Source organism: Dromiciops gliroides, chromosome 1 (assembly GCF_019393635.1).
Source record: "Dromiciops gliroides isolate mDroGli1 chromosome 1, mDroGli1.pri, whole genome shotgun sequence".
Taxonomy (NCBI): Eukaryota; Metazoa; Chordata; class Mammalia; order Microbiotheria; family Microbiotheriidae; genus Dromiciops; species Dromiciops gliroides.
The window spans coordinates 218,366,982-218,511,160 of NC_057861.1; the positions used below are offsets into that span (position 1 = coordinate 218,366,982).

Genomic DNA, 144,179 nt, shown 5'->3' on the forward strand with positions numbered 1-144,179 from the left:
AACTGAATTATAACAGTTTTAAAAAAATAAGTCCCACTATTGTCATTTTGCCTCATGCAGCTAACATTGTTACATGAAAGGTATAGATCATGAATATTTTATAACTAGGAGGTGGCATGAAAGGAATGTCATAAACCAGTGGTACTTCATTTTAAAAGTATAGGGAAATTTTAGCTTAACACCAAGACTGGAGCAAACTTAGTCATGTGATACTTTGTGAACTCAGCCACATTTATGTTGAGATAGCAATAATACTAAGCAAATCAAGATTTTAACTCGCAATATCCCATTTAAGAAGATGTTTTCCTTAGCTCGTGGAGAAATGAGGTAAATAGTGGCAGTATAATGTATTTGGTGGCATAAAAATAATCCATTTAAGTTGTAAAATTATGCTTAGAAAAATCTTACATAGAAAATCAGAAAATGTCTTCAAACATTTTCTTATTGTGCATAATATGCTCATATTGGAGTATAGTATCTTTGGTCCAAATTCCTGTTTTCAGCAAATGGTCAATGTAAAATAAGATTATTCTGATTAAAGTCGCCTGAATTTCCTTTAATGTAATATCCTCTCAGTCTCATAAATGTACATTTTTTCAAAAGGCTATCAATTTAATATATGTAAATATCTCAATAATTATCTTTGGTATACATATTTGTGTTTAAGTTTCAGTCATAATGTTAAAATTTAAATCATTTTGGTATGTAAAATCAATCAATTTTTCTCATTCCCATAGGTACAGAAATGTAACAGCAGTCTTTGGTTACATAAAACAATACTGAAGCATGATTATATTTACTTTAAGTAAGTGTAACTCCCTTTTAGTTGAATGCAGTTATACCAACAAGTGTGCTTCCTGATTGTTATTTTATGTGTATATTCATAATTATCACATGCAAATAAAATTAATGGAAAACTGACATAGTTCAATCTTTAAGAATTCTAAAAAGGTATCCCATCTACATCAACATCCCATCTGCATTAACATGTAAGTCCCTGGGGCAGCTAGGTGGCACAGTGGATAGAGCATCGGCTCTGGAGTCAGGAGTACCTGAGTTCAAATCCGGCCTCAGACACTTAACACTTACTAGCTGTGTGACCCTGGGCAAGTCACTTAACCCCAATTGCCTCACTAAAAAAAACAAAAAAACATGTAAGTCCCTTTTTTAAAAAAATGATTAATACTTTTTATTCCCTTTTGGAAAAGTGGAGTGTTTTTTATGTAGGCCTGAATGAAGGTACTTAGCAAAACAGTAATGTTGACAAACAATATCTTACACCCTTAGCTAAATGTTGACATGAAGGGAGTAAACATCTACAGTATGTGAGACCACATGACGTCATCAATATGGGAAATGGCTTATGTCAATTCAATTGCTTTAAGAACACTGCATGGGTTTTCAGCTTCCTCATGTAGCATAGCTGCTTGTCAAATGGCTTCACATATATTTTTCTGGGATGTTCCTTAAACTTCTCTTCTTCAAAGAAATTCATCCAGAATAAAATAAGCTTCCTTAAAATTAAAGATGACATCAAGTTCACACACACTGCCAAAATCTTTGTCAAGTAGTTCAATGCAGCAATGAATTATTTCTGGGGTGATTAGTTCATTGTCCTGATCTTCAATAATGCAGCAGAAATACAGGCTAGCATATCTTTTGTAGACAATCTTCACATATTGCCATTCCAGAAAAATTGCCCATTTTGGCTAAAACTGTTTGAACAAGTTATCTTGTGTTTTTTTTTTCATTCCTTTGTCCAATAGCAAGAAATACCATTTCTAAAGTAAGAACTTTCCCTGATGACTAAAAAGCAACATGAACTGCATTGTGGCTGCCAACACATCGTCCTGAGGACATTTAAACATGAAAATGAAAAAATTATGAAAAAAATGGAAATTATTTGTAAAAATCATTATAATACCAGAGTTATAGATGTGATTAGAGAGGAGGTAGAAAGATGGGAATAAATGGGAATAAAGATAGAAAAAGCAACCATATTGCACCAAATATAAATATAAATAAAGAAGAGCCATAGTAGAGGCACCACAATGGTGTAGATATTGAGAAATCAATATTCAAGATACCCGAAGGAGGGGAAAGGCAACTAGGTTGCACAGAGCAGAGAATAAAGCACTAGGCCTGAAGTCAGGAAGACTCATGTTCCTGAGTTCAAATTCGGCCTCAGACACTCACTAGCTGTGTGACTCTGGGCAAGTTCCTTAACTGTTTGCCTAGTTCCACATCTGTAAAATAAGCTAAAGAAGGAAATGGTAAACCACTCCAGTATTTTTGCTAAGAGAATCACAAATGGAGTCATGAAGAGTCAGACTCGACTAATAACAAAAGAAGAAGGGGAAAATACTAAAGATGTAGGAAAAAAGATTAGATCATATTTAATAATGAAAAAAGTGATTGAGAGAATATTAATAACTAGTATCACATATCTGTTCTTATTTTTAAACTAAATTTCCTTTTTTGTATGAATTTAATAATCAATATAAAATATGTCAGTATAAATCAATCTTTTCAACACAAAAAGGAATTTTTTAAAAGTTTGTCTAAGAAACCATGAGTTTCTGTTTTGTAGTTTATTTTTTTAAAATAGTGTAGTAAGAAAACTCTTGTATTTCTTTATGACTCTCTGTGAATTTTTTTTTGTGCTTTGCAAAATATTTTATTGATGTTCCTTTTTATATCTACCACTGCTCCTTAATCTATTGATGCCAAACTTTACCCTCACCAAAAAGAAATCTTTCTTTGTAATATATTATGTATGATCCAGTAAAACATGTCATCATATTGGCCATAAATAAGAATGCTTTTCTTGGTCTGCATCTCAAGTTCATTCCTTCCTTTCTGTCAAGAGGTTGGAAGTATATTTCATCATCAGTCTTTTGAATTCATGATTGTTTGCTGCTTTACCAGACTTTGGGGATTTTTCAAAGTTTTTCACCCATTGGTGTTGTCATGTCATGTTGCCTTGGCCCTGCTTATTTAATTCTGTAGCAGTTCCTACAAGTCTTCCCATTTTTCTGAATGTTACAGTCACAATTTATTATGGTACAATACTTTTCCATTATAGTCATATACCATGATTTATTTAGCCATTCCCCAACTGATGGGCCTCTATTTGGTTTACAATTCTTTGCTAGTACAGAAATTGTGCTGCTATAAATATTCTTGCATATATTTGACCTTTTCTTCTACCCTTGAACTCTTTGGGATATATGTCTAACAGTAGTAGCTCTGGATTAAAGGAGACATATGGTTTAGTAACTTGTTGGGTAGTTCCCAATTATTTTCCAGTACCAATTTACAGATTCACCACCAATGCATTAATATGCTTATTTTCCCACAACCCCTCTAACAGTAATAATTTTACTCTTCTGTTCTCATCTTCTGATAGGTATATGATAGAACTTTAAAGTTATTTCAACTTAAATCTCTGTAATAATTAGTGGTTCAGAATTATTTCAAATGTTTAACATTAATATTTTGTTTTGTTCATCATTTAAGACTAGACTTCATATCCTTTGATCATTCATCTACTGTGGAATAGCCATTTTCATATATTTGTATCCATTCTTTATATACCTTTGATATGAGACTTTTGTCAAAGAAATTTGCCATGAATATTCTTCCTCAATTAACTGTTTCCTTTATAATTCTAGCCTCATTTATCTTGTATGTTTAAAAATCAATTGTATATAACCAAAACTTTAAATGTAATAACTTCTCGCCCTTTTTAGGTTAGAATTATCTATCTGTAGTTATGAAAGATATTCTCTTCCCTTCTCTAATTTATTTATAATTTGATCATATATGTTTACATTATATATCCATTTGGTGTTTGATGTGGCATATGGTGTAAGATGTTTGTTGAAACCTAATTTATACCAACCTGCTTTCTAATTTTGTCAAATAGATTCCTATGCCAAATGGTTGGTAACCTTGGGTTTATCCAACATAATACTAATATTTCATTACTTTGGAGTTTTGTTTGCCAACTCTCCCATCTGTGGTAGCTCTAATCTTCGATCTCTCCTTATCTACTTATTCTTTTTCTGACACTCATGTGTCCCCCATCATTACAAAACCCTTACTTGAGCCAATCATCCCCACTATCATCTTCTTGGATTGACTCCTTGAAAAAGCTTTCCATAATAAGTGTTTCTACTTACTTTCTTGACACTCTCTTCTTAACCCTCTGAAATCAAACTTTTAGCCTCATGATTCATTTGAAACTACCACCTCCAAAATTTCTTGGTTCCCATCCTTCTAGATCTCTCTATTGAAACTGACACTGTTGATTGTCTTCTAGTCCTAAATACACTCTCCTCTCTAGGTCTTCATGACATTGCTCTCTCCTTGTTCTCCTCCTACCTAACTTATTGTTCATCATTATCTCTCACTGAATCCTCATTCTTGTCATGCATGTATTATGGAAAGGGGACTGTATAATCAAAAGAGAAAAGTATAGAAAGAGGCCAGTAAAGATATGAGACATCCTGGCTTATCCCATGTAAAATGACTAATTCATTCAAAGACATAACTTTGAATGAAACATTACATCAACATAGCTCATCTCATATCAGCAACTGCCTTTTGATTGTCTTAAAACTGTCCAGCAAGGATGTCAAAGTCAACAAATCCAAAATAAAATTCACCTTTCTTCCCCCCATACCTTCCATTCTTCCAAATTTCCCAATTATTATCAAGGATACTACCTTCCTAGTTTCACAATCTATGTCATCCTTGACTCCTTACTTTCTCCCAGATTCTTACCCCAAATATTCATTGCTTTACCAAATCTTGTTGTTCCTACCTTTATAATATCTCTTGTATAGGTACCCTTCTATCTATGCACAAAAAGCTTCCACCCAAGTTCAAGTCTTTATCATCCTTTGCCTGGACTGTTATAATTGGTCTTATATAAATAGTCTCTCTGCCTCAAGTTTTGCCCTACTCCAACCCATCCTCGACTCAGTTACCAAATTGGTTTTCCTAAAATGTCTGCCTGCACATGTCATCCTCTTGCTCAAATTACAATAGCTCACTATTACAGGAAAAAATATCAAATTCTATATAGTATAGCTCTTCACCACATGGCCACTTCCTCCCTTTCTATTCTTACATTTTCCTCCATGCACTCTTCACCAGCAATGCTGACCAACTTGCTGACTCTGGTACATGTCACTCCATCTGCCAAATCTGTGCCTTTTCACCAGCTGTACTCCATTCTTTCTTTCCTCACCTCTACCTCTGAGTTTCCCAGGTGGCTTTCAAGAATCACCTTAAACCCTCCCTTCCTTAGGAGGTCTTTTCTTCTTCCCTCATCTGATAATGCCTCTACAACTGGAAGATAGTATGTCAGAAACTAGGCATAGACCAACCTATTACACCTTATACTAAAATAAGGTCAAAATGGGTACATGATTTAGACATAAAAGGTGATACCGTGGGTAAATTAGGTGAGGAACAAATACTTTACCTGTCAGTCCTTAGGAAAGTAGAACAGTTTATGACCAAACAAGAGATAGATAATATAATGAAATGCAAAATGGGTGATTTGATTACATTAAATTAAAAAGGTTTTGTACAAACAGAAGCAATGCATCCAAAATCAGAAGGGAGGCAGAAAGCTGGGAAACAATTTTTATAGCCCGTATTTCTGATAAAGGCCTCATTTCTAAAATATATCAGGAACTAAATCAAATTTAAAAGAATCTAAGTCATTCCCCAATTGAGAAATGGTCAAAGGATATAAACAGGCAGTTTTCTGATGAAAAAATCAAAGCTATCTATTGCCATTTGGAAAAATGCTCTAAATCACCATTGATTAGAGAAATGCAAATTAAAACAACTCTGAGGTACCACCTGACACCTATCAGATTGGCTAATATGACAAAAAAGGAAAATAATAAATGTTGGAGAAGCTGTGGAAAAATTGGAACACTATTGCATTGTTGGTGGAGCTGTGAACTGATCCAGCCACTCTGGAGAGCAATTTGGAACTATGCCCAAAGGGCTATAAAGCTGTACATACCCTTTGACCCAGCAATACCACTATTAAGTCTTTTCCCCAAAGAGATCATAAAAAAGGGAAAAGGAGCAATATGTACAAAAATATTTATAGCTGCTCTTTTTGTGGTGGCAAGGAATTGGAAATTGAGAGGTTGCCCATCAATTGGGGAATGGCTGAACAAGTTTGGTATATGAATGTAATGGAATACTATTGTGCTGTAAGAAATGATGTGCAAGCAGATTTCAGAGAAACCTGGAAGGACTTGCATGAACTGATGCTGAGTGATATGAGCAGAACCAGGAGAACATTGTACACAGTATCAACAACATTTTGTGTTGAACAACTGTGATAGATTTGACTCTTCTCAGCAATACAGTGGTCCAAGGTAGTTTCAAAGGATTCATGATGGAAAATGCTCTCCAGATCCAGAAAAAAAAAATGAACTGTGGAATCTAGTTGCATATTGAACCATACTATTTCTATTGTTTTTGTTGTAGTTTTTCTTTTTTGAAGCTTTTCCTTTTTGCTCTGATTCTTCTTTTGCAGCATGACTAATGCAGAAATATGTTTAATGTAATTGTACATATATAACCTATATCAGATTACTTGCTGTCCTGGGGAGGTGTGAGGGAGGGAAAGGAGGGAGAAAAATTTGAAACTAGAAATCTTATAAAAGCAAATGTTAAAAACTATCTCTACATGTAACTGGAAAATAATAGAATACTTCTATAGAAAATAAAATTGTTGCCATAGATCTAGGGGCAGTAGATAAGGCATATAGATAAATAAGCAACTGGGTTAGAGAAGGAACAAATAGGATATATTTCTTTGGCTGAAGGATATTCATTATGGAGCTTCCCAAGGGCTGATGTTACTAAATATTTGATTTATTATCTGAAATGAGACATACATCAAACTCTGGAAGATCATTTCCAATTTAATTCAATAAGTAATCATGAAATTCCTAAAAGCATTGTGCTAGATACTAAAGAAGATCAAAAGTTTAGGTGGCGTGATGATTAAAATCTAATGTGTGTGTCCTTACCTGCCCCCCCACCCCAGTGTGGGGGGGGGAAACTAGCTAGGAATTACTTATAAATTAGGAGCTTCAGCAACAGTTTAGGCTTTTAAGCATTTATTAAAGTATATTAGAAGTTAGTAAAGAGAGAGAGAGAGCACGTCTCTGAAAGAATGGAAAATCCCCATCTCCGATCTACGCCTGGTGAGAAAGAAAAACAGTTCCTCCACCTATCTGCTCAAGCTTCCAAAAGAGTCCCACTCAGTTCCCCCATAAGAACCCCATCTAACAGGAAGAGGGGTGGTTCCCACACACAGCTCCAAGCTAATTGCCTGGACACATTCAAGTCCATTGATTGACATGACTTTAAGGCAGTCTATGAATAGAAGCAACTTCCAGGACGCCAATCTGACCTTGGAAACCTCAGAAAGGTCACCTCATGCTTTCTTGGTTCTCACAGTAGAGCAGTGGATAAAGCAACGGCCCTGGATTCAGGAAGACCTGAATTCAAATCCGGCCTCAGACATTTGACACTTAGTAGCTGTGTGACCCTGGGCAAGTCACTTAACCCTCATTGCCCCTGCCCCAACAAGACAAATTAGTCAAAAAAAAAGTTTAAATAAGACTGCTCCTGCCTTCATGGAGTTTAGAGCCTAGCATGGTCATCCATACACACATACATATATGTGTGTATATGCATATGTGGCTGTATATGTGTGTATATATGTATATGTAGATAGATGGAGATAGATAGATAGATAGATAGATAGTTGTTTAGTCTTTCAGTAGTATCTGACTCTTCATGACCCCATTTGAGGCTTTCATAGCAAAAATACTGGAGTAGTCTGTTATTTCTTTCTCTAACTCATTTTACATATAAAGAAATTGAAGTAAACAGGATTAAGTGACTTGTCCAGGGTAACACAGCTGGTGTCTGAGCATAGATTCAAACTCAGATGTGTGGTAAAAAACGAAAGTTTTAGCTGAATCATTTGAGAGTTGAGCGCATGCTACTGAAGTGGCTTTTGAAGGACCTCCCTTTTGGGGTGGAGTCCGTGACGAATTTCTGGCACGCCACCTTAAAACTGAGGGTGGGATGGAAATTCGGTCTCTCTGGCTTTTCAGCTTAGCCGTGGCAGTGCACACATTTGGTATTTGGTTCTGGGTCTCGGCCGGGCAGGCAGTTTGGGATTTGGTGAGTTTTATAAAGGAATATAGACTAATCTTAGATCTAAGATTATTCATTTGTATTTCTATTTTCCTATTTCCCTAATTGGTATCACCTTTTGTTGTCTAATTAATTCTGAAACAATAAAAACTAATCCCTCACTGATTAAACCTCAGAGGCTTCTTTTTCTTAGTGGTCTGGGAGATATATAAGGGAAAAGTTAAAAGTGTGAGTTTAATGCTCCTATATCCAATTTTAAATCTCACAGATGTCAGGCACAGCATTCTATCCACTATGCCACTTAGCTGACATATAAATACATACATACTTTTAGATAGATAGACAGACATACATATATACACACATACATGCATATACATATGTGTGTATACACACACATTAAAATTTAGAGAAAACTCCATGAAAGTGAGTATACAGATAGACAGTAATCCTCTCCTGAGGCAATGAAGTAGATATTTAAGGTGGGAGTAGAGTAGAAGATAACTGAGAGGGTAAACATGTCTCCCTAGAGGTAGCTAGGTAGCACAGGGGATAGAGCACTGAGCCTGCAGTCAGAAAGATCTGAGTTCAAATTTGAATTCAGACACTTACTAGCTATGTGAACTTGGATAAGGCATAACCTCTGCTTCAGTTTCCTCAACTGTAAAATGCAATTAATAAAAGCACCAAACAACCAGGGTTGTTGGGGATCAAATGATATAACTGTAAAGTGCTTAGCACAGTGCCTGCACATAGTAGCCAGCACTTAATAAATGCTTCTTCACTTACCTTCGCCCTCACTCGAAAGACTGTAGGTCACTGCTATCCAAGAATCAAAAGGAGGAGAATGAACTGGGACTGATCTAAGGTGATGGGTTTTGTCTAAGTGTAGAAAGCCATTATTCAGGAATTCAGAACTGAAGTTGCTTATCAGAAACTTGAGTTTTCATTCTGGAGGCTTGTTCACTTGGTTCCTGACTCAGGCTGAAGCACAGTGCCCTACAGGTATACACAGAGAAGAAAGGTGACTGGTGGGATGAAAGGAAGCTTCTTAGAGGAGGCATCATTTGAGTAGGGTTTTACAGGCTTTAAATTCCTATAGGAATTCGACAAGCAGAGAGGGGGAAGGAAGAGCATCCCAACCTTCCAGTTTTTCATTGGAGATGAAAGGTATAGCAGATTTCAAAAACTAGAATACTGTCAATCTCAGAATAATGCAGCTAATCCCTCTTTTCAGATTTATGGACACTCTATGCTTAACTCTCGAACAATCTCAAAAGTAGCTCTTCATAGAATATAAACAGCTTAAACATCAAAAATAAGCTAAATGAATGAACAGATTCAAATGAGAAACAATAAAAACCAAGAAACCAGATAGAAACATCAAAAACTAAGAGTACTTCTTTTATCCATACCTATCCAGTCAATTGCATGCCTTTTGGATATGTGTTTTGAGGGTAGAATCATCAATTCATGGATGTTTCTTGCTGTGTCTTTTGATAACACCCATACGTAGCTAATTAAGCAGATATACTCCAAGAAGCAGACTCCCTCCCACTTCCCTACCCCCATATGCATGAGACTTGTGAAATGAGAAAAAAAAAGGGAGCTGCTTCTTTATTAGAAGAATCATACATAGGAGCATTGAAGACATTTATAAAATGATCCTGGTGCTTTGGTACAAGGGGCCAGTGAGACAAATAGGTGTCAATTAGACAAGACAGAGCTGCTAAGTCACATTTCTACTATTTTTGTGTTTTTTTTCCTTTTTTGAGGTGTTTCCCTTTTGTTCTGATTCTTCTTTCACAACATGACTAATGAAGAAATATGTTTAATGTGATTGTACATATATAACCTATATCAGATTGTTTCTGCCTTGGGTGTTAAGGCTAAAATTCTAGCTAAACTGTCTAAAATATCTAATGAGTGGTCGCCAATAAATTATAAGCTTTAGCAAGAGTTAGACTATTAAGCATTTATTAAGGAGAATAAGAATTTGGTAAAGAGAGAAGAAAAGGCCTATATTCCTATCTATTAAAGGGAGAGTGCATTTCTAGCTCCCTTCTCCACCAGCGTCCCCAGGAAAAGAGAGCGAGACAGAGCGCCCGGCTCCCCCTTCCTCCTCCCACTAGCAAATGTCACTTCCTGACGCTAAAGAAAAGCTGCATGGCCTTGCCCTCAAAGACCTTCCTTTCATGGCAGAGCTTTTCTACAGTAAGTCTCCAGCAGGTGGCATCATTCCAATCATTACATGGGGAAGGAGGGAAGGGAGGGAGGGAGAAAAAATTTGGAACTCAAAATCTTATAAAAACAAATGTTGAAAACTATCTTTATATGTAACTGAGAAAAAATACTATTAATATTTGTGGGAAATTAAATAAAAATAGATTTAGAGAGAGATGGAAAGTCACACATGGACTTGGAAAGAAGGCTATCCTGCACCTGCCCCAGGAGGGAAAGAGGAAGTGTTGGACAGAGGCAGAGACACTGAGTAGCATAGCTACCTGGGGAAAAAGTCTTTTCTATGTTTTTGCTGCCCTTTGTAGGAAGGAGCTGGTGGAAGATTGTAGTGGAGGGGAGTTCAGATGAAAAGTGTCAGCTCACACAGAGATAGCTTTAATATACTTTATTGCCACTCACAAGGGGAGAAGAATACCTGCTAGTAGGGCCAGTCTCAGTGAGTAATCTCCCGGGGGGGGGGGGGGAGGGGAGGAAGTGTAACCAGACTTCAGTTGAAAGTCCAGTGCCCTTCATGTATCAAAATAGCAACAATATACTCTTTCTATCCATATGTGTGTGTGTATGTGTGTATATAAACTATAGAGAGTTCATATCTCATTTCAGACAAAGAGCCAGTGTGATATGAATAGGTGACTGTTCTATTATCTACAGGACCAATAAAACCCATCCCCTAGTCCCAGTCCTCCGTCATCCAAAAAAACCTCTTCCATCTGAGGTACATAAAAGTAGGGAAAGAATAATTGAACTGGCACCAGATAGATTGTAGCTCACAGTGGATCATGTTCAGGATTGTGACTGTACCTATCACACAGAGAGAAGAATTTGGAAGGTACGTCAGAAATACTCATCAGGTGTTCCTGAAACTGAATGACAGATCCATCTGCTGAAGTTAGCTACTAATGCCAAACCACCTCAGTATCTTTGCTAAGAAAACCCAAGGGGCAGCTAGGTAGCGCAGTGGATAGAGTGCTGGCCCTGGAGTCAGGAATACCTGAGTTCAAATCTGGCCTCAGACATTTGACACCTACTAGCTGTGTGACCCTGGGCAAGTCACTTAACCCCAATTGCCTCACCAAAAAAAACCAACACCCAAATGGGATCAGAAATCACTGAAACAACTCAGCAACAACAATGGCCGCTGCATTGCTACTGCTTGAGTCAGGCACAGGAAAGAGTTCAGTTTTGTTGACTCTGCAAAAAATATATCTGGGCAGGTGGATAGGGGATTGGGGTAGGTAGAGGGACACAAACACAAGACAGTCCCTGCGAAAAGCATGAAAACCTTTACGGTGCTGCCAGGTTCTGGTTGATTTCACCATATAGATGATGGCCAGGGTTAAAGGTCAAGTAGAAAATTAAATGGGTCAATAGGAAGGATGCATCTCAATGCATCTGTATCCAGTATCCACTGTTACCTAGGGAAATAAAACAAGGAACAGTGTAGGCCAGAGTCTAAGGTTCTTCTCCCATTAGCCCACATCTCTTCTAGATGTAGTCACTTACTTTTCACTCAGTCTATAGGTAGACTATCTGTTGGGTATGACCAATAATACCCCGCCCCCCGACTGCCTCCAAGCTGTGTAGCCTAAAATCTTGACAGGGCCTCACTACCACCTGCTGGCTGCTACTAGATCACTTCTGTGACCATTGTTCAGACTAGTTGTTTAGTCTTTTTTTTTTTTTTTTGGTGAGGCAATTGGGGTTAAGTAACTTGCCCTGGGTCACACAGCTAGTAAGTGTTAAGTGTCTGAGGCCAGATTTGAACTCAGATACTCCTGACTCCAGGGCCCATGCTCTATCCACTGCATCATCTAGCTGCCCCTTAGTTGTTTCGTCTCAATTGATTTCCTGAGCTTTAAACTGGCTCTCCTACAGAACAAGTCTTGGGCAGGGTGAATGTAAAAGATGGTTAGTCTGTCACTGACTATTACAACTTAGCTGGCAGGGATCAATGCATCCAAGTTCCTTTTATCAACTTGACTAGTGGAACCTGTGGAGTGCATCATCTTCTTGCTCCATATGACTTCAGTAGAGAAAAAGATGACTCTGGGGTGTTACATGTTAAGCCTTTGGGTTACGTGCTACCAGTTGTAATCTAGTGGTGCCTTTCCCTCTACTCCCTGATACTGGGACAGCTAACATCTGAGATAGCAGAGACTCAACCTTGAGGGGAATATGGAGGTATTCAAAGGGTAGACTGGCTGAGCCAAGTGGTTTCTCTAGTCAGAAAGAAATTATCCATTGTCACTGGCATCTAAGACTTGTTTCAAGCATCCATTCTATTTTTCTACTAATGTCCACTGCCTAAGGGTGTGTGGAGGGCATGGAACACCCATCTTATGCCCTAATTTGGGGCCCATTGTTGAATATGGGCTACAGTAATGGAGTTCTCTTGTCACTAGAAATATGGTCAAGATAGCCAAGGCAAAGGGCAAATGCTCTTTTCAAGAGCTCTAATGGTTGCTTTTGCATGAGAGTGGGTAAGAGGTGTGACCACCCTGAACTCTGTAGGGATATTGACTTCTGTCAAGATATACCATAGACCAGTCCCAGTGTCATGGTAGAGAGCCCCTGTAATCTACTTGCCAAGATCTGGACAACTATACTTCCCAGGGCCACTCCCCTAGCCATCCCCTTTCTACACAACAATGACATTGGCAGGAAGTATAACTAGCCCTTGATTGCTCAGCTTCTTTGATGAGGTAGAGATTTCTCTGGTGGGTCCAATCCTGCATAAGGTATTCCTGTCCATCATGGATTTGGATATGGATCCATTGTGATACTAAGATGATTTGGAAGGTAGAGAGAGGCTTGATTAGTCATGTCATTCCATTTGGATTTCTCTGGTGTTCCCTTTGGTGGACAGATACATGAATAATGAATGTATAAGCCCATTTTTTTTCCCTTCTGGGTTTCATTCGTTGTTATTTCGCTGCTATCAAGGCTCACAGGGATTCTCCTATACTGACTTGGACTTGGTTTTCTAATTAGTTTACTGCCATTAATTGGATCAGACAACTAGGCTGTTGGCCATAGCTCCAGAGTTAGTGTAGATGAATACTTTTTTTGAGTGCTTGGTTTGAGGGTGAGGAGCATTGCTCATAGCTTTGCCTCCTGGGCTGACTGATCATTTCCTTGAATGATTAGTTCCTATGAACTTTACCTTCAGACAACTTGATCACTACTTCATTCTACTGGATTTATCATTTTTAATGTGATAGGCTGTATCAGCAAACTAGGCTTCTGCATCCTCTGGGAATTTGAACAGACAAGGGTCCCAAATTGGTGGGTTAGCTTTGGGTACATCTTCTCCAGTACCTTGGGTTAGCCACCAACTTGTGCAGTTTACTCATCAGGTTTCACTCAACTTTGAATGTACCATTCCGATTTTATAATTGATGTCTTCTGAGCTTAACCCACTTTGTGGGTCTTGGTCTCAGCCAGAATTCATTGCAGAATAGGGATCTCAGGCTTCAATGTAATAGGAAATATCCCTGGTCAATCTCTGTCTCAATTATGGCCTAGTAGCTAAGGAGATGCAAATGACCATTACCTATATAAATGTGCAGGTGTAGAATCTGAGAGACCTATGGGTCCTGGCTACATCTTTCTGCCAAGGGCTTATCTGCTGCCACTGGAGTGATATGTTAGTCAATAAACATTCTCCACCCTCCAGAGGGAAAGGGGACCCAGGGACAAGAAGGGATTGCTGAGGTTTGAGTTCCAGGGCTGTTGAGTTTGACAAATCAAGAGGTTCCTGGGATACGATGGAAAAGTCCAGAGGAGTGCAGCCATTTAGGAAATGAGCACCATGACATTGGTGAATGACAGGTATACAAGTTGAAGGGCCTGCTGGATGCCTGCTGGGTAGCTTTCAGTGTAGTTTATTGTAGTTCCATTCAAACCATGCAGCATGTTCCAGCCACAACTTAGAGGGGCTATATAACGACTCCTAAATGGGATAAGGTACTGCTATTAGCCATTAGCCCAGAGTCAGAGACAATGGTAGCCAGCAGCCAGGTTATTAAGTTATCCTTGGGGTAGAACAGTATTGGGGCGGTGTACTCCTTGCTAAGTAGTAAAAAGCCAGTTGGGCTTATTCCCTCTCCCTAAGGGGAATAGAGTAGTTACTGACCAGATTTACCACAGCTTTTCCATATACACTGTGTTCTAATAAGTCATTATGTCTGGAATAGAAAGGACAATCATGTCCAAAACTTGGATTGGCCCTCAGTAGGCTGTAGTTAGTTGCCAAGTACCTCTGAAGAGTAATTATACTCAATTGTTGAACTGAGAGATGGCCCCAAGTATGACCTAACTCTAATAGTTTTTGTATTAAGGCAGTGATCCCTTTCTCTGTGCCTAGAATTCTATATTGCTTGAGTTGGATCACCTTGACGGAAGAAGGCAATTGACATGATCATAAGTTGCTATATGCCCCATCGTTGATGGGAAGAGATAGGCAATGGTGGTGGACTGTGTCCAGCCAACATGTTAGTTTGCCCCTGCAAGGTAACTCAGGTGTATGCCTATAAATTCTTCAGCGATTACCAGTACAGTCCACTTGATGGGCTGGAAAACCCACTACAATGGTGAAAACCACTTGGATGCCCCTTAAGGTAGGGAACAAAGCTACCCAAAGGAATTCTCCTGTGAATATTCCATATGGACATTCTGGTGCTAGTCACTTAGAGGCTCCAGTACATATGAGACCCAAATAATTGCTCCACTTGGACATTCTTTAGTGACAGGCATATGGGTCTCTGATCTGGGACTATACCCCACCCCGATTCCTGTTTACCCATTCTGAAGGCATTGAGGTCTGGCATCTGGGGAGTCAGTCTTACACCTTGGTAGGAGGTGGAGGCAGCAGAGCTGGGGGCTGGAGTTTCAGTACACCAGAGAGCACAAACCCTTGTCATACTTTTCCTCTAACATGCTTGATGTTCTCCTATGATCTATTCTCCAAGTTATCTGCCTCCCCCACCCTGGGTCCTCCTCATGCCAATCTTCCACTTAACCCACATTTCCTGTCTAATCAGCTGGATTCCACAGGGGCTCCCTGTATCAAGATTTCCTCAGAAGCACAACTCCCTAGCCCCCTCTTCTAATCCTTGTATCTAATTTCTATACTACAGAAGATGCTCTGGGATCTTAAATATATCTTCCCTAGAGTACTCCCAGATTAGGCAGCTTTGATCATGACTTTTTTTTTTCCCAAGGCAATGAGTGTTTAAGCGACCTGCCCAGGATCACACGGCTAGTGTCAAGTGTCTGAGGCCCGATTTGAACTCAGGTTCTCCTAAATCCAGGGCTGGTGCTTTATCCACTGCGCCACCTAGCTGCCGTGATCATATGACCTTTTAAGAAAGCATTTCAGGGAAGTTCTGCTCACCAATCTGTTTTGTGCTTTTCCATTGTCAGTGGTCTCTTAAAAGAGCCTTGATAAACACATTGCCCCAGGGCTTGAATGCTCCACATAGTACCCTCCTGGCCGGATTCTACCCCCGGTATCCACAGATGATGTTTTGACTCCCTATGCCAATCCAGAAACTTGGAAAAAAAAATTTTATTGTTGCATTTCCCAATAAGTATTCAGTCTGGTGCCCTGCCATTATCCATGGAACAAAGAATATTAAAATAAAAGGCTAAAAAAAAAATAGAAGGAAATGTAAGGTCTCTTACAGCAAAAAGAACTGTTGTTTGTCCTTCTTTTAAGAAAATCAATGACATCATAGGGTGATGTCTTAATGTATGTGAATGGGCACAGAACTGTCAACCTCATTCTTCCAGTCATTGAAGTCCAGCGACAAGATAGATGGCAAGACCAGTGATGGTCTAGGATGCAGTGAGTGGCCTTGGTGTCTTTGATGTCTGAACAAACTCTAAGTGCTCTTCAGCACCTGCTTCAGCCGCCTTCATGACCATTGGTACAAATTGTTCTTGGCGACCATTCCGCTAGGGAGTTTTCACAGGCTTGGGGTAGACATCCCCGTAACTCACTGATGGGTTTGAGCAAGCCCATCAGTTACCTTCAACCTGGTTCAGCCCCACTACTGAGATGGTTTGCCGGGGTGTGGCCACTGCACATGCCATCGCTTCTTGGAACAAGTGAAAATTGAATGCCAGATAGAAATCAAAGGTGGATGAGCAGCCCTGAAAAGGGCTCAGCAAACCCTCATACTAGAGATGCTAGTCTTCCTTGAACACCCCAACATCCCCTTCCCCCCATAAAAACCTACCTGGAAAATGGGGAGATAATTTAAGATACACTGGATTAACTGAAAGCTATAGTCCCCTTCCCCCACCAAAAAAAAAAAAAAGGTTCTAAAACTATTTCAAGAAACTTTAAAAGAAAACTGACCAAATCTCTTAGAAGGCAGCAAAGTGAAAAGGAAGCCAACAGTCACCTTCTGTAAGGAATCCCAAAATGAATACTCCCAGAAACATTAAAAAAAAAAAATCCAGACCTTCCAGGTCAAAAGAACTAAATTACTGAAAGCTGCCATAAAGAATTTAAATACAAGGAGCCATGGTTAGTATCATGATTTAGCAGTCACAACTATATAATGGGGTAGAGAGCTCAGAATAGCTAATACCAGAAGGGAAAAGATGTAGGATGAAAAGCAATAACAAGGGGGCAGCTAGATGGCACAGTGGATAGAGGACTGGTCCTGGATTCGAGGTGCTGGGTTCAAATCCGGCCTCAGACACTTGACACTTACTAGCTGTGTGACCCTGGGCAAGTCACTTAACCCTCATTGTCCCATCCAAAAAAGTTTTTTAAAAAAGCAAAAACAACGTATCTGCCAAAACTGAGTATAACCTTACAGGATCAACAATTGGCCTTTAATAGAAGAGAGAATTTTAAGCATCCCTAATAAAAAGACCAGACCTACACTGGAACTCTGAGGTTCAAACACAGGAGTTAAGAGAAACACAATTATAAGGGACCAGAACAAGGATAAATTGTTTATGTGTCCCTACTGAATCTCATCAGCACCAGAAGTCAGGAGTCTAAACAGACAAAAGACCAGGGAACAGTCTCGATTGTCTTATAAGGGAAAAGGAGGGGAAGAGGAAGGTTAGGAAATATTATCTCATATAATCAACGCATGCAAGTAAAAGTCTATACAAATAAGGAAGAAGGAATAGAAGGAGCAGATCACACTGGAACCTCACTCTCATTTAAAATGATCAGAGGGAAGAATACATGTATAAACAGGGCTGGGTACAGAAATAGTTCACTCAGAAAAATAAAAGATAGGTGTAATAAAAGGGAAGGGAAATTAAGGGAGAGATGAGTTCAAAGCAAAACAAACTCTTAAAAATATACAAAAATACTTATAGCTTTTTGTAGTGGCAAAAAGTCAGAAACTGAGGGGGTACCCATCAATTGGGGAAGTTAACAAGTGTACAAATGTGATGGAATAGTAAACCACAAAGAGGATGATTTCAGAAAAACTTGGGAAGATGTGTACAATGTAAACACTGAAGAGACAAGTGAGTGGAACCACAATTTATACAATGACAATATTGTAAAGACGTTACAAAGACTTTTAAAGATTTCATAACTCTGATAAGCATAATGACCCAGCACAATTCCTGAGAATTCAAGATGAAATATGCTACACAACATCTAGACCTCAGTGTATCGTAAAACATTAATATTTTAGACATGATCAAAGAGGCAATTTATTTTACTTGACTACGATTCTAACAGTTTAGTTTTTCTCAACTGGGGGTTCGGCAGGTAGTGAAGGTGGATTTTGGCTGAATTTTTAAAATTCTGATTATCAGTATCTCAGGTTTCATTGTGATGGATAGTGCCCTTGTCAGTTTATCCCAATCAGCTGGCTAATGATATTTAGGGATTCAGATGATCCCCACCTGTTCTCCCACATCAATTGTTTCTGATAGATACCTCATGCTACTCTAATTTTCAGTTGACACTGTTCAAATTTTTTTTCTCATCAAATCATTGAGTTTCATTGCCCCCTTTTATTTTTAAGGGTGTCTAGTATTTGAGTCCTATTTTCCATGTTCTGTTCAAAGAGCTTCTCTAAGTTTTTCTTGAATTCTCATTTTATTTTTACCTCTTACTTGAATTTTTCCCTGTTGTGGCAATCTTCTCTTTTCTCCAAAGCTCAGTTTGTACTTAGGGAATTACTCTCTAGCTATCTTCATGCCAAAGCCACCAAGCATATAACCATTTCCCAACTCTCTTTGCTTTAGCTCTGGGAACAAATCAAATACACATGACCACTCCTGGAAAGGATGTGTAAATCAACTGCCTTATGACTCCACTCACCATCCCTGTGACTCCCACATCTGAAACACCCTTCCCCTGGTCACCACTCTGGTTTTCTTTATTTGTTTCAGATGTACTTAAGTTCTCATGTCACCATCTTTACCAGAATATCTTATGATACTTTAAGTAACCTTTGAAGGATTTGGTTATTAAATGTAACATTCTAAAAGATGTTAATAGCAAATTAGTTTTTTCTGCCACTCAGATCAAATTAAGTGGCCTAACAATCACCCACCAATGGGGCCTTGGGAAGGGGGAAGGAAGGGTGGGAGAAAAATTTGGAACAAAACATATCTTTACATATAATTAAGAAAAATTTTAAATTAAAAACAATTAAATAAAGGATAAATGAAACCTAAAGATATTTATGCAAACTAAAGAACCAAGTTTGACTATTTCATGTGCTCACAACAAAGTGACATTTTATTATTCAATCTTCATGGCCTGTATTTATTTATAGCTGTGGTACATTTACAAATATCAGAAGAAGAAAAAAAACCTTAAGTCTCAGTACCATTACCAGTAACTATAATAAACTAATTTGAGGCAGGGCATGAGAGAGAGAACTATGAAAACAAACAAGCATACCCCCCAAATACCAGAATTAGAATGAAGATATGAGAATAGTGCCAAGAAAATGAATCAGTCAGAATCCTGACACTTACTAAACCTATCCAACCATGAGAAATTTGCTCTCATTAGCCTCAGTTTCCTCAACTATAGAATGGTAATAATGCTTATTACCCCGCATGCTCCACAGGATTGTTGCAAGGAAATTATACTGTAAACACTGAATGAAGTACCATAGAAATTTGTTTTCACTATTATTGATGTTAGCTGACCTCAGAAACGAAAGTAATTCTGATAACTGGAGATTATAGCAGAGACGGCATTCCTCCTATGGACGACCAATGGAGATTTTGATTCCTCAAGTAACAACATTTATCAGATTTTTCTTGGTTATTATAATTAGTGTTTAATTCACCAAATAAAAACAAGGATAATTTGCTGAAAGTATCATTGTTAAAGAGCCTATAGGAAAATTCTTCCCATGTAGTAAGTTATGTATTTTTATCTCGCTATACATGTGATTATATGGCTAAAGAAAAGGTAAACAACCTATGGAAGGGGTCAGTGAGTACTTTCAATAGTACATCACTATCCTGTATTCTCTTTGAGAAAACCCCTTTCCTCTTTTATGTACTTTTTCCCCCTTGTCCTTTGCCTATGTTCTAGCTATGTTCTGGCATGTACAGCCTTGATGGTGATGCTTAGAACTGACTCCTAGACCAAAAGTGCCCTACTGATTTACACTACCACTTATCACCATACTTCAATAAGCATCAACCTAATATCTAACTACTGACTTTATGACCACACACTACTAGAGAAATCCCATGTATAATATATACCTTGGGTAAAACAAATTTTCAGTTTACTGTGCGAAGTGAGATTTTTTTTAATTGTGAGAAAAATTAATATTGCAACTCGGAGCCACATGAGACTTATTGATCAAATACAGTAGCTAGATACAATCTTTGCAAATAATGATGTATTAGAAGGCATGAAAAATGTTTCCACACAATCATGTGTTTGCTGTCAATAAGGGGACTCTATAACCTTTTATAAACAATAGCTTAGAATTTTGTAGTTCTAATGATCGAACATTTTAAATAGCAGCACAAATTTCTCCTTTAAAAAGAAGTGAGAAAAGCTGCAAACATTACTATAGAAAACAAATTCTCTATGCTATGCATCTAAAAAGTCTATTTGGGGAAGGACATTATGATAAGAAAACTCTACTACTTGTACTAAATATATGAAACTATACTAAGTGTAGTATACCAGTAGTAGCAGGCTACTACTTATATTAAATATTGTAGCAAATGTCTAAATAAGTTGCCTGGAATTTTAAGATGTCTTAAAATAGACATGTGAAAATTTCTATTTTACCAACATATTCAGAAAACCAACATTCAAAACCGTACAGAATGCAAAACCATTTAATGTTGAAAAAATAACAAGACTACACATAAGCACACACATGTGTGTGCACAAACACACAACTTGAATTTCTTGCCCCACATCCTACAGTCTCAAAATTTAATACTGTAAACATACATTACTGAACAAACTGGAGCATCGTGGTAATGGCTCAGCTGCCTTAATAACAAGTTGTACTGTAACAATTTTTGAAAGCTACCAGATCAGTGAGAAGTCAAATAGGTTTTCTCCCTTGATCATTTCTGAAAGCAAACTAATTGTTTTAAAGAGATGAATGTCCAAGCTTGGTTTCTTATAGACATACACAAAAGTTTATCTGCCACAATCAGGAGCTATTGGGCAGATATATGTTTGTCCTAGTTCTTGGCAAGGTCCTACATGTTTGCAATCAATTTTGTTTTTAAAGGAAGAGAAAAACAAATCAAAACAGAAACAAAAATAAGGAAAGAAAAAGATTAAAGCAAAGCTTCGAGTGCTGATTGTGAATCCTCCACATCTGTACAAGGTGGGATAAACCACTCTTCCTGAATAAACCAGTTTTATGTTCATGGCTGCTTTTCAAATGCAAAAACCAAGTAAATACCTAAAAAGAAAAAAGAAAAACATATTTAAGGATTGGTATCTTGCTCCATAATGAAAATAAAAAGAACAACTGTAGTACATAGTATAAGGTTTGGTAAAAATTCCTGTTCTCAGGATAGCCTATTTCAGTTCATACTTAAATGGATAAATGATCACCAATTGCAAAATTTGTGTACACACTATAATCTACAGTAACATTAGTTCAATAATTTAATTGCTCTAAAAGACACAAGATGTCTAAAACTGCACTGATAGGGACAACTAATTTCTGAAAGAAATTAAATATTTTGGTCCTAACTATTTTGGTCAAACACAGAGTTAATATGCTTCAGAGGCACTTCATCTTAGCTTAAAGCAGTACATAAAGAATTCTTTAAATGTACTCCCACTCTTTTGGTACTCCAAATCCACGAAACAAGATTTGTTTTCATGGACAGGAGACCACTTTTGCTTTTTCTTCATATTCTTTTTTTTTTTTTTTAGTGAGGCAATTGGGGTTAATTGACTTGCCCAGGGTCACACAGCTAGTAAGTGTTAAGTGTCTGAGGTCAGATTTGAACTCAGGTACTCCTGACTCCAGGGCCGGTGCTCTATCCACTGCGCCATCTAGCTGCCCCCTTTTTCTTCATATTCTTAAAGAACATGGTGCCTGGCACATATACAGTACTGTTTGTTGACTGATTAACTGGAGTATGTTATTAAAAGAGTGTTGGTTTAGGTGCAAGTTAAGGCTAAAGAATCAATAGTTTCACACTGAAGGAAGGAACTAAATATGAGTCTTAGGCTAGATCTATAAACTTGAAAATATAGTAAATCACACAAAATCAATCTTATAAACAACAGTTTATAGTTTCAGGGGCCCTGGTTTTATTACAAAGCCCTCACTGATGTCAGTGGAAGAAAAGGCTACATATAATTAGATCACAGACACAGTTCAATCTCCATCCATACATATGTGCCTTTACTTGGGATGGTTATGTGTTGAGGGAAAGTGAGGGTGGGAATGGGAAGGGGATGGACAATGAAAATGAATGAGGAGAGGTTCAGATGTATGGAGGCTGCCTGGTATTCAGGAAATTTAACAAATACATGCACAATAATAGAGTGTAATTTATCTCTACAAATTCTCATCAGTAAGTGAATTTATCAGATCTAAACACTAAAAGATGCTGTTATACGTTCACATTGATGCTACTTACTTGTAGCTTCCCATTCAGATTTACTTAAGGTCCCCTAAATTTAAATTCAAAAAGAGAGAAGAAAGAGTTATAAAGTTCAATATAAAACCATACAGCTTTCCACAAATTTGATGTCTAAACTTGTAAACTTTTTAAACATTATACAATACCTAAGATAAAAACTGCAGGTCTAGGTTTAACCACCAGTACAAACTGATACTACAAATTTTGAAGGGTAACTATGAGTATTGTCTATACAATCTCAAAAGTCTGAGTTTAATTTTAACATTTAATAGCTTAGAAATTTAGTAGTACATACACTTAATAATAAAAAATTTAAAGTACCTCTTCAATTACAACCAAACTTTTAACTAATATATAAAATGTATTAGTATAATTAGTGATAGTAATAGTAATCTATTTATGAAAAAATAATGAATTTATTTTAAACTACGTTCATAAATCCAATACTGGATACAAATCCTTAATCTAACACCCTCCTCTTTTTCTGAGAGAAAATAGAGAAAGGGTCACAAGGAATAGCTTAAAAAAAAAAAAGTCAAAGAACAGTGAAGTGTTCAAAGCCTCCTAAAGAAATGCCATGGACAGATCTGGATTAATTTTTATATTTCAACACAGTATTTGTTTTAACTAATGCCTAACAAATATTTTCTTTAAGGAAATACTTACCAAAGGTAATCTAACTTGACTATTTTTCATATATTTTGCAGCATGTTCATAATCGTCCAAATTTCCAGAGGCAAGCTTAGAATTCTCATTTGCTGGATATGGCTAAGAAAGTAAATTAAACTCTTGAGTTTCCTGATACCAATAAGACTATAATTCAGAATTTAGTTAGATCAATCCTTAAAATATATCATTAAGATAAAGTCAAGAAACATTACACAGTCTCTTAGGAGTAAAATGGTAACTTACTTTAAACATATAAAAGAAAAATTATGAGAGAAACTATGACAAAGAAGAAACAATCTTGACTTGCACTCAGAAAACCCAAGTTCTAACAACTATGAAATCACATTCAACTTGATCCTGCAAAAGACACTTACTTTTAGGAATCTCAGTTTCCTCAATTGTAAAAACAAAAACTGCTACTACTTGTACTATTTTACTTCATAGGATTGTTTGAGGTAAATGCTCACAAATAAATTTACAAAAATGTAAAGCACTACCAAAAGATAAGCAGTCAAAGAATGTGAACAGTTTTTTTAAAGAACCACATGAAAAACTGTTTCAAATCACTCAAAGAAATACAAACTAAAACAACACTGAGGTAAGATTTTATACTCATTAAAGGATAAGAAAAGCAGAATTAGTTAATACTGAGGGAGCAGAACACAATGATGACTGTCTCTAGTGTTAGTGAAGCTGTTCAAAACAAACACACACTTATTAAGTGCTTACTATGTACCTGGGACTATATTAAGTGCTAGGAATATGAAAATAAATAAGAAAAAGACAACCCCTGTTCTGAAGGATCTTACAATATAATAAGGGAAAAGAACACACAAAAGGAAGCTGAAAAGGATGAAGGGAGGAGGGGAAAGGTATCTGGTGTAGGGGCATAAATAATTGACTGGGCTTTTGAGCCTTAATAACAGCTTTTCAAGGGGTTGTTATTTTTTGTGTAGTTTTTTGTTTGTTTTTGTTTTGTTTTGGGGAGGTGTTGTCCTGCTCTCTGGCCAATCAGGGAAGAAAGATCCTAAGGGTATTTTTTTGTGTGAGGCAATTGGGGTTAAATGACTTGCCCAGGGTCACACAGCTAGTAAGTGTCAAGTGTCTGAGGCCGGATTTGAACTCAGGACCTCCTGAATCCAGGGCTGGTGCTTTATCCACTGCACCACCTAGCTGCCCAAGGGTATTTTTTTAAACTCACATTTCAATATGACCTAATCTGACTAGTTCTGCAAATGAAGTCATACCACTTGATCTAATGGGTATATACCCAGGAAGATCAACTATAGACATCATGTGTACATACATAACACATTATCACTCTAGAAGTCTGCAAATAAGAGACATTGAGATGACAAAGTTTTGAGCACAATCCATTTATTAGCAAAGCTTGCAATTGCCAATAAATGGGATCCCAGGCTCCTCAGTGACCAAGGACACACCTGACAATCAAGGCAGTTCCTTTGCAGTAAAACAACACAATCTATTATTAGCACTGGGGGCATTATTGAGTTACAACTGGCTACATTCAGGGAACTAGGATTTTGTACAAGTTGGGGATTTCTGCACAACTTGGAATATCTGACAATAGCTCTTCATGAGATACATTTGCCCTATACCTTAAGTAAGTTTTTTCCTAAAAGTAGATGGTAACTTACACAAGAGTGAAACAGGGAACTAAAGTTGCAAGCCTAAGGAGTTAAAGCTTGATTACACCACAATGAAATAAAGTAATATACAAAATTTTAACATCGCAACATAAACACACATAAAATGTAATACAATATTAATAGCAATACTTCTAGTAAAAGACTGGAAATACATTCTAAGCTCACAATGATGGCAGAATGGCTGAATAAATTGTGATTTATGAAATATAACTTATATGTAAAAAATAAATCTGAAGAGAAGACATAGGAAAACATTTTATGAACGATAAAAACAAAGAACAAAAACAATGACAAAAATCATATAAATGAAAGTAACACTAAATCAAAAAGGACTATATGTGAACTACTATGATTAAGAAATTAAGATTAAGTATTTGCATAAAGCATTACAGTAATAGTGATTTAAATATATTATCTCATATGATTCATGGTGATGATAGCATAAATATTAACTTTTTACAATTTTACTTTTTTCTGAGCCTCAGTCTGCCTCACCATAGGACTTTGGCAAAATCACATTGCTAGTTGGCAACTGGCACAGCCCAAACTAGAATCCAGTTAAATGCTCTTTTTCTATTACACAATGCTAAGAAAGGAAGGGGATGGCTAAATGGTACAGTGGAAAGAGCAATGGGCATGGAGTCAGGAAGACCCGAATTCAAATTTAGTCTTAGCCATTTTACTAGCTGTGTGATTCTAGACAAGTCACTTACCCTCCCCCCATTTGCCTCAATTCTTCATCTGTAAAATGGGGACACACCGGAGAAGGAAATAGCAAACCACTCCAGTAATCTTTGCCATGAAAACCCATGGACAAAAAAGTTTATGGGGTCCTGTAGAATTGGACCTGACTGAACTACTGAACAACAACTTGAAACTACAGATAAATGGTTTTTAACAAGACATAATGAATTAGCCCAGTAACATAACCATGGAAGTATAAGAATACATCATTCAACTAACAATGAAATAAATCTCCTACAGTAACACTGGTTTAACTGGAAAAGTTCTTAAAACAACTAAGCATATGAAAGAAAATGAGATTGAGGGATAAGGGAATCAGAAAGTAAGATCAAAGAAAAGCAATTCAAATCTTTAAGAGATAGAGTCATGAACACACTAACCAAAACTAAATGTAAATACTTACAATCTTTAGAAAGATATGATAGTCCCAAGAAAACAAAAAACAGAAACAGAAGAAGGGGCAGCTAAGTGGCGCAGTGGATAGAGCACCGACCCTGGAGTCAGAAGTGTTTGAGTTCAAATCCAGCCTCAGATGCTTGACACTTACTAGCTGTGTGACCCTAGGCAAGTCACTTAACCCCAACTGCCTCACAAAAAAACAAAAAACAGAATGATAGGCTCATTGATTTAGACCTGAAAGAAACCTTAAAAGCCAGTAAATTCAACCCCTTGATTTTAAAGTGGAGGAAACTGAAACCCAGAAACATTAAGGGCCCAACCTTTTCCTTTTATAAGCCATCTTAAAATTCTTAATATAAGATGTGGATGGCAATAAATTATAAATTAATTTGACTAAACTTTTTTTTTGGGGGGGGGATAGGAGGGTCCTTTCTGCCCCCAACCACCAAACTTCTGAGTGAGTAATGTCTTTCAAATAGTCACCCTGCTCAACACATCCTTGGAATTCTTTCTGTAATTACCCTCAGAGTCAGTTTACTATCCTCACCAAAACATTCATTTCACTATTCTAGACAAGGGTACTTCCTTAGTTCAATCTTTTTCTCTAATCTTTTCTGCATTCTTTCTGCTTAGATCTGCCTTTCCCTATAAAATAATTTTTAGATAGTCTGATTGGTATGGTACTATATAAATTAATTTAGATAGTATTGTCATTTTTACTATATTAGCCCTGCCTATCCATGAGCAATTGATATCTTTCCAATTATTTAGATCTGATTTGATTTGTGTGAAGAGTGTTTGGTAGTTGTGTTCATAGAGTTCCTGGGTTTGTCTTGGCAAGTAGACTCCCAAGTATTTTATATTACCTACCGTTACTTTAAATGGAATTTCTCTTTCTATCTCTTGCTGCTGGACTTTGTTGATCATGTATAGAAACGCTGATGATTTATGTGGATTTATTTTATATCCTGCTACTCTGCTAAAGTTGTTAATTATTTCAAGTAATTTTTGAGTTGATTCTCTAGGATTCTTTAAGTATACCATCATATCATCTGCAAAGAATGATAGTTTTATTTCTTCCTTGCCTATTCTAATTCCTTTAATTCCTTTTTCTTCTCTGATTGCTAAAGCTAACATTTCTAGTACAATATTAAATAATAGGGGTGATAATGGACATCCCTGTTTCACCCTTGATCTTATTGGGAAGGCCTCTAATTTATTTCCATTGCATATAATGCTTGCTGATGGTTTTAGGTAGATACTGTTTATTATTTTAAGGAAAGCTCCACCTATTCCTAAACTCTCTAGTGTTTTTATTAGGAATGGATAGGAACTTAGTATTTGACAAAAACTGCTGGGAAAACTGGAAGATAGTATGGCAGAAATTAGGCATAGACCAACATCTGACACCTTACACTAAAATAAGGTCAAAATGGATACATGATTTAGACATAAGCGGTGATACCATAGGTAAATTAGGAGAGAAAGGAATAGTCTACCTTTCAGATCTTTGGAAAGGAAAACAGTTTATGACCAAACAAGAGGTTGAGAGTATTATAAAATGCAAAATGGATGATTTTGATTACATTAAATTAAAAATTTTTGTACAAACAGAAGCAATGCATCCAAAATTAGAAGGGAGGCAGAAAGCTAGGAAACAATTTTTATGGCCAGTAAAAGGCCTCATTTCTAAAATATATAGGGAACTAAATCAAATGTATAAGAATCCAAGTCATTCCCCAATTGAGAAATGGTCAAAGGATAAGAACAGGCAGTTTTCTGATGAAGAAACCAAAGCTATCTATTCCCATATGAAAAAATGCTCTAAATCACTATTGATTAGAGAAATGCAAATTAAAACAACTCTGAGGTACCACCTGACAACTATCAGATTGGCTAATATGACAAAAAAGGAAAATAATAAATGTTGGAGAAGCTGTGGAAAAATTGGAACACCAATGCATTGTTGGTGGAGCTGTGAACTGATTCAACCATTCTGGAGAACAATTTGGAATTATGCCCAAAGGGCTATAAAGCTGTGCATACCCTTTGACCCAGCAATACCACTTTTGGGTCTTTTTCCCAAAGAGATCATGGAAAGGGGAGAGGGACCCACATGTACAAAAATATTTATAGCGCCTCTTTACGCGGTGGCAAGGAATTGGAAGTTCAGGGGATGCCCATCAACTGGGGAATGGCTGGACAAGTTGTGGTATATGAATGTAATGGAATACTATTGTGCTGTAAGAAATGATGAGCAGAACCAGAAGAACATTGTACACAGTATCATCAACATTGTGTGTTGATCTACTGTGATGGACTAGATTCTTCTCACCAGTGCAATGATACAGAAGAGTTCCAGGGAACTCATGATAGAAGAGGATCTCCAAATCCAGGGGGCGAAAAAAAAACAAACTATGGAGTATAGATGCTGAATGAACCATACTATTTCTTTTGTTTTTGGTGCTATTGTTTTTCTATTTTGAGGTTTTTTGTCATTGCTCTGATTTTTCTCTTATAACATGACTAATGCAGAAATATGTTTAATGTTATTATGTGTGTGTGTGTGTGTATATATATATATATATATATATATATATATATATATATATATATATATATATATATATATAACCTATATCAGATTACCTGCTGTCTAGGGGAGGGGGGAGGGAGGAAGAAAAATCTGAAATTGGAAAGCTTGAATAAACAAAAGTCGAGAACTATCTTTTGTGGAAATTTATTTTGATTTGGGGACCCTACCTTTAGGCTGAGATTAGAAAGCCTTAGGCCTTCAGGGTCTCTCCCCCTCCTCCTCAGCTTCAGGGGACAAGACGCCAGGTCAGACAGCTGGGGGGAAAAAAAAAGCCCCCAGCTCCTTCCAACCTGAGCAGAGCTATCTGAAGGATCCCGGATGGCCTGTGCTGAGGCATGAGGCTCGAGAGCACCCCCCCACACACACACCAGCTGCAGCTCTGGCTGGCGGATTAGCTTGGTCTGTGGGGGCGAAGGAAGCCCCGAGATTTGAGTGGAGAGAAGAAAAGGTGTATATATAGACCTGGGAGTGAGAGAGGAGAGAGGAGACGGACTAGAGGACGGGCTGAGGACAGACTAGATAGACAAGACTCAGGGGTTCCGATGGACAAGAAGAGATCAAGAGGCGGCTGAGGAGACGGCAAAGATTGGAGACTAGAGACCAGGCTACAAGGATGCAGGAGAAGATGAGAAGGACTAGGAGCAGGCAAAAGAGAGGCCGAAGGGCAAACTAACAGAGCAGACAGACAGAAGGTTACAGGCCTTAATAGAAACCAGGGAAAGTGTAACGTGCCCTGAGACTGGAGGCAGCTAAGGTCCTTATTGTATTCAAGAAGTTCAGCAGGTGGTTAAGAGATGCAGTGGAAAGAGACCGCAGGAAAGCAGTCAGGTTGTACATTTTATTTCCCTGTATTCTTAATTTTAAATAGTATCTCATAAATAAACCTCTGCTTTGATTATTTAGTTAAGAGGCTTCTTAATATTTTGCTTATTAATTTGGGAATGGAGCAGTATGGTGGAACTTTATAAACGGCCCACATTAAATTAATGAAGTCAGATAGCCAAATAGTCATAAATCTCAGTTTAGTCCTCCAGTCAGCTTCAGCCCCCAAATTAGGCTAGTCAATTAAAAAATATTTCACACTTTACATGTAACAAGAAAAAAATAAAATACTTTATTAAAAAAAAAAAAAGATCTGCCTTTCCCCCTCCTTGTTTTATTGGTACACTTGAGACAAGAGTAATTATGCCTAACTGAAGATTCTGAGAAGAGGGACTCTAGGGCCAGACTGAGATAAATACATGGCCTTCTTGCCATAAATAGGTCTAACTGAATAAGGGCAAGAAATGTGACTTGCAAGAGGTCAAATCATCATAAATGGAAGGATAGACACAAATGTATATACACATATGTATGCACACATGCATGCATGTTTATAGGCACAAAGCCTTAAAAATAATTTCTTGTTCCTAACAAGAAAATACTTTAAAAAGTAATAATCACTACCCCCATACTAACTAGTAAGACCTAAAAGTGAAAAGGGGAGCAATAGGAAACCAAAATGATAAATGACAAGAGGTAACATGATATTATGGAGGCAAAAGAATACCCTTATTTATACATTACATAATTATATATTACTTTTTTGTTTAAAGTCAGATGTTTAAAATAACAGCAAGGTTTATGTTCTTTTTAGAAAAATGGAAGATTGTCTTTTTTTCCTATTAGTTCACATTAAAAAAAAAAAACCTTGTTGGTTAGGTAACTCATTATCTCTGCAAAAGAATACAAGGAAAAGAAAATACATCCAATGATTAGCTGTTACTGTAGTACTGAGTTTGAATTCAAAATAGCTCTTAGAAATGCTTCATCTTCCTGTACAAGAGGCATTACTCCTTATTAAAAACAAAAAACCAAAAAACCTCAAATTGGTTATCATCAGAATTAAAGTAAGGCCCTAAAGGTCACATCAGGAAACTACTCATCATGGATATACCACCAAGAGGTGGTACTCACACCTCATCAGTAGCCCCAGGAGCTGCTGGCCCTGATTATAGGGCTGGAAGGTAGAGCAAACACCCCCCCCCCAAAAAAAAAACCCCTTCCACTTAAAGAGGGCTCACTCAGAAGCCACCTCTTCATCTCCTACCAGAGGCGACCAAAGGCACTCCTTAGAACTGACTCCATCATCATCCAAGCCACCATATCAGGTACCTTCTCATCTCTTCCCCCAACTTCCTTTTAGCTTCCTTTTGTGTGTTCTTTCCCCTTATTAGAAGTTCCTTGAGGGGCAGCTAGATGGCGCAGTGGATAGAGCACTGGCCCTGGAGTCAGGAGTACCTGAGTTCAAATCCGGCCTCAGACACTTAACACTTAACTAGCTGTGTGACCCTGGGCAAGTCACTTAACCCCAACTGCCTCACTAAAAAAAAAAAAAAAAAAAAGAAGTTCCTTGAGAGCAGGGACTGTTTGCCTTTTTCTTATTTGTATTCCCAGCACATAGCACAGTGCCTGCACATAGTAAGCACTTAATAAACATTTATCTCATTCTATTTCCCACTTATTAATAATGTTACCATCCCTCTATGGCAGAAAATAAAAGTACTGGATATTTTGTATCTATTTAACTATACAACATTAAATCATTAAGAAGGAAAAAAGGAAAAAAATTAGAAATCAATAGCTTTCATGTATATTCTATGAAAAGTATATAGGTTTACCACAACAAATCAAAAAATAAAAGTGCGCACAGAATTTCTCTTGGTTAGATATGGGAGAGAAAAAGATGTCTTATTTCTAATTAGTCCAAAGAAAAGAGTTAAAAAGGTGTTATTTCATTATTTGTCATTTAGCTAAAAAGGAAAAGAATAAAACAACATGCCCAGCAGTAGACAATGTTCAGCTCTTGGTGAATTGGAACAACCTATAAATGTGCCATAAAAATCTATTCTTTTCTCTGGTAGTATTCAGAGATTATTTATGACTATGATTAATGTTGACTTAATAAAAAACAACAAACTACATTTTTCCCCACTTTCTATTTAAGAAACGATGTAATTTTAACCTTGTTATGAAATTATTTAATAGAAAAGTGAAGGGGAAAAGAAGACAGGCTTGTCCAGAAAGAGTAAAGACTAACAACAATAAGAGAAGTGACTAAGAATCAATTGACAAATACTCCCTGAAAAGAACTTAGAAAGAGCAACTGAAAAATCATGCTACTTTATGCAGTGACATTAATCTAAAGATAAACAGTGGCTAAACAAATGCAGTTGGTTTTTACTGAAATTCAATGTTGCTATTAATAAAATAATTAATTAAAATATTAAAAAAAGAATCAGATGTTTGTTTTAAATTTGCTCTCCCATCTAATTTAAGTTATTGAAATACCCAAAGGATTTCAAATACAAGATGGTTCAAAAGATGCACTGAGAAAATAATATAATACAATTAATTAGCCAATGAATATTTATTAAGCATCTACTATCTGTCAGGCTATACCAAGAGCTGGAGATACAAAAAATAGTTGATGCTCTCAAGAAGCTCATAGTCTAATGAGAGATAATATAGAACAAACTACATCAGGAAAAAATTATCAACAGAAGGAAGACACTAGAATGTAGAAGATAAGGATTTAGTCAAGACTTGACGATAGGAAGCAGAAATGAGGAAGGAGAGCATTCCAGGACTGGGGAATAGGTATGAAAATGCCTAGAGTAGGGAAATGGAATATCTTGTTTGAGGACTAGAAAGGAGGTTAGTTTCACTACAATGCTGAGTACATATTGGGTGTAAAGTATTAAAAAGTACCGGGGGGCAGCTAGGTAGTACAGTGGATAGAGCACCGGCCCTGGATTCAGGAGGACCTGAGTTCAAATTTGGCCTCAGACACTTAACACTTACTAGTTGTGTGACCCTGGCCAAGACACTTAACCCCAATTGCCTCACCAAAAAAAGGAAAAGAAAAGAAAAAGTACTAAAAAGGTAGGAGGGGCCAGGTTATGAAGGGATTTGAATGCCAAATGATTTTACATTTGATCCTGGAGGTGATAAGGAGTCACTGGAGTTTAGGGAGAAAAAGACTAAGAGACCAGAAGGGAATTACAATATTTCAGGCACAAGGTGACAAGGGCCTGCACAAGGGTGATGGCTGTTATCAGAGGAGAGAAAGGGCTCTATGTGAGAGATGTTATGAAGGTAAAGGAGAAAGAGGAAGATTATTCAAGCAATATTATGAAGATAACATTGGCGAAACTTAGCAACAGACTGAATATTGGCAATTAGAGAAAAGGATCAAGGATGACCCTTAGGTTACAAGACTGAGTGACTGGAAAAATGATGGTACCTTCACAATAATAGGCAAATTAGAAAGAGGGAGAATTTTGGGGGGAAAGATAATGAATTGTTTTGGACAAGGTGAGTTTTTAAGATGCCTACAGGACATTTGGTTCAAAGTGTCCAATAAGCAGTTGAAGATGTGAGACTAAAAGTAAGAATACAAATTAGGGCTAGAATCATCAGCTAAGGAGATCTAAGAATCATCAGCCAAGAGATGAAAATTGAATCTGTGGGAGCTGATCAAGTCAAATATTAAAGAGGAAGAAAAAAAGAGGATATGGGACAGAGCCTTGACAAATACCTAGCAGGAATGACCTATCTGAAGTTACAGCAAAGGAGATTGAGGAAAAGTTGGATAGGTAGGAAAACAGAATAGTATTGAAAAACCTAGCAAGAAGGAGGTGATCAACAGTATCAAAAGCTGTAGAGAGGTCAAAAAAGATGAGGAATGAGAAATGGACATCAGATTTGTCAATTAAAAGAAACTTAGTAACTTTGGAGAGCCTAGTTTCATTTGAATAATGACTTTAGAAGCCAGGATGTAGGAGTGGTGTCAAATTCAAATAGGAACCACAGTAAGGATCCCTATAGGCTGCATACTAATTTAGTTTTAAAATGTAAAGTTATCTACATTTTAATTGTATTTTTATTTTGTTAAGTATTTCCCAATTGCATTTTAATCTGGGGTTCAGTCATTGTGGGAAGCTTTACATTTCACAAAGCTTCCCACCAGTGAAGAGAATTAAAGATTAAGACAAAAGTAAGTGGAGTCACCTATCATAGAGTCTTCTCAAAGAGTTTAGCCACCAAAAAGGAGAGACAAAAGACATAGCTTTGTGATGTTTAAAATCAAAATTGTGGTGCCTTAAATCAGAAGCTTCAGCTCCAGTCTAGTCTAGAGTCCCAGCCTGGTTGGGTTCTTCCTGAAGTCCTCCTCCACGAGCCTGCTTTAATCAGGAACTCCCTTAGCAGGCTGTTTGTGGAAGCTTTTTTATATATCTGGAACAGAGGCGGTCCTTACACTCTGCTTCAAGGTGATTGGTTGGTGTCATCCAAATCCATTGTCTTTGAAGGTGTTCTCAAGTTGAGTTCACAGTCTAGTTTCTGAGAACAATACCTTCTTAAAGGATAGCCAGGTGTGATTACAATCCAATTAACTTGAAGTAGGCTTAATTAGTAGTCAATCACTCTCACTTGATTCAATCAGTATAGATTAATCTCCAGGTGGATCTTTGAATATCTGCTAAATCCCATTATTTTGTCACATTCCCCCCTTTGTTTCTTCTAGGAACAGGTGTTCCTAGATGAAACAGTAAAAAAATAATTAAGTCTTTGTAAGTCTTTTCTCAGTTCTCTTGTCTTATTGAAGTGGTAAGATGTCATCAGGAGGAAGCTGGATTCTGGTCTGGAAAGCTGGATTCTTCTTCTTTAACTGAATTGCTGGATTTTTTACTAAACCTTAGCATAGCGTTGTCAATGATCAAATTTAGTACATTCCATTACATTCCCTCCTTTATATAATAGAGGGTTGAGGTAGTTATGCAATCTATAACACTTCTTACCACCATGTGTCTGGGTCAAAGCCAAATTTAGTAATGTACCCATGACACCTGAAAATGTTATGGAAAGGTTATCATACCACATCTCATGGTTTCGAGACATCCAGTAATTGTTCTAGGCCATAGGTGGATGGATTCTGACTATGCCATCAGACTCAGTGAAAGAAAAAGAAAACATTTAGAAGGGAGAGGAAGAAACTGGACTGTGTCCAGCAATTGTGGTCTATATAGTTGCCATCATAAGCAAACCATAGACTTACATGTACCTCTCTCTACAGGGCCTATATCAAACTCATTGTAAGACCAGTTAGTCTCTGAGATGATAAGTTTCCATAATTCATAAATCTCATATTAATTTCACCAAAGACAGTATGATGGTAAAAATGCATGTTATGCTGCATAACTGATGATGTACTTGTAATACATACAATAATTCCAAACCATACCCACAATATACATAGTCACAATGACATGTAAATGATATATGAATGTAAATGACTAATAATATTAGACATTATTACATAATCTTCTTTTAGCAAGTAAACATATTATCTTATACATGAATTCTCTATCTAGTATGACAGTAACAGATACTTAAAGTGATAAACAATTCATCAAAAAGAAATAAGACTCAATATTCAATATGTCCATTGATAAATCAAGCAATAGGTTTTAAACATAATACCATAAACAGACTCATTAAACTCATCTGGTTCTGTCCTTCTGTTCCTCGCTGATAGGATCTACGGTTATTCTGATACTGTCTCTTTGTATCTCCCTGAAAAGATTTATATCCATTTTCATTCTGCCTGTTATAAGGCCTATAATTACTCCAGTTGTTTCCTTTCTGATAAAAGTTTCCAAAATTATTTCGATTTCCCCCAAAGAATTCCTCAAGGCTCTCAGTCATTGTCCTCTTAAGGTCTTGTTTTCTTGTCCTACATTCCCTCAAGAAGTGTCCTTGTTTTTTGCAGTACTCACAAAGTTTAGGGGGTTGATAGCGATTTTCAATTTTCCTGTTTCGCTGCCTTCTTGTTTCCTGTACCGGAGCTAAAATGTCCTGTCTGTTCCTTTCTTCTCTCTCATTTCCTTCGTAAATATATGTTGCTATTTCTTTAAGTCTGTCAGGACTCAAAACTATTCCACCCAGGACATTGCTTTTTAAAATATTTCCGAATTTCTGGTAAGGACTGGTTTACAAAATGAGAGCAGATAATATGGGCGTCTCTACTGTCTAATGGGTCTAGTCTAGCATATTGCCTGGCATACTTACACAGCCTGTCATACAATCTATTAGGTCTCTCATCAGGTCCCTGAACTGTATCTATAAATTTTTGCCAGTTATCAGTCTTTCTAATACAGGATTCCATTGCCTTCAGCAATCTTTCCCTTGCATCTTTCAACATATCAAAATGCTTAGGGTTATTGGGGTCCCAGTAAGGGTCTTGAATAGGTCACCCAATATCAACCTTTCCCATGGCTTCCAGGCTGTTTGCTGCAGCTACTATATCTGCTCTTTCCCCTGGGGACAATATTGTTTCCATAAGGTCACACCTGGCTATCCCTTAAGAAGGTATTGTTCTCAAGTTGAGTTCACAGTCTAGTTTCTGAGAACAATACCTTCTTAAAGGATAGCCAGGTGTGATTACAATCCAATTAACTTGAAGTAGGCTTAATTAGCAGTCAATCACTCTCACTTGATTCAATCAGTATAGATTAATCTCCAGGTGGGTCTTTGAGTATCTGCTAAATCCCAGTATTTCATCACAGCTTGATGGGATGAATGGATCAAGGCAGTAGGAAAGCAGCCAACAAGACATAGAGAATGCACTGATGATAAATGAGCAAACTGTTGGAGAACATGAGATGGAATGGGCTTACTTGTGCATATGAGGGTTTTACCTTGGCAAGACATCTTCGTGTGAGACAGGGATGAAAGAGAGATAATGCCATATATGAGAAGGCAGGGGTGAAAGAGCCATAGCAGGTTTAGGAGGAAAAAAATGTCTGAAAGAGCCTGCTGTGATGAGGGAGATGGTGAGTTAATTGAAAAGGTTTAAAAAGATTGCTTTGCCACAATGAAGGCCCAGTTTAAATAATTATAGAACATAAATTTGTAGTGAATCCAGTTAGCAGTTTTATGATCGACCCTCATCCCCAACCTACCCTTTGTTTGGTAGAACATGAGCTCCCTAGGGACAAAGGCACGAAATTATGGGATTGATCCATACCAACAAATACTGGCAGGGCAAGATGGGTGATAGGATAAGCGGGCAAGACACATGGCAAAAGATAGTGCAGAATTGAAATGATCCACCAAGAAGTTAAGATGGGAAGAGCTGGAAGGTGCAGCTAACCAGAGATTACTGTAAAGAATGAATGTACAAATTGTTTGCAAAACACTTCAAAAATGAAAACTTAGTTGATATAACTTGAGAAAGAAACAGCAATTTCAAATTCTTTTCGAAACACTTACTTCTAATGCTTGCATTCGTTTTAGGAGCACTTTGTTTTCAACATTCTTGATCTTTTCTTCATAGAATTCCAAAAATGTCTTTTTGTAAACTAGTTTCATGTTATACTTCTTTGCCATTCTGTTAAAAAAAAAAAATTCTGATAGCATGGTAAAAACATACAGATTTTGAATAATTTGTACTTCTATGTCACAGTGACATCTTCTGGTTGCAAATAAAATAACCACTCTCTCTAGAAATGATAACACATTGATACAAAATGTGTTCATTCATTCCACAAATTGTTATCAATAAGTCCTAAAATGTACAAAGCACTCAACTAGGAGCTCTGGGAGATACACAATAAATATAAAGTATGTTTCATCAAGGAAACGTACCGTTTCTTGAGGAAACAAAGCAGGGAACTGTAATGATTGGAATGACGCCACCTGCTGGAGACTTACTGTAGAAGAGTTCCACCCATGAAGCGAAGGTCTTTGAGGGCAAGACCAGGAGTCTTTTCTTTGGAAAAGGAAGTGACGCGGGCTAGTGGGAGGAGGAAGGAAGAGACTGGCGCTCAGTCTCACTCTCTTTCCTCTGGGCTCTGGTGGAGAGCGGAGCTAGAAATGTGCTCTCCCTTTAATAGATAGAAATCTAGGCCTTTCTCTCTCTCTTTACCAAATTCTTATTCTCCTTAATAAATTCTTAAAAGTCTAACTCTTGCTAAAGCTTATAATTTATTGGCGACCACTCATTAGATATTTTAGACAGTTTAGCTAGAATTTTAGCCCTTAACAAGTACAAACCCTATCCTCAGGGATCTTACATTGGAGTACACAAATTTAAGTACACAAGGTACTCAAACTGGACTTTTCACTTCTCTTACGAATTTATAAAGTACTTTGTCTAACCTTGTTCTATGACAGGCCAAGAAATGGAAAGGGAAGCAGAACTGTTGAAGAAATCTGAGGGGTTGAAAGACTAATAAACAAGAATGCTTTTCAGAGAGGTAGTAAAATAATATAGCACTTATTAATTACCTCAAAAGGTTGAAAATAGGAATATCCCCCCTCCCCCCAAAATTAGCTAAATTAAAAAATTAAATCAATGGATTCCAAAATCTACAATGAACTATCATGTAAAAAGTCAATCTTGTCAATAAACAGAAATGAAAGTTGTGACTGAAAAGATCAGGTATTAACTAAAAAGTTGATTTCCTTTCCACTAATTTCCTCAAGTCAAAGGATTTTCGAGTGAGAAATAAAGGGATATTTAACTTTTGCTAAGTGTTTTAAATATGGCTTTCCACCCTGTGTTTTACATTTTCTTAAAACTTTTTTTTTTTTTTTGAGATTGGTTCTCCCTATTCTCACCCATTCTGGAAATGCCAACAGCCACTAAAAGGCTCATACCACTATTGATTTACATGACACGGGAGTTTGTTTTGACCTGCTCTGTTTCTGACCTGGGCCAGTTTGTTCCTTAGGGCAGCCTGGTGGCTCTCTGTTCCAAGGACTCACCATATTGATGCCAAACTGGCTTAGCTCACTTCAACTCAGAAGTCCCATGCTCCAACAATCCGCTGGCCTCAGCCTCCCTGGTAGCAGAGACTACGTGCTTGTGCCAACAGGCGAGCCACTTATGTTTTCTTACCATTACCATGGGGAGGCAGCTAAATAAAAAACTCCACTAATTTTCAAGGGCCCCCAAAATTCAAAACACGAAATTTTAAAGTGTGAGACTCATCCAATGTACATTGTGCATAACTTTCCTTATGCTAAGGAGAAAGATCTCAGCAGATACAAAATAACTACAAATAGTACACACTTTTTCCTTACAGAAATGTTACTGAAAATTCTGTAAATCATAATTATATAAGCCACTTACTATTAACCTACAAATAAAAAAGTCAAGAATAGTTTATGGAACTATTAAAGAATCTAATTAATTTTCATGTAAGAAAACCAAACAAACCAAAAAGGTATTGAAAGAATATTTCAGAAAATTGGAAGCTGTAAAACTTAGAAATATACTATAAAATTAGAACTCTAAAATTCATGTGATTTATACTAAATTCATTTTTGCATGACATCACAGGGGTCTCCAATGCTTAGCTTGGGTGTTACTGATAGATCTAAAACTTACCTGGTACACCTTCAATCCAAGTTAGTTGCCTTCACCATTCACCCCCTCTCCATGGTTTACCTGAATTCCATCAGAGAGAGGAAGATAGCCCAAATAAATGCCCTCTTCCTCCTAGTCTAGCACTTTACAGTTAGTACTCTACTATCCATATGACACTTCTAGGTTCTCCTTTACTACTATCATCACTCAGTAATTTGTCCTCCTTTGAAGTTCATTCAATCCATATTGATTCTGGTGGCTGTTGGCCTCTAGGACCCTCCTTCCTTCTTCAATAAGTACAGTCTCTCTCCTCTCCAACTCCTACCTTCACAATAGGGGACTTCAACATATATATTGATACTCCCTCAAATCCTTCAATTGCTCCAACTACTCATTTCCCATGACCTATTTTTCTTATCCACCCCATTTCAGCTACACAGTCATACCCCTGATCGTGCCAACACCATGTTAATGAACTTCGAAATTCCTTTATCTGATCATAATCTGTTATTTCACCTTTATTTCTACTTGCAAACCCAAAACATATTCTACATCTTAACTATGATTTACAATCTTTCTGCTTCTGCTCAGTTCTCTCCCAGTCACCATCTCTGCACTAGCTACACTTTTGTTTCTTCCCTACCTTGAGACCCCTTCATGAAAACCAGTTCAACTCTACATTGTTGTTTTTTCTCAAGTTCTTTGACTCCTTATCCTATCATCAATCTTGCCTTACCAAATCTTAGCTTTGTATTACTTCTATCATACTGTCTTTGCTCTTATATTCAGCTGAACAAAGCTGGAAAGAAATCAAGAAATCACAAAAACATTCTTTCTGACTGGGTCCACTACAAATGTATGCTACATAATAATTTCAACTAAGAACTCAATGAAGCAAGGCAATCCTTTTATACCTTCCTAATCAAAGTTACTTTCCCACTCATCATAGTACATTTTCTAAATCTTTTCATTCTTCAGATCTAGCATAGCTTCTATTTCCCTCTGAAAACCCTGATTTATATTTTACTAAAAAAAGTGTGAGGCCATTCACCAAGGAATTCTTCTCATCTCATATTCCCCCTGATAATGCTATTTTCTCCTTCAGCCCTGTCTCACATGAAGAGATGGTTCTTCTGCATGCAGATTCCATTCCATCCCATCTTCTCTAGCAGATCTATCACTTCTCTCTAGGTTTCAAGACAGTGCTCTCTCCTGGTTTCCCTACCTGTCTGGTAGAATTCATTCTCTGTCTCCTTTATTGGCTCTTCATTCAGGCTACACCCACTAACCATAGGTGTTTCCCAGGTCAATGTCCTGGGCCCTCTTTTCTTTATTTATTAATTTGCTTGTTGATCTCATCAGCTCCCAAGGTTTCAATTATCATTATGCAGATGATTCTCAGATCTATTTGTCCAGCCCTAACCTGTCTCCTGATCCCCAATCTTATACCCCAAACTGCCTATTAGAAATGGTGAATTAGATGCCCTGTAGACATCTTAAATTCAATATGTTCAAAACAAAATTCATTATATTTCCCCCCAAACCTCCCCTCTGCCTAACTTCCCTATTACTGTCAAGAACACTACATCCTGGGGCAGGCAGCTAGGTGGCACAGTGGATAAAGCACCGGCCCTGAATTCAGGAGGATCTGTGTTCAAATCTGGTCTCAGACACTTGACACTTACTAGCTGTGTGACCTTTGGCAAGTCACTTAACCCCCATTGCCCCTCCTCCCCCCAAAAGAATACTACATCCTCCCAGGTATCTCACACCCCAGGTATCATCCTTGACTCCTAACATTCTTTCATTCTCCCTCCTTCATCCAATCAGTGGCAAAGTCCTATCAATTTTACCTTCATAACATGTATGCCCCATCTCTCTTCTGATGCTGTCATTACTGTAGTGTAGGTCCTTATCACCTCACACCTGAACTACTGCAATAGCCTTACCCTGTCTCAAGTTTCTCCCCATTCCAAACCATCCTCTGCTTATCTGTCAAAATGATCTTCAATATATATATTTGACCATGTTATCACTCTACTCATTAGCTCCATTAGCTCCTTAATATCTTCAGGATCAAATAGAAAATCCTTTGTTTGGCTTTTAAGGCTCTTCACCCCTCCTCCCCCTTCCAGATATCCTATTATCTAGTAACACTGGCTTCCTTGGTATTCCTCACACAAAACACTGTACCTACTGACTTAAGGCATTTTTACTGGTAGTCCATCATGCCTAGGATCCTCTACCTCCTCATCTCCAGCCTCCTGGGTCTCAGGCCTCCATCAAGTCTGAGCTTAAGTCCTATCTTCTGCCTTTCCCAGTACTCCTTAGTTTTAATGCTTTCCTTCTGGGATTATCTTCAATTTGCCATGTGTGCGCGCGCGCGCGCGTGTGTGTGTGAGAATACACGTATCTTATTTGTATTCCAATTTCTCATTCATGTATGTATCTTGTTTGTACACAGTTGTTTTCATGCTGTCATCCCCATTAGACTGTAACTCTTTGGAAACAGAGACTGGGCTGTTTTTGGTTTGTTAGGGAAAGGGGAGAGAGAAGGCAGTGTTTGCCTTTCTCTGTATCAGTGGTACTCAATAAGTGCCTGGTAGCTTAACATCATATCAAGATTTCAGCCAAAGTCTGCATGATGAAATGCTGCTCTTCCAAATAATAAATAAAAAATTAGGATCTCTACTGTATTAAGATTAGCTTTCCTAGTCAAATCAAAATTTCATGAAAAATTTTATAACAGAAAGCAGTACTTCCCTATCTCTACTGTCTACTACATAAAATCTAAATTTCTTATTCTGACATTCAAGCCCCACTCACCTAATGAGGTTGTACTCCCTACCTTTCCAACCTTATTTCACACATTCCCTTCAAGTATGCTACAGCCCAATTCTATTAGTTACTAAACTATGTACTAGCACTATGTACCCAGCAGTTTTACCTTTATTCATGTCTTTGCCTGGAATGTCACCTCTCCTGCCCCCATCTACCCTCTAAATCCTTCAAGCCCATCTTAAAAATTACCTACTCTATGAAGCCTTCATTGATTTCCCATCAGAAATGATCCTTTCTATCCCCGGTCTCACTTTGTATACCTCTGTGTTGTCCTTATTATAATTTCTTCTGAATTAGTTACTAAATATTGTGCTGTATTATGTAATTTGTGTGACATTCTCCTTGCTAAAATTGGAAGCTTCATGGACCACATCTTCATTTTATTTGTATCTCCCCAAGCACCTAGCACAGTATTTTGTCACACTGTAGGCGACTGATAAACGGCTGCTGAATTAATTTTTTGGAAGCCAAAGAAAAGCAAAAGAACAAGGCATTACAAACCTGGTGGTATTAGGATTGTGTAAACAGTTGCTTTTCTATTTGTAAGGCTATATTCCCGCTTGGAGTCCCACTCCCCACCAACACTGGAGGAATTCAAATAGCATTGTGACCCATACTCGCCCGCCTACCCACTTAAGGCAGAGAACCAAAAAGGAAATAATGAAATTCTTACTCAATCAGCAAAGGAAAATAAACCAAAAATTCTGGAACATCCACAACACCTTCCAAGTTGAAATCATATTTACATCCAAATAAAGGATATTCTCCCTTTTTCTGAAACTTTACATTGTAGACTTCATTTCCAAATGATTCTGTTTCTGATGCCTCAAGGCGCTTTCTGTAAGTTACCAAAAAGGATAAAAATTAGAATGACAAATTTATTCTAATCTTTCATTTGAAAATATTCAATTTGACAAAAAACTAAAAATATGATTAGCTTTGTGAGTACTGGCTTTATGCTACTTTCAGGAGGCAATATATCTGAACACTAACTTTATTACCACTAAAAGTATTAGAGGAGAGGTAATACTCCAAGTCCAGATTGCTTCAATCTCTCCTGTATTTGATCTACAGGCAGAATGCCACTACAATCATAGGCAATTTGGATTTAGGCAGGTCATGAAAGTCTGTTTTCAGTTTAGTATTTGAAACTTGGAACATGGAAACAATGTTATAAATAAAGGATAAATTGAGTTGTGAAATGAGATCACAAAACTAAATAACCCATAACTATACCATAAGTGTAATATCATTTATGGCATACATAACCACTGTTTTATAACACTGTTCCTATAAAAGAAAACATTCTGAAGGGGCATCAAAAATGTATCTGCCCCAGAAGTGACCAGTGATGGAGGTAGGTAAGTTCCTGTCATATGAAAAGGCTGATGACTCCTAAGCCCCAGTAATTTGTCCAAAACTACATCAACATAAGAAAAGGTAGCATACTAGGTCAATGATTCCCAGTATTCTCAACCAAGAAACAACTCAAGACAATTTCATCTAAACCTCTATCCTTGGATCACATCTTGGCCTTTATAGCTACTGCTTTTGCCTTTGCCTAGAATATACTCTTTTCTCAATGTCTCCTAACTCTACTCACACTATTCTTTAAAATTAAGTACAAATTCCTATCTTCTCCATGAAGTATTTACAGACATCGACTACTATGGCACTTCTATACAATTCAATTTTAATGATAATTAAGCGATTCATTGTATCCCCTGTACTGTTACATATTGTTTATAAATCTGTAACTTGTCTTTGAGATAAGATTTTAAACTTCTTGAGGTCAATGACTGTGATGTATGTTTATTTTTACCCAATATAGGAGTCTTGCACCATATCCTGTACATTGTAGGCATCCAGTAATATCTGCAAAATGACTGGGTAAAGAATAGTGTTAAAAACAGTTCAAAAGAAAAATGAAGACTAGGAAAAAAAGCTACCGGCTTTGGCAAGATTATTTGGAAATCTGAAATTATATAAAATTCATCAGCAGAGAATAAAACTCAGACATACCTACTTTCAGTATTTATTAAACCACATCCTGACTAGGATGGTGTTTTAGGAAGAATAGACTTGAAATCGAGAAGACTGGATTCCTGTCTCTGCTACTTACTGTATGACAACTGACAAGTCATTTAACTTCTCTAGGCTTCAGTTTCCTTTCACCATGACAGAATTAATGATACAACTTGTCTATTAACTGACCTTAACATGGCACTTTAAAGTTTACAAAGCACCTTCTTTTAAAAAGGCACTAGCTTATTTGAGCCTCAAAACCACTGTGTGAGAAAGGTATTACAAAAGTAGCTAGTTACCTCACTTCCAGTTATCCAGGTTCGCAACACCCATCAGTCACCCTCCACTTCACACTCACCCCAAATATCCAATCAGTTGCCAAGACTTCTCAGATCTCTCTAAAATTTCTCACTTCCATTTTCATCTCTCCACTCATTGTACAACACCCTATCCAGGCTCTCATCACCTTTCACACAGGACTAGCCAGGTCTCCCCATTTTAAGCCTCTCCTTTTTTCATTTCATCCATCACACACCTGAAGTAGTTTTCTTAAAGTACACGTGTGAATATGTTCTCCATCTGCCCAAAAAATTTCAGTGACTCCCTATTTCCTCTAGGGTCAGACCCAATTTCCTATTCAGCACTGAAAGCCCTTCACAACCTGGTTCCAAAATGCCTTTCCTAGCTCTTATTACACATCTATCAGACTCTACAGCCATTCAAGAGTTCCTTGTACACAACACTCCATTTGCCACTTTTATACCTTGGCATACATTACTTGTACTTGGGAAGCAAGCACTCCTTGGTCCCGTTTCTCCTTGTTTCCTTCAAAGTTCAGCTCAAACATGTCCCCTTACCTGGAGTCTTTCCTGATATCTTCAGCTTATAATGCTTCCCCACAAAAAAATTACCTCGTATTTATTTCTTATATATTTATATGCGGACAAATAATCTCCTCCTATAGAAAAGCTTCCTGAGTGTAGGGGTTGCTTAATTCTTTTCTTTGTAATCCCTAGTAGGCAGCAGAGTGCCAAGAACCCTGTGTTTAATTAATATTTGCTGATGATTGTTCTCATTATAAATGAGGGAAACTATGTTCAGAAATTGCAGTTCAGTAGTGGGGGGAAAATGTCTCTAGAATCAGAAGACCTGGGTTCAAATCTACCTTTGACATTACCAGCATGACATGTGGAAATCAATCAACAAAGTTCCTGTTATATTCCAGGTTTGGGGGATACAAAATAAAAAGAATGAAATATCCCAAATCAAAATGATCTTATGTTCTAAAAGTTTCAACCTCCCTGGGCCTCTGCTTCTTTATCTATAAAATGAGACAGTGGAACTAGATGGCATGTGACTTCACTTTCAGGCCTAGATTTACAATCCCTATGTGTCCAGACACAGTTATCAAGTGCTAGAATTAAAGGTTAAAACCAAGTCTTTCTGACTCCAAGTCCAGTCAGTTGTCCATTATATTGTACTACCTTTCATGAACTAACAAATATGGGCTAATAGAAATAACATGTAGTTTATGGGAATCCACAAAGTATCTTACAATATGGAGAAATTCAACAGCTTTCAAACTGCTTAAAACAAACTCTGCCTTCATTGAATTTTTAGCATGAGAATTTAACTGCTACATTTTTTTAAAAAGTTTTTTTTTTAAATAAATGAGAGCAAAAAAAAATAAAAGAGTAGCAGAGAGATTGAAAACGGAAAGGAAAATACAAGATACTCAACTGAAATGAGGCTGAAGGCCACCTACAACAGAACTAAGCACAAAGCAGAGTTAAGCTCAGTTTTACTGGTTATGCTGTTTTTCACTCTAAGTCTATATAGTAGTGGCTGTTAAATCATACATCATCCTGACTGTGACTCTTCTGTACCCAAATTCTTTTTTTCTGGCTGCTTGCTTATTTGTTCTTTGAACTGGAAGCTCTGTATTTTGGCTATAAGGTTCCTAGGGGGTTTCTTTCAGGAGGTGATTGGTAGGTCCTTTCTATTTCCACTTTGCCCTTTGATCCTAAGAAGTCTAGGCCGTTTTAAAAAAACTGTTGTCATTGTTATTTTTTTAACATTGTCTTCTTTTTAAATTTTGAGTTCCAGATTCCCTTATTCCCTCCCTCATCCACTCAGAAGGTAAATAATATACTAATTATACATGTGAAATCATGCAAAACCCATGTCCACATTAGCCATATCATACCAAAAAAGCAAAAAATAAAAAATAATAAAGAGAAAATTATACTGCAATTTGCACTCAGAGTTCATCGGTTTTCACTGGAGGTGGATAGCAGTTTTTCATCATTAGTCTTTTGGAACTGTCTTGAATCACTGTTGATCAGAGTAACTAAGTCTTCCACAGTTGATCATCAATATAATATTGCTGTAACTATGCACAATGATCTCCCAGTTCTTCTCACTTCACTATGTATATAGATTGCATATAGATCTTGCCATGTTTATCGTGAAACCACCACCCTCGTGATTTTTTATGCTACAATAGCATTCCATCACAATCCATACCACAACTTGTTCAGCTATTTCCCAATTGATAAGCATCCCCTCAATTTCCAATTCTTTGCCACCACAAGAAGAACTACTGTATATGTAAGTCCTTTCCCTTTTTCTTTGATCTCTTTGGGATACAGACCTAATAGTGGTATTACTGGGCCAAAGGGTATGCACAGTTTTAGAACCCTGTGGGCATAGTTCCAAATTACGCTCCAGATCTGCTGGATCAGTTCACAACTCCATGAACAGTTAGTTCATTAATGTACTTAACTATTCTTTTTTTTAAAATTGTTGTAGGGGTTTAGTAGTAGTAGTAGTAGTAGTAGTAGTAGTAGTAGTAGTAGTAGTAGTAGTAGTAGTAGTAGTAGTAGTAGTAGTAGTAGTAGTTGTTTAAAAATAAATCTGGAATACAAGTCTTCCATCAGGCAAGGACTCCATCTCCAAGTAAAGTATTCCTCTTTATATTGTCTTTTTAGACCCAGTTCTATGCCAGTGGCATAGGAATTCCATGTGCTGCAGTGTAAAAAAGTACTGCCTCCCAAATCAGACAAGCTGGTTTGAAGTCTTTGAAGTCTTGCCCTTTATACTACCGCGTATGAGATGTTAGGCAATCTTCCCGGGCCTCAGTTTCCTAATTTGTAAAAGTAAGAGGTTGTACTAGGTGACCTCTAAATTCCCTTCAGCTCTGGATAAATGTTCCTATTCTGAATTTATTAAAATATATATATATTCTTTCAGGAGAAAACACTGTTATTGAAGACAGAGAAAGGAACGTTCTTTCTGTTAAAGTCCTTAGCACTATTCAAATAGTTCAACCTTCAATACTATCATGATTTTATCAGTGGAAAATGACATTAAAGAAGAAGTATTAATATCTGCTTTGCAGATGCTAACAACTGACTTGTTAGCTGAAACCTTTCAGATGTGTTGTCTACCCCAATAAAATGTGAACTCCTTGAGGAGAGATGTCTGACTTTTCTATTTTTTTTTTTAAATAAACATTTTAATTTAAGTTTTGAGTTTCAAATTCTATTCCTCCCACCCTCTCTGAGGTGTTAAGCAATCAGACATAGGTTATACAACACATAACTATTCTAAGCACATATTCTTAATAAAAGTCTGATAACTTATTTAACTAATGCCTTTAACTGAAGCAACAAATATATTCCACTTGTTAGACCTTAGTGACAGTATATTAGCAGAAAAATCATGCTGAAAAATAACATTTTTAAAAGTAGACATTCTGGACATTTCATAAACTATCATAATAAAAAAAAATACTTACATGAGCTCAAAGCTATTTGGTGTAGTGCCAATAAAATATCCTCCAGGGCAAAGTTTCCCACAAGCATTTCTGAGCATCATATCGGCCTGTTCGTAAGTCTCAAATGAATAATGATATACAAACTGACAACTGCAAATGTCAAAGCACATCTCTGGATCACGAAATTTTTCAGTCAAGAGTTCCTGAAACATTCAAACAGGTTAAGAATTCAAATTATAAAAGCCAGGATATACAACTCTCTCCAAGTTGAAAACAAAATTTGAGAGTCGAAAAGGGAAAAAATTTCAAAAGCTTTCAAGAAAATGTAATACAAATTAAATAAAACACTCCATCAGTCTGAAAACAAGAAAAATTATTATTTTAGAAGATAAATTGTTAATTGTTTCTTGGGTAAGGAAAATATTTCAATTCCAAATTCTATTACAGGGGAAAGAAGAGACTATTAGAATCATTCTGAAACTATATTACAAAATCGATGTTATACAAGCATGGTTTAACTGTTTTCACAATCAGTTTAAAACATTATTATCAGCTAAAATGCATTCTGTTTTGGACTAAATATAACTTCCAGGGCCACTGAATTTTTTATAAAGTAAAAAATAGCCTTAAGGTTTATGTTCCCAAGAACAAGAATGATTTCCTCTCCTCAAACTCCCCCATCCCAATTATTAGACTATAAACAGAATTATGAAGATTTGGTTCAATTGTGTAAAAAAGACCTTAGATAGTATTAGGATCAGTTCAGAAAAATGTGAAGAAGCTATTTGCTTTTTTTAAAACCTGCACAATAATATACTATTAGAAGAATTTATTTTAATATAACTAAGAACCCCCATATATTTCACATAAGTCTTAATAAAATTAAATTTAAAGTAATATAAAAATACTGCCTTTCATTTCAAGGCTCCTTTTAAACAATGTTCATTGATTATGAAAAATTGTAGAATATCTATCATTTTGGCTCAAAATAATGAACTTGTAAGTAGAATAATATTATAATAGCTGTGCCAGGCACTGTGCTAAGCACTTTACAACTATTTTGTTTACTCCTCACAACAATCCAGAGATGTAGGTGCTATTATTATCCGCATTTTACAGATGAAGAAACTGAGGGAAAGAGAGATTGCCCAGGGTCACATAGCTAGGAAGTGTCTGAAACTGGATTTGAACTTGGGTCTTTCCTGACTTCACAGTGTTCTACTCACTGTGCCACTTAGCTCCTTGATGATGATGATGATGACGACAATGATGATGATAATAGCTAGCATTTCTATAGTACCTATTAAGTGCCAGGCAGTATGATGGAGGAGATATAGTTACAGGACAGTTTATCTGAAAATGATCTGTGGTCTTAGTGAACTACAATCTCCACATGAGTCAACCATGATTTGGCAAGCCAATAAAGTTAATGTGATCTGAGGTTACATTAACAGAGGCAGAATGTCTACAATGAGGTAATTAATACACCAGCTGTATTCTGCCCAAGTCACAAAACATTTGGAGTAGTTCAATTCACAAATTAGAAAGGAAATTCAATAAGCTAGAAAGCTGATTTGGAAGGGGAACCAACAGCACCTTGCAAACAGGCATCTGAATAAACAACCAAGACTGGAATGGGTCTTAAAAGTACATGACACATCAGTATCAGATAAAAGAAGTGACGATGATCATGTTGAGAAAACTTCAAGAGATAATAAAAAGAAATCTTTCAAGTATCTGCAGGGTTATCATCTGGAAAAAAAGCAGAACTAGGTCTTGTTCTGGCTGACCCTAAACTGGGACAGAAATAAGAACAATGGGCAGAACTTGTGGGGATACATTTGGAGATTTAAGAAACAACTTCAACTAATGAAAACAATTCAAAGGTTGTATGAGCTGTCTTCCTCACTAGAAATCCTGAAGCAAATGTTAAATGAATCTTTGGCTCAGGATGTTCTGGAGGCATCCCTGCCCATAGATCCCATCCCTACCACTGGTCTTGCTCAGACTAAAGGACTCAGCAGTGATGTCCAAGAAAGGTTCTATGTGAGATGATAAAAATCATCAGTTTACAAAATACCCAATGAACAGTAATTATTCTGTCATTCTGCCAGTACTGATTTCTCCTTTCAAGGTTATTTTCACAAAAGTGAATTTCAAGTTTGAAATGGATATGATTGAGGCCAAAAAAAATCTTCAAAGAATGTAAGAAACTGAAGTGCAATTGACTTAAGACTAAAATAACTGACGAAACAAAAATAATAAAAATCAATTCTAGTGATGAAACAAGACATGAAACAGGAAAAGAGTACCTTTGAGCTGTCTGCAGTTACAAATTCTGCACTGAAAATGTACTCATGGTCACGACAGTGATTCTTCATGTCAGCATAGCGCTGCTGACACTGCTGGATGGAAACATCAGCAATATCTACACAGAAAAGTTTCCAATTAAAAGTTATTACAGACCAAAATACTGAGTGATAGCGAGATGCAGAGGCAGAGTGATGGCACAAGTCTCAAAGAGTAATCTTATTTGTGAATTCTTGGCATATGATATAGCAGAGATACATAACCAATTCTATTTCAAAATAAAAAAGGAAAAGTCCATTCCAATGCAAAGAAACCTATTAATTTGATTGTTTTTAAAAATGGGACAAAAAGTTTTTAAGAGGGAAAGCTTGCTATTTAAAGACTTAAAACAATCAACACAGACAAGGTTGAGTCTTGGTTCAATGACTATGATCTAATCAAAGTTACAGTAAATCGTAATTGCCTGAAGAGGAAAGCATTAGTACCAGTTTAAATTCCAATAGGAAGGATATTCTCTGCACATCATTCATTACCCCATTCTAAAGATTTTGATTTTATTCTGCTTAACATCACCATTCTTCACAAAACTACCAAAATGATCTTCCTAAAACATAAGATTATAGGTCTGACTTGTCAAAACAGCGAGTAGTTCCCTGATACTTCCAACATAAAAATACAAACCCCTGAGCCTGGTTATTTTTAATCCTCCACAGTGTGGCTCCAAATTCCCTTTCTATACTTCTTTAACTCCTGCCTCTGTCTGCCCTCCATGTTTAGAACACAGTACTTCTCTGTCTCTACCTCTCTGAATCTTTATCTTCCCTGTCCCTTGCAAGTTGCTAGTGCTCTCTCCCTGAAATGATCTTGCATTTTTTGAGTAGGTGTTCCCTTCTTAAAAGTGGGCAGTGACTATATTTCTCTTTGTATCACCAAAACCTAGTATGGTACCTTGCATGTAGATAGTAAATGGCTAAGTAGTTCAATTAAATAAAAAATCTTAGGGCCAAATTAATCTCTAACTACTCTATTATTTGCAGCATCTCCCTTGTGATCAATGGTATGTGTTTACAACACATTTGGCTATGCCTAAGAATTCAGTAGCAGTCACAGAAAAACATAACCAGTCCACAAAGGGAAAAAAGTCATTACTTTTTCAATATTTTACTTCAGAAATATCATTAATACCTTAGTGTATTAATTAAAAGTACATAAGAGCCTTACTATAACTTGGTCTCTGGGATTCGTGCCATAGTATTTTAATTATGAGGTTGCATCATTTCCAGTTATCTGACTTAGAAAAAATGGCTGTTTCTAAAACAATTTATTTTTTTCTTACCAGTACAAACTAGTTTGCTAATTTTGCCCTTTTTCCACTTGAGCAAATCTCCACCTTTCCCACATCCCAGGTCCAACACAGTGATATCACGTTTCTTTTTCTGTCGTACTTTTTCTAAAAATTCCCCTGAAAGAAAAAAGGTAAACCAAATAAATAACTTAACTTTGCCAAAGCACTGATTGTTGCCTATAGTAACCTTCACCTGACAAGACACATCAATCAGTATGCGTTTAATTTGCAACATAAAAATAAATCCAAAACTACAATAGTAAAATTGCCCCTAAATGGGGACAATTAAAAATCATGTGTTTAGCATGCTCTCACAGGAAAGCATTTTGAAGAATGGTCATAAAATTCTCTTTAATTATACACATCTCAAATCCTGATGTATGTGAAAAGATCATTATTTTTCCCAAAGTGAAGAACTGGTAATTCTTAAATTGTGTTTGTCTTTTGTTCCCAAAGCTATTTATTGTGAGAACTTCTACTTCAACTCAGTCTTCTGTATATCGAAACAGTCTTCTGTATATCACTGTTAAGTTTTAATCTTTAAAAATCTTCTTTTTCACAAGAAAAAGAAGTTTTTCCAATGATACTCTCATGGGATAACAGAATGATTAAAATAGGAGTCTCTTGAGAACAGAATGAAACCTAAAGAGAACTACAAGGATTAGTCAAAAGGTGACATGGCCTAATTAATACTCTATCAAGATCTTGAAGGAAAAAAAAAATTCACACATAAGAATCTCTCATAACCATCAAACCACGTTTTACAGCCCACAGAAATTATCACATTGTGGCTAAACATTTATAAACTTTCTTAAACAATTGCAGTGGTTAGTACTACTTTATTCTTTCTAAATTACTATGTTCAAATTAACTTCTCCTTTCTCATCACCTTCAGGATAAAACTTTCTGCTTTGTACAACATAAAAGCATCATGGTATAATGGAAACAGCTCTGGATTTGGAAGACAGAGTAGGTTAGACTGAGTCCCAGTTTCAAATTTCAGCCTCAAATCTGTGGGCCATTGGGCAAGTCATAAATTAGTTTTGTCTGCTTCTCAGTATAATGGTGATATATAACATCTGCACAGCCCACATCACAGAACCAATACATTGTAAAATTTATAGGCATGCTAGTACAGTAGAAAGAGCACTGTATGTGGAGCTGGAGGCAGTGAGTGCAAATCCTAGTTCTCCTTGTTATCTTTGGGACTTTGAGCAAGTCACTTAAACCTCTCTGGGCTTAACTTTGATCAACTGTAAAATGAACGGAGAGAATTAGATGAGCTGAGGGCCCCCCTTCCAGCTTTCAGTCTATGACCCTAAACCACAAAGTACTACATAAATAATATAATTACTTGTTTGCTACCTTTGCTCATCACTGAGCAATTACTTATTGGTTTCTGATAACTGTAGGATCACAGGACAAAAATCATGTTTGAAATTTATCTTTTCAAATTATAAAGATCAAGAAGTTTATGCCACAAAAATCAGAAATTCCAGATTAAAAAAGGAACCTTATATATGTTATTTTCTATACATTCCAAATAATACAAGAAATTAAAATTAAAATAACTCTGATGTTTCACTTTATACCATGCAAATTATCAAAGATGACAAAAAATGGTCTATTCATGCCAGACCAGGGATTCTTAACCCTTTTTGTGTCGCTGATATCTTTGGCAGTCTAGTGAAGCCTACTGCAGACCCCTCCTCAGAATGTTTTTAAATGAATGAAATAAAACATATACAAAGGAAACTAATTATATTGAAAGTGTTATCAAAATAATAATAATAAAAAAGTTTGTGGACCCCACATTAAAAACTCTTGACTAAGACAGGAAGACAGGAAGACAGACACACAGATATTCTATTGGTGGGATCTGTGAATTGATCAAACAGTTCTGGATTATCAATTCAGAATTATGAAAGAAAAGTAAATATACTGTCTATAACCTTTGACCCAGAAATCCTGCTACTAAGCTTATATACCCTAAGGAAGTTGAAGATAGAAACGTAAGTCCAAAATATATCAACATTTTCATAACAGCACTGTTGGTGGTAACAAAGGAGGAGACACTAAGCGGGTGCCTACTGATAGTTGTTGTTTGTCCTTAGTTCTCAAAGAGAGCTTTGACACTGAGGCGATGTCATGACTTTCAGTGAATTGTATTTAAGTGAGGGAGGACTGTGCAAAGTCACCAGCCTCATTCTCTCCTCTGGAGCCAGGGGCAAGATATAGCCTACTGATTGGGGGAATAACTGAAAAGACTATGAATGTAATGGAATATTATTATGCAGTAAGAAACAAGAAGAGGCAGTCCAGCATAGTAGTTGATGGGATTGTAGAGTCAAGAGCACCTAGGTGTTAAATCTAAACTCAGAAACATACTGTGTGACTTTGGGAAGTCGCTTAAATTTCTCAATGCCCCTATAAACCCTGTAGATACAAAGAAGGTGCCAATTTGTATTAGTAGATGGCATTTCCTTCCTGGAAGCTCGCTACACTAATAAAATCATAGGTCAGATCCAACAAAAACAAAAAATAAACATCAAAAAAGGCCAAGGAATTCAAAGAAATATGGAAAGATTTGTATAAACAGGGAACAAAATAAACAAAAACAAAATATTTATACATAACAATAATGTAAATTTAAGCTAAAAGAAGCAGAATTCTCAACAGCTAAAAACCCTAATAAGGGTCCAGGGAACAGATATTGGGGTTTAACATTCCCACTTACCACAGGGGATGGATTAATAGAATGAAATATTGTATACATTGTCAAATGTGGCCAACAATGGATGTTTTTGCTTAATTGCAAGGGTTCAAAGGGTGAGGAATGGTGGGAGGGAATGACTGGAAGGTTTTTTTTTTTTAAGGTTATTTTTTCTTTATAATTTTCTGTATACTATAAAACTTGGAATAATTCTGACTAAATGTCACCATAAATTTAATTTCAAATAGTTTTAACTTTACAAACATTACATATTAAAAACGAAGCTACAAATAGATCTTGATAAATTTACAAAGAATAAGTGTCTAGAAAAGAATGAGAAAAGTTGATAGAGGGAAGAGTACAAAGTACAGAAGTCATTAGGATTGAGAATATAAGGGCAGGTGCAGAGACAAAATCTGTCACTGAGGTTTACAGGAATAGCTGGAGGGATAAAAAAGCTGTCACTCTAGGAATAGCTTAAGTTCAGAATTCCAAGAATATTATATAGAAAATACCTTTCTACAAAGTTTACACTAGCTGTCTTCTTGATAACACAGGAAAAAAATGGGAGCATATAACAAAAAAAATGAGCAGAGAGATTGAGAAATGGTTAATTACACAAACACATACAAGTGACCATAATACAAAGAATTTAAGAGTAATATCACAGAATCATAAAGTTAGGAGAGACCTTAGGGGCTGGCTAGTCTGACCTGTAATAGGAGACTACAAGGAAGGGGGAAGAAATGATCTTTTTCTTGGTAGTAACTTTCTAAAAGCCTCCTATAAACACTTCGTCCTTTGAAGCACAGTACAAATAGCATTTTCCCTAAAAATTAAGTAGAAGCAGTTTCCAATCTATCATTTTATCTAAGTTGATCAGCATCCAAAATGCATTTTTTTTCATTTAAACTATGTAATGCCAATGAATGAGATTCTGCAAAGTTTTAATTGGCTATTTTCTGTTTCAACACCAGACACAAAATCCCCTACCCCCCCCAAATGCCAATGGACAGTACCCAATGGCCTGTTTACCTCATAGTGTACCTGAAGTATAGGGTACTGATAATAACCACCAAGGTGTGAGATTTAAAATTGGATATTAGATCATAAATCTCCCCTACTTAACCCTTCCCTTAACTCATCTCCCAGACTAGTAAATGGAAGAAGCTTCTGGTTTTCTAGATAGAGCCTTTATTGTATATAAGGTGTTGTTGATTAGAAGGATAGGAAAACAGAAATACAGTACAAATCGTCTTAAATCTAGGCTTAGTCTATATTCCTTATAAAAACTCACCAAACCGATTTAGGCCACCTTTGGAGTGAGTCAGACCGTCTGTGCCGCGCCGCCCGGAGTCCCGCCAAGCCGGCAAAAAAGGCTACTCCCCTTCTCTCCACCCCGGAAGTCAAAAAACCCGGCAGGCAGTCTGACATGCGCAGCAGGCGGACTGTTCATCTCCTCCCCAAAAGGGTGGTCCTTGAAAAACTGGCGTCTTTCAGTTATCCTAGCCGACTGTTAAAAACTTTCATATTTTACCACATTTCCCCCCTTTGCTTCCTCAAGAAATGGAATGTTTCCTTGATGGAACAGTAAAAAGAATATAATAACTTCTGCTGACTAATAATATGCGAACAACAATACAGAAAAGGAAGAGAGGAAAGTTTTGTCCAGAGGGACGATTTTTTTTCTTTCCTCATGAACCGACGCTTTGACATTAGTCTTGCAAAGGGAGAGCCTCTGCAGAGAGTACATGTTACAGATAGTATATAACAGAAAGGAGATAGTAAAAGCTAATAAAGCAAAACAGTTCATATAAAGTCTCTGAGTTCTCTTGTCTTCTTGAAGTGGTAAGATGTCATCAGGAGGAAACTGGATTCTGGTCTGGAAAACTGGATTCTGGACTCTGGTCTGGATTCTGGATTCTGGACTCTGGTCTGGAAAGCTGGATTTCTTCTTTAACTGTTTGAATTGCTGTATTTTTTTTTTTTTTACTAAACCTTAGCATAGCATTTTGCAATCAGTAACACTTTTTACCACCATGTGTCTGGATCAAAGTCAAATTTAGTATGTGTTCATGACACCTGAAAATGTTATGGAAAGGTTATCATACCATATCTCATGGTTCCGAGACAGCCAGTGATTGTGCTAGGCCACAGGTGAATTCAACTGAGTGAGATAAAAAGATAAGTAAGTTCAGTTAAATTAGGTTAAATTAGGAGGGAGAGAGGATGAATACTGGACTGTGCCTAGTAATTGTGCTCTACATAGTCACCATCATAAGCAAACCATGGACTTATGTATACCTGTCTCTCCTTTTGTTGCACATATATTCTCTCCAGGGCCTGCATCAGAGTTCACAGCAAGTTAGTCTCTGAAATGATAAGTTTCCATATTTCTGAAATCTCATTAATTTCACCAAAGACAATATGATGGTAAAAATGTGTGCTATGCTGCATAACTGAGAATATATTAGTGATATATACAATAATTCCAAACCATACCCAGAGTATAATGACATATAAATAATAAACGAATATAAATAGCTGATTATATTAGACATTGTTACATAATCTTCTTTTAGACATTATTACATAATCTTCTTTTAGCAATTAGACCACATCATCTTATACATGAATTCTCTAGTATAACAGTAGCAGATACTTAAAGTGGTGATTAATTCATCAAAAAGAAATAAGACTTCAATAAGCAAGATTCAATATTCAATAGCATATACTTAAAATGCCTTTGAAAAGTCACTTAGTTTACAAAATCGGGTTTTTAAAGAAAAGCAAAAGAAACAAAAGTAAAAAAAAAACAAAGCAAAACCAAAAACCAAAAATAAAAGGCAAAAGATTCGCTAAGCACCCTTTTGTGCTCTTAAAGAATTTAAAGGTGTGGTGAATTCCAGGTCTTTTCAGTGCCTTTCAAAAGTCAAAACAAAACAAAAAGCAAAAAGGATAAAAAAAAAAAAATAGGTATAGGGTAGGGAAAAGGGTGGGAGAAATTGAGGTGGGCCAGAAAACTAGGCCATGTGCTTCAGTGCTTTTGCCTGTGGAAGGAAATGCTTGTTAAATTTTAAGGTATTTAAGCTGCTAGAGTTTGGGGTATGCCACATTGTTTTAACTGGTTCCCCAATTCTCTGCATGCCAAAGTGGCAGGGGTTTCTGAATTGTCATTGATCTTTCTAATGCTGTCATAATGTTCTTTATGGTAGAAAATGTGGAGTTCTCTAGCATCAGTTTTGTCTGTGCCACTGATTTTCAATAAAGGCTGATTTAATTGATGAACCACAACATTCAGCTGATGCTGCTTAGCAAATGCTACAATTGAATCATTTCCTCCCCACTTTCCAAATTTCTTTAATTCATCAACATATTCTTCAAAAGGGGAGTCATTTACTATAAAAGACTCAAACTCTTGTCTATGGTTAATCATATAAGAAGCAGCTTCTTGTCTGTGTCTGAGATGATTTCTACAGTGACCTTCTAGCTGGTCTGCTAAAGCCCTAAAAAGGCAATTTCCGTCTCCTGATACTTTACGAAGACTGAGTCCCAAAGCATTTAACTGATCAGTGGGATTATTAAATGGGAACTGCCTTTTTCCTCTGAACTCTCTTTGCTCTTTAACAGTTGCTATCTTTAGGGTTTTTACCTCTTTAGCGTCTACCTCAGGTCTATCTGAAATCTCTTCACCTATGAATGGTGCAGGCTTTATATGAGAGCAATGAATCCATGAGTCTTTTTCACCAATTTTAATGGCAGTAGGAGTTGTCAATAATACCTGAAAAGGTCCTTCCCAGGCAGGTTGAGTTCCACTGGTTTTCTGAAAATTCTTTACATATATTTTATCTCCTGGGTTGAAGTTATGCAATGAAAAGTCTAATGGTCCTGCCTGGACCACAGCTCCTGCCTCATGGAGTTCACGTAGCCTGGTCTGTAATTCCTGTATATAGGAAGCAACAGAAGTATCACCTCCCACCAGTGATGTATAAACTGGGGAAAAAGTTTTAGCTTGGATAGGAGGGTGACCAAAAAGCATTTCATAAGGAGATATATGAAGTTCTCCTCTTGGTCTACTTCGTAGATAGAATAATGCCAATGGTAGAACATCAGGCCATTTCAAATGGGTTTCAGTACATAATTTGCCAATCATACTCTTAAGCTCTTTATTCATACGTTCGACTTGGCCTGAACTTTGTGGATGGTAGGGCGTGTGGAATTTTGGAGTCACTCCCAAGAAAGAATAGATTTGGGATAAAATCGAATCAGTGAAATGTGTGCCTTTGTCAGAATCGATGCGGGCTGGTGGGCCAAAACGAGGTACTATCTCTTTAAGAAGAATTTTGGCAACAAAGGCAGCTGTGGCTCGGGGGCTGGGAAAGGCCTCCACCCACCGAGTGAGCTGATCAACTATAACAAGGCAAAATTTATAATGTCCTGCTTTTGGCATAGTAATATAATCAATTTGTAAGTGCTCAAAAGGTGTATATGCTAGAGGACGCCCTCCATAAGCTTTGGCCTTAAAAGCATACTGATTATAAGACTGACATGTGGAGCAGCCCGAGCAGATTCGAGATGCTGTATTAGTCACACCTGGTGCTATCCAGGTTCTCTTAATAGAGTCTACAATGCCTTGTGTACCAAAATGGCCTTTTCTGTGAACAGAGAGGCATACCTGGTGGTAGAATTTCCGGGGAAGAAATGGCTTACCTTCCGGAGACACCCAGATGCCATTGATCTGTTTCGCCTTAAATTTCTTTTTCCACTTTTCTACTTCAGAATCGTCATAGGTTAGGTTGGAAGGAATATCCTCAGAAGGTGAAAGGTTAAATACATGTTCAGGAGCTTCTAATGCAGCTAGCTTGGCTGCAGAATCGGCTCGTGCATTTCCCTTTGAAACAGGATCACTATTCCCTGTGTGGGCAGGGCAATGTACAACGGCTAGGGAAGAAGGCAGTTTTAGGGCATCTAAGAGGTCCTTAATAAGGTCCCCATTGGCAATAGCCTTGCCCGAGGATGTTAGAAAGCCTCGTTGACGCCAAATCATACCAATAAAGTGGCATATGCCAAAGCCATATTTCGAGTCAGTAAAAATGGTGGCACTCTTATCTTTAGCTATATTACAGGCCTGTGTAAGAGCCACAAGTTCAGCAGCCTGTGCACTAAAATGGGAAGGCAGAGAAGCTGCCCAGAGGGTGTCATAATCAGAAACTACAGCAGCTCCAGTAAAACGGGTTCCCTCTCTCATAAATGAGGAACCATCTGTATAGAGGACAAGATCAGGATTTTCTAAAGGTGTATCAAAAAGATTGTCACGGGGTTTTTCAGCCATATCAACTAAAGAAGCACAGTCATGCAACGGTTCCCCCGAGAATGGTAAGTTAGGGAGTAGTGTTGCTGGATTAAGAACTGTGCAGCGTTTTAAAGTGATATTCTCATTACCTAACAGGGTTATTTCATACTTAGCCAGCCTTTGATCTGAAAAGGCTTGTGTCCTGTGACGTAGTAAGAGAGCCTCCACTTCGTGAGGGCATTGCACAGTTAGAGGGTTACCTAGGACCAAATCAGAGGCTTTTTCTACCAAAAGCGCTGTGGCCGCCACTGCTCTAAGGCAAGGTGGCGCTCCAGCCGCTACAGGGTCCAGCTGAATTGAATAGTAGGCTATAGGACGTTGGTTAGGCCCCAGTGACTGAGTCAGGACTCCAGAAGCCACCCCCCTTTGTTCATGCACAAAGAGAGTGAAAGGCTTACTATAATCTGGCAGTCCTAGGGCAGGTGCTGATAACAAGGCCCGTTTTAATTCTTTTATGGCTGAGAGATGCTGGGGATCCAACTGTAAACTGTCTGGAACAGAACTTTTTGTAAGAGCTATGAGGGGTTTAGTAATTTCACCAAAAGAGGGTATCCATTGTCTACAGTACCCAGCTGCTCCCAGAATGGCTCTCAACTGCCTCTTAGTAGTGGGGGCAGAGAGTTGTTGAATGGCCTGGACTCTCTTAGAAGAGACAGAGCGAGTTCCAGCAGCCAAAATAAATCCTAAATATTCTACCTGGGGCAAACACCATTGTACCTTTGTCTTGGAAACCTTGTGTCCTCTCTTGTGCAGCTCCAGCAGTAAGTGACGGCTATCTTCCTGACAAATTTCAGCATTAGGAGAGGCCAAAAGTAAGTCATCAACATATTGTACTAGTATGGAGCCCTTAAAGGTAATAGAGGCCAGATCCTGCTGTAAAATTTGGGAAAATAATGTGGGACTGTCTACAAATCCCTGTGGGAGTCTAGTCCAGGTCCACTGTCTATTTTTCCAGGTAAAAGCAAATAAATATTGGAAGTCCTCATGTACTGGTATGGAGAAAAAGGCAGAGCAAAGGTCTACCACTGTGAAACATGTAGATTCATAGGGAATCGATGAAATTATCGTAGCCGGGTTTGGAACTATGGAATGTCTAGGAATAACATAATTATTAATCGCTCTAAGATCTTGCACAAAACGATAAACAGGTTTACCATCTGGCCCAGGCTTGGGTTTTTTAACTGGCAAAATGGGAGTATTGCATGGAGAGTGATGACATGGAATAATAATACCCTGGCTTTTCAAAGCCTCAATTATAGGGGTGATCCCTTCTATTGCTTCCCTAGACAATGGATACTGTGGAATGGAGGGGGGTGGTCCCCCCTTAACTTTAAAGGTAACAGGCATGGCAGACTTAAGGAGCCCCACCTCATTAGGGGATGAGGCCCATAAAGACTCAGGAATGTCAGAGGGGATTTTGGATACCTCCCCTGCTGTTCCTTGAGCTTCTGTAAGTAAAATTGGTAATAAATGAACAGTATCCTCTGGCAATTGTAAGGAGACAGCCCCATCTGGAGCACAAGATATGGTTGCTCTAAGCTTGCAAAGGAGATCACGACCTAATAAATTTACAGGGGCATCAGGCATGAGTAAAAATGAATGTTCCACTGTTAAGGGCCCCATAGATACCATGCGAGGATTCAATTTTGCCACTCTCTGGCTCTTTCCTGAGACTCCCACTACATTCAAAAATCCTACAGGTCTACACCCAGCATCTGGTTTGCTTACTAATACTGATTTAGAGGCTCCTGTGTCTAGCAGACAATCATAATAAGTCTCCCCCACTTTTAAGGTGACATGTGGTTCATTACTCTGGGGAGGTGAATGGACTGGCACAAGTGCATTCAAAAAATCCGGATCTGGGAATATATGGCTTTCATTATCTATGTTCCATTCCTCCCCAAGACACCATCATTCCTGTGTCCTCTTCTGAGGGGGGTCTTGGTTACCATTATTCTGGTACTGCCTTTCTGTATTCCTCCAAAAAGATCTATTTCTATTTTGATTTCGCCTGTAATTAGAATTAGAATTTCTTCTCCAAGTCCTACATTCTCTCAATTCATGCCCCTCCTTACGACAGTAACAACACACCTTAGTGTCCTTGTTCCGGTGTCCACATGGCTGACTAGGAATCGCTGGTGCCAGAATGCTCTGTTTAGGGTGATCTGGATCTTCCTCACGTGAGTCAAAGACATAATTTGCAAGTTCCTTAATTCTATCTACTGAGAGATTTCTCCAGTCTGGACATTGTTTCAGAAAGTATCTGCGTATTTCTGGCAGTGAATTATAAACAAATGTGTTGAGAATGATACAGGAATCTCTTAAATCTACTGGATCCAATCTGGTGTACTGTCTAGCGGCCTCACAAAGTCTATCATAAAATCTGTTTGGTCTTTCATTAGCCTCCTGAGGTAGGCTTAAAAATTTCTGCCAGTTTTCCGGTTTTCTAGAGCAAGATTCCATTCCCTTCAGAAGTGTTTCTCTAGCATCTTTTAATCTTTGGAAATCCCTATCATCATTATAATTCCACTCTGGATCCTTTAGAGGCCATTCCACATCGGCCTTACCTTTCGCAACAAGGGCATTTCCTGCTGAGATAATATCTGTAATCTCAGTTGGGGACAGTAAAGTTTCCAAAAGGCAAGTAACATCAGCCCAACTGGGTTGATATGCATTAAATATAGTCCTTAACTGTGAAATTACAGTGTTTGGATTTTTCTCAAAACTAGGGATGATTGATTTCCATGCGCTCAAGTCACTTGGTCTAAAGGGGCTATATTTTCTGACTTGAATTGGCACTCCCTTCTTACTATGTTCTATAGCTTCCTGCAGAGGGAGTAGTTTCTGCTGATCTGATTCTGAACTTGGATCATCTCTAGTAGAAACAGCCATTTTGAGGTCTCTCTCCATATGTGAGAGTTTCCCCCACATCATAACAATGATAATAACAAAAACAATGATAATAACAAAAACAAAAAAAAAAACAACAAAAAAAAATAAAATCCTTAGTCGTATGAACTATGGATGTGGTATTAAAAGGTATTTCAATTGCAGGCATAAAATTTCTACTTATATTAAACGTATTTTCCCAAAGATTCTCACGTATACTATTATACAAAAAACCTTTTGCTGCCTGAATGAGGAAAAAACCAATAATGTTATGAAGGACCATTGAGTAAACTATTCCTCTAAGTCGGGATGTTATGCTGTCCCAATACATTCCGATGAGAAAAATCAAAGGGATGGTAGAATATTCGAGCATCTTGCCCTTTAAACTGGGCTGGCTTTTCTGTTTAAAGCAAGACTTTTAGAGGCTTAAAGTCTTTAAGGGAGATTAGACAAAGGGAAAGTCCGCGGGGGGGGGGGGGGGGGGGGGGGGGTATTTGGAAAATCCACCGAATTAGCCGGCTTATGGCCAAACTAGGGAGGGTGGGAGGGTCCTTAAGGTCCCTTCGGGGTCGCCAAACTGTGAGATTTAAAATTGGATATTAGATCATAAATCTCCCCTACTTAACCCTTCCCTTAACTCATCTCCCAGACTAGTAAATGGAAGAAGCTTCTGGTTTTCTAGATAGAGCCTTTATTGTATATAAGGTGTTGTTGATTAGAAGGATAGGAAAACAGAAATACAGTACAAATCGTCTTAAATCTAGGCTTAGTCTATATTCCTTATAAAAACTCACCAAACCGATTTAGGCCACCTTTGGAGTGAGTCAGACCGTCTGTGCCGCGCCGCCCGGAGTCCCGCCAAGCCGGCAAAAAAGGCTACTCCCCTTCTCTCCACCCCGGAAGTCAAAAAACCCGGCAGGCAGTCTGACATGCGCAGCAGGCGGACTGTTCATCTCCTCCCCAAAAGGGTGGTCCTTGAAAAACTGGCGTCTTTCAGTTATCCTAGCCGACTGTTAAAAACTTTCATATTTTACCACAAAGGGCAATCATTGTCTCTAAGGAAAATATTTATGGGACAAACACATCCCAATCCCACTACATCTCTGCTGATAGAAGAGGATGCTCAAGCACTTACAATGACTATGTTATTGCTCTAGGAATTTAAACCAACTGCTAGATGGAGTTTAAACAGATGCTTTCTCAGCTATAAACTTAAGCTATACTAGGTTACTAACATCATAGGAAACATCAGTCAATAAGTGTAAACAGAGACCAGGGACTTATTAATTGTCCCCATTCCCCTCCCCCCCAACATCTCAATATCAACTATATTTCTATTAATCCATGCTTAGAATTATAATCCTAAGAGAAGTAATTGGTGAATCTGGAAAGTTTAGCTTCAGGTTTGAGTACACAAAAACTCCTAATTTTTAACTATACCAAAAGTGTCTGATCAATGGCCAACTATGTTGGAGGAAGACAAATAAGACACATAAATTTATAATACAAATATGACAGTCATACCAATGAGGACACTCTTCATCCAATTATTAAAGTTTCGAAGGTAAAAAATACGACTCTGGCTTCGTTTCTCCAGGCCAACTTCCTGAAGCTCATTGTAGTGAGCAGCTACTGTTGAGCCATGTCCTTCTAAACGCTAAACACAGGAGAAAGCAGGAGAATATTAAAACAAATATAAAACCAAGAAAAATAATAATTAATCTACACAAGTGCACCCAAGTTTAAATTTAGCTAAAAGTTATGGAATTCATTTTTCATTGGTATGAATCCATAGACTTCCTTTTTTTATGTCACCCTGCTCCTGTTGCTTCACTCTCCAAACCTTATCAGCAGAGACCTTTATTAGAAGAAACTATTTGCCAAACTGTCACCTTGCACATGGTAATCTCCTCACCCCTCCAACCTATCACACACATCATCTTCACCTCTTTTTCTAAGAACTGTAATCAAACCATCACTACCATTAACAAACCTAGAAAGGCTATTATTACTAGACCACTCACTCTATTAATCCAAACCACATCTTTATGATTTCCCAGACCATGCTATCCTTCCCAGGCTACTACTTTTATATATGTATGTTCTATATACCCTTGGTAGCTAGGCAATGGTGTGGCTTGAACACAGGCACTAAAAGGCCAAAGTTCAAATCTCAACTCAGCCACTTACTACCTACATTACCGCAAAATTTTATTTCAAAAACAACTGCAATAGCACATTTAATACATAAACTAAAGTTCACCTGTGATACTACAGATACATTCAACCTCAATTTCAATAATCTGGGTTTACTTATATTATTAGGGTGCTCCTTGTGAATGACCTTATAAACACAGCTTTGTTACAGAGTAACGTCCAAATGGCAATCATGATTCATTGATTATTATTAGCTGTAAGAGATCTTTTTTAATATATAGACTGGATCTTCCAGTTCCTGTTTCCCTTGGCCTTCTGAAGGCTAAGTGACATTCCCACACATCTTCTTGATGAGAGCAGCTATGTGCCAGAGACTAAACAGCTCTCACTATGATGAATCCATTGGGGACGTTAGATTCAGGTCTTAGACAGTCAGGTAGATCATAATATTTAAACAGACTTTATTTACTTCTATCTTAGGAAATTAAAACAATTACTATAACTTAATCAGCAAATAAAGCTATTATAACATCCATTACTGATGTCAACAAAATTAGACTGTCCTGTGAGAACCTCAAAAACTATATGCTTTTGCTGTCTTAAGTCCTTTTAGAGCAATCAGTGTAAAAAAAAAATTGTCACCTTAAACTCAAATAACTAAAAATTTCCCAAGATTAGAACTGATTATTTCAATTAGCTTTGGCTGGCACCATATGGCAAGAAGGCACATGGAGAAAGAACCCAATAAATGTTACAGCTCTCTTAAAATCATCACAGAGGAGAAAACACGGCTAATATGAATCCTAAGTATTACTTTGAATTATTTAGTAGTTAAACATTAGAAAACAAGGAAATGAAAGTTGTGCTAAACCTCTAAATCTAAACATCTTAAATGTATAGCATCAGGGGTGGCTAGGTGGCGCAGTGGATAAAGCACCGGCCCTGGATTCAGTAGTTCCTGAGTTCAAATCCGGCCTCAGACACTTGACACTTACTAGCTGTGTGACCGTGGGCAAGTCGCTTAACCCCCATTGCCCTGAAAAACAAACAAACAAACAAAAATGTATGGCATCCTTACTTGGCATTTGACAGAAGCATCTTCCCCTTCCAATTTTCTCTTATTTGAAAGTGTGCCATCACCACAACTAGAAGTATCATCTTTGGGATCATCATCTGTTTCTAACTTTCTCTTGCGTGAAATGCCCTTTTCATCACCTCCTGCAGCTCTTTCCTCAGAAATACTTTCATGATCCAACTTTGATGGAGTGCCCTCTCCACAACTGGCAGTCTGAACTTCAGAATCATCCAGAAACTCTAGTTTTCCTTTCCTTGATGTGCCTTCCTGAACATTCTCTGTGTCCTTTCCATCAGAGGATTCATTTCTTGAAGCTGTTAAATTTTCATTAACTTTGACAGAGAGTTCTGTTTTGGAAACTATAGAGGCCTCTTCGTCTTCTAAGTTCTTTTCACAATCCTCTGCAGAGTTTTCCATTTTTCGCAATGATTTGAATTTAAAACTTTAGTTCAGAAATGAAAGCTGCAACAACAAATATTTTATGTTAAGTATGCATAATGAATAGAGAATTATTATTTCTAAACACTGACTGTGGAAGCAGAGCCAAGATGGTTGATTAGAGACAGTAACCCAGCCAAATTACCTCAACATTCCTCTTCACACAACTTTAAAATAACACCTTAAATCAAACTGTGGAGTGGCAGACCCAACAAAACTAAGGGTAAGACATTTTTCTGCTCTAAGAAAACTAAGGAGATTGGCAGAAATGGTCTGTGACACCAGAGTGGAGGCCTGTCCTGAGTGCAAGAGCAATATCTGCAGCTTCTTCAGGAGCTCTCAAATCAGAGACAGTAAGAGTTGGAGAACTAGTCAAAAAGTGATTACAGGGGCAGCTAGGTGGCGCAGTGGATAAAAACACGGGCCCTGGATTCAGGAGGACCTGAGTTCAAATCCAGTCTCAGATACTTGACACTTACTAGCTGTGTGACCCTGGGCAAGTCACTCAACCCTCACTGCCCCATAAGGGGGAAAAAGTGATTACAGGGGACCTCATACAGGCACTTGCACATACACAGTTCCAGGGTGGAGAAGAATGTCTGTGGTCAGTCAAAAAGGATTAGGGTTAATTGGTCACAGTTCCAGGGCCAAGAAGGGCAATAGTAATTGTGGCTGCAGGAAAGCAAGGACCCTTTCTGGATAAAGATCAGAGTACAAACCCGAAGAACACTGACCACACCTCCAGCTAGATACCACCTTGGAAGTACCAAAAACTTGAAGACACTCAGAACTAGCTCTGAAAACAGTAACACAAAATAGCCTGAAGCTTGAGACAATGCCTCCCCATCCCCAAGGTGAGCAGAACCCAATTTTAACATAAAGTTCAATGTCAAAAAATAGGCAAATGTAGGGGCAGCTAGGTGGCGCAATGGATAGAGCACCGGCCCTGGAGTCAGGAGGACCTGAGTTCAAATCCGACCTCAGGCACTTAACACTTATTAGCTGTGTGACCCTGGGCAAGTCACTTAACCCCAATTGCCTCACCCCCCCCCCCCAAAAAAGGGCAACTATAGAAACAACTATGAACAAAGCCTCAAAGAAAAATACTAATTGGACCCACGCCCAGTAAGAATTCTTCTAAAAGTTAAAGAGATAAGCCTGGTAAAGGAAAAATTGGTAAAAAGAATGAGTAATGCAAGAAAATTATGAAAAGAGAATTAACAGCTTAGTAAATAAAAGAGGCACAAAAACATTTAAGAACAACAACACTTTAATTGGCCCAATGTTAAAAGAAGTATTAAAAACAACACTGAAGAAAAGAACTCCTTAATAAGCAGAATAAGTTAAATGGAAGAAGGTACAAAAATTCATTGTCCTTAAAAATATTGAGGGGATAATCATCAACTGTGAAATAGCTGAACAAGTTGTGGCATATGACTGTGGAGTACTGTTGCCACATAAGAAATGGAAAGAATGGTTTCAGAAAAACATGGCAAGACCTGTATGAACTGATACAAAATAAGTGAGAACCAGGACATCACTGTGGATAGTAATAGCAATGTAGTAATGACGAACAACTTTGAAAGACTTGGCTACTCTGATCAATATATTGATTAAAAACAATTAAAAAAGACTAATGATGAAAAAATGTTATCCATCTCCCATGAGAGAACTGATGAACTTTTGAGTGCAAACTGAAGTATTATTTTCTCACTTTAATTTTTTTTTGGCAATAAGAAAATGTTTTGCATGAGTTCACATGTATAATTTACATCATTACTTGCCTTCCCAGTGCAAGTGGGAGGGGGTGAATTTGGAACACAAAATTGGAAAGAATGCTAAAAATAAATTTGTTAATGTTCAGTCAGTTCAGTTGTGTCCTACTCTTCCTGACTCCATTTAGCATTTTCTTGGCACAGATATGAGAGTGGGTTATACAATTAATAAATGCTGACTAAAATAATTTAATTACTAAAGTTTATCCATTAATCTTTGACTACTCAAAATCACTAAAAAATAATCACATAACAGAGAGGGAAAATACTCAAGAAATTTAGAAATAGATCATTAATGTAAATGACATATTTCTAAATTTCCTTTAAAAGACCTAATCAATACTAAGTATATACCCAAATCATTATGCAATAGCATTGTTATAAACAGAGCAGTTAGTATATAAATCTGATGAGTGATCCAAAGTATACAAGATTTTAGTTCAAATCAACTTCTGAAAGGTTCAATTTACCACCTCTATCTATAGCACCAAATTTAGTGGAAGTTTTATCTGTTAAAACTAGGTTTTAGAAAGGAAGTAGAATTCGAAAGTGGTTTTAAACTAAAGCAGAAAAGATGTTTGTATGAAATAATGTGAAAATACTTTGTAAACTGTAATACTGTATAAAGGTGACCTGTGAAATGGGAAATTACACAGCTTTAGAGCTGGATCAGATATTTGTTATATTAGAGATTATCAGTGGTTCCCAACTTTTGAGCCAGAATATAAGAATATAATATTCCTTATAAGGAATGCACCAAGTATTATCATGATTTTGATTTACTTTTAACAAAATATACAGTATGACTCAGTTTAATAAACAATTTCTGTAGACTAAATAACGTTTCACACATATGCAGTTCTTTTTAAAAATATACTGTGATCAGAAACTAAAATGCATGCTCACTTAAAAGCATTACTTAGTTGCTTATTACATAGTTGCTTTTCATGGATAATCCCGCCCCTCTTCTGTGACCTGATTCTGCCCTCTCCTAAACTAACAACTCTCCTCTGCTGCATAAATTAATGTCTATATCCCACCCACTAAGCATAGGAGTCTCCAATGGTTCCCTCCTAGGACCTCTTCTTTCTAGGTGTCCTCCTCATCTTATACTGTTTCTTTCCATCTTCTAAACCTGACAAGCTCCCTATCCATGGCATTTCATTCTTGGTCATCTCTCCAGGACTAGGTGCCCTCTTCTCTTATCTATTCCTCTGACTGAGCCTACCCCAGTTGACCCCAATATACACGACTAAGAATTGGAGTGTGCCTACTCCAACTACCTTAGTCACCTAGGTCTATCATCATAACCATGCTACCTTCACATCTTCAAACTCTGAAAAGGCAATTAGGTAGCACATCGGATTGAGCATTGGAAAACCTGAAGTCAGGAAAACCTGAGTTCAAATCCCACCTCAGACCCTTAACTAGCTGCAACCTTCAGCAAGTCACTTAATCTGTTGTTGGTCTGTTTCAAAATGGGGGAAAGAATAGCACCTACTTCTTAGGGTTTTTGTGAAGATCAAATATTTGTAAAGAACTTAGCACAGTGCCTAGCACATAGTAGGCATTTTAATAAATGCTTATTTCCTTCTGTCCTGAATGCCCTTCTCTGTTTGCTTATTTGCCTAACTTTCCCCCTACTTCTTCCAACTACTCTGTCCTTACTTCTAGTCCCTCCTTATTCTTCTAGTTCATCACCCTTACTTTGTTCTCACTTTCTCTCCTTCAGTGTTAATCTACAGTTAGAAAATTGAATTATACATTATTCTCTAGCCCTGTGTTCCTTGCTCCCTTAGCTTGTGGCCCACTCATGCCCTCTCAAACCCAAACCTAGGTTATCCTCACACCAACTTCTCCATTACTGCTCCTAATCAGATGCTGTTAAAACATGGCTAGAGAACACACATAAACACTAAATTCATCACAAACTTTTGTTTAAAAAATTCTCAACTGAACACATCAACATAGCAATCTTTCACCTAATATGGTTTTGTCTCTTTGGAGATCCCTCTATGTTACTCCCTCTATTAACTCACTCACTTTCCAACTCCTCCTTCCTTACTTCCTAAAAATACACCAGAGTCTCTCCTATTCTTAAAAATACCCTCACTTGACTGCCGTCAATCCACATTGTCTGACAGTCTTTTTTACAATCAAAACTCTTCTCAAGCTCCTGAGCTTGCCCCAGAAGTCTAGGTCTGATCTTGTCGGTATTTTATTAACAAGGCAAGATCTAGACTATCCTAAGGAAAATTCTTTCAACTTTCCTTGTCTTTCCACTATAAATATTAATCTTCATCTATTCAATCAAGTCTGATCTCATATCAAGATCATCCACTTAAAAAAAATCCTGACCTTCAAATGTTTAAATATCATTAATCCTAAAAATAAAATAAAAATCCTTCCTTAAATCCTGTAAACCCTTTAGTTATCATCATTCTCTCCTTGACATTGATAGGCTTTCTTTCTTGGTTCTCCCAGCTCAATTTGACTCCTTGCCCTCCTCCCAGTTTTTAGCATGTCTCTTCCTCCTCAATCTCCCATGTCATGGAGGTGGCCAGAAGGGTTAACAGAGGAATTAAGACCTGAGTTCTTTTATCAACAGGAGCCTAAGGAAACAGTAGCCAGGGACCATTAACCATTAATAGCCATTACTATTCCTGGATGACAGGAAACAGAAACTGTACATAGAAATCAGACTTTAAGACAGAGATTTCTTCGAAAGAGAGACCCTTGGGGTTTGATAAGTTTAAACATGTTTTAAGAACATGTGCTGAAGGACACCATATGACGTTTAAACCCCAAAAACACACCCCTAGGGAAAAAGGTACCTGGCCCTGGAGGACATCCTAAGACCCCAAGAATTCAAAAATAGGATATGAACCTCCCACAAGGAGGAGACTAAGATAATGAGGAAATAACTTTTATTTTTCACTATAAATATTACCATTTTCATCTCCCTGAGACACCCTTCTCCTTGGTGTTCTCCCTGTGGCCTCAGTCTTTTAATAAAACTTGGAAATGGAGTCACTGAGTCATGTATTTCTTTGAGCCGCCTCACAATCCATTCCTACATTACATGTACTATGCTTATTTGTATATACTCTTCCTCCCCATAGAAGTTCAGAAAGATGGAAGATTCCCCTATTTCCTTTCACATCCCTAGCACCTTGCAAACAGTAGACACCTAATGTTTGATGAATTGAACAACCTTGTATCCCAGGGGTTCTAGTCTTTGCTTTCTTTAGTAATTTTTAGTACTTTAAGTTTAATAATTTTAGCCTTTCCATTGCTTTTTTACATTTATGTGACTGACTCCTAAATCTCTCTCCATTGAGCTCTATCTCTGCATCTCTCAATCACCTGCTATAAGTCATCCTGGGTAGACACACATCATGAGCATCTCAATTTCAGGTCTAAAATTTAACTGCTAATCAATTTCCTTACCTTCCAAAGAGAACTCTGCATCCATCCACCTAATCAATCATCAACAAATCTGTCCTCTTCTCTCCCGTGCCTCTTCCCTCTTACCCATTATAAAAATTGTTATGGGGTTATTTAAACTGCCCAGCTGACAGGAATTTTCTCCCTGAGAAGCTAAACCAAAGGATACATACACACACCTAAAGATCAGTCTCCCCCACTCCTCTGGGAGATAATCCCATTAGGCATGGCAGAGATAACTCCAGAAGTCCTCACATTTAAGCTTCACTCAAGCTTTCCCCACTCCCAAAGGGAACTTTCCAGTCAGATAATCACCCCATTGGTTCCTCCACCATCGGTCCTCTATAAAAGTTTTGGTCTTTCTCCTGCTGGAGGAGATCGGTTATCTCAGAGAACCAGGTCTCCGTGCCACGCCATCTCCCTCTGAGAAAAGTTCAGACTTTTCTCTTGGTTTCCTTTCTCTAGCACCTAAATAAAATATTTTATCCTAATTGGATTTGTGTGCGAGAGGATGTAATTCTTTAAAGAGAAATACCTAAAGACCACCCACACCCCCAACCAATTTCCCCAAAACAATAATCTAGTTCATGTCCCTATTATTTTTCCCTACACCTCCTCAAGAGTTTAACTCATCTCACTCTTTCCCTCAAGGTATTATTAGGGGCCATCACTAGCTGTCTTGATCTTTGTCTTGCCATTGAACTTCTGATGACCAGGAGTGAGTCTGACAACTTTTGGCAGCTCTGCCCCACTCATACACAATTTATGAGCAAACCAAGACATCACCCTCAAGATGTCACTGGTCTTCTTTGAGAATGTAAGAACGAACAACAAGGATTCTGCATGAAATCACTAGAGAGAGGACTTCCAGAGCAAGTGTTGAGTTAAACCTTGTTAGACGGGACAGCTAGGTGGCACTGGCCCTGGATTCAGGAAGACCTGAGTTCAAATCCACCTCAGACACTTGACTCTTACTAGCTGTGTGACCCTGAACAAGTGACTAAACCCCAATTGCCTCACCAAAAATAATAATAATAATAATAATAAACCACACACACAAAACAACAAAAAAACCCAACTTTGTTATACACATGCCTCACTACATGGCTATTATTTGAGGGAGGGACTGAAGTAGGTTCCTGGAATTTTGTTTTAACTGTGTTTACCATGTTATCTGAGAGCAGTAGTAGCTATTCAACCTGACAATTTAAGCAGAAGTTGGGGAAAGCTACACTTTTTTTTTTCGGGGCAACAGGGTTAAGTAACTTGCCCAGGGTCACACAGCTATAGTGTCAAGTGTATGAGGCTGGACTTGAACTCAGGTCCTCCTGAATCCAGGGCGGGTGCTTTATCCACTGTGCTACCTGGCTGCCCGAAAACTACACTCTTTCATCTTCTTTTGTTTTTGTTGCTTGCCTCCCTCCCCCCAAAAAAAGTTAGAACAATTTATTTTTTGTCCAGCTGAGTTTTCCTTTTCTGATTTCTTGAAATAGAGTTCTGAAAAGACAACCCATTGTGTTTTAAGTGGAATTATTTGATTCCATTTTAAAACCCTAATCCCTCCAGCTTTTGTGAACAGCCAAAAGCCTCAGCCAATCATTGTTTAGGCTTAGAATTAGTGTAAAACACTTTTCAGTAGGGGGGAACTCAGAGGGTCTTCCCTGCCAGGACAGTTATCTTGGTGAAGAAATAGTCCCCTTTTGTCTCAACTCAAACCCAGTCCTTAGTTATTGAATGGGTGTGGTCTCAGACAAAAAGAGACCAAGGGAAAGAACTTAATTCAGCAAGGCAAAGATCTAGGCCAGTGGTCTTTACTTTTGTCTTGTTTACTAGTTTGGGGGACTGAGGAGGGAGACTGAGCCTTTTAGTTCTTCCCCACTCATATCAATTCATCACTCTCCAGATGTCACTGGCCCTTTTCTAGAAAAATAACAGAGGACAGGATAAGTTTCCCAAAGTTTATCTCTACTCAAGTCACTCCTTTTTATCAAAACCTTCAAAGGCTTCCCCACATTTACTCAAAATATCAGATTTCCTAGACAAAAGGATGACTTCCACATTCTGACCCCCCTCCCCAATCGAGTCTCTAGCCTTAATATGTCCAGCACAGACACCCAAATAGGAGGACTGAACATTACAAGAAACCAAGACCTCCTCCCTTGGTGTCTTTGATTCCACTGTTCTTTCTACTTGGAATTCCCCTACAACCTCTACACTTCAACTCATCATTATTCTAAACCTACGTTCAAAACAAAAACACTTGTGGAAAAAATCACCCTCCCAGAAACTCTTAAAGTACTTCTTCCCTCTAGTTGACCTCAAAGTAGTAAGCAGTATCTCCCTTAGTGGTTTGCACTTCTCCCAGAATAAGGTATCGGGATTTTTTTTTCACCCACTAGCACGTAACTTTCTCAGGACCAGGGTCTTACTTATCTTTTTATTGTTCACATGATTTTGCACCAAACAGGTCCCAAATACTAAATCCAATTCAGTCAATCTTTCTAATTTACATTTGAAAACTTTTAGCCAATAATTGGATGAAAACAAAAATTTTTTTAATGTTAAAAAGTTGAAAACGGAAGGTTTATTAGCTGTGAATTTCATTTCCAGGGCCTGTATTCTTTCATTTTCCCAGATAAAGAGACAAAAAATAAATGGCTCGAGAATGAATGACATTACCTGAAAAGGGGAGGGCAGAGCTCCTCTTGGGAGACATGAATTAACGCTACAATAAAGGGTCTTCCCACTGCTATAGTAGTGGAATTATCGATCAAGAACTTGCCCACAAAGCCCTGGTGAGTTAGGGGAGGATAGATCCAAGCCAAAGAAAACGTCCAGTGACTCGAGGAAGCAGAAGAGAACAAACCTTTCGATGGAACCATGACGTCACGTCTCTCGCACTACCTCTTTAAAAGCTTTAATCCCAGTAGTGAAAGCGCAGCCGAGCCCCGGGGCCAGGAGCCCGGGGCCCGAGGAGCAGGAAGCCTTTCAGGGCCCGCAGGCTCCGCGCCCGAGCCCGGCCGGGAAGGGACCCCTCCCGCCCGCCGCTGCCTCCTCCGCTAGCCTAACGGAGGGAAAATCAGTTCGGGAACGGGAGACGGCCCCCAGCCCGCTCTCTCCCAGCCCTCTGCACTGTACTAAGAGGAGGACACGGAAGCCGCCGGCTCCGTTCCCATCACACTTTCTCCCCTGGCTCTCGCTTCTTTTCCATTCCACCCGCGCTCCCGAAACCCAGGGCTAGAAACTTCTCCCCAGCCGCTCTCCCCGCCCCAGCCGCATCTCGCGCTGCATCGCGCGCGTGGCCCGGGGCCGAACGCGAGTCCCGCCCCTCGGAGCACGGACACGCACCTCTCCAGCCACCGTCTCCGATCGTTCCCGCGGTCCAGCTGCACCCACCCTGACGGCTCCGAGGTCCGGCGCTCGCCCGCCCTCTGGCCCACCTTTCCAGTAGCCGGCTCAACCGCCGCGCGCCCAGCCAACGTCACGTCCGACCCCCGACAAGTACCACCGACTTCCTTCCCCGCCGCATAACAAAATCAACGCGGGTCCGAGTAGGCAAGGAGCGCAAGGAATGCATGTTACAAATGCAGTGGCTAATGCATCTCAGGATAATCGATGCATGCTCTACCTCCGCGACGACAAGAGTCCCGTAGAAGGGCAGAGACAAAGCGTAGCGGGCACACGGGGTGAAGCTGAAAAAGGACCGGAGCTTCAGCTGTAACACTTACCTGAGTAAGCTTTTCCGCCATTGTTTGCGGAAGTAGTAAGCGCGCCTCGCTCCGGAAGCTACGCAACTTCCGGGAGGCGGGGAAACTAGCCTTTCCACATAACGCATGCGCTTCACGTTTCCTCTCCATTCGCGTTTGGAGGGAAGAGTTCAACAAGGATCTGTTCCTAAATGAACTACGTTTCCCAGGGTGCTGGGCGCGGGCCATTGCCTTGGAGGCTCGGAACTGAGCACCTGGCAGTAGCCAGCACGTTTTGGGTGGGCGCGGCTGGCTGAAGAGAGCAAATGACCGCCCAGGTCTGGGGAGGGTGAGGGGAGGCCTGACCACCCTGGCTTTTACGAGGGCTCTGGGGGGAGTTAGGCTCCTATCAGTGATTGTCCCTGAGACAGCAGCACCAGGAAACCTGCCCTGTCAGTGCTTGCGGCCAAGGACCCAACGTCCTCCGAGGTACCACGGCCCCTGGTCTTCCCGGGGCGGGAGAGGGGAGGGGTTGAGTGGGCGTCGCTGACCCGAAGCCGCAGAAAGTGGAGGTTTGATCCAGCTATGGAGAGGTTGGAGCCGGACCAAGTGCTCGTGGCCAACTGCCCTACGCGAGCCTGTGGGGGAAGGGCACGACCTGCCCTTCAGGGGTAGCTAACAGCCCCAGGGCCCTCCCTCCCCCGCGGTCCTCTCTCATACTTCCCTCTCCCTCCCCTCGGGGAGAGTCCTTTTCCTCCTTATGCCCTTTGCTCCTTCGCTCACCTCTCCCCTCCTTCGTCCCGGGTCATAACATTGAGAGGGCGGCCCTAGAAGTTCTCTGTCGTTATTTTGTTTTATTTTTCCCAGGGACGGGCAGTTCCCCGCCTCACCCCACCTTCTACCCCAAGAACACGGGCCGACCACCTATTTTCTAGAATTGTAACCACCCTGCGGCCTCCTTAAGGAGGAGACTCCCCGATCTTGGCAGGCCGCACGTGGTTCCTTTGAGAGACGGGAAGGGATGTATGTGATGGACCTCACGATTCCCTCTGGTCCGGCCTGGCTGCTGTTGGTTAAAGGGGAAATCACAACTTTGTTGATTCCTCGGATTCCCACGAGGGTTGAGAACCCACTTTATTCCAAATTTGACGCGCTCGGTATACAAATAGACTGTTTCAAACGACCTGCAGTATGATAAGCCAGATCGTTGGTTGATTGTTTATATCTAAATGTTGTTGAAAACTGCCTTCCAAAGCTAAAGGTTATGAAAATATAAACAGCTTCAGGATTCAATTTAAATTATTTTATCCCCAAGACCAATCTCATAGTCTTAAAGCAAGCTTTTTTTAAAAATGGATTTTACCTCGTCAGGAGAAAGTTTGTCAGAACTACATTACTAAGAAAATGTTAGCATCCTGTGACTAAGAAATCACAAGATTGCATATACTTATATTTTTGGTTTAATTACTCTTCGATATTAGATACTGTGTATATACTGATTCCTCATGAACTATGTGGTTTATGTACATTTATGTATTTTTAAAATAACATTTTATAAATCAGATCCTTAAGTTAGCAATTCTCATTGCAGTTCCAAGGGACCATTACAAATTCAGTCTTCAAGATTTCGTTTCTAGCTCTATGAAGTTCTCTTATATTAAACCTTTTGCTTCTTACACCAAAGTTTAATACAACTGGTCTTGAGGGAAAACATGAGCTTGCACATGCTGGAGTTTTCCCAGGGAATTCTTAGGGATCAAAAGAGATAAATAGGTCTCATTGATCACTTCTTAGTAACTAACATCACTTTCAGTTTTTAAGAACTCTGAATTAGAAATTAGGATCCAATTGAGTAAGAATTAGGGCAGGATGTGATAAATAATAATGGCTGAGGAAGGGAGGTATAGATGATTTTAAAAAATAGCTTGAACTTTAGCTTGGTACTCAAAGGTAATGCCAAATAAAACACAAGCTCTGATAAATCCTATCAAGCACAGTGCCTGACACATAGTAGGCACTTAATAAATAGTTATTTACTGACTGGAAAAAAGATTTCATTATGCTCACAATGATAGTTACATAGTCCTCCATTTTAGCTAAATTCAGAGAAGCTCACTACTTTATATAGATATCTTGAATAGAAAGAGAAACATGAGGAATTTACTCTGCTTCCCAGTAATAGAAAAAAAAACACTTTGAAGAATGAATTTCTCCTCTCACATGTTTCTTAGAAAGGAAGTTTTCCATTGCTACACACATATACATGCATACACACACACACATATTTGAAGACTTAAAAATTGACATTTTAAAAAAATGAATGAAAGAAATTCTTTCCAAGAGTGGAATATGGTTTTGAGAGGGACTTATACATAATGGATATGGAGCTGGTTTTGGAGTTAAGGAGTCCTGGGTTCAGAATCTGCTTCAGACTTTTGATATTCCTGTAGTTCTAGGCATTTAAAACACCCTCTCTTTAGTTTTTGAAAATGTTAGAAGAGGATAGTAATAGCACCAACATCACAGTGAAATAATATTGATCTACATTGATTGATTGTTGATTAAAGCCCAGTAGTAATTACTGTGAGCTGTTCTATCTTGAGTCTAGGAAAGGGATTACTCCATGAAGATGTTTGAATCAAATGCTCTCATTATTCTTATCTGTTGCCCTGCATCTTTCTTAGCATAGGAACAAATATCATGTCTTTTTTAAGAGGCATTTCTAAAGTTGAAAGTAAAATTTGCTTGGTATAATCACAAATTAATTATATTTTGGAGAAGCAAAAAATCATGTACCTGTTCTCTTAGGGGGGAAAAAAGGCATTAGACCATTATCAGTACTAAAATTATAACTCCAAAGTCAACAAAATGGACTGTGCTTTTGTGTTATGTCAGATATTACTTATAAAAGTGACACCACAGGCAGCTGGTGGTACAGTGAATAAAACTGGGCCTGGGGTCAAGGAGACCTGGGTTGAAACGCAGCCTTAGACACTTACTCTGTAACCCTAAGCAAGTCAATTTACCTTTTTAACGTCAGTTTCCTCGTCTGAAAATGAAAATAATAATAGTACCTACCTACCTGGGTTGTTGTGAGGATCAAATAAGATAATATTTGTAAAAGATTTTTAGTATAATGCTTGGCACTTAATAGGCACTATGTAAATGCTTATTCCCTTCCCCTTCCTTTCCCTCATTGATATATATTAATTTAATATTAATTTGATTAAGTAATTATTAATTAATCAAATTAATATTAATTTGAAGGATAATTTAAAATAATGAGCAGTTTGAATTGTAGAATATTTTGTTAGAAATGCAAGATTATTAATTTATTTTAATATTAATTTTTATTTTTATTTTGCTATTTATTTAATTGTATTGTATTGTTCAATTATTAATTTGAAGTATTGATTCCTGGGGAACAGTGGTACTGGATTGTAAGGGGCATTGGTCAGGATCATTGGCAGCAAATGTTAGTGGGTTGGGTATTCAAGACATCTGGCTATTATCTGGTTTTTCTGTGGGTAGCCACAGTTGACCTACCTGGGTCTCATTGAATCAATGAAAAAAAAAAGAGAAAAATCCCTTACCAAGGTAAATCTCACCCCATTTTTATATAGCAATTACATTTACAAAGTACTTTCCTAACAATAGCTCTGAGAGACAGATACCCTGAATATCATTATAGAAATTTTGCAGATGAGACAACAGATTCAGAGTGACTACGCCTGGGTCACACAGCTATTTATCTTACAGATATCAAACCAGGGATTTGAATGAAATCCTAACTCTCCATTCCAAATCTATTATAGCACCCTTCTTCCACTAAAGTACTCTATTTCTTTTCTGAGTAGAACTCACAATTCTGTCTTCAGTCAGTAGATATGATCCACAAAGCAATGAAAGCCAACCTGTGAATTAAGTGCTGGACTGGTAGTAAGCCCTAGGTTTGGGTCTCCCTGGAATACCTGCTTTCTAGGGAATCATAGGCAAAACACTAATCTCTTAAAGTTTGACTTGACTTATCTATAATACCTGTAGTTCCTACCTTGCAAGTTTACTGTAAGGCTTAAATGATATAGAGCTACTTTGTAGTCTTTAAAGTTCTGTAAAGATTGTGGCAATTATAATCATGTTTATCAGAGGAAATAAGTTTGTTGTAGTAGAAAAAGCATTAGAAGACCTGTATACTATTCTAGAATTTGTTAATTGCTTGGCCTTAAGCAAGTCACTTATTCTTGAGCTTCAGTTTCCACATCTCTAAAAGTAGGACATTGTACAAGATAACTAAAACTTTTTTTTAAATAAGGTTTACATTGTTGCTTGCCTTCTCCCATTCTGACAGGTAACTTCTCAGAAACTTCCAACAAGAGTTGGAAGGGATCACAGAGACCATCTAATACAATCCACATTTTCCTCTGCAACATATCCAACAAATGTCCATCTTGCCTTTGCTCTAACTTCTTCAAAGAGGCTACAAGATACTTCCAAAGTAAGCCCATTCCTTTTTGGGAAATCTGATTTTAAAAATAACATTTTTTAAATTAAATTAAGATTATGGAGTTTTAGGCAGTAATCTGAAGACCTTCAGGGTATAAGTGGTTGTTTTGCTTTGTTTTTGTAATCATTGCTTATGGCAGGTATTACAAAAGAAAGAGGAAGATTTCACAAGGAACAGCTAGATCAGACGTTATCAGAGAACAGGATTGGGATTTCTGAACTCCTTAGAGATTTGCTGGCTCCTGGCCAAGAATGAAGTATACTTAAAGAAGGCTAGTAAACCTACCCTCCCTCCCAACTTTCTTGTTTCTGTTGAGGTCACCACCATTCTTCCAAATACCCAGATTTCCAAATTTGGGAGTCATCAGGTCTTAGAGCTAAAATTGAAAGGAGCCATAGAAGCCATCTATTCCAACCCCCTCTTTCTACAGAAAAATGAGGCCTTGGGAGGCTGTGACTTGCCCACAGTCACACAGATAGTATCAGAGGTAATATTTGAACCCAGATTCTCTGCTGCTCTTTCCACTGCACTGCTTTGAGTCACGTGTAGCCTCTTACCTTCTCTATTCCATCCTCTACCCAATTTCAAAATAATCTTTCTAAATACTATGGCATTCCCATGCCAAAGAGACTTCAGTGGTTCCCTATTGCCTTAAGGATAGAGTACAAGCTTGTATAATAATAATAATAACAATAACTAGCATTCATATACTACCTACCATATGCTAGGTACTGTGCTAAATATTTTATAAATATCTCATTTGATCATTACAACAACTCTTTTGAAGAAACTAAGGCAAACAGGTTTAAGTGATTTGCCCAGGGCCGTACATAGAGTAAGTGTCTGAGGCTAGATTCAGATTGAGATATTCCTGATTCCAGGCCAAGAGCTCTATCTACTGCACCACCAGTCTTCCTATTTGGCATTAAATATAAATTATTGCTTTTCTATCACCTTCATTCCCAAGTTTTCCCTGGTCTCCCAGAATACCATCCTTTGAGGAAGAAAGGGAGGAAGTTCTGAAAAACTAACCATCTGTTTAACATTTGAAGACCTTCACAATCTGACTTCACCTTCTTTTTCTATACTTTTTTGCACATTCTTCCCTTTTGTGCCCTCTGTATTACAGACAGACTGATGTATTTGCTGTTCCTGGAACTGAGCCCCAGTCTCATGCCTCAAATGCTTGCTCTCCTCTTTTGTAGAGTCTCTTTCAGACAATTAGTCAACAAACATCTATCAAGTTTACACTCTATGCCAGGAACTATACCTTATAAACAATGAGAATACAGAGACAAAACTGTTATAGTCTGTTCTCAGAGAGCTTATATTCTAACAGAATGTTGAAAATCTTGCCAGAGGCATCATTCTTTCAGAAACTCTTACCAAAGAAGACTTTGCTGAACCCCTTGGTTCCAGGATCCTCCATCTAGAACTGGAAGGGACTTCAGAGAGTACTTAGTTAATTAAAACTTCTTCTTCCCCCCCCCCCCAATTTCACAGACGGAGAAACTAAAGTTGGAGAGCTTAAATGATTTTTCCAAAGGCACAGAGGTATGAAGTGGCAAAGGAAGAATTCAAGCCCATGTCCTCTGACTCTCTCCTTCAACTCATCCTGAAATGGAATAGAGTGCAATAGAAAAGTATAAATTAAGCAAGTCTCACATGTCACACACTGCTGAGAATACAAATAGAAAATTGAGATTGTCCCTGCTCTCAAAAAGCTCACGTTGTACTTGGGAAAAACAACACAGGACCAAATGGCAAGACCCGGGTTACCTTCCCATCAGAGAATGGGTGATTATAAAGAGATCTGGATAGGAAGAATTCAGTTTGGGACCATTGGGAGAAGTACGCCCTCCATGGTTCTGGTGCCAAAGCCCTATGTTTGTTTCTGGATAGAAGAGGCTTTGACTGTGATGGTTGGGGAGAGAAGAGAGACCATCGAGGGGGATCCTGAAGTGTTTTCAGTGGTTTCTACCCACCTGTGGCAGTATTTGGGTTGGTGGAGATTGGGCCAAGGTTATTTATACAAGTAATAAGTGGCAGAGCTGAGATTTTAATTCAGGTCCTTTCCATTGTACCAACGCCCCACCTACAGGGGGTCTCACCCAGTTTTTTTTTTTCCCCACTCACAGCTCAGACACTACAGTGTAATGGACGACTTCATTTTTATACTGCTGGGAGACATGCTGTGTGACACTTATGGTTTATCCCTGGGCAAGTCATTCGACTTCTTAACTTCAGTTTCCTCATCTATAAAACAGATAATAATAGCATACACCTTCCTTAAAGCTCTATACAAGCAGTAACAACAGTAATTGCTAACATTTATGGTGCACTTGCAACTTGCCAGGCACTGCGCTGAGTGCTTCATGATTATCATCTCATTGATCCTCACAACAACCCTGAGAGGTTGCTGCTGGTCTTGTCCCCATTTTACAGTTGAATCGACTGAGGTAACATTGCCCAGGGTTACATAGCTAGTAGATGTCTGATGCTAGATTTTTAACTTAGATCCTCCTGGCTTCACACTCTGTCCACCTTGCCACCTAGCTGGCTCTAAGGGTCCCTCCAATAGAATGAAACTATTTAAGAAGGGACTGGTTTTTTATTTTGTCTTTCTATTCCTAGCACCTGATACATTGTCTTTTACTTAATAAATATGTAATAATGTTTATTAAATACTTGTTGAAGTAGAGATACTAAGGTATCCTTTTGAACTATGCTTTTGAGCAAGTAGTGCCTAGATTCGACATTTACTTTGGTAATGGTGAACTACTTCCCAGCTATATTTGCTGTCAGACTTACAGTTAAATATCTGTGTGAATACCTAATTGCTTTAGTAGCCATAACTGGTTAATTTTATTATCCAACTTTTAAATTTTTAATTGATGACCAATATTAATTAAATTAGAAAATATAGGCCTTCTGTAACTAGAAGCCAACCAGTATTTTCTATAAGGCTCATTTTCTATAATACCTAATAACAACTAAGTTTTTAAGGCAAGTCAAAGCTAATCTTAATATCAAGTACAAGCAAACATTGACAACAATCCCTTTGTAGGTTTCAGTAATTGCCACATTCTAGTTTAAGAAAATACCTTTTGATCATTTTCTGTATTCTTTTGGGGGGGGGGGGCGTTCAACTACAGTAGAATTCTATTATAAAATACTGGCATGGAAAGATAGCATCCATATAGATTTTTCATGTAATAGTACAATAAATATATCTGGATATAGTTGGATAGATAGATAATATTTTATCCATTTTGGTTTTGGTCTTGAATTTCTCCATCATGTTTTTTTTGTATTAGAAAATAAAAATTCTACCAATATTCATAAGCCCAGGTTCTTCTATGAAATCTTTTCCCAGGATTGACCTTCAAATTTAAATTATAGAGAGTACTTGATCTTGAAATTCAAATTATAGTATAGAATTGCATAGCTATGATGACAACTCTGTCACCTGGTAGCTAAATTGGGGGTAAGAAAGGGGGGCCTCTGGGCACTGAGAATATGTAACAGCCTCTCTACTAAGCCTCATTTTGTGACCTTCAGACTTGGCTGCTGGCCCTACTTGAAATGTTTTGAATCCCTGGCATCAAGGCAGTTAAATTGGTCAGACCTTGAGTTCTGCATATGTGTTTCATTAGAGAGCTGTAATGGTCTACTTACTTCATAACTAGTTATTTGTATATATCTGTCTGATTAATTATAGCCTAGAGTAATTGTGAGGAGAGGCAGAACCAAATAAATTATACTTCTCCTAGTTTAACTTTTCCAGGGCACAGAGACCAAATAGTCATCTTTTATATCCCAAAATGCCCTAGAATTCATATTTTAAAAATCACAACACAGCAGAAATAATCAACAATTATTTGTTGAACATCCCTTGGCCACTTATCATTGGTGATTCAGAAAACTGTCAGAGAGGAACCTGCAGTCCTTTGCCATGTAGGGTCTTAAAAATTGCCTTAGGCATTGAATGGCTATATGGTATAACTTTTATTTATTGTCAGAGGTAGGATTTGAATCCAAGTCTTACTGATTTCAGAGCCAACTGTATCACTCTTCAAAGTTTCATAATAACAAAAATGATAACATTAATAATATACTTCCACAGCCAAGTTGTATATGTGACATATCTCTTTTTTAAAAAAGCAAACAGAATAAGGCATCATGATAAATACAATATAAGTGGTATAGACAATAAGTGTAGTTGTTAAGAAAATGGAGAACACTTTGTCTTGGGGTAATCAGAGAAGATTTCATAAAAAACATGATCTTGCTTTGAAGAATTCTATATAAAGGAAGAACCATTGTTTGTGAATGTGGAATAAACATGTAAAAGATATGGTGAGTAGATCCTTTTGGCTATAGGGAAATAATAGCATACAGTTGGATTCTTCTTTTGAAGTTTTGAATGCCAAGATAAAATATTTTGAACTTTGTCCAATGATTAATGGAGAATATTTTGGAAGTTTAGGAGGTGTTATGACAAAGTAAAAGCAGTTATATAATGGTTAATCTGATGTCATTGTCTAGAGCACACTATAAGGACAGTAGTAGTAGCAGTAGTAGCAGCAGCAGCAGTAGTAGTAGTAGTAGTAGTAGTAGTAGTAGTAGTAGTAGTAGTAGTAGTAGTAGTAGTAGTAGTAGTAGTAGTAATAGTAATAGTAGTAGGTGTGAAGTAGTTGGGACCTGAAAGAAAAGTGTGGTAGCTATGGAGATGGAAAAGAAGGGGTGGTTATGAGAGGTATTACCAAGGAAGATTCAGCATTCGCCCATTTCACATAATTGCATTTCATGCAGTAATGAATTGTGAGCAAAGACTTATTGGAAACAATAGGTATCTAGAGACTCTTAGAAAAGTAGTGGTTCCTGTAACTGTGTTCTGAGTTGAAGAAACAAATGGCATGAACATGTAGGGGTCTGGGGAATAAAGCTGAGGTGAAGGAGGAGTGCTGAGTACAGAAGCTATCTGTAAAATAGATCATTGATGGGCCCCTGATACAAGGGAGGGGATCATCCCATACCTTGCCCCTTCAGGAACAGAACTGCTTTTCCTCAGTTTTCCCTCTAGCTCTAATTGAGTGGTGCTTCTGCTTTTTTTTCAACTATAGGATTCCTAGCCTAGGAAAAGTAGAGCCATCACAGCGCTATTTTCACCTTGACAATAAGGTAGGAAAAATATTTTGAATCATTGAAATTGAAAGTTGGAGGGGCCCTCAGAAATCGTCTCATCCAACATGAATTCCCTACAACATCCCAGTGATAGGGGAGTCACATTATAAGACAGTCCATTCCATCTTTAGATAGCTCTATATGGTTAGGAAATCTTTCTTCTACTAAGCTGAATCCTGTCTCCCTATAATTCCCAATGAATCCTAGTTCTGGCCTCAGACACCTAGGTGACCCAGTCTTTTGCATGAGTTTTTCTGCTTCCTTCATTAGTCAGTCAATAACCCTTTATTTATGGTACTGTGCTAGGTATAGTTCAAAAATTAAATTGCCCTTACCCTTAAGGAGTTTAAATTCTATCAGTAGAATAAGATTTACATATACAAGTATATACATAGTAAATCCTAGGTATGGGAGGGGAGTACTGATAATTTAAGAGAGGACTTCTTTACTCTTTTTACTTGAAGTTTACTAAATAGGAGGTAATTGTCTGTGTGGACATGTTTGGGTATGTTTACTAAGACTGATTTGCCGTTTCTTATCTCAAATCTGAATGTCCTCAGATTCTTCCTGCCGTGAACTAAGTGTGTATCATGGTCCACTTACTTATCCTGCCCACTCTTGATGCCATTACAAGCAAAACCTCTTATGTGGCTTTTGCCTAGGCAAATAATAACCATGTTCCTCTCTACCTACATTACAGAAATGTTAATTTTTTCTGCTCTTTGTTTTGTTTTGCAGTAGACCACCAGTAATCTGCTGATTGCACTGTGAGAACCACTGACCTAGTACAGTACCCATGGGTATGGGAACTTAGTGAATTGTAATGGATGATGATGCTAATTTTCACACATGATCACATATTTAGAGTGAGAAGGGATCTTAGAAGTCATCTAGTCCAACCCCTTCATTTTATAGATGAGGAAACTGAGGCCCAGAGAGGTGAAGTTACTTTACTACCTGTTGACTTTGGGCAAGTGACAGAACCAGGATTTGAATGCAGGCTAACTCCAAACCCAGCACTCTTTCCACTGTGCCACGTCTGATTCTTTGGAAAGAGGTAAAGATATAAGTATTTTGTGTGAAAGAAATTTGTTAGTAAAGTTGAAGAATGATCATTATCCATTTCTCCATTACATTTAGAGATGTGTATAAAGATGCAATTCCATAGGAATTCTCAAGGGGGCATACGTTAACCTTTTCTGGAAAAACTAAGTTTGATGAGGGCCAAATCTTAATTTATCTATTGAGATCGTTTGGCTGAAATCTGCTATTATAAACCTTACTCCCCATCCCCACGGGTGTATGCACATGCATGTACATATTATATACAGGTACACAAAGGAGGTAGATTAGTAGCCTATAATAAAAATTAAATGGAATATATTGAGTATATTTAGTTGGGAAAAAATGGTAACTCAGGAATGCTATAAATATGTATACTTTCTTTTTTTCCAGAACATTAAATTATATTTGATTTAATGCATTAATAAAGGTGTGATTAGAATGAGTATGTAAATGCCTCTTAAGATGACTGATTTCTTGAATTAGAATTTCTAATTTTCTTTTATTAAAACAGGCAGTAAATTTGTGGAAAGAGTTTAATTCTTTTTTTATTATATCTATTTTGATAAGGTAATCTATATACCGAATTTTAGGTATTGCTAAATATTTTAATCATCTAAACAAGTATTAGTTTATCGTAGGGTTAAAATTAAAAGTTTAAAAATCTAATGTTTTTCTTAAAATGGTATTGTAAGGAAAATTATGTAATGTTAGCTCAAATTTAACATATTAAAAATTAACTTCATGGACTAGTGATTTAAATTTATCATATTGATGAGTTCATTGATATTTAGAACAGACCTTGTACAGTTCTTGCTCTTTTTTTTGTTATTGTTTATAACCTCAATAATAGGTAGTAGTGTCAGTCTTTAAGTGCTGAAGAAGAGAACTGACCCCTGTCTTATAAACTTGAATTCATTTGCCAAGGGTATGCCATTGGAGCTGCAGCACAATTGCTGGTGTGACTTGAAGAAAGAATTGTCAATTAAGTAACTGGTATTGGGAACTTAAGGACTTTGATTGAGAAACTCATGAAGTGATAATCTAGCTTTTAACAACATTGTTGTTTTTGCAAGTATTAGGAAACTTTTCTTTCTTTGGAGTGATTTAGAATAAATTTAGAAACCATTTAAAATTTGAGAAAGCAAACAATTTGTTTTAATTGTTGGAATAAAGTTCCTACACAAAGTTCTATTCTGAATACACCAGACTGAGATGTTTTGAAGGCATCACAGCACCCATTCTTGCAAATATTATTATCTAATAATAATAGTAAATTAATATTTATATAACTTTAACGTTTTCAAAGTGTTTTATATACATAATTTCATTTGAACTCCACAACAACCCTGTAACATAGGTAAAGCAGAAGTTATTCCCATTTGAGGAATGAAGAAACTGAGGCCCATAGAGTATGAGTAGATGAGTAGTCTGAGGCCACATATCTAGTAAGTATGATAGGCAGAATTTGAACTTAGGCCCTCCTTATTCCAAGGTTTTCAGTCCTGGCTATGCCCATTATGTTTTTGCAGTAATGGTGACAAAATGGCTACTAAGCATCAGTTTATTTTAACCATTAATAGAGATCCTTGTCTAATAACCTATAAGCAGTAATACTACTAGAAATGAATAATATTAAGATGTCTCAATAAATAAACCTTCAGACTAAAGGAAATTAAATGTAAATGGAAGAGGAACAGCTAGGTAGCACAGTGAATAAAGCACCGGCCCTAGATTCAGGAGGACCTAAGTTCAAATCTGGCCTCAGACACTTGACACTTACTAGCTGTGTGACCTTGGGCAAGTCACTTAACCTTCATGGCCCTATCCCCCCCAAAAAATGGAAGGATGTCTCACAAGCTTGGAGAGATAAATAAAGGAATTGGAAGAGTTTCTTTATTATACATTAAAAGGCAACAAAAATTTTTCCTATGAATACTTAGTTATCTCATATCAGTTCTCAGGATAAACATTTGCAAAAAGACCACCTTGAAGATTATTTTAACTTTAAAGAAATCAGATACTCCAAATTAAATCATCCATCTATCTATCTACATTTTTTTTTTAATACTGGATGACTTCGATGCAAAAGTGGGTAAAAGGAGGATAATGAAAAATATGTTGGAAAAACGTGGTTCTTGAATAAGCAATTCACAAAGCCAAGAAGTTCAGAAAGGCATATAGACAAACAACACAAATTTAGTACTAGTGTTTAATATATACTTTTTTCCCCAAATTACATGTAAAAACAATTTTTAATGTTGATTTTTAAAACTTTGTTCCAAATTCTCTTCCTCCCTCCCTCCCCAAACCTCCATTAAAAACACAAGCAACTCAATATAAGTTATACATATGTAGTCATGCAAAACATTTCCACATTAGTCAGATTGTCAAAGAAAACAGACCAAAAAAACTTAAGAAAAAGGAACTAAAAATAATTATGCTTCAATCTGTATTCAGACATCATCAGTTCTTCCTCTGAAAATGGATTGCATTTTTCATGAGTCTTTCAGAGTTGTCTTGGATCATTGTATTGCTGAAAATAGCTGTCATTCACAGCTGATCATCTTACAATATTGCTGTTACTTTATATAGAGTCCATTTCACTTTGCATCAGCTCATGTAAGTCTTTCCAGGTTTTTCTGATAGCATCCTGCTCATCATTTCATATGGTACAATAGTGTTCCATCATAATCTCACCCCACAATTTGTTCAGCCATTCTCCAGCTGATGGGCATCTCCTCAATTTCGAATTCAACTTTTTGTTTCTTCTCTCTTTTTGGATACCAACCTAGTGGTATTACTAGGTCAAAGAGACCTAGCCCTTTTATAATCCTTTGGCCATAGTTCCAAATTGCTCTATAGAATGTTTCTTTGAATCAGTTTACAATTTCACCAAGAGTTCATTAATGTCTCATTTTCCCTATATCCCCAACAACATTTGTCATTTTCCTCTGTTGTCCTGTTATCCAATCCAAGAGGTATGAGGTAGTACCCCAGAATTGTTTTGACCTGTTATCTTTCTAATCAGTAGTGAGTTAGAGCATTTTTTTTTCATATGGCTATAGGTAGCTTTGATTATTTCATTTGAAAACTTCATATCTTCTGATCATCTATCAATTGGGGAATGGCTCTTATTTTAATAAATTTGACTCAGTTCTCTATGTGTTTGAGAAATGAGGCCTGTCAGATAAACTTACTTAAATTTTTCAGTTACTATTGCTAACTGTATTTCCCTCCATCCTGTTCCCTCCCCATGACATTTACTCTATTTTTTATCTTCTTTCACCCTGTCCCTCCTCAAAAGTGTTTTGCTTCTGACTGCTCCCTCCTCCAATCTGTCCTCCCTTCTATCAGCCTCCTCCCCTTATTCCCTTCTCCTACTTTCCTGCAGGGTAAGATACATTACTATAGGGGCAGCTAGGTGGCACAGTGGATAAAACACTGGCCCTGGATTCAGGAGTACCTGAGTTCAAATCCGGCCTCAGACACTTGACACTTACTAGCTATGTGACCCTGGGCAATTCACTTAACCCCCATTGCCCTGCCAAAAAAAAAAAAAAGATACATTACTATACCCAATTGAGTGTATATGTTATTCCCTCTTTGAGTCAATTCTGATGAGAGAAAGGTTCACTCACTCCCCAACACCTCCCCCATCTTCCCCTCCACTGTATAAGCTATTTCTTGTTTCTTTTATGTGAGATACTTTACCCCATTCCACCTCTCCCTTTCCCTTTCTCCCAGTGCATTCCTCTCACCCCTTAATTTTAGTTTTTCAAAGATATCATCCCTTCATATTCAGCTCACACTTATGCCCTAAATATACTCCATCCAGCTTCCCTAATAATGAGAAAGTTCTTATGAGTTACAAGTATCATCTTCCTTTTAGGAATGTGAATAGTTTAACCTTTAAATATCCCTTATGATTTCTTTTTTCTGTTTACCTTTTTATGCTTCTCTAGGGTCTTGTATTTGAAAGTCAAATTTTCTATTCAGTTCAGGTCTTTTCATCACAAATGTGTGAAAGTCCTCTCTTTCATTGAATTCCCATTTTTTACCCTGAAGGATTATACACAGTTTTGCTGGGTAGATGATTCTTGTTTGTAATCCCAGTTCCTTTGCCCTAGAATACCATATTCCAAGCCCTCTGATCCTTTAATGTAGAAGCTGCTAGATCTTATGTTATCCTGACTGTACCTCCATGATACTTGAACTGTTTCTTTCTGGATGCTTGCAATATTTTCTCCTTGACTTGAGAGCTCTGGAGTTTGGCTATAATATTCCTGGAAGTTTTCCTTTTGGGATCTCTTTGAGGAGATGATTGGTGGCTTCTTTCAATTTCTGTTTTACCTTCTGCTTCCAGAATATCAGGGCAACTTTCCTTGACAGTTCCTTGGAAGATGATGTCTAGGCTCTCTTTTTGATCATGGCTTTCAGGTAGTCCAATAATTTTCAAATTATCTCTCCTGGATCTTTTTTTCCAAGTCAGTTGTTTTTCCAGTGAGTTATTTCACATTGCCTTCTATTTTTTCATTCTTTTGGTTTTGCTTTATTCTTTCTTGATTTCTCATAAAGTTATTAGCTTCCATTTGCTCAGTCCTAATTTTTAAGAAATTATTTTCTTCAGAGAGCTTTTGTACCTCCTTTTCCATTTGGCCAGTTCGAATTTTCAAGGCATTCTTTTCCTCATTGGCTCTTTGTATCTCTTTTACCATTTGGCTAAGTCTGTTTTTTAAGGTGTTATTTTCTTCAGTATTTTTTTGTCTCCTTTACCAAGCTGTTGACTTTTTTTCATGAATTTTCTTGCATCACTCCCATTTTACTTTCTATTTTTCTCTCTATCTCTCTTACTTTATTCTCAGAGTCCTTTTTGAGCACTTCTGTGGCCTGAGACCAATTCATATTTTTCTTGAAAGCTTTGGATGTCGGAACTTTGACTTTGTTATCTTCTAATGAGGGTATATTTTGATCCTCCTTGTCACCATAGAAACTTTCTAGAGTCAGCAATTTTTTCTGTTTGTTCCTTTTCCCAGCCTGTTTTTTGACTTACGACTCTTAAAAAGTGGGGCACTGCTTCCAAGGCAGAGGGTGCACTGTCCCAAGCTTTGGGGGTTTGAGCAGCTGTTCTCTGAGATACTTCTAGGAATTTGTAAGTCCTTAGTTCTTCCAAGTTGTTATAATTTTTTTTGTTGTTTTTTTTTGGGGGGGGGGGTTGTTTTTTGCTTTTTTTTAGTTGTTATAATTTAAAGAGAGGTATGTTTACTACTCTGCTGTCCTGTGCTCTCTACAAGCAACACAGGCCTGCTTTTCTGCTTTGGAACTATGAACAGAATACTGCTCCACTGTGGCTGGTATGCTTGTGCTCCTCCCCCATCTGGGACTGCCACCCAAGACTGACCTGGATCTGAGTCCGGGCAAAACAACAGAGTCCTGCCTCGGTGCTAGCAAAGAGACCCCTGTAATCTCTTTCTGGAGTTATTCGACCCCCTTACTGTCTGTGGGCTGAGTTCTGCTGCTCATTCAGAGGTTCCAGAGGCCTGCTCCTGGTTGGCTGGGGCTGGGGCTGGGGCTGGGACTGGGAATGGGAATGGGAATGCACTGGGGTTAGATCTGTGCTGGCATGGCCTGCACTGGGCTTCACTCCACTCTTACCCCGGTACAACAGACCTTTCCTACCAACCTTCTAAGTTGTCTTTGACTGGAAAATGATTTCACCCTGTCCTTTTGTGGGTTCTGTTGCTCCAGGAATTGTCTTTGGGCATTATTTGAAGGTATTTTGGAGGGGTCTTGGGGAGCTCAGGCAAGTCACTGCCTTTTCTCCAACCTCTTGGCTCTGCCTCAATATATACTTTTAAAACTACAAAATTCACAGGTTCTTTTTTTCCTAGTCTTTAGAAAATAAAATCTTCATATTTTAAAATTCAAAAGAAAACAAATACTTTAAGATACAAATTTTTTCAAGGCTTTTCCTTTTTTTTTTCCATTTTTCTTTGCATTTTCATACTTGAATGCTGCTGTCATGGCCTAGCTTGATTGAGTATCTTGCCCCTATTTCTCTAAACTTGTTTTACTCCTGCTTCTTGATGGGTTTATGAAGAGATATTACTAATAATCTTCCAATAACATCCTCAAGATTTTTGTAAATTATTCTGTTGCCTTTTTTTTTTTGTCATAGTACTGGTTTTGCAAATTGACACAGTTCTAGATTCTTGTGGTCTCTTTTTTGTGGCAATCAGTTCTTTAGGAAATGTTGGTAGTCCGTCAATATCTGTTCTTTTAGTTATTTTGCTTATTTTATTGCAGCAGCTTGTTTAAGATTATCAGTGACACAAACTGTACAGCATATCTTCTTATTTTGTATTCTCCTAATTTTTTATTGAGTTTGATATTTAATCTAACATGTCATTGGTCTGACCACAGCAGATGAATTTGAAATTATTTGACCAATCATTTCTAATCTGTTAAAATACAATTGAATTTCTTCCTGAAAAAAGTATTTGTGACTCACAGCCATGAGGTGATTTTATACTCTTTTGTGTGTGTGTGTGTGTGTGTGTGTGTGTGTGTGTGTGTGTGTGTGAATTGGGGTTAAGTGACTTGCCCAGGGTCACACAGCTAGTAAGTGTCAAGTGTCTGAGGCCAGATTTGAACTCAGGTCCTCCTGACTTGAGGGCCGGTGCTCTATCCCCTGTGCCACCTAGCTGCCCCTCAGTTATATACTCTTAATAGCCTTTGTCTTCTATTTCTTATTCCAGAACCATGTTTTAAAACAATATTTTTTACTATTCTCCCCATGCCCATATTTACATTGAAGTCATGCTGTAAAGTAATAAAAGTAAATGTTTTAATTTGAAGGGTCTTGCTGAATTCTTGATGAATTTCATTACCTTATCTTCTGAAACCAACATTGGTACATAAACTACAAACATCCTTATAGTGGCCTTTTGCAAATGAATATCATGATCGTTGCTATATGAGATAAATTGTCCCAGAAAATACTTCATATTGCCTTTGGATGCACAATAAAATTACTCTTTGCTTCTCTGCCATCCTCCCAGTTTGCTCACAGTTTGGTTTTCTGATTCCATATTAGCAAGAATATCAAGATAGGTATGATTCATTTTCTGTTATAATGTAGTCATGTTATATCCTGGATAAGAATTCCACATTTAGAGTACCAACTTCCAAGTAAATCTTTACAAATAGCCTAAAATCTATATGATTCTTTAACTTTCTGCCCCCTTTTCTTCAGTTGCTAGCTTTATTGTAAAAATACACTACAGAGGACTGAGGATTTCTTTCTATTTTTTTGTTTCATAAGTTGCCATTACTGAAGACTTCATCACCAAGTGGCCAGCCTACTGGTGACAGTCTTTCCATACTTAAGTGGCTTGAACACAGAAAGCTGTTACCAGAACCTCTCAAAGCCTCTTAAAATCATATCAAACAAAAATTATGTACTTTTATAGAAAAAAAAATCTTATTACATTGTGACTTGAATGCTTTACATAAAATTTACTTTATTATGCTGAACTGAGTTTACATTTTCTTCTGTAACTTAGTGCTATTTATATTTTCATCCCATTATTGTACTGATTAAGCCAGTCATGCCTTCACTATGTCGAACTACCTGATGCAAAGGTTTTGAGATGAACAATTGAAGAATGCCTTTATTTTTTCTTTCACTGTGTTTGAGGATTTTGAAAGCACAACCCTTTATCTCAGTTGCACCTTCAGTGACTTAGAATCCAAGAAAATTGGAATTGCCTTACCTTATCTTCAACTTTATCTTCTTTCTCTTGAGAAATTTCTCATTCTCCTACTTTCATACTGTGAGGGCTAAAATTTGGTATACGGAGCATTATTAGGGTGACGCCTTAATATTGGGGTCCCAGAAATATGAGGGACTCTTTTAGGTTTAATCTCCCCTTTGAACTTTCCTTTTTATATATTCCTCCCAGGCCAATAAGAAAAGGAGCCTCTGAGCTTTAGTTCATAAAGGATCAGGTTTTATTACTTGGGAATTAATTAAACCACCAAGGTGAAACTAATTAAGGAAATAAGGAAGTAGAAAATACAGATAGATAGTCTTAACTCTAAGCTTAGCCTAAGCAATCCCAGAGCATTCCCAATTAAGCTAAAGGGAATTTAGGGTTAAACTCACTAACCCCAGTCAGTTTACAGTTGCTTGTTAAGAAAACGCAGTATCCTGATACAGAGCAAAACACTTGCGTCCACCAGGTCCAGGACCCCTCCAGAATCACCCACCAGGCCGAAAGAGCGTGAACACCTTGAACATGTCCCACCTTCTGGGAGTTCCCTCCCTTCCTGTCAAGTTCAGTTTTTCCTCCCCCAAAAGGGGAGGTCCTTCAAAAGCTGCTCAGTAGCATGTGCAATCTCAGGGTGGGCCAGGTGTGGCCCCTCCCAAATGATTCAGCCAAAACTTTCTATATTAATCTTTACCACAAATAATTTTTACCACAATACCTATGAAACTGTCATCTTTCCCTCCTATCTCAGGATGCAGTAGCCCACCTCCTTTCCCTGGCTAACTCCTTTACATGTGTTTTTCATTCCTTCTGCTCCTTTTCTCCTCTAGAACCTAGTTTAATTGATAATTCCATGTGTTTTTCTTTCATAATCTCTTCCTTTCTACTGGGCTCTCCTCTTCAACCTACAAACATGTTTTTAGATCTTCTCCAGCCTTTTAAAAAAAAAAGACCTTTAAAGGGAAATATTTTTACATTTGCTTCTTTACCACCAATTCACAAAATCAGAGGGTTGTAACGGATGTTAGGGGCCATCTACTCTAACTCATACACTTATGTAGCTGTCTATTCTTTGTTTAAAGACCCTCAGAAAGAGGGAACCTACCACCTCTACAGGAAGCCTATTCCACTTTTGAATAGCTCTAATTATTAGAAAAATTCTCCTGACATCAAGCCTAAATTGACCTCTTTTACAACTTCCACCCTTTGCTCCTGGTTCTGCCCTCTGGACTCAACAGAACAGATCTGATCCATAACTCTATGTGACAGCCCTTCAGATGTCTTTCCCTGGTCTTCTCCAGGCTAAGCATGTGTAGTTCCTTCAGTTGAACTTCATATGTTATGGACTTGAGACCCTTAACCATTCTGGCTCTCCTTCTCTAGACACTCTAGCTTATCAGTGTCCTTCTGAACTGAACATAGTACTCCAAATCAAGTCTGTCATGGGCAAAGTGCAGTATGACTATCACCCTAAACCTGGAAACTATCTTTCTCAATAATGACCAAGATCACATTAGATTTTTTTTAACTATGACACCATACTCATTAAGGTCATTGAGCTGGCAAGCCTAAAACCCCTGGATCTTCAGAACTACTGTCTAATCTATGTCTCCCTCAATTTATAGTTTTAAAGGTGATGTTTTTGTACCCAAACACAAGACTTAACATTTATCCATAGTGAGTATATCCGTATTAGATTCAAGTCAGTTTTCTAGCCTCTCAGTATCCTTTTGGATCTTTATCCTTTTATCCTCTGTTAGCTATTCCTTTCAACTTAGTGCTCATCACATCTACAGACTTATGAGTATAGCTGTATGCCTTCATTGAAGTCATTCTACTAGAGTCCTACCTACTATTTTGACACCAAACTATTAGCAATTACTCTTTGAGTCTAATCAGTTCTGAATCCATCTAAGTGTACTATCTTATAATCTATATATCTCCATCTCCAAAAGAATGAGATATTTTTATCAAAAACTTTGCTAAAATCTGGGTAAATTATATCCACAGCATTCCTCTTACTTACTAATGCAGTAACTTTGTCAGAAAAGGAAATGAAGTTAGTATGACATGACCTATTTTTGACAAATCTATGCTGATTCTTTTATATTACAGCTTCCCTTTTGGGGTTTTCACCAACTATCCATTCTATAATCTTCCCAGGTAGTGAACAGTTCAGCTACTTTTCATCTAAATTGTGATCTCTGTTCTCTTCCGGTTTTGTTTTTAAATTACAAGAACAATCGCCCTTTTCCAGATTTGTGGACTCAGGACTCAGAATGTAAAGTTTATCTGGTCCAGGTGACTTAAATTCATCAAGGACAGGTGGTAAAATGTTTTAACAGTCCGTTAGATAATGGAGAGACGCCAGTTTTTTTTAGGACCACCCTTTTGGGGAGGAGACCAACAGCATGAGCTACACACACCAGTCCGCCTGCGACGCACGCCAGATTGCCTGCTGAGTACTCGACTTCCAGGGTGCGAGCTTAAAAGGCAAGGAGAGAATGGAAGTGGGGCCTTTTTCCTGCTCCGCTGGTCTCCTGGCTGTGCTGCACAGACAGACGCGGACTGGAGTTTGACTCAGCCCGGCTCTCGGTTAACAGCACGCGCTTGACTCGGTCTCTCTCCCCAAAGGTGGCCTTCGGCTTTTTGAGTTTTATACAGAATATAGACTAAGCCTAGACTTAAGACGATTTGTATTGTATTTCTACTTTCCTATCCTTCTAATCAACATCACCTTGTGACTACCATACAATAAAAGCTCTATCTAGAAAACCAGAAGCTTCTTCCATTTACTAGTCTGGGAGATAAATTAAAGGAAAGGTTAAGTAGGGTAGATTTATGATCTAATATCCAATTTTAATCTCACAACAGCTAAGTGTTCACTTACTCATGACCTTATCTTGGATGTCAACTCCCTGTTAGTAATTTTTGTTCTGTCATATCCAATGTAAACCTTGTTCTCCTTTGCAGAGAAAAGAGAAACAAAATAATAATTATGCATCCTTGAGGCTTGAAAGAACTGGCAGCTTGTGATTACTGAGCCTACTGTTAGTGATATTGGAATATGAGATATGAGTGATATAGAAATATGAGAGATACAACAAAAGGGAATAGAACAGAGTCTGTAAACTAGAAGGAGTGGAAGAACACCAACATTTGGGAAGCTTTCCACAGAACCTGACAGCTGAAATAAATATTGAAGGAAAATAAGGATTCTGAGTCAAAGGTGAGGGAAAGAATCAGTTCTAGACATTACATATGGCTTGTATTAATGCATGGAGGCAGAAAATGATATATTCATTTTGGAGAACAGTAATCCAGTTTGGCTCTAACAGGTGAATAAATGAAAAATTAGGATAGAAAAGCAGATTGTAATCAGGTCGTGGAGGGCTTTAAATGACAGGAGTTTGTCAGTAGAGAGCCACCAAAGGGTTTTGAGCAAGGGGAGTAACATAGAACCATGCTTTAAGAAGATTATTTAGCAGTCTTGTCAAGGTTGCAGTGCAGAGGGGACCCTTCTAGCAGAGAGACCAGTTAAGAAGCTATTAGCAGGGGGCAGCTAGGTGGCGTAGTGGATAAAGCATTGGCCCTGGATTCAGGAGGACCTGAGTTCAAATCCAGCATCAGACACTTGACACTTACTAGCTGTGTGACCCTGGGCAAGTGACTTAACCCTCATTGCCCCACAAAAAAAAAAAAAGGCTATTAGCAGTAGTTAAGGAAATAAGTAGTAGTACAAGCCTGGTTTAGGGTAGTTACTATATACAGGGAGGGAAAAGGGGACGGAAAGATGGATATGGGTGATGTTATACAGGCAGAAATGATAGGATTATGCAATTTATTGAATTAAGGCAGGAGGCTAAGAGATGGAAAATCAAAGATTATGAATCTGGGTAGCTGAGTATTCAATATCCTCAATACAAATAAGAAAGCTTTAAAAAGAACTAAGTATGGGATGATGAGTCCAATATTTGGTTTGTTGAGTTTGGAAAAGGTCAACTAAAATTAAGGATTAGTAGAATGCAAACAGTGGTAGGAAAGAGATCGAAGACTAGTACTTAGTTAAACTAGTCTGTCATGTAAGTACTAGCTAAGTTTGAATAATTTCATTGCTGGATCGGCTACCATATTTCAGCCATAGCAACTCATGAAGACAATGTTCCAGCACAGTTTTCTGTGGAGGGATTACCTACATTAATGAAATTGCAGATTATTGAACTATCACATAAAAGAGCCAGGAACTTTTATGAGCAAAAATAAAATTTTAGTTCAAAGAGGAAATGATCCAGGGAAAGGGAAATAAAAACTCCTAACTTCACTTCCCCCTTCTCCTTTTTTCTCTTAATTCTTACCTCCTTTCATCTCCTCTGGAAGGTTGCTCCCACAAGCGTCCCCTCTTCCTGTAATCTTCTGTTTCTCTTCGTCTACCTACTTTGCCTACAAATATATAAGGTGTTCTGCATCCTTAAAAAAAAAAATTATTTGAGCCAACAGTCCCCTGAAGTTAACTATATCTTTCCTCCTTTTCTCCAATAAAACCCTAGAGAAACCTGACTATATTTACCTCAACTTCCTTTCCTCTCCTCAACTTTTTATAAACTGGCTTCTGACTTAGGTTTTTTCCAAATATACCTTTATTGTGTTAATTACCAAATCTAATGGCCATTTCTCAATCCCCTTCTTGATTTCTGCAGCATCTGACACAGTTGACTATTTCCTCCTGGGTACTCTCTTCTGTTAGTTTTCTTGGAACTGTTCTCTTCATTCTGATTACTTTCTCGTTTTTCTTTGATTCCCTCAAAGAGTTTAGCTGAAAAGAAAAGAAGAGATATATATAGGATATATCTATATAGTTGTATGCAAGGTACCTGCTACATAGTAGGTCCCTAGTAAATATTCACTGGTTGATTTTCTTGCTGTCTCTTAGGGCTTGAATTTCTAGCCATTTACTGAACCAAGATTACCCTTGGAGAAATGGCTTTTCTTTGTTTTTCTTATAAGAAAAAGGGAACTCATTCATTACAGTCTTTGGGGCAATATGGGATGGCTTTTCTGGTATTCATTGATATAATTTGTTGTTTCTATCCCTTTGAGCTTTGCTGTTTCTAAAACTGTGGAAGTTGACAGTGTTAGCTGTCTAAGCAAGGCACCCTCATCTCAAACAGACTCTTTTAGGGGAGTACAGTCTTTTCTGTCCATGCTTTTCTTGCTAATGATTAATGATTTTCTCCAGAAACTTGTAGGTTGAGAAAAATAAGCAACATAATGTTCAGTATTAATCATTTTCCTACTAGACAGGGGTGTTTTGCATTAAATTCACTCTTTCTATATGTGTGTATTGTAGGTATATATGTATGTGTATGTATGTTTCATATACATATAGTAACATCTCAGTTATCTGGAGATGTGTTTTTTCAGGGGCTTTAGCCCTCTACACCTAGAATACAACCCAAATTGGAGATAAGTTTTTGTCGTTGTTGTTTCTAAACTCCAAAAAGTTCCTGTACTTGTCGTGCTACTTATTCATTAGACACCCCACTTTGAACATTATAATACAGAATTCTTAGCAAGCTTGGTTAGCTATAGCCACAGCATGTTAACAATAGCAAACTACAGAGGAGGTGGCAGGGCAAAAAATCAGAAGTATGAACAAGAGCAGCAGAAAAGATGGCCTGATCTTGAGAGAGAAGAGCCTGAAAATCAGGCACAATTTAATGAAAAGAGTGATAGACTTGGAATAAGGAAGAAACCTGCATTCAGGTCCCATCAGTTAACATTTGCTAGGTGTGTGACCATGGGGAAGTCATTTAATGTCTCTGATCTTTAGTTTTCTTCATGGATGAAATAAGAATACCCAAAGTTCAAGTGAAAGTATTATAGAGCAGTAACCTCTTGTAAAAGATATTGGTGGTCAGGGATTGTTTTGTTATTGTCTGTATCCCCACCATCTAACTGCCTTACTTATAAAAGGTACTTAATACATGTTTAAATTAAATTGATATGCCAAAAGTTCTTTGTAAAAGACAAATATTTATTTGTTTGTGGCATAGTAATATGATAAATATTTGTAATATCCTTGAATAATTCAGAAAAGGTTAATTATATTCAAAAGCTTGTTCTACCAGCAAAGTGAAAAATAAGTTTGTGATTTCTACTTAAATGGTTAAAGTTTTAGTATTTAAAGGTGTGGAGGGGAACTTTCTTTGAAAGGAAAATGTTGAACAAAGTTGACCATCCAACAATGTTGCTAACTACCTATTATATTCTCTCTCTTCTTTTTCTGGACCTATCCTCCTTTAATATACTCTTCCATACATGTAGAATAAATGCATAAAACCACAGGATTCCTTTTATTACCACATTTAAACAGATGAAGAGCACATAATAAATATATACTACTGTGAGAAAATAATTACACATAACTCTTATCTTTAAAGGGAGAGTGTGTGTGGGGGGGAGGTTCACAGTATGAATGAGATGAGTATTTTGTTCATCAGACAGACAGACATAGATAGAATCATAGAAAACCTAATCCATTTAGTGCCTCAATTAACTTAAGGGTTTTTTTTCCTCATGAAGACTCCAGGCATAGTTTATTTTATTGTGTTTAGAATACTGAATATATAACTATATAGAATGACATTTTCCATTGACAGTAGATCTTAGCACCTGAAAATTTTTATATTAGCTTCGGCAGAATGGGAAGAAAGAGTTCTTTTATCTTTTAATTCCTGATTACTAAATTTACTTCAAAATTCTACCATGTAAGGTATACAATCCAGCTTTCTTATGTTTGTGTATATCTGTTTTTTGGTCTGATTTCTGTAGGAACTGAAATAAATCACCACCATTCATCAAAATGCAGTGGAATTTAATACGGACTATGTCTCAGCTGGCAAATAGGACATGTTTAATCTCACATGGGGCTGGATCCATTGGGCACTCTCAAAACATAAAAGGCTGTCCAGTCTTATATAAAGCTTGGCCCAAGATTGTTTGGGTGCGGGGTCCTCAAAACCATTGGCTACATGTGTCTTCTGCACAGCATATCTCAAAGGAAAGGAAGCCAGTAGATGTTTCTCAGCATAAACAACAAAAAGAAGAAACTTCATCAGAGAAGGTTACATCATCTGGTGGTACAGCCCAAGGAACTCATACTGAGAGAAAAGAAGATATTGATCCATTACAAGATAAATCTATTAGTCTTTATCAACGATTTAAGAAAACATTTAGACAGTATGGAAGAGTTTTGATTCCAGTACACTTAATGACTTCGGGGATTTGGTTTGGAACATTTTATTATGCGGCCTTAAAGTAAGTTATTCTTTAAGACCTTTCTTTATTGTATCTGACTGTTCACCTACCTTTTTTCATATTTGTGATGGTCTTAAGTCTTGTTTTAACATGATCTCTGGCCTACTTTAAATATCTTATTCATAATCTAATAATTTATGGAAACTATGTATCTTGTAATAAACACAGTATTGCAGAAATAATTGAAGTAGCATGGTATATTAGAAAGACTACTACTCTTGGAGGCTCTAGTTCAAATCCTGCCTTTGACGTTTTATGAATTACGTGACTAGGCAAGACAATTTTTCTGAGCTTAGTTTATTGTGAGGTAGTAGGGTAGTAGGTACCTTCACACTGTAATTCTTCAGGTAAAGACTAAATATACACTTGTGAGGTGTATTATAGTAGAGATTCCTTTTTGGGTATGGATTAGACTAGATGGATACTAAAGTCTCCTCCAGTTCTAAAATATGGGGATAATGGTCCCTATAGCATCTCTCTCTCAGGACTATTGTGAGTGATTTGCAGACCTTAAAGTGCTAAATAAATATCAGTTACTAATTTTACAAAACAATTTTCAGTATAAAGATGTATTGCTATTCTTTGTTTCATAGAATTATAGAATTATAGAATTTTAGAAGTAGATAGGAACTTGGACCTCATTTAATCCAAACCTCTTATTTTATAGATGAGGAAACTAAGCCCTACAAAATTTGTGAGTTCAAGTTAGTGGCAGCACCAGGATTAGAGCCCAGGTCTATTTAATCCCAGAATAGTGTTCTTTTCAGTATTCCATGTGAATACTATATGAATGTAATAGATATATAGAGAGAGATTGATACATATGCACACACAGACACACTCAAACACACACATACACATGGTAGAAACATCTTGTTTGAAATACAGAGAATTTTAGCAAGATTTTAATTCTTGGTGTATTTATTTGTTAAAGTCTCCCTAAAGTCTACAACAGAAAAAACAGTATTAAATTAATGACTTGTACTCGATGTAATACCTTATGTTATACTGGTAATTGTTTAAATAAGCTATTTTGCCCCAGTCAAAAAGTAGCTCTTGAAAGTTTTTGGTGAACCTTGTTAAGTGTTATCTAATACTAATTTATTAATGAAGGTAAATGCTTTAACTTAAAACAGTCTTACAAATAGAGGTGAAAATGGAAACATATCATCCATAGGTCAATTTCTCATCACATCCTCTAACATAACCACCATTCTGCTGCTTTTTCTGCTTTGGCTATAACTATTATGCCTCTTTCTGTGAGAGGTAAGATAGACTACTTATTAAGTGCTTCCTAGGTGCTAGACATTATGCCAAGTGACAGGGACACAAATACAAGCAAGCAACACAATCCCTATTCTTAAAGAGCTTACATTCAAATGGGGGAAGATAACTCATACATGGAAACAAAGATGGAGTCACTTATGAGGAGAGGCAGGCCCCAGGGTAGAGAGATTTCCCAGAGTAGGAGCATCAAAGGAGGCTAGGAAAAAAGGAGGTAGTCTCCAGAAAAAGTAAAGGCAGGAATACGGTAAAGCATGGCTGAGGTCCTTTGTAAAATGAGAGTCCCAGGAAAAGAGTCACCAATGAACAATGTACAGAGGTCATCATCTAGTCTTTTTCAGTGGACCAGCAAAACAGCCAGAACTTTCTTATGAAGGGTAGTATATTTTCAGTGCTGGACTATGTACCCAGCTATAGTTCACTACATAAAAGATTTAGGGCCTAGGTTAATTCTACAATATTCAGGTGTTGCTGTGTTTTTACATGTGAAATTGATTATGTGGAAAGAAAAAATGTGCCCATTATCACAAGACCACTTCTACCCAAGAAGATGAATTGGATATATACATACAGGCTAACCTGCATACCAGCAACATAAGGGTTAAAGTGGTATAATAATTAATGTTGACTTCTGCATCTGCAAAATGAGTAGGTTGAACTAGGTAGCCTCTAAGGCCCCTTCTAGCTCTGCCATCAATGATCCTAAGATCCCTGTGGCTATTGTTTTCATATCTTTTTGCTGTGTATTTTTTATTAAATTATTCCTACTCTCTTCTAAAGAATACTACTGTTTGTTCATACTATGCTATTTTAATTTAATTAAAAAATTATTTCTCCCTATAATTCTGATGTTGCCTGTTTAAATAGTAAAAGAAAGGAAACAATGGGGCTTTGCTATCAGACTGCATTCTTAAACTAGTTAGATGGCATTAACCCCCTATTTATGAGTTATCAAGCAAAATGTTCTAAATTTACCACAAATCTCCATGTCATACTTTGTTTATTAACCATATTTTCTGGTATATCTAATAGGACTAAAAAGAGGCTTTGTCTTCCTTAATCAGAAGACAAAATTTCCCACCATTTCAAAATTAAAAATGGTCTTAGGATTATCAATCTCTATTGCTTAATTGAAATTTTATACTTACCGAATTTCTTTGTAGAGCTGCTGAGAAGTATACTCTTGTTGTCACACACCGCCCCCCCCAAAAAAATACTCTTTGCTTTTACTGCCTTCCATAAAGGGTGGGTCTGTACTATGGAGTTAGCGTCCTTGACTTTAGGAGATGAGTTCATTTTCTAGTAACTGAACTAAAGATCCTCATGTAGCCACTCCAGGTATTTTGTTTTTATCTTATTTTCTTATAGCTTGCCTTTAGCTTCTTTGGGAAGGTTTCTCTCTAACTGAGTAAGTGCAGATACCCAAAGGCATATAATCAGTCAACTTAATATAATTAAAATAGTTATCATGATATTGAGTAGTACCATTATCTACAATATATAAATCTCTCTTCTTCCTTTCCTGTTAACTGATCATGAAATCTAGCTGTTTCTCAGTGAGAAAAGGTGGCAAAATTTGTACCTCTTTCTTACTATCCTGCCTTGTGTCTTTGATATTCATAAAGATGTAAATTTGCTGTATTCAGCAATCAATGCCAAACTAAAATAAGCCAATTCTGTGGTACATTGCTATGTCATTGAACTTTCATAGATTGTCTTTGAACAATTAAAGTTTATAACTTTTGCTTAACATTAATTCTATAACTCATAATCCTGAAAATTGCTTTATTCTCAAACCAACAACCAATGTCAGGAAATGGTGCTGAGAGTGAGAGAAATTTTAAAGAAAAAAAGCAGTATATCTTTTCATGTGAACAATAGCAATTGTTGTAAAAGTGCCATTGGGGCAGCTAGATGGTGCAGTGGATAGAGCACCGGCCCTGGAGTCAGGAGTACCTGAGTTCAAATCTGGCCTCAGACACTTAACACTTACTAGCTGTGTGACCCTGGGCCAGTCACTTAACCCCAACTGCCTCACTAAAAAAAAAAAAAAGTGCAATTGATCTTATTACATTCAAACTTTCAGTTCCCTATAGAGGGAAACCACCTATAATTAACTTAGTCCTATACTGTTTTGGTTGAAGCTGAAATTGTTTCTCCCTGGACTTTGAATATTGCTTATTTAAATAGGCAATGAAAAGAAGCAATCAGACTGCATTATTTAACTAGTGTTCTAGTTATTCCAACCAGCTGGTCTTATCCTTCATCCTAGGAGCTGTAGCAAAAGTGTTCTAAATTTTGCGCACACCAATGATAAAGCTTTCGCAGTATTTTATTTTGGTAGTGTGTCTTCCTTAAGCCTACAGATATTTCATTTCTACTATTCAAAATGACCATTTCCCTGCTCAAATGTAGGTTTTGTTTGGTAGATTGAGTATATAATAAAACTCCCTGTTTTTAAGAGATTTGGGGGAATCTCATTTTAAAGTGGATCTCCTGAAGTCATGCGTGGACATGAGTGTCATTGTCTTTCACGTTTGCCAACACTCTTACCAGGTAATGTTAGCAAAAGGTAAAATAAAGGTTTGTATTAATTGTGAAGTGAGGAAAAGGTGACACTGCCTACTTTCAGGCCATATGTCAAATTTATATAGCATCCATTTTTTAAAAGCTCAAAACTCATGCTCCACTTCAGCAGCACATATACTAAAATTGGAACAATACAGAGAAGATTAGCATGACCCCTGTGTAGGGATGACATGCAAATTCATGAAACATTTCATATTTAAATTTGCAACTTGAAACTTTAAATAAAAATGTTTATTAAAAAAAGCTCAGAATTCTTCAGATTTAAATGTTTGGGATTTTCTTTTGCTTTTTAAAAAGTAAAATAAATTTTAATTTTAGTCTTTTATAGAAAATGGAGACAAGATATTGGTACTCCAGTTTACAATTGTGAAAACAGGATAATGGTTGTTGTATGAACAGATGTTCAAAATGTATTCATTAATAGTGGCAGATCTTCATAGAGAAGATACAGGTTTCTTAGTCTTTACTATGATTTTACATAGCTCTAGATAATAAAAGTGGAAAGTAAAGAAACTGAATCAGTTATGTTAGTATGATTGTCTGGCCTTGTATAGACAAATTGACCCAAAGTTTTCCCTTTTACCTACATATTTTGGTGTGGTGTGAATATAGCCCAAGTACAAGGCTTTATTTGTTACAAAGCTGTGATGCCTCTCTGGGGAAACAAATGAAACCCCATATAATTTTATTGGTATTGTTAAATTAGACACACTTTTTGTTCAGTCATGTCCAACTTCATGTGACTACACAGACTTTTTTTTCCCCCATGGAGTTTTCTTGGCAAAGATACTGGAGCAGTTTCTCATTTCCATTTCCATCTCCAGTGTGTCCCCATTTTACAGAAGAGGAACTGAGGTAAATAAGGAGTTAAGTGACTCACTCAGGGTCACACAACTGATAAATGACTGAGGCTAAATTTGAACTCAGGTATTCTTGACTCCAGGCCCATTGCTCTATGCACTGCACCATGTAGATTCCTCCTTCCTTTCTTAACATTGTATAAGTGACTGAAGTCAAATTTGCACTCAGATCTTCCTGACTCTAGGCCCAGTGCTCTATCCATTGCTCTTCTGAGCTTAACGGCTCTTTAGAAGCACTGTGTCTGCCTAGTGATTCTCTAGGAACAGTTGAACCCCCTTTATGATACTGCTGGTGTTGGAAGATAACTCACCTTGTTAGTTTGCACTGCTGTTGTAATTCAGTCTCTTAGTAAACATTTATTAAGTGCCTACTGTGTGCCTAGCATTAGATTAAATATTGTAATTCTATCTTGGAGTCATAGAGGACCATACATAGTATAGCCAAATCTATAGTAACAAGTAACAAAATATAGGATTCTTCTGTGCATAGGAATCTATTTGAGAAGGTATCTGACTTTCCCCTTATGTTAGAACAAATGGATTTGGACTAGGTAACTTAACGCTCATTCCAACTGTAAGATTTTATTATTCCAGTAGAGTTTAATCAGAATTGGAGGCAGAAAAGACTTGAGTGGTTAATATGATTATTTCAAACAGCCTTTCTAGTAGTATGTTATCATTAATGATAATTAAAAAGATTTTTGCTAAATGTTTAGTTATTTACATATGATATCAGGGAAGCATTAATCAGTAATGTTGTAGAAATTAGAAATTCATACTGGAAAAAATCACAGAAAAGGATTTATGTTATTAGGTACATATAATCAAATAATTTAGGCCTGAAATTGAGTGTTCTTTTTTTTCAGCTTTGTTAAAATCATGGGTAATTATTTCTGGTTTCCATGTTTTTTGGTACCAGCGTTAAACTAACAATACAAAACTAAAACAGAACACCAGAGTTTAGAGTAAGAGTAGCTAATATTCCAGGTAAGGAATAATAATTTTTTATTTTAAAAGAGTTAACTCTGTTATTTGTTTGGGTTATTTGGTTACATGTGGCCTAAACATGTTAGACTGAGGTTCTTACTTAGCATCCTATGTAGAATATCAATATATTCTTTGGTATTATAATATAAAATTACATAGGCATTTTCAGTGTTTCTTTCTTTTAAGAGACTTAGCACAATGTGGTGAATTCTGGACTAGGAGTTAAGAAAACCTGGCTTTAGGAACCACCTCTGTCATCTATGTCAGAGGAGTCAAACTTACTACAGACCCAGATTAAAGTGTAATTGAGAAATGTTTGACACAATAAATAAAAATATATCATAGATAATGTCCATCTGAATAATGTTAATTTGAGTTTTCCTAAGCCAGTATAGGATCCCCGATCATTTTCTTTTTGCCGTTAACACTACTCACCTCTGTGGCCAAGGGCTAGACTCAGGTTTTCTGAACCTCAGCTTCCGCAGCTGACAAAACCAGCTCGCTGTGGTGCTTAGCTGTCTGTCTGAACCGTAGGCAAATCAACTTTTACTAACATTTAAAAACTGTTTGTCTTAAAGGTACAAACTAGAAGTAATGAAATGTTCATCAAAGTAGGTACCACTTACCAGTGAAACCAAAGAGACTGCTGATTTCCTCCCATTTGTTTTCCCTGCTGTAGGAAAAAGGAAACTTGGTGTCTTAACATTCATTAAAAGACCGTGTTGCTCATTTTTTCCCAGTAGAACTGCCTAACCATGGTAATTAGGGCAACCTGTAAGATGGTGAATATAAAGGTAGCCTAATTTTATTTTCTTATAGCAGAAACACATTTATTGGTTTTGAATATTACTAATTATGAAATACTTAACAGTGTGCTACCATAAGAACAACTGACTTAGATGAAAGTACTTGACAAGTTGTGGTCAATTTTAAAAAATAAAACAAAACAAACATGAATTATGTTGTTTGAGTTTTCATAAAAACCTTTCAAGAGTATTAGGGTTTATAAATTGTTCTCTTTTTCTTTACTAGAGGAGTGAATGTTGTTCCTTTTCTGGAACTCATTGGATTACCAGACAGCATAGTGGACATTTTGAAAAATTCCCAAAGTGGAAATGCCCTAACTGCATATGCCTTGTTTAAGGTGAGTATTTGGGGGTCGGGGGGAGGATAGGGCAATGAGGGTTAAGTGACTTACCCAGGGTCACACACCTGGTAAGTGTCAAGTGTCTGAGACTGGATTTGAACTCAGGTCCTCCTGAATCCAGGGCTGGTACTTTATTCACTGCTACACCTAGCTGCTCCCTTAAGGTGGGTATTTTAACAGATGTTGAATCCTATATCTAATTGATATACATACTTCTTCATAAGTTTCTTTGTTGAGCTGAAACAATGTTATATTTTTACTTTTATATTTCTAAGTTCCTTTTTATCTCATAAAATGTTAATATAGTTATGTTAGTTTTAGAATAAAAGGCTAGGTCATTAAAGGCTTACCAGAAGTAAGATATCTGGATACAACTTGACAAATTTCTGTATGTTTCAACATTTTTGTGGACCTTGAATTGACTTGGCTTTGATACTTCTTATATTGACCTTCCACTAACCTCTCTTTGCTAAGAAGTCTACATTATATACTTTAGCTATAAATCAAAGAACAGAAGAGGATTATTTCATATGAAACTGAATATTGCAGTTTAAGTGTATGTATATTAAGTTTAATATGTTAGTACAGTATTCCTTGTCTGTGTTCATGTATACTTCCTCCTGGTCTCTTCTGTGTTTTTGTTGTTGTTGTGTATGTTTTTAATGTTTCTTTGCTATCATTTAAATAAGCATACTTAAGTAAGACAAGTCCATACTTAGCTGTATTTGAAAAAATATGTTTATTCATCCCTAGTCCATCAACTTTCTGCCAAGAAAGCTTGCTTCATGGTTATACTTCTGGAGTACTATAATTATATTTATCATTTCGTAATTTTTTCAAAATTGTTTTCCTTTACTTATAGTCATTGTAAAAGTAGTTCTCAGTCTTCTTTAATCACTCTGCATTAATTCATATAAATCTTCCCTGTTGTCTCTGAATCTGTTCCTTGTGTTATTTTCCATGGGACAATCATAATCCATCATATTCAAATACATAATTTGTTCAGCTACTCACCAGTTGATGGGTACCCACTTTTTTCCGGCTTTTGCTACAATACATCATATCATAAATATTTTTATACATACAGGTCCTTTCCATATACCTCTTTGGGATATATGCCTGTTAGTGGCATTGCTGAGAAATAAAATTTAGTGACTTGGATATAGTTTCAAATTGTTTTCTAAAATTGTTGAATCAATTTATAGCTTTACCAACATTGCATTTGTATACCTTTTATTGACATGCCCTTTTTTTGCCCTCTGATACTCATAATTCTTACCAGTTTTTTTCTCTAGCTCTTACTGTAAAAGAAGTTAACAGACAGGAACCTAATTAGGATGACAATTTTTATTTTTCTTCTGTCTGAGAAATGATCTAAAGTTACAACTTTTGAACTAAGGGAGAAGCCATTATCATCCTGTGTTTTGGGAACATAATAAGAAAGAAGGATGCATATAGCTCTAGTTGTAGATGAAAGGAATGAACAATACCTTGAAAGCAAATAAAATTCTGCAAAAACATTCATCCCATACTCGGGCTCTAATTCTTTGGTTCTGGCCCTTGGTATTTTGGGGTTTGCTTTTTGGGGGTGTTTTTTTTCATACACAATCTTAATTTAATTTGAATTTTTAGCTGTTAATAAATTGGCATTGTTTTAAGTCATCTCAGCTTCTGAGGTGTTTGGGGCTAGTTAAGAAACAACTACACAGATTTTTGTTTCTAATAGAGTCGTATTATTTTCTGCTTTTTTATTGGTGAAGGTGAGGGAAAGAGTCATCCAAGTTTGATGTAGTAAGAATCCCAGTTTTCTTGATTTTTAAAGCAGTCTATAAAATTTATCTTTTTGGTGTGATGTGCTTACCACCAAATCCCTAATTCCAGAACATTTTGAAGGTGCGCATAGAGTTTGTTAGAGCTGGAAGGGATATGAGGCCTGTGCTTTCATTTTTATGGTGTATTCCGAAGGGTAAAACTCTGTCTGCAGTTGATAATCTTAGCCCACTGTTGGCCTGGGGACTTGTCTTGAGTCACTTAGTCAGTGTGTATCAGAGGAGGAAGTTAAACCCAGATCTGTCCAAATCTTGGGCCAGATTTCCATCTGTTTCACCACTGTAAAATTGTTGCTGTGTAGTACGCAAAGTTCATTTTAGGGAAACTAAAAGGTTTATTAGATGCACAAAAATCTGATCAAACACTAAGAAGAATGTGTTTGTATTCAACAAATATTCATATGGAATATGCACAGGTATCCTATTCACATCAATTCTAAATAACAGTGGCAGTGTTTAACTTTACATAGGAAGAAATATGTTATAGTGGAGGTTGGAGTCTGGAATAATCTGAATTTGAAGACTTCCTCAGACCTTACTAATTTTGTAACCTTAAGAAAATCATTCATTTCTGTGAACCTTAATTCCCTCATTTGCAAAAATTCCCACATTAATTCCTATAACAGCTAACTCAAAGTAGAAAAGATCAAATGAATACATGTATGCAAAGTGCTTTGTTAAACCTTAAAATACTACATTTATTATAGTAATTTCTTCATTGACACACTTTATATTTGTAATCTGACTTCTTTTTTACTAGCATGCAATTGCCTTAACTAATCTACCCTACGTTTGCTCCTTCTTTTAAGATTGCAACACCTGCCAGATACACTGTGACTTTGGGAGGAACATCCATTACTGTCAAGTATCTTCGTAGCCATGGCTACATGTCAACGCCACCTCCAGTTAAAGAGTATTTACAAGACAGAATGGAGGAAACAAAGGAGCTTATTACAGAAAAAATGGGAGAAACAAAAGAAAGACTCACAGAAAAACTACAAGAAACCAAAGAAAAAGTTTCATTTAAGAAAAAAGTGGAATAGGAAATCTTGTTTGCCAGGCCACAGAAAAGTCATGCACTTTAACCCTCAGGAGATTGTGGACAAAGACACGTTCTCCTAATTATACCTTTGGTTGGCAGTCTTGAAATACTAGTGCTCCAAGGGTTAAAGAACCCATAAAACCTTTTTAAAATTAAATATCACTAGAAAAATCAGTGTTTCATGTGGAAAAAAAAATGAACCCAGTGTACTAATTTCCTATCAGCAGCAGCATAAGTAATAGTTATTGTTTTATGTCATGATGATTTTTCAAGTATCTTTCTTACTGATAGTTTTACTGCCTGCTGTAATGATGACAGACTAAGCAATTTACTACTTATATAAGAAATTTCTCTCATAGAAAGGATGGCTCTATTGGGATCATGATCTTCATGTTATCCATCAGTTAGACTTTTAACCATAATCAGTTCTCAAGATGGAGAGCTCTTAGCACCATTGTTGCCAGTGAATAAGGGTATTTTTTAATTGTCTCACAAAATCTCAGAAGTCTTTTCACTGTTAAAAAAATATATATAGCAGGACAAGGCCATTCTAATATCCATCTACCAGTTAAAACTTTAATTTTATATGAAGAAAGTTGAATTAAAATTGAGACTATGTATGTGATAAAAATGAGATGTACTGATTATATATAAATGACTAAACAAATTGACATTTTAAAAATAGTTTTGCCTAAAATTTGTGTGTCAAAATTTTCAAAGTAAATCCATATGTTTGCAATTCCTTTTTAAAGATTTGTTAGTAGCTGTCACCTAGAACATAAAATTTTCCCTTTAATGCATTTTTCTCTCCAACTAACTTCTCAGAGTAAAAATGAAAGTAATTTTACTTGCTGGTAATCTTGCTACTGAAATCAGATACTCATAAATTGTGCCTCATGTTTGATTCTCAGCTGAATAAGTTCTAAGAGTAGACAAAGTGACTTTCGTATCAGTGGGCACCCTTACAAACATTGATTAAAACTTGTCTTATTTGAGCATGTGAGTGCTCCTGCCATCCCTATTGAGATACAGCTTTAATGTTCATTTTTTCATGAGTAAATTCAAGAATCATAGCTTCCCCTTTTCAGGCAGAAATTTCTGGGTGGAACATTATACTTGAAATTTTATTGGAAGGATTTTGCCATTGATGTTGTCTTCAGTGGCAATGACTGGAGGAAAATTCAGCCATTGTGAAATATTTTAAATTTTAAGTTGGGTGTGGGTGTGTCTCCTTTATACAACTAATAATTGGCTTCAGTTCTGTGTATTTTTAAAATTGATATTTGGAAAAGGATATGGTATCTGTTCATGTCATATTCCTATACCTTACTTGATGAGACAGTAGAATTTGAGTAGTTAAAGACATTCTTGGTTCATGTCACTGACCATTATTACTATTTATGTCCACTTAATTGGAATATTTCAACTTCACTAGAGATCATTTGCAAGGTTGAACTTGAAGGAATGTTTATATTCATTAGCCTCATCACTGTATTAGAACATTAATATCCTATGAACTTCCTGTGAGGATTATAGTTGGAAGAGCACTTTCTTATTCTGAAATGCAGAGGGTTTGAGTAATGTTTCATTTCTGCTGGTATAGAAAAGTTTAATATAATATTTCAAACTGGCAAAGAACACATTTTTAAAAGTTTTATTTTTAGTTAACCAGCTCCCTCTCACTTCTCTCCAGTTAAAAACTAAAACAAAAACCCTTGTAACAAATATGCTTAATCAAGAAAAACAAATTCATTGTCCAAAACAAGTATGTCTTATTCTGTGTCATGAACTCTTTACCTCTCTGTCAGGAGGTAGAAAAGCAATGCTTCATCATTGGTCCTCTGGAATCATGGTTAAAGTTATTAAGTCTTTGAAAGTTGTTTATCTTTATAATATTGTTGATTTAGTATAAATTGCCCTGGTTCTGCTCACTTCACTGAGCATCAGCTATTACAAAGCTTTCTCTAAAACCATTTCTTTTATTATTTCTTAAAAGTATAATAGTATTCCATTACATTCATATTCCTTGATTTTTTCAGCCATTCTCTAATTCATGGACCCCTGCCTTAGTTTCTAGCTTTTTACCTCTACCAAAAGAGCTACTATAAATATTTTTGTACTTATGGTAAATCAGGCACCAAGCATTTATTAAGCATTTATGCACTAGGCACTGGGCAAGGTGCTGCAGTTCTTACTCGAAATAAGCTTACAAAGTGGAAGAGACAACCATTCCCAAAATACATCCGTGTGTTTAAATACACATGCTTATACACATGTGTTTGTAAATGCATACCCAGAATAAAGTTAACGAAAACATAAGTACACACAGAGAACTTAAATACAAAGTAGTTTGTCAGGGAGTGAAAGGGAAAGGTCTCATGGAGAAAATGATGCCTTATCCACATCTTTAAATGAAGAGGGATTTTATGAAGTAGAGGTAAGGAGAGAATGGATTCCAGGTGTGGAAGACATATAGTACAAAAGCATAGAAATAGGAAATGCTAGTGAGGAACAGAAAGTCAATTAACAGAGAATGGGAGGGAAAGTAACATCCAGTGAAGTTTTATAAGTGGTAATGGTATCTCTGGATCAAAGAATATAGTAACTTTGGGGTGGGGTAAACGGAGAATGTCAAATTGCTTTCCAAAATGGTTGAACTAATTCAGAGATCTTACCAACAGCACATTAATATACCTGTTTTCCCAGAGCCCCACCAATATTTGTCATCCTTTTTTGTCATCTTTCCTTAGAATGTCTGTAATTTTCATTTCCCAATTTTTTTTTATGTGATTATTGATAGCTTGGTTTTCTTCCTTTGAAAACTGTTCATTCATATCCTTTAACCATTTATCAATTAGAGAATGGTTAAAAGTATATTTTAAAAAACTCAAATATAAACAGCATTTTTTTTTCAGCATTATAAGTAAACTTAAGGGGGGCAGCTAGATGGCGCAGTGGTTAAAGCACCGGCCCTGGATTCAGGAGTACCTGAGTTCAAATCCGGCCTCAGACACTTGACACTTACTAGCTGTGTGACCATGGGCAAGTCACTTAACCCCCATTGCCTAAAAAAAAAAAAAAATAAGTAAACTTAAAATGAGCACAATTTTCTCCAAAAAAATTAACAATTTCCACAGGAAAAAGATTAATTGATTAGTTCTTTATGCACCCATCAAGCCATTCAGTCTTAGCTTTAAGATTATATTCTGCATGTATTTAATATGTCATAAAGAACCCCAAGTCCTTTTATCCCTACTTTTTTCAGTGAGGGAACTATTGATTTGATATTGAAAACCTTTGGAAGTTTAAGGGATGTTTATAATGTCATATCATTTATTACTCTGGAAATATCAGAATTCATTTTTCCTAAGACTTGTCCTGTATCTAGTCCACTAGTTTGTGGGCTTCCAAGTTTCGAAGTCTTTTAATCTGCAATTTTCTCAAGTATAAAATTAAATACTGTCTTTAGTTGTTTTGAAATTGTCTCATAAAAATTCAAAATTTTTGGAAGGACTGTTCTTGCTTGGCATCAGGAATTATATAGGTAAGCTGTTACTAACAGTGCAAGAATATAGTCCAGATTACAAATAAAATAGGACATCTGTAGCATGTTAAATTTTGAAACTAATAGCAGACAAAATGGCTAACATACAACAATGAAATACTCCTATGTGTCAAATGTTGTAAAACACATGCATCATGTTCCTCAACTAATTCAGAATTCCTATTAGCTTTTCTTTAGTATCTGAGGAATTTTTCATGCCTGAGATCAGAACTCCCACATTCAACTAGGAGAATTGAGTAAAGAAAAGGAAAGGCAATCCCATTTTACTTTTTTGTGCTGTTGATGGAAAGGAGTTTGCTCACAAATTAGTAGTAGAAAAAAAAATTGAGGGAACTATTTATTATGAAGTGAAAAGAAGGCAGTTAGGCATAATAGCACAGGCTTCTGTAATCCCTGCTCCTGGGAAAGGTCTAAGACTGGCATATTGCCTGATTTTAACACTGAGCAACAGTAACACTCAAGGGAAATGGGTGTCTGCACTAAGTCTGGCACAAATATTGTTACCACCCAGGAATGGAGGGCCACCAGGCCACCAAATGGAGGAGCAATGTGGAGTTGAAACAGCCCAGTTGGAAAAACAACAAAGTAAAGCTTTTTTGCCAATCAATTTTGTGATCAGATCTATGAGTGGCCACTCACTTCTAGCATAAACAAGATAGGAGACCCAGTCTCAAAAAACAACCAAAAGGAACCAAGTCCAAAGCTTCTAAAACTACCCTTTACTTAGGAGTAGCCTTATATAAATAGAAATGTGCAAATGATAGATTTTCATCTGAGGGAAACATAATTGACATTCTTCTGCTCAGACTTGAAAACAACAAACCTTTACATAATTTTTAAAAGATTACAATTCATTAATTTTTTTTAAATTAACCATTTTTGTTATATTTTTCCTGTTGCATTTTGATAGTTTTGTCTATATCCATAACTTCTCATCCTTCCCTTAATTAAAAAAAAAAGGCAAAATGTCCTAGTCAGAAACTGACTGACAATGTATATGCAGTTGTTTAGTGCCCCCCCACCCCACTTTTTTTTTTTATCATAAAGGAGAAAGGATGTTTTGTTTTCTCAAGATGAACTGTGGATTTCCATTACTCCAGCATTTAACTACCTTTTAATAATCTTTTCATTTCCATTGAAAGCATTTTGTAGATTATCTTTTTAGTCAGCTTATTTTGCTCTGCATTGTCATCCAAATCTCACTTTCTTTACTCAAATTTGTCATTTTTCATATATAGTAATATTACATTCGTATACTATAGCTTTTTCTACTATTTCTCAGTTGATAGGTATCTACATTGTTTCTAGCTCTTTACCACCACAAAAGGTACCACCAAGAGTATTGGTACATAGAGGATCTTTGTGTCTTTGACTTCTTTGGGGTATGTGCCAAATAATTTTCCCCACCCATTTATTTCCATATATTTAAGATTAAAGTAGAATTATTGAGTGCTGCTGATTGATTTGTGTTGATAAGCTTTCTTTTTGGTTGACATTTTCAAAGGATGTGAAAAAATCTGATAGTTTGAGTAGAAGTAGTATTTGATAAAAGAGCAACAAGTTGTATATTCATAAATGCATTCTCATTTCTTTTTGTTTTCATCCTATTGCAGTCAAGCAATCCATAGAATTTGTTAGCCTCCATATAGATATAATAAATATCTCCATGGTAAGAATAGGTAACATAGGATTTTGTCCACTGATTTCAACCATGAGTGTGCCTTGTTTTTAAGGACATTGAAGTTATTTCCTGACTTTTACAAGGATTGTTATGGAATCTAGATCTGTCTGGATTAATATCCAAAACATTTTGGGGGCGGGGACATGAGGGTTAAATTGCTTGGCCAGGGTCACACAACCAGTAAGTGTCAAGTGTCTGACGCCAGATTTGAACTCAGGTCCTCCTGAATCTAGGGCCAGTACTTTATCCACTGCACCACCTAGCGTCCCCCCCCCAAAAAAAATTCTTAAAACAGCCACCTAAACAGTACTTAGTTGTCAAGACCCATTTTAAGCAATGGATACTCAAAATTTGTTTCAGTGGAATTAAGTCTCCGGGCCTGAAATAAATTGGAGAGGGATGATTAAGGATTACTAAAAAACTTAAAATAAGCAAGTAGAATGTCTTTTACTACAAATCATTTTCAAATGTAAATTATGTATCAACTGTCAGATTAAATTTAGTGATGACACTTATTTAAAATGTAAAACTATAAAAATTTTGGAAGGTTTACTCTAGAATGTGTTAACCTCTACTAGTTCTTTACTTTTTAGGAAATATTTTAAGCATACTGTATTTTAGATCTATATCTAATGGGTGCCTATGCTAGAAACTAACAGCACATAAATCTAGAACTGAGGTCCATTTTGAACACTGAAACCTCTAAAATTAAGGTCCATAGGATCATATCTGTAAAATTGAAGGGTCCTTTGAGGCCACTTAGTCAATCCTCATTTTACAGATGAACTGAAACCAAGAGGTTAAGACCTTCCCAAGGTCATACTGGTAGTAAGTATTGGAGCTGGGATGTGAACCCAGGTCTTCTACTCAGTCCAGTGTACTTTCCACTCTACTATGCTTTCTCCTAAAAATATTCAAATCCATGTCTCCTAAGGAAGATTGCAACCTTATACTGTTTGGCTTTCTGGACCACTTTTTGCCCATTAAGGTATATGTATCTCATGGACTTTGAATCATCATTTTGAAAGGATCTCCTATGTTAGCTGATTCAAACTGTTCTTGAATATGAAACTCATCTACATCACTGGCAAAGAGCCATCTAGTCTCCTTGAAAATTTGTAATGAAAACTCACTACCTCTCAAAGCAGCCCATTTCATTTTGGGAAAACTCTAGTTGATAAGAAATGTTTATGTCCAGGCCAAAATCTGCCTGTTTTCCAAAAATTTTACCTGACTGCCCTCCAAAAGGAAACAAGAAGTCTTAATCTTAATCTCCTTCCATATGACCATCATCTATCCAAAAAAGCTATCATATCACTCCTGTCTTTTCTCTAGGCTAAAGTTCCCCAACTCTTTCAACTTTCCTCTTATAACAATGGTTTTTGGTGTGGATGTACCCTAGTTCGACAGTGTCTCCTTAAATGTGCCCAGAAGTGAACACAGTAATCTAGATATTCTCTCAACTGGGCACAGAATAAAGTATCATCTTCCTTTTTAAGCACTATATATGTTAATTATAGCTTAATATCAATATCAAAAAGTATACTATCACTGAACAATATACCTTGTATAGCTTTTTAAAAGATAAATATACAGTATAATTTACTTCATCTTTTGCATTTCACAAGACTAAATTTTATGCATAAAAATACTACTTTTGGTAAATATTTTTCCATTGGTAGTGTTCCAGTTTGAAGGGACCATCCGCACACACAGGCCCATCAAAGAAGGGTTGTTCTCTCCCCACCCCCACCCCCGCCCCATCTCCTTCAATTCCTGCAGGATTGTGTGATGACAACATAATAATAAATGGCCTAGAAAAAGTATTCCAGAGACTTGAAAGAATGTCCCCAAGGCAGGATGGTCACACATAACTATTCCTCCTCCTCCACTGACACCAAGGTTCTTAACTTTTTTTTGTATCCTGGGCCCCTTTGGCAGTCTGTTGAACCCTTCTCAGAGTAATGGTTTTAAATGTGCAAAATACATAGGATTACGAAAGAAAACCAATTATGTTGAAATATAGTTATCAAGGGGCAGCTAGGTGGCAAAGTGGTTAGAGCACCAGCCCTGGAGTCAGGAGGACCTGAGTTCAAATCCAGCCTCAGACAATTAACACTTAATAGCTGTGTGACCCATGGCAAGTCACTTAACCCCAATTGCCTCACCAAAAAGAAAGAAAGATAGTTATCAAGATTTTTTAAAAAGGGTATATGGGGGGAGGAATGCCTTACACTAGAACAATATGTCCAGTCTCTGGACTTGCCTTTTTTTTTTCTATGTAAGAAAAGGAAAATTCTGAATTTCTGGCTGGCTTTCTGATGCCTGAAGGATCTTTGTACTGATTTCAAACTTTAGAACCATTGAGTTGTCATTTGGGTCTTGTTCCCCCTCTGCAGATTTTTTCCTCAGTGACTTCTGTGTCAAGTTTGTTCAGAATACTAGTCAAAACAAATTTTTGATTGTCTTTCTTCTTTCAGGGTTAGTCATAGAAAATCAAGCTACATTCTTCTCTGTGAATCATTTTCAGTCACCAACAATAATAATTATAGAATCATAATTATCCTCTGGCAATTATCTGGCTATTTTTTGATGATGATCTTCTAAGTTGAAAGAATGAGTATTGATTTCAAAATCCTTCAGGGCAGAGTGTAATATTAAGCTTGTTCTTTATTCTGATGATTTGATTAGACAATCATAGAGGGGAAAATGTATAGGCAACACAAAGAAATTTTCAGAAAATATAATTTCTCTTTATGGGTAAGAACACTTGTAAAGAAAAAGGCTAAATATAAGGCATTCTCCATATTTTGTTTTACTCTCTAAGGTCCCTAAGAACAGAAGTAGGAAAGTAAAATTTAAAAAATTTTGCCTAATGCTTCTATAGTTTATTGAAAAGATTGACAGTGTAAACCTCCTAAATAAGCTTTAAAAATTTTAAGATCCGTCACCTCTTGAATTTTAGGAAATTTTGCTTTTTGAAACAAATGTGAAAGAACTATATTTGAAGTATACAGAAAGTATACTAGCCATAACTAAAATTACATAATTATTTCTTGTGTTTCAAAATTAATTTTAAAACTTAATTTCTAGTCCTTTTAATTTGACAAGTAGTATTTCCCATACTTTATAATGGAGTGTATGATTAAATGAATCCCCTCCCCTTTTATATTCTGCAAATGGTTACTATATATACATATTGATTAATGTTGGAATCATAATTCTCTGTCATTTTAGCATCTGTTTATCTCCTTACATCCCTTTAGTTCAGCTTCTTAATGTTGACTGACTTTAAGGGTTTTCAAATTAGCCATTAAAAAAAACCCACATAACTATACTTGGTAATGCCTTATGTAATTATTTTGAGATTTTTTTTGGTGATGTGGTATAAATTATTTTCAAGTCATTTTGAAAGTGCAGTTATTTATCAGATGTAATGATTTGTAAGAGTTCACCTAAATTAAGCACCTTCTAATTAACTTTTATTCATCATCCAGACTGCATTTTATTTGAATATCTTATATAATAATTATTATATGACTGGATCAACTTGTGTTGCCTTTGCATTTACTTTTCCAAGAATAGCAACTGTACTTTAATTTCTCTTCTGTCTGACAATAAGATGCCAAAAATTCTGTCTGTGAAGCTTCAAGTACCACTTTGGACTGTTCTCCTCCCCTAAGTACAGTGTGAAGATAGAATTACAAGGTTATGTTGCTATGGAGTTCCATCAACAAGCAAGTTTTTATTCCCTTATTAAGTAGCTTCAAGTATGGTGGGTAGTAAATTACATTCTACAATTCTCCCCTTCCCAATTAAAATTAAGTCTAATTTTCAGCTTCTAAACAAAATAATGGCATCATTTTGTCACTAAAATATCTCATCCATTGAGGGAGACCAGTAGTTTGAGTTGTTTAAAAAGAAAACAATCATTACAAACATGGACTTAATCTGAAGGGATATCTAGTATAGGAAACTAAATAACCCTTTTCTTCCTGCCCTCTTTTCTCATTCCTGTCTATTTTATTTTGATTTTTACATCATATTTTTCTGCCAGTTCCTTTTTTTATTTCCCTTAACTCATTATATTAAAAGAGAAAAAGACAAAATTTATTTCAAGTTATTCCAGAAAAGAAGCAATATTTGTACTTTTCTTGACCAAGAATGTGCTGTCCTAGAATTAATTATGGTGATTCAGTACTGTTACCTACGTACTCTGTAATATAAGGCCAATTCTGGCATAGTAGTTAGATAGATTCCTTCAAACAACCCCAGAACCTATATTTGGAGCAAGTAATGGGTATTTCAAGAATAATAAAAGTCTATGTTTTTATTAATGTCTGTGTCTTTAAATTTTCTATATGTTTAAAGGGAAATGAAGCCTGTGGAAATGTCTAATTGCTTTTAAATTGAAATGAAGTTAACTTTTTTTGTTCTGATTCAAAGTGCCCCCTGCATGAGGTTAAATATGGGTCAGCTTGTCTGAGCCAATGTTAGTGGCATAGTTGGAACTAGGTTATATTAGAATTTTCCACTTACTGCCTGCCAATCACTGGTGCATCTGAAGTGATTAAGAGCTAGCATTTGGAGGAAGCTTCTGAAGCTCCAGGGTTCAGTATATCCTTCTCTAAGAAAGATTTGGTTTTAGTGAAGGTATAGATATATCAACCACTTTCTAAACCTCTAAAAAATGTCAAGCTAAGAAATCAAATTTGGCATCTCAGCATAGCAGCAGCTCTATAATATAGCAAGTAACCAGAGTCAAGGTTTCATTAATAGTTTTTGTTTTTGTTTTTTTGCAGGGAAATGAGGGTTAAGTGATTTGCCCAGGGTCACACAGCTAGTAAGTGTCAAGTGTCTGAGGCCAGATCTGAACTCAGGTCCTCCTGAATCCAGGCCAGATGCTCTATCCACTGCACCACCTAGCTGCCCCCAAGGTTTCATTCTTAATAGGGTAGTCATTTGAATTATATACACTTTTATCTCATGGTAAGCAGTAAGACTTGAAGCTATGTTTAAAGCATTAAAATGACTCCAGCAATTAACCTTTATATCTATATGTTACATCTGATATTTGAAAGCAAGTTTTTCTGATAAGTAGAGTGTGAAATACACTATGACTAAATATATAGTAGGCCTTCAGCCATTGTCATCTTCTAGCTTGAGATTTTATGAGTTGTAGTCTGAAACACACTATCTTGTCTCTTCTCCTTTGGCCATGCAAAGTTAAAACATTTTGTAGAAAAAGAATAGCAAAAGGTAAGAGGAATTTTAGGGAGAGAACAAAATATGTGTTTGTCCAAGGTTTAAAATGAGATTGTAAGTAAGCCAAAGAGCCATGCCTTCCTATAAGTACAGAGTAACAGTATGATGCCAGTATTGGAAGAATAATGTGTGAGGGACAGAGAAAAGGCTACTCATAATTAGGCTAGGATCTCATCCTGGCCCTGACACTTCTTAGGTTCCTTTCAATTCAAACATTCTATCACCTTAAGCAAGTTACTTTTTCTGGGTCTCACTTCCTCAACTGTAAAATGGAAAGATTGAACTTGATCACTTTTCTGATGGTTCTCAGCTCCATGACCTAACATCTGTAAAAACAAGTCTCAGAGGGTTAGTCATAGTCATAAGACTATGTCAGTGATGACTGTCAAGCATTATATATAAGATTTTATTAAATGGCCCTGAGGTCAGAGATGTAAAATAGCATTGCTAGTATCTGAGTGAAATGAAGATAAGGAAAATTTCAAACTCAAGTGGCATACTCATCCTTTTTTTTTTCTTTTTTTGCAAGGCAGTGGGGGTTAAGTGACTTGTCCAGGGTCACACAGCTAGTAAGTGTCAAATGTCTGAGGCCGGATTTGAACTCAGGTACTCCTGAATCCAGGGCCGGTGCATTATCCACTGCGCCACCTAGCTGCCCCCTTATACTCATTCTTGAGATGTGTAAAGTTGCTATCTGTAAGGGGCTAAAATTCTAGCTAAACTGTCTAAAAATCTAATGAGTGGTCTCCATATATCAGGAGCTTTAGCAAGAGTTTAGACTTCTAAGTATTTATTAAGGAGCATAAGAATTTGGTGAGGAGAGAGAAAGAGGACAAGGTTCCTTCATTTATCTATCTAAGGAAGCCAGCATCTCTGCTCCAGCCATGCTGAGATCCTGCGCAAAAGAAAGAGAGCCCCTCACTCATTCCTCCTCCCAGAAATCTCTTGGAAACAGGAAAAAAGGCTGTCCACATCCACACAGCTCCAAGCTAATTGGCTGATAGCTTTGATCGACAGTACCCACGAGCAAATGTCACTTCCAGACACCAAGGCCACATGGCATGTCCTCAGGTCAGAGCTCACAAAATGTTCCTCCCAGCAGGGGGCGTTATTCCAACTCTCACAGATGCTGCAGAAAAAGGATATCCTCTAAACTTGTTTCATCATTCATGTCATACTTTTTAAAGACTTATTTTTTAGTTTAATATTTTATTTTCCCCATTACATGTAAAAATATTTTTATAATTGATTTTTTTTTAATTTTTGAGTTCTAAATTCCCTCCTTCCCTCCCCTGCCCCCTCATTGAGTAGGCAAGCAATTTGCTATAGGTTATATATGTACAGTTATGCAAAACTTATTTTCATGTTAGTTATATTGCAAAAGAAAACGCAAAAAAAAGAAAAGGTTTTTTAAAAGTATGCATTTAGACTCTCAGTTCTTTCTCTGGAGATGGAGCATTTTTCACCATACACCCTTCAGAATTGACTTGGATAATTGTATTGCTAAGAATAACTAAGTCATTCACAGTTAATCATCATACAATATTGCTATTACTGTATACCATGTTCTCCTAGTTCTGGTCATTTCACTTTACATCAGTTCATGTAAGTCCAGGTTTTTCAGAGAGCATCTTGCTCATCATTTCTTATAGCACAAATCCATCACAATTATATACAACAACTTGTTCGGCCATTCCTCAATCAATGGACTTGCCCTCAATTTGCAGTTATTCGCCACCTCTAAAAGCTAAGCTGCTATAAATATTGTTGTACATAAAGGTCCATTTTCCTTTTTTTTTTTTTTTTTTTGCTTTTTTATCTCTGTGGGATATAGATATTGCTTGCTCATAGGGTATGCATGGTTTTTATAGGCCATTGGGCATAGTTCCAAATTGATCTACAGAATGGTCACATCAGTATACCACTTCACTAACAGAGTATTAGTGTCTCAATTTTTATATATCCCTTGCAACATTTGTTATTTTCCTTTTCTGTCATATTAGCCAATCTGATTGATAGGTATAGGCTGGTAGTTCAGAGTTGTTTTACTTTGCATTTCTCTAATCAATAGTGATTTAAAGAATTTTTTCATTACTATAGATAGCTTTGATTACTTTGTCTGAAAATTACCTTTTCATATCCTCTGACCATTTATTAATTGAAAAATGACATTTCTATAAATTTGGCTCAGTTTTCTATATATTTGAGAAATAAGGTCTTTATCAGAGAAGGTTGCTCTAAATTTTTTTCAGTTATGGTTAACTGTGTATTTCCCTTCATTCTGTTGCCCTCTGTTTATCCTGCTCTCTCTCCTTTCACCCTCCTATTCTCAAAATTGTCTTGCTTCTGACTTTTACCTTTCCCAGTCCATCCTCTTATCAGCCACTACCACCCCCTTTCTTATTCCCTTCCTCTCTTAATTTCTTGTACAATAAGAGATTTCTATGTCCTACTGAGTTTGTATGTTATTCCCTCTTTGAGCCAATTCCAATGAGAATAAGGTATATTCACTTACCCCCTACCTTCCCCATCTTCCTCTCCACTGTAAAACTCTTTCATGCCTCTTTTATGTGAGATAATTTACTCCATTCTACCTCTCCCTTTCCACTTCTCCCAGTGCATTACTCCTCATCCCTTAACTTTAATTTATGAATAATTGTACCATCATATTCAACTCATACCTGTGCCCTTTGTCTATGTATATTCCTTTTAACTGTCCTAATAATGAGAAAGTTTTTAGGAATGACAAGTATCATTTTCCTATGTAGGAATGTAAACAGTTTAACCTTATTGAATCCCTTATGATTTCTCTTTGACATTTTAATTCTTCTCTTGAGTTCTATATTTGAAAGTCAGATTTTTCTATTCCGCTCTGGTCTTTTCATCAGTAATGCTTGAAAGTCCTCTATTTCATTGAATATCCATTTTTTTTCTCCTGAAGGATTATACTCAGTTTTTCTGGGTAGGTATTTCTTGGTTGTGATCCTAACTCTTTTGTCCTCTGGAATATCATATTCCAAGCTCTCTGATCCCTTAATATAGACAGTGCTAAATCTTTTGTTATCCTGACTGTGGTCCATAATACTTAAATTGTTTCTTTTTAGCTGTTTACAATATTTTCTCTTTGACCTGGGAGCTCTGAAATTTGGCTATAATATTTCTGACATTTTTCATTTTTGGAATCCCTTTCAGGAGGTGATTGGTAGATTCTTTTAATTTCTATTGAAAGATGATGTCTAGGCTCTTTTTTTTTTTTTGAACATGGCTTTCAGGTAGTCCAATAATTTTTAAATTATCTTAGATTATCTTTCCTATTATGTAGATAGATTATTTTTACAATGAGGTATTTCACATTTTCTAATATCTGTTCATTATTTTGACTTTGTTTTATTGCTTCTTGATGTCTCATAATGTCATTAGTTTCCACTTGCCCAATTTTAATTTTTAAGGAATTATTTTCTTCAGTTATCTTTTGTACCTCCTTTTCTATTTGACCAATTCTGCTTTTTAAGGAATTCTTTTCTTCAGTAAAATTTTGTACCTCCTTTACCAAGCTGTTGACTCCTTTTTCATGATTTTCTTGTATCACTCTCATTTCTTTCCCCAAATTTTCTTCTACTTCTCTTAATTAATTTTTTAATTCCTTTTTGAGTTCTTCCATGTGTAACGATTGGAATGACGCCACCTACTGGAGACTTACTGTAGAAGAGTTCTGCCCATGAAGCGAAGGTCTTTGAGGGCAAGACCAGGAGTCTTTTCTTTGGCATCAGGAAGTGACGCGGGCTAGTGGGAGGAGGAAGGAAGAGACTGGCGCTCAGCAGTTAAAGGGAGAGTGTAGGGGAAATTTCTTACCCAACCAGAAGATCAGAAGGCTGAGGTTTAGCTTTCCTCTTCGTGGTCAGCCATCTGTTAAGGGCTAAAATTCTAGCTAGTCTGTCTAAAATATCTAATGAGTGGTTGCCAATAAATTATAAGCTTTAGCAAGAGTTAGACTTTTAAGCATTTATTAAGGAGAATAAGAATTTGGTAAAGAGAGAGAAAGGCCTAGATTCCTATCTATTAAAGGGAGAGCACATTTCTAGCTCCCTTCTCCACCAGAGTCCAAAAGGAAGAGCGCCAAACTGAGCGCCAGTCTCTTCCTTCCTCCTCCCACTAGCCCGCGTCACTTCCTGATGCCAAAGAAAAGACTCCTGGTCTTGCCCTCAAAGACCTTCGCTTCATGGGCAGAACTCTTCTACAGTAAGTCTCCAGCAGGTGGCGTCATTCCAATCGTTACACATGGCCTGAGACCAATTCATGTTTTTCTTTTAGACTTTGGATGTAGCAGTTTTGACCTTGTTGTCTTCTTCTGAGTTTGTGTTTTGATCTTCCCTGTCACCATAGTACATTTCTATAATCAGGATTTTTTCTGCTGTTTGCTTATTTTTCCAGCCTATTTCTTGACTTTTAACTCTATGCTAAAGTGAAACTCTGCTTCCAGAGTAGAAGAGGTACTTTCCCAAGCTTCAAGTTTTTTGTGCAACCATTTCAGAGATAATTCTGGGGTCTTGTACATTTTCATTTCTTCAAAGGTGGTATGATCTAAGGAGAAGTGTGTTTAGTACTCTCCTGGCTTGTGCTCTTCTTTTTGAGTAACCAGAAGCACTTTTTTCCTCCATGGAACTGTAACCAGGGTGCCAGATCCCCTGTGGCTACAAGCTCTGGTGTACCAGTGTTCCTTTAACATTGGCATGTCAAAAAAAAAAGGATCCAAAAAATGAAAGATGATTTTAAAGTTGCTCTCCAAGCTCCTTTGTATCTTGAAATGTTATGAGTATGACTATAAGCATGCAGAAGACTTTTAAAATCCATACTTTACATAAATTAGGAGGAGAAATGGGTGTTATGAGCCATATACATGCACACATATATCCCAGTTACTTCACCATCCAGTAGCTGCTTCAGTTGACCAGCACAAGTTCCTGTTTAAGAATTCAACAGGATATTTCAATAAAATACATATTAGTGAATTATTTTGTGAGAAAATAATACCAGTTATGGGTACTTAAAAAAATTCAGAGAGAAACTGGGCCAGAGAAAACAAATATGATATTTCTAAATCCAAGTGTCAGTTGCCACATAGAAACTCACATATCTTGACAGGTAGGATCCCCAAAGATGATAATAGGCCAAGACAAGGGCTTACTTTCCAGTTACCTGAAATGAAATGTCCACCCTATCAAGACAAGGTAAAATGATACTTTACATTTTTACATTAGTTTTAACATTTCAAGATTCTTTTATTCCCTTAATTCATTCATATCATTTGTGCTTCAACAGAGATAGCACAAAGCCCATAAAGAACTGAATTTTCACATTTTATTTAGCTCATAGACTTGATTAGGTGGACCCAAAACACTCTTTCCCCTTCATAAAGGCTTTCAAAGGCTTAAAAATTGTGACCATTGCACTCTTCTTAATATATTAAAGCCTGGGGGCAGCTAGGTGGCGCAGAGGATAGAGCACTGGCCCTGGAGTCAGGAGTACCTGAGTTCAAATCCGGCCTCAGACACTTAACACTTACTAGCTGTGTGACCCTGGGCAAGTCACTTAACCCCAATTGCCTCACTAAAAAACAAAAACAAAAACAAAAAAAAAAACAAAAATATATTAAAGCCTGAGGGGTAAAAAGCAGACTTTTGTTTTTGTTTTTTTGGTGAGGCAATTGGGGTTAAATGACTTGCCCAGGGTCATACAGCTGGTAAGTGTCAAGTGTCTGAGGCCAGATTTGAGCTCAGGTCCTTCTGACTCTAGGGCCGGTGCTCTATCCACTACTCCACCTAGCTGCCCCTAAGAGCAGACTTTAGAGTGAATTTAATCCTATGAACTTTGAAGAGCTTTAGCAGCTAGGTGGTACAGGGTCTGGAGTTGAGATGACCTGAGTTCAAATCCAGTTATGTGACCTTGGACAAGTTGTTTAACCTCTATTTGTCTCAGTTTCCCCAACTCTAAAGTGGGGAGTAATAATAGCACCTACCTTGCAGAATTTTGTGAAGCTCAAAGAAGATATTTGCAAAATGTTTAGCATAAACTTTTTACATACTAGGCACTATATAAATGTTTATTCTTTTTCTCTTGTTCCCTTTCCCTGTGAGAATACAAGTAGTTCTAGAAATCACACTTGACAACATCAGGGTATAAAGACACCTAAGACTTTGAAAATGCGAAAAATAGTTTGGCTATTTTAAAAATAAGTATTTGAATTAGAGTCTGTTCAATGTAAAATGGATCAAAACAATTTAATGAGAAGCCTAATTATTCTAAGTAACAGACATATTATAAACTGGTCTGTGTGAGACATGCTTTACAAATTTAGAAATGTGGTATTTATAATGAAAATCAATACAAGTGACTGCCTAAAAAGGAGACCCAGAGAATTCTTATAATGTTTTAAAAGCCATTATCAATCTACTCAATTTGAGAGGAAAAAGGTTTAGGTAATGATATATCATATATGGAAGAAGATAAGATTTAGAGCCAGCAGAGGCTTTGGAGATTATCCAGTCTGAATTTATTTTTTTTTTAAGTGAGGCAAATAGGGTTAAGTGACTTGCCCCAGGGTCACACAGCTAGTAAATGTTAAGTGTCCAAGGTCGGATTTGAACTCAGGTCCTCCTGAATCCAGGGCCAATGCTCTATCCACTGCGCCACCTAGCTGCCCCTGAATACATTTTTATAGATGAGGAAACTAAGGCACAGATTTTAAATTACTCGATAACTGTGAACATAGTGGCCAAATGTCCATGTTGAAACACACATGGAAAATGGAGATGGGCATTTGGGATACCTCACTTTTCCCCACAATGACAATTTTTTAAAAAAATAAACTTCCCTTGACAAAAGGTTCACCACTGGTAGGTTAGCCACTTGGTGAAGAATTTTGGGGGCATGGCAACTCATGAAACAAAAATACATATTGGTTCTAATTCTGTTCCCTTCTACTTCTGCAATGACATCCACAAAAAGGGAGGCAGAAGGAGATAGGGATCACAGTATTTAGCCTATTTAAAACATTAATTTGACTACCAGCACTGCAAATATGAGGTCTTTTGTCCAGTTACCAAATAATATGGCATACTCCTAAAGAAACTGAGCCTTATCAATATTACCATTCTCTCCATAAAACTAATTAGTATAAGTTGTAGTTAAATAGAAGGATGTGGTGGGGGGAAGGGGCAGCTAGGTGGCACAGTAGATAAAGCACCAGCCCTGGATTCAAATTCTGCCTCAGACACTTACTAGCTGTGTGACTCTGGGCAAATCACTTAACCCTCATTGCCCTACCAAAAAAAAAAAAAAAAAAGGAAGAGACTAAATAGAAGAATGTCTTACAGGTTCTCCTTAGACAAACAACTTGAAAGAGTTGGTTTTAATGTGTACTCTGGTAACAAAGTGGCATGAAATCTTGATCATATCACCTTGCTATGCTTGTGATGAATACACAACAGAAGGACCACCATGAAAATAAGTATAAGCTTATGCTCCTATATGCTTATGCTAGTTCCTGAAGATGAAGAAGTAGATAAATTCTCTGTAATCATATGAAAAATACTAAAATATTCTAACTTCAATATGGAAATTAATATTGGAAAGACTGAAAAATATATTGGAGAATAGTTTAGGATGAAGAGAACAACAAGAGATCAAAGGCTTGTAAACCACTCAGAAGCTACATATGTTTGAATAACATGAATATTTTATGTAGGCATAGTTTACATTAAAAAAAACAAGGGAAATTAATAATAATAACAGCTAGCATTTATATGGCACTTAAAAGTTTGCAAAACACTTTAAAAGTATCTCACTTAATCCTCACAACAAACTGTGGGAGGTAAGTGCTATTATCCTTATTTTAAAGATGAGAAAATCAAAGGAGAAGTTAAGTGACTTGCCCAGCTACTAAGTATCTGAAGCTAGATTTGAACCCAGGTCTTCCTGGCTCTAGATCCACTCCTCTATCTATCCATTGTACCACCTTTGTTGTTTGGGTTATTTCACTTGTGTCCCACTTTTTGTGATCCTATTTGGGGTTTTCTCAGCAAAGAAACTGAAGTGGCTTGCCATTTCCTTCTCCAGCTCATTTTACTGATGAGGAACTGAGGCAAAAAGTTTAAATGACTTGCCCAGAATCACACAGCTAGTGTCTGAGGCCACATTTGAACTGAAGAAGATAAATCTTCCTGACTTCAGGTTCTGTACTTCATCTAATTCATCACCTAGCTGCTTACTAATTAACTGACTTAGAAGTAATTTCCAAATAAGATATATGCAGTCAGACAAACTAATTAATGGTCAAAATCAACAACAAATTAGAAACGGAATAAATAAAAGAAGATACTGTGTACAGTTATAACAGCTCTAACCTGTCATATTAAATAATCCATTGTTGTCTTCCCCATTTCCCACCTCTAAATGGGAAATAAAGGAAAAGACATTGACTATTACAATTTCCTAGAGAGCTCACCAATATGAAACAACGATCACCATGAGGAGGCCAAAAGAGCACAAAAACTACCAGAACCAACAAAGACTTGAGAAGTAAGATTGTGCAGTGGAAGGTCAGAGGACCTGCTAGAAAGTCACTTAATTTCTTTGGGCTTCAGTCTCTTCATCTGTAGTATGAGGGAGTTGGAATAAATGACCTCTAAGGTCCCTTCCAGATCCAAATCTGTGATCTTATCATGATCTTAATGATTCTGAAAAACATTGCAACCAAGAATAATGCCAGTGTAGAATATAAACTTCAGCTAGGTGAAGAGTGGATAGAGCTCCAGGTCTGGAGTTAGGAAGACCTGAGTTCAAATATGACCTCAGATACTAGCTATGTGATCTTGGGCAAGACACTTAACCTTATTTGCTTCAGTCTCTATCTGTGAAATGGGCTGGAGATGGAAATGGCAAACTACTCCAGTCACATTGCCAAGAAGGCCCTACATCAGGTCACAAAAAGTTAGACACAACTGAACCAATTGAACAATAATAATATAAACTTATTTGCTAGACTTTACAGAGAATGTTGATGCAATATTATAGGTATTATTGCATTATTAAATGGAAGAAATGGTGAAAAAAATTAAAATCTTGGCATGAAATCCAGTTAAGAAACATCAGCCTTAGAGTACTGATGGATCTAACCAAAATTACAGCAAAAAAATTAGAAAATGGAATGTATTTATCTGCATTTCTCTTATGATCAATAATCTTCTCTTCTATGACAGTAGAACCATCACACCTAAACTCTAAAAGATTAATACTGTGCAAGTGAGGGGGGCAGCTAGGTGGTGCAGTAGATAAAGCACCAGCCCTGGATTCAGGAGTACCTGAGTTCAAATCCGGCCTCAGACACTTGACACTTACTAGCTCTGTGACCCTGGGCAAGCCACTTAACCCCCATTGGCCCTCAAAAAAAAAACAGAAAAAACTGTGCGAGTGGAACAGAAACTCAAGAAAATGAAATAGTTAGACCTGACTAAATATATCCTGAAGAAATCTGTTAAGAATGACATGATTTTTAAAAGAATTGATAATTAGATTCTTAAAATATGCATGTTTTTGCTAAAAAGAGGGAAATATAATAGATAGCTAGAAAAAATGATAGTGTCATTGCTGCTCCTGCAAAGTAGATCAAATAGACGTCAGCAACTAGTGGCCTGTGATTCTCATCATTTTAGAACCTTTATGAGAATGACCTGTACATGTGTTAAAAGTATCATGGAGGGGCATCTAGGTGGCACAGTGGATAAAGCACCGGCCCTGGATTCAGGAGTTCCTGAGTTCAAATCCAGCCTCAGACACTTGACACTTACTAGCTGTGTGACCCTGGGCAAGTCACTTAACCCCCATTGCCCCGCCCAAAAAAAAAATTTAATTAAAAAAAAAGTATCATGGAAGGGGCAACTAGATGGCACAGTGGATAAAACACGAGCCCTGGATTCAGGAGGACATGAGTTCAAATCAAGCCTTAGACACTTGACACTTACTAGCTGTGTGACCCTGGGCAAGTCACTTAACCTTCATTGCCTCACCAAAAAAAATTTTTAATTAAATTTTATTTTTTAAAAAAAATATTATTGTGGAACATATGAGAAGGTAGCAGTCAGGCTTTCACAACTTTCTAAATCAGAGCGCTTCTTCATATTCACATAACTGATTAACCTACTGTGTTTGTTGCTAGTTGACTTTTTAAAAAACAAAATCGAACCAAAATTTGTCATTTATTTGAACAAAAAATATCTATAAAGGTTCTTCTCCAGCCAGTACAAGATTTCTTGTTCAATCATTCTGTGATTTTTAATTCATATAATAAAACATGGCAGGGTATTTAATAATATAAATAAATCATTTCCTACACATATGAATAAATTATTTGATAGGGTTGAATTTAATAAAATAGGGTAGGGTATTTAATAAAATAAATAAATAAAAAGGACACATGCACACTAAATAATGTCCTGCACAAATTTCAAGTGGTAAAGAGAGATTCTCCATAAAAGTTGAGGTCCTCTAGATATTCCATTTTATGAATGATATAGTGCTGATTACATTGACTGAGAAAGAACACAACTTGGTACCAATCAGTGTGAATAATAAATCCTGTGAAGTAACCACATTATTCTAATTCAGACTGCATATTTCTATTGGATTGAAACCAATTACCATATTTCACATATAATTATAACTTCAAAGTCAAATAACATGACCACTTCATGGGGTTATTATTCAGACTAATCAGGACATAGCTGTGAAAAATAAATCATGAAGTAATAATAGTAATAATAAACCTCACTAAGATCCAATACAGGGGCAGCTAGGTAGCACAATGGATAGAGCATCAGCCCTGGATTCAGGAGGACCTGAGTTCAAATCCGGACTCAGACCCTTGACACTTACTAACTGTGTGATCCTGGGCAAGTCACTTAACCCCAATTGCCTCACAAAACAAACAAACAAACAAACAAACAAAAAGATCCAATACAACTCAAAAAAGTTTGGCCTAATGGTCCATAGATGAAATACCAGGTTTATTTGGAGTGAGGACTCAAGCCCAAAAGGAGGAAAAACTTGATTAGGATAGCATATTGATCATCCTAAAGTATTTGGAAGGCTGTTATGTAGAAGAAGGAATAGATTTATTCAGCTTGGCTTAAGAGGGAAGAGCTAAGAATAGGTGGAAGTTGCAAGGTGGCAGATTTAAGCTTAACATCAGAAAAAAAGTGCCTATCAATTAGAACAATCCAAGAACTTAAGGGGGCTTCCAGAGAAGGTAGTAGGTGCATCATCACTGGAGATCTTCCCACAGGCCTCTCAAGTGTATTGTAGGAGATGATTCTTGTTGGTACAGGTTGGAATAGATGGTCTCTCTTATCTATTTCAACTTGATATCCTATGCTACTCCTTGAGTCCAATGTCCTCTTCATCATGCTAGGCTATTCTTTTTACCCTATCTGCACTCTTTCTTCCACAGCCAGTGTTTTATTAAGTAAAGACATTTTTTTTTAGTGAGGCATTTGGGGTTAAGTGACTTGCCCAGGGTCACACAGCTAGTAAGTGTTAAGTGTCTGAGGCCGGATTTGAACTCAGGTACTCCTGACTCCAGGGTCAGTGCTCTATCCACTGTGCCACCTAGCTGCCCCAAGTAAAGACATTTTTCGAATAGTCTTCAGAGCAAAGAAAGAAAATGTAGCTTTCTCCTATGATTGGTCAAAAGTGATTGTGATATTGACAAAGGCATGGAAAACTAGACATGGCTTGCTGAATAAGGTCTTTAGATGCCCTGAATTCTATTCTGGTTTTCTTATTTTATACTATATAAGGTTGGCAAGTACCCTACCTTTCCATCCAGAATTTATTTCATGAGTAAAATTTTTCAGTTGCCTTCAGGTATATAATTATCACACTTGAAGAGTGTTGTGTGGTTTTCTATAATTCTTGTTAAATAGAGAATGTAGTATTTGTACCAAAAACATACCAGCTCTTCCTCATATCTTAGTCCTGTCTTATTTAATTGCTATAGATTCTGAACTTTCACAAGTTTTAAGTAAAGATATTCCTGACTATAAACATAATTTGCCATATCAATAACAAAAATAACAAAAATCACTATTATATCAGTAGGTGCAGAAAAAGCCTTTGACAAAATAACTTTTGACAAAAAATTCTATTAGCACTATAAAGCATAGGAATAAATGAAGCCTTTCTTAAAATGATAAGTAATATCTTTCTAAAACTATAAACAAGTATTATCTGTAATGGAATAAACTAGAAACTTTCACAATAAGATCAGGGGTGAAGCAAGGGCGTTTGTTATTACCATTATGATTCAATATTGTACTAGAAATGTTATCTATAGCAATAAGAAAGGGAAAAAAAGAATGAAGGATAAGAGGAGGCAACAGGGAAACAAAACTATCACTCTTTGCAGATTATATGATGGTATACTTAGAGAACCATAGAGAAACAACTGAAAAACTAGTTGAATAATTAACAACTTTAGCAAAGTTGAAAGATATAAAACAAATTCATTTAAAGCACCAGAATTTTTATATACTGCCAAAATGGAATGCTATAAAGAGAAATTTTATTTAAAATGACTACAGCCGGTATAAAATACTTGGGAGTCTTTCTGCCAAGACACATGCAAGAACTATATGCACACAATTACAAACCACTTCACATAAATAACAACTGATCTAAACATTTGGAGAAATATTAATTACCCATGGGTAGGCAGAGCCAATATAACAAAAATGACAACTCTACCTAAATTAATTTACTTATTCAGTATTGTATCAATAAAGCTACCAAAGAATTATTTTATGGAGCTAAAGATGATAATAACAAAGTTCATCTAGCAGAACAAAAGGTCATGAATGCTAATGGAATCAATTAAAAAATGTGAAGGAAAGTAGCCTAGCAGTTCCTGATTTCAAACTATATTACGAAATGGTAATCATCAAAATATCTGGTATAGGCTAAGAAATAGATTTGGTTGATCAGTGAAATAAATTAAGTACACAAAATATGATAGTAAACGATAACCATAATAATCTAGTTTTTGATAAACCCAGAGATTCAAGCATTTGGAATAAGAACTCATTATTCCACAAAAATTGCTGGGAAAACTGAAAAGTGGTCTGGCAAAAAATAGGTATATACCAACATATCACCAAGATAAGGTCAAAATAGGTACATGATATAGACATAAAAGGTGACACGTTAAACAAATTAGGAGAGCATGGAAAAACTTACCAGTCAGATATATAGAAAAGGGAAGAGCTTATGATTATGACCAAAGAAGAGATAGGGAGGATCACTGGAGGTAAAATGGATAATTTTAATTACATGAAATTTAAAAGGTTTTGCACAAACAAAATCAATGCAGCCAAAAAAAATTTAAAGGCGGGAAACGGAACAATTTACAATTTTCTCTGAGAAATTTCTCAAATATTTAGGGAATTGAGCCAAATTTATAAAATAAGAGCCATTCCCCAATTGACAAATCATCAAAGTTTATGAACAGGCAGTTTTCAGAAGAAGTCCAAGGTATTAATAGTCATGTAAAATACTATAAATCTATTGATCTGAGAAATGAAAATTATAACAACTCTGAGGTACCACCTCACACCTATCAGATTGGCTAACATGACAAAATAAAAAGGACAAATGCTGGAGGGGACGTGGAAAAAATTGGGGCACCAGTGTACTGTTGGTTGAAGTTGTGAACTTGACCTGGTTCAATCATTCCAGAGAACAAATTGGAACTGTGCCAAAAGGTTTATAAAACTGTTCATACCCTTTGATCCTACAACACTATTACTAAGTCTACATTCCAAAGAGATGAAAGAAAAAGTAAAAGACCTAGATGTACAAAAACATTTATCACTGCTTTTTTATGTGGCAAAAGAATTGGAAATTGAGGGAATGTTCATCAATTGGGGAATGGCTGAACAAGTTGTATATGGTGTAAGAAATGATAAAGAGGATGGTTTTCAAAAAAAACCCTGGGAAGTCTTATATAAACTGATGCAAAGTGAAGTGAGCAGAAGCAAACCATTGTAGATAACAACAACAATATTATAGCAATGATCAACTGTGAAAGATTTAGCTACTCTGATGAATACAATGATCCAATACGTTCCAAGGACTCATGATGAAAAATGCTATCCACCTTCTGAGATAGCAGATTAAAGCATATTATTTTTCACTTTGTTTTTCTTCCTTTTTTGCAACATGGCTAATATCAAAATGTTTTGCATGACTTTACATATATAATGGCTTTCATATTGCTTGCCTTCTCAAAATGGGTGGGGGGAAGGGTCATAGAGAGGTAGAGGATTAGGAACTCAAAAAAATTTTTTAAAGAATTGAAAAAGAAAAGTTGTATCAAATTGTTAATGTGACAGATTTGTAGTATTTTTCCTTCCATGGAACCAGACCAAGCAAAAATAGCAAGATATGGGATCATGGAACAAACATATGCACACATGTAAATATACATGTATGTATACTGTGTAAATAAGAGTATAATACAGGTATGATCTACATTACTCTTACCTTTTTGGGGAGTTTCCCTTTGGGTGAGATATAGGATACAATCTCTTGATTAAGCTAAGTTACCTCATTCCAATGAGAGGACTCTGATTCTTCATTGTCTAATGTCACTACCATCATAAGCTCATCACTTTTGTTCTCATCACCATGTTGCGACCTCAAGTCTTGATTGATATAACCTCCCTCAGCCTCCTCTCCCCTCTGATGAGAGGACTTAAAGGTGGAGTACCAAACTCTTCAGAAATTGGACTCTCAGCCCACTCCACTTTTTATTTACTGTTCTGCCTGGCTTCAAATCCACAGAATAATTACCCTCTGGTGCTCCCCTTTCCTGTTTCCTTTTGTGTGCTGTTTCTCTGCATTCTGTTAAGGGTTAAAATTCTAGCTAGTCTGTCTAAAATATCTAATGAGTGGTCGCCAATAAATTATAAGCTTTAGCAAGAGTTAGACCTTTAAGCGTTTATTAAGGAAAACAAGAATTTGGTAAAGAGAGAGAGAAAGGCCTAGATTCCTATCTATTAAAGGGAGAGCACATTTCTAGCTCCGCTCTCCACCAGAGTCCAAAGGAAAGAGAGCGAGACTGAGCGCCAGTCTCTTCCTTCCTCCTCCCACTAGTCCGCGTCACTTCCTGACTCCTGGTCTTGCCCTCAAAGACCTTTGCTTCATGGGCAGAACTCTTCTACAGTAAGTATCCAGCAGGTGGCGTCATTCCAATCGTTACAGTCCCCCCTGTTGTTCCTCAAGAAACAAAATGTTTCCTTGACGGAACAGTAAAAACAATATAATAACTATTGCTAACTAATAATATGTGAACAACAATATAGAAAAGGAAGAGAGGAAAGTTTTGTCCAGAGGGGCGATTTTTTTTGTCCTCATGAACCGACGCTTTGACATTAGTCTTGCAAAGGGAGGGCCTCTGCAGAGAATACATGTTACAGATGGTGCATATTATAACAGAAAGAGAAAAAAACCAACAAAAAGAACAAATCAAAACTGTTCATTTAAAGTCTCTGAAAGTCTTTTCTCAGATGTCCTCTAGGTGTAGTCGTGGAATGGAAGTCTTTTCAGGGGTTGATGTGTGGATGCTGGTAATCAGCCAGGAAAATTTCCTACAAAATTGAGCTTAACAGAACTTTAAAATAGCTTTGTCAATAATCAAATCAAACAATGAAAGTTCTCAAAAACATGTCTAAAGGAATTCATAATCTTAGTTGTTACACATGAAACATATAATAAAACAAAAATTGAAACATTCTTTAAAATTATAATATTACTATAGTCCCCCCTTATGGAGGGTAATTGAGAAGACAATTGCTGCAATATTAATTAATAAAAATAATTTTTATCTTTGTTTCATCACTTTTTGCATCATCTGCCTAATTATCCTCATGCCATTATGAGAAATTAAAAAATCTAATATAATTGGTAACAGGTGTCAAGGCCAAATTCAACACTGTTATTTATCATGACACCTGAGATAATTATGGGGGTTACCATAAAAGAACAGAGAAATGATGGGATATGAGCATTCCCACACTTGAGCAATATGTACTGCCCATACAGTATGCCAGGCTTAAAATAGGTGGATGGAATATATGTCCATGCCACCGAACATATTGGAAGAAACTGAGTCAGACTTAATCAGATACATGGGATTGAGATGTCCATGGCATCAGGAATATAGGAGGGAGCATAGAAGCCAGGTGTAGAAGTGAGATGGGTGGGATCAATACTTCCAGCCATCTGTACAATATTGTGGGGAAAAATAAAATAAAATATTAAACCAAGAGAATCCAACCTCAACATTAGTCAAAAGCTGTTCCCTCGGCCATACCTTGACTTCATGCATGTCTCCCCTCATGTGACAGTTCAGTGTCTGCTCTTGCATGTATTCCTCTTGTGATTGGATGGCATCTTGGCCAACTGGCATCTGATAACTCAGAATAAAGGCAATTAATGTCTTAAATGATAAGTTCCCATAATCCAAGTCTCATATGGATTTAAAAATTGAGGATAATAAATGATTGCAAAAAATGCGAATACATCTTGACTCAGAACACAATATATAATTATGCAACAATTTCAAATAATACCCCTTTTTTTAACTTAGTATACAATTACTTTTTTGAAAAATCTGAACATATTTAAATACAAGTTAAAGCACAACACAATCTCAAAGACAACTTTTACAAATGTTCCCCTCTTTTTTTTTTTTTTTTGGAATATGCTTATCAAAAATAATACTTCTGGAATCAATTTACACTTGCCATGGCAACCAATTTGCCAGGGAAATGCTTTAAAGAATTTGATCAAATAATCAGTTGAGAAAAAATAACAAAAACAAACAACTCAGAATATGGGAGCACAATACTCCTAGAATTAACATTGTATTATGAAATCAAAACCATGTTTCAAAATTAGATAGATGAATGAATAGAAGAAAATACACGTGGAATAATAAAAGACAATGAAATTCAAACTAGGGAAATCTAAATGAATATGAACTTAATATTAATAAGAATATTACAAAATATAAACTTGATCGCATGACTATAAAAAGCTTTTACAAATATTCTCCTTGTTTTAGAAACTAAGTATAAGACACAATCTCAAAAGCATTAAAATCTCTATGAAAATAAACCTATACCATTAATTCCAAAATGTATATGTAATAGCATAGAAATCCTATGTAACCTCTGAACTGACATTAATACTCTGAATGAATTCAGAACACTTTTGATTCCGATATCTAAAATCCCCAATACTCATATCAATACCTTGCTGCTTACTTCTACATTTCTGTAAAATATATACCCTTCCATGGCAAAAGAAGCGGAGTCTTGAACTATGGTGATGATTGTCATTCTTATTCGGCTTAAGTTTTTCTTCTTTAACCCCTCTATATTGTCTGTCGGGCTTTTCACCATACAAATGCTTTATAAGATTACTAATTAAAGACAAAAGCAGGTTAGCAAAATTATGAACAAATTGAGCATATCTGGAGTTTAAAGGGTTTTCTAAGGTTGTCTCAGAAGCACAACCAGGCTGGGGAAGGGCTGAGCCTGAAGCTGCAAATGTAGGTAGAGAAAGTTGAGCATGCGCATCAGATCTCTGGACTTCCCAGGCAGGGGAAGCAATGGGCTTGGCCATAGGAGGAGTAGAGGGTGGGGTCTGGAGAGGAGGGGAGGGACCAGAGCAATTTGAATCAGACTTGATTTTGAACTCAGGCCTGGATTCCTCTTCCCCCACTTTGCCTCCAGGTGCTAGGGGATTAAAAGCTTCTAGAGGGTGGGTCATTGCCTCCAGGCATGCAAAATTAGAGCAACAATTAGTGTTAGAACTGGGAAAAGCTGTGGGAATCTCTTCAGGTTTCTCTGAAAAAGCATGGTTGGGAGAGGGGGAGATATTTCCTTGTGTGAGTAAGTTGCTGGCTCTTTTAACAAAAATAAAAAGAAAAATAGAAAATCCACAAAAACAAAGCATTAACATGATCTTATCTCCCATTTGTCTGGTTAAACAGACTAAAATCAAAAATAGGATAATTAGGGAGTTTAAAAGGTCCATTCGAAAAAATTTAAAGGAAAACACAGCCAGTACACCAGTACTTAGCAGTTAAAGGGAGAGGGAGGGGAAATTTCTTACCCAACCAGCAGATCAGAAGAAGACTGAGGGTTAGCTTTCCTCTTCGTGGTCAGCCATCTGTTAAGGGTTAAAATTCTAGCTAGTCTGTCTAAAATATCTAATGAGTGGTCGCCAATAAATTATAAGCTTTAGCAAGAGTTAGACCTTTAAGCGTTTATTAAGGAAAACAAGAATTTGGTAAAGAGAGAGAGAAAGGCCTAGATTCCTATCTATTAAAGGGAGAGCACATTTCTAGCTCCGCTCTCCACCAGAGTCCAAAGGAAAGAGAGCGAGACTGAGCGCCAGTCTCTTCCTTCCTCCTCCCACTAGTCCGCGTCACTTCCTGACTCCTGGTCTTGCCCTCAAAGACCTTTGCTTCATGGGCAGAACTCTTCTACAGTAAGTATCCAGCAGGTGGCGTCATTCCAATCGTTACAATTCGATTGTAAGCTCCTTGAGGCTGGGGACTGTCTTTTTATTAATTGTGTCTTCAGAGCTTAGCATAGTGCTTGGAAAATAGTAAGGGGCTAATAAATGTTTATTGGATTGGATTAGATTAGCAATTGGTAGAACATGGCTCCCAGGAATCACTTTTCATTTGTTTATATGTATGATCTATTTGCAGATGTTGTTGTTAGTCATTTCAATCAATGTCCAACTCTTCATGACCCCATTTGGGGTTTTCTTGGCAAAAATACTGGAATAGTTTGACATTTCCTTCTCTACCTCATTTTACAGATTAGGAAACTGAAGTAAATAGGGTTAAGTGACCTGCCCAGGATTACACAGCTAGTAAATGACTGAAGTTGGATTTGAACTTGGGTCTTCCTGACTCTAGGCCCTGTGTTCTCTCCACTGTGCCACCCAGATGCCCCAGGGACGTCTATGTAGTATGTGCTTTAAAAATGCTTTTTTTTTACAAGGCATGACTAATACAGAAATATGTTTAATGTGATTGTACATGTATAGTCCATATTGTATTGCTTGCTGTCTTGGGGGGGAGGGAAGGGAGAGAGGAAGAAAAAATTTAAACTAGAAATCTTGTAAAAACAAATGTTTCAAACTATCTCTACATGTAACTGGAAAATATAAACTATTTTATGGAAAAAATGCTTTTTAGCAAAAAAAAAATCCTGACTATGCCATTTAATTTTTTAAAATAATATTTTATTTCCCCCCAATTACATGTTAAAACAATTTCTGACATTTGTTTTTAAGTTTTGAATTTCAAATTCTATCCTTCCTTTCCTCCCTCCTCTCCCCACTCCTTCCAAGATAGTAAGTAAGCAGTCCGATATAGGCTATACATGTGCAATCATGGAAAACATTTTCATATTAGTAATTTTGTACAAGAAGACTCAAGAAAGGAAGGAAGGAAGGAAGGGGAAAATAGTATGCTTCAATCTGTATTCAGACAATATCAGTTCTTTTTCTGTAAGCTTATAGCCTGTTTTATCATGAGTCCTTTGGGATTGTCTTGGATCATTGTATTGCTGAGAACAGTTAAGTCATGCACAGTTCTTCATCATATAATATTTCCTGTTACTGTGTACAATGTTTTCTTGGTTCTGTTCACTTCACTTTGCATCAGTTCATGTCTTTCCAGGTTTTTCTGAAATCATGATGCTTGTCATTTCTTATAGCACAATAATATTCCATCACAATCATATACCACATTTTGTTTGACCATTGCTCAATTGATGGGCATCCAATCAATGTCCAATTCTTAGCTACCACGAAAAGAACTACTATAAATATTTTTGTATAAATAGGTCCTTTTTTTCCTTTTTTTAAAAAAATATCTTTGGAATACAGACCTAGAAGTGGTTGGATCAGTTCACAATTCCACCCACAGTTCATTAGTGTCCCCATTTTCCAAGATCCTCTCCAACATTTATAATTTCCCTTTTTTGTTGTATTAGCCAATCTGATAGGTGTGAGGTGATACCTCAGAGTTGTTTTAATTTCATTTCTCTAATCAATAGTAATTAAAAGCATTTTTCATCTGACTATAAACAGCTTTGATTTCTTTTTCTAAAAACTTCCCATTCAAATGCTTTGACCATTTATCAATTGGAGAATAACTTGTAGTCTTATAAATTATCTCAGCTCTCTATATATTTAAGTAATGAGGTATTTGTCAGAGAAATTTGTTGTACAATTTCCCCTCTAATTTTATGCTTTCCTTTTAATTTCTGTTGCATTGGTTTTGTTTGTGCAAAAATTTTTAAATTTTATACAATCAAAATTATCTATTACATTTTGTAATGCTCTCTATATTTTCTTTGACCACAAGTTCTTCCCTTATCCATAAATCTGATGGGTAAACTAGTCCATACTCTCTTTTTTTGTTGTTGTTTTTTGGTTTTGGTGGGGGGCAATGAGGGTTAAGTGACTTGCCCAAGGTCACACAGCTAGTGTTAAGTGTCTGAGGCTGGATTTGAACTCAGGTCCTCCTGAATCCAGGACCAGTGCTTTATCCACTGAGCCACCTAGCTGCCCCCTCCATACTCTCTTAATCTACTTATGGCATCATCCTTTATGTATAAATAATGTACCCATTTTGATTTTATCTTTATATACAGTGTGAGATGTTGGTCTATGCCTAGTTTCTACCATACTGTTGTCCAGTTTTCCCTGCAGTTTTTGTCCCAAAAGCTTGGATCTTTGGGTTTATTATATACTAGATGGCTATAATAATTTACTATAATGTATTGTGTACATAATCTATTCCACTGAACCACCACTCTATTTCTTAGCCTGTACCAGATTGTTTTGATAATTGTCACTTTATAATAGTTTGAGGTGTGGTATGGCTAGACCACCTTCCTTCACATTTTTTACTAATTCCTTTGATATCCTTGATCTTTTGTTATTTCAGATGAATTTTGCTGTTATTTTTTCTAGCTCTATAAAATAATTTTTGGTAGTTTGGCATGGCACTGAATAAATAAATTAATTTAGATAGAATTGTCATTTTTATTATATTGGCTCAGCCTACCCATGAGCAACTGATATTTTTTCAATTTTTTCTATCTGATTTGTTTTGTTTGGGGGGGGGGCAATGAGGGTAAAGTGACTTGACCAGGGTTACACAGATAGTAAGTGTCAAGTGTCTGAGGCCAAATTTGAACTCAGGCCCTCCTAAATCCAGGGCCGGTGCTTTATCCACTGTTTCACTTGGCTGCCCCCTGATCTGACTTTACTTGTGTGAAAAGTGTTTTGTAATTGTATTCATATAGTTCCTGTGTTTATCATGTCAGGTAGACTCCCAAGTATTTTATATTATCTATAGTTATTTTAAATGGAATTTCTCTTTCTATCTCTTGCTACTGGAGTTTTTTAGTAATGTATAAAAATGCTAATAATTTATATGGGTTTCTTTTGTATCCTCAACTTTGCTAAAGTTGTTAATTATTTGCAGTAGTTTTCAGTTGATTCTCTAAGTATGCCATCATATCATCTGCAAAGAGTAATAGTTTTGTTTCCTCATGGCCTATTTTTATTCTTCAATTTCTTTTTCTTCTCTTATTGCTATAGCTAGCATTTCCAGTATTATATTGAATAATAAAGATGATAATGGACATACTTGCTTTACCCCTGATTTGGGGGGGGAAGGCATCTAGCTTATCTATAAAAATATAAACTCCAGATGTGGTTTATCAGAGTTAAGTATAGCACAACAGGATAATACAATACAATATATGATATGATATGATATGTGATATGATTTAATAGACTTCTAATCAAATAGGTCAGAAGGAATGGAATCTAAATGGATGACTGTAAATAGTTTTCTTACTTCATTGGTTTAAAACTTATAATTTTACAAAAAATATGGATGTGCATTTTCAGTTAATGAAAAAGAAGGAAAAAAAACCAGGAAGCAGTTGCATATCATGGATTTTTTTTTATTATTCTGTGCTACGGTTTGACCATAGCATCAATAACAAGCAGAAAAATCTGTATTTCATCACTAACAAACAGCATTGAGAGCAACATGTCTCTTTAAAAGTATTGCAGTTACAGACCTTGGGTCTAAGAACTACATCACCATTGCTCAGTTAAAAGAGGCAGATAACACAACAGTTGGAAATCTCTTCCTGCATATAAGGGGGAGTTAGGCTGAAAAAGAAACCACAAATGGGCATGTTAGGAAACATAAGACTTCAACAGACGCCAGTCATTAGAGCTCACATGAACAACTATGGAAAAGTTCCAATACAGGTGTAAACGTTTTTATTAGTAGATTGGTTTTACAATAAAAATTAAATGAACTAAATGCAGCAGATAATACTTTACATCCTTTAAAATAGCTTTAAACTAGACAAGTATATACTTTGATAATGTGATTTTTGAAAGCCATGAAATGAACAACAGTCCTATACCAACAAAGCAGGTTAAAAATGAACCAATGTCTCAACAGCAAAATTGAAATCCTAATTAGATCGGTGTGGCACAAGGAAGCAACACTGTAAAAGTAAACTCTGGTTTTGTCTCCTATTTCTGAATCCTGAGCTTTTCATGATGGCTTTCGGATAGTCAGGCAACGATTCTCCCACACACCCCTCCCCCCCCCAATTTTTTTTAACTCTTCTTATATATGGATAAAAATAAGTTTTGGACTAGTCAGCAGTAATGTGGCTGAAACTATTACTATCGAATTCTCTTAAAGCATTGATGCAGGCTACACACAGAGTAAACCAAAAAGTTATGAATTGACTTGAGGTCCATGGAGATGCTTGTTAGATATTCTTTCTTTTCACTGTCCTTTCAAAACAGATCACTGATTTAAAAGGAAAAAAAATTTGGTCCATTCAACATATAAGGGTAGTTTTGTGATGATGCTGTTGTTTTTCTGTACAGGATTCCTCAGCAAAACTTTTTATTTTTCATTAGAAATTTTTTAAAAGTGGACACTTGAAAAAAAATCACAATGCTAATAAAACTCTGGAAGTACTCAAATAGATTTAACATGTCCTCTGGGAAACTAAAGGAGA

At 36.9% G+C, this 144,179-nt stretch overlaps 2 protein-coding genes, 1 non-coding gene and 1 pseudogene across 11 annotated transcripts; 2 read left to right on the forward strand and 2 right to left on the reverse strand.

Annotated features, from left to right (window-relative positions):
• Positions 1-1,361: 1,361 nt before the first annotated feature.
• LOC122736667 lies at positions 1,362-1,829 on the reverse strand (annotated as a pseudogene).
• Positions 1,830-19,166: 17,337 nt separating this feature from the next.
• Positions 19,167-74,969, reverse strand: RNMT (RNA guanine-7 methyltransferase). Of its 2 annotated transcripts, none has more exons than XM_043985814.1 (11): positions 74,921-74,969; positions 65,536-65,994; positions 63,825-63,957; positions 51,337-51,462; positions 50,003-50,118; positions 47,712-47,893; positions 42,561-42,725; positions 36,946-37,063; positions 23,221-23,322; positions 22,552-22,585; positions 19,167-21,353 (listed from the first exon to the last, which is right to left on the reverse strand). In XM_043985814.1, the coding sequence occupies exons 2-11, from the start codon at positions 65,947-65,949 to the stop codon at positions 21,316-21,318; spliced, it is 1,428 nt and encodes a 475-aa protein (XP_043841749.1). In that variant the 5' UTR covers positions 65,950-65,994; positions 74,921-74,969; the 3' UTR covers positions 19,167-21,315. The 2 variants fall into 2 exon arrangements, with proteins under 2 accessions (XP_043841749.1, XP_043841739.1); XM_043985804.1 differs by lacking the exon at positions 74,921-74,969 and adding an exon at positions 74,541-74,678.
• FAM210A (family with sequence similarity 210 member A) lies at positions 74,696-111,142 on the forward strand. Of its 8 annotated transcripts, XM_043985832.1 has the most exons (7): positions 75,064-75,367; positions 79,227-79,373; positions 84,509-84,566; positions 85,308-85,369; positions 100,235-100,720; positions 107,473-107,584; positions 110,226-111,142. In XM_043985832.1, the coding sequence occupies exons 5-7, from the start codon at positions 100,266-100,268 to the stop codon at positions 110,457-110,459; spliced, it is 801 nt and encodes a 266-aa protein (XP_043841767.1). In that variant the 5' UTR covers positions 75,064-75,367; positions 79,227-79,373; positions 84,509-84,566; positions 85,308-85,369; positions 100,235-100,265; the 3' UTR covers positions 110,460-111,142. The 8 variants fall into 8 exon arrangements, with proteins under 8 accessions (XP_043841813.1, XP_043841767.1, XP_043841777.1 ...); XM_043985842.1 differs by lacking the exon at positions 85,308-85,369; XM_043985869.1 differs by lacking the exon at positions 79,227-79,373.
• On the forward strand, positions 104,686-104,793 carry LOC122737563. The gene has a single exon (XR_006354391.1). It is a non-coding gene; the product is annotated as a U6 spliceosomal RNA (small nuclear RNA).
• Positions 111,143-144,179: the final 33,037 nt, after the last annotated feature.

Coding starts and splice junctions, on each gene's coding strand:
- RNMT (XM_043985814.1), bottom strand. CDS start 65,949: ATGGAAAACTCTGCAGAGGATTGTGAAAAGAACTTAGAAGACGAAGAG. Junction 47,894..50,002: donor TAACTGCAGACAGCTCAAAG/GTACTCTTTTCC, acceptor TGAATGTTTCAG/GAACTCTTGACTGAAAAATT. Junction 22,586..23,220: donor GTCAAGTTAGATTACCTTTG/GTAAGTATTTCC, acceptor ATTTAAATTTAG/GGGACCTTAAGTAAATCTGA.
- FAM210A (XM_043985878.1), top strand. CDS start 100,266: ATGCAGTGGAATTTAATACGGACTATGTCTCAGCTGGCAAATAGGACA. Junction 100,721..107,472: donor TTTTATTATGCGGCCTTAAA/GTAAGTTATTCT, acceptor TTTCTTTACTAG/AGGAGTGAATGTTGTTCCTT. Junction 107,585..110,225: donor CTGCATATGCCTTGTTTAAG/GTGAGTATTTGG, acceptor CCTTCTTTTAAG/ATTGCAACACCTGCCAGATA.